Below are 141,696 nucleotides of genomic sequence, written 5' to 3'. Positions count from 1 at the left end.
TAACTCCCTTACCTGACGACACAGCTCGTCAACAGCAGCACACCTCCTGCAGGAGAGCTGGCTGCCAGCCCAGGCCTCCCGGAGAGGCCCCAAGCACTCCCTGCAGCCTGAGACCTGTAGAGCTGCATCTACTGTCAGAGGGTCGGTCTGGGTCCMAGCCTCTGACACAGCAACTCCAACAGCCACTGGGGAACGCGCTGTGCGGCGTGTCACAACCATGCTTGAGGAGGTGTACACCACAGGGAACAGAAATGAAGGTACCTTTGTGTGCCCTGCTGCGCAAACTGCTGCGCAAACTGCTGCATCTGTTCACTGCCTCTGTTAGCTGTGCTTCAGATTCTTAAAGATGACTTGCAAATTTTGAAAAGAGAATATTCCTCCTTTTTAATATTAAAAGCAGAAATAAGTGATTTTGCTTAGGGCTTTAAGGTTGTTTTTTTTTCTTTGACTCTTTAGATGTTAGAAAATCAGGTATTGGCTAACCTAAAATTATCTGGGTAGTTGGAGAGTTAGTATAGCTAGTGCCTCATAGATAATAGAAAAGCTGATTAATTATGAGAATTACAATCTCATACATTATAAAACAGAAGAGTAAAAGAAGTCTATTTTTGTTATGAGTTTCCAAGTGGGTTTTAGGTATGTATGTACATGTGACTGCATTTTGCAGTGGGATGCTTCTCTGCTTCATGTGGAGAATAATCTGAAATGTTATGCATTAAAAATTGTTCCTAACTCATCTGGTTGAGAAGAAAACTTAGTAATACTATAGCTATAAGCAGTTATAAGAAGAATGGTACATCTTTGTCCAGCATTCTGCCTCAGAGATTTTCTGACCTCAAAAGCTTCTGAGAAGGGTGGTCTAAAAATTATAATTGTAATAGACAACTTTGGTATTCTGCCCAAAAGAGACAATCTTTTAACCAGTAGTTAATTTACTGCTGCAAAGTTTAAGAATTTTCTTTATCTTCTGTTTTTGTTGAATCCTGTCAAAAGTAGCAGATGTTTTCATTATTCATATAAACTTTTCCTCCTTTATATGTATCTTGCTAAGCTCTTTGATTTAATAATGGTCCTGTAGAAGTTGAAATCCCCTCATTTTGGATCCACTGCATTGCAATGTTGCTGTATTTCTAAGGTGGTAAATATGAGCATCTGACCTTCCTCCTTCATTCCATTCAGCGTTTTAAATACATCTGGCCTTTACCTTGCTTATTTACTGGTTGCAGTTGCTACAGTTTCTCCTGGTACGACAGTATTTCCATGCCTCTGATGGCCCATCTCTGAGTCCATCTGTTTTTTGCTCAAGATACTTTAGATGTGTAGTGAGAATTGAACATCTTAAGCGTTTAAGAGAAAATGTTCAACAGGGTTGATGGGACATTAAATAGATTTTTTTTTTTTTAAACAGGAAATAGTCTGTAAATACCAATAGTAAAGAGACTAAATCTGTAAGGACTTAGTTCATTAAATTTATGTGGCTGTTTTAAATATTGACTATTTATTGTGGGCTACTTAAGTAGAAACATCTGGATAATGAAGTTTTTCCTTTTTGTTGTGGTAGTGGGAGATGTTGAGATAGGTATCACAGGGTAACTAATTTATAAAGGTCTTGCTGGGAGAGGGACTGAGCAGTCATCATCATTTTTCTCAAAAATAAAGCGATCTTGGGACCTTCAAAAGAGGAGGTGAGAGTTATGTCCCCTGTCTTGTACATTAGTTGAGAACAGAGGTTTCAGTTTTTCTTTGGGTACCAGAGCTGTTTCTACCACCTGCCTGAATGTAAAAAGCCCCAAATAAATGTTCTTATCTGTCAGAAAGCTTCCCCCAGTTTCTGTGAAATACTTTTGCCTTTGATATGTGTTCAAGCATGCCGGTTCGCTCACATACATGCTTACCAGCAGAGGAGGTTGGGGCTGTGCAAAGTTGAACTCAATACCAATATAAAGAATACTTTACAGGAGTGAATGGAAGTGAGAAAGTGTTGGTGGCAGGGAAACGCTACATTATTTCAGGGCCTCCTGCCACATATCATGAGCCTAATATGCCACATAGGGTATGTGCTCTCTTTAGCGTTTTGCCTTTATGTACCTGGAAGAGTTGGAGGGGATAAACCTCTTCCCTACAATGAGGTGCTGAACATGTTTTCAGTATATACCTGTGTTATCCAGAAGACCTTCTAGCAAGAGAAGGAAGACATATTGCATATTTACAAAAGGATAGTGGAAAAGAAAAGGGAGAAATAAGGGAAATTCCAGAAGGGCCCTCTGAATTTGCTCAGGCACACCTAGACTTGCCCTGTATTGGGATTTACCTGTAGAATGTACATCATTAAGAGGCTTTATTATTTTTTTAAATTAATTTTATTTTCCTTTGCAGGTCACCTTTTAAGCTGCTATTTCCTGTATAATTAAGCAGAATGAAGGCATTAGGTTCTAGTAAAGTTGGGCCTAATCCAGAAAATCTTCTCTTATTCAGTCTTTTCTGAGTAAGAAACTCAAGTCTGGGCCCAGCATTTTATGTGTTTTGTTATTATTTCTAGATTATTTGTGGTGTGTGAATTTTTTGTTTTGTTTTTAACTTTATTGAAAACTCCTTTGCATTTGTCTAATTTTATCTGTTTATGTGTTACTATCCAGCATAGCATTAGTTGAAATGATGTAAGTATACTTAAAGTGCATAAATGCTACTGATAATGCAAGAACAATTGATTCATACTGTTTGTAATTAACAGTACATAATGTTTTGTGCATRGGTTGGATCTATCCCTTTTAACTTTTCCTTTCTGATTCTTTCCAACCACCAGTCTTGCCACATCCCAGGCTTTCTGAACATGCTGGTTTCACTAGAGTCTAGTCCATTCTTCCTTTTGTTTTTCAGACCAGTAAAAATGGGAAGTACTGGATTCTGGTTTCCTCCAAGAAGAGTCAGCGGAACTGGTTAAGACCAAAATCTGAGGACTTTAGTGGGCAAACATCAGGTGTGCATTAAACAGAAGCTGCTTTAATCCTGCTTTAAGTATATGCTTCTTTAAATTGGTATTATATATGAGCTTTTGTATAATGTGCTTGCTATATTTTATACTGCATATAGTCATTCATCCTGCAGTTGTGAAAGCACCAATAAGAATGAGGATTGTAAGTGATAATATGTTGAGACACAAACACGCAATATTACTCATAAAATTCTTTCAGCTGGTCTTTGGAAAGTGTAATATTTGAGGATCAGTGTTTTTTTAAGTTTTATCTCCATTGCTCAGTCTATACATCCACAAGATAAAAAGAGAGTGGTTATTTGCTATTCAGAGATCAATACTGAAGTTCTTAATTACCTTATCTGTTGAGAAATGATACAGAGATAATAGTGCATACACGTTTTTAATAAAACACTATCATTGTCAAAGATTGAATCCACACTATATTTGTTTTAATGATGCATTTTTAAGGACACTTAAATGCAATTCAAAATCAGCTTAATTAATTTTGATCATAAAGAAACAAAACTTGAATTCCTTATCCTTGTGAATGTTCTGACTTACATTTGATACAGCAACTAGGTTACTTGAAGTTTTGGAGAAGATCAAAGTAACATTATATTGGCCTGAATATAAGATGGCCTCAAAACTGAGGTGTGATCCTCATATTTAGCACAGACACAAGAAGTTGTCCAAACTTTAACAATTAAACCTGCTATGCTGTTCCACAGCAAACACTGCTTTTGGCCTCACACCAGACCCTGCACATCGCCCTTCTGCATGGCCTAATATTATCCTGCGTCTGCCCAGCTTGATGCATGCTCAATTTCTCCCCAGCTGCCCCACAAGCTCCTACAGCTTACTGCATCCTCCCGTCCTTACGTGTTCCCAGCCCCCATGCAGTGCTCCCACACCTCTTTGGCTGCACAGCTGCATCCTCATTTCCTGCGTTGTCACCCCCCCCATCCACATGGCAACTCACCCCCCAGCTGTGCCTCCTACCCTTGCCATCTGCTTAGCACGGAGACCACTTGCTGCTGAGCACCGGACCCAGCACGATCATGTTAATCCCACTAGCCTAAAGCAAACTGCAGACCTTTCCTCTTTGCTGCTCCTCCTGCCTGCCCCTTCTCAGGCTAGGTGTGGATTTGGCAGGGAGGCTAACGGGGTCGTAGCTCTGTCTTCCCCCATTGACACAGTAGGTGGTTTCCGACTGACAGACTCCTGGAGCTCCTGCCCTGGCTGTGCAGGGAGGTCCACTGCCTGCGGCAGGTCTCCTAGGTGCCTATGTGGTATAGATACACCATATGTTATCATCGAGTGACTTGGATTCCCCCTCCCAAAGTTCATTTGTCAGGAGAGGATAGGCTAAGACAACAGTTCATTCTATATTCAGGCCAATATGCATAGAAGACCAGTGTGTTAATTTGTGGGGAAGTACAATTAATTCTATTACCAGATTCTGGTTAAAGTGTACATTGAAAAATCTTCCAATCTACAAATTTGTCACAACTTTTTTGTGGATCATAACCTCCTTTTGACTACATTGGCAGCTCCATTGAAGTCTTTGGAGTTGGTCTTCATTTATTTTTGTTGCAGAAAAAGACTTTGGTCTCAAGTTCCAAATAACTGTTTCATTTCTTCACTCGTGAACTGGAAAGTTCCTCAAAAGAGAGGAACTAAAATTAAGCTGATTCTTTGAAGGCCTGTGTATGTTCCCACTCATGGGATTGTTGTCCTCAAGCTTTGTCCCATGAGTTGGAATGAGTCAGAGACAAATCTAAAATAATAAAGGTCCTTAAAGAAACACCTTTTCTGTCACTGGGTATCTTTAAAAAGATTAGTGGTTTCATACAAAACTTGGGGGGAGTGGGGGGGAGGTGGTCTTACAAAATGTTTGTGATTTAAGAATGTATTATAATCTGCTATTCAAAGATTATAGGTTTTGAAAAGTAGCAGATTTCCATCTTGATCTGCCAGTATTTCTTTCCTCTTTCTAAGACAAGGGAAAAGTTATGGGGAGGAGGGAGGAAGAGGCATAGACAAAGACATACTCTGTATATGCATTTCAAATGGAAATCTCAATCCGAAGCATTCCTAAAATGCACATGCAGATATTAAAGAGGCACCTCCCCTTCCCCCTCTCGCCCTCCCTGCCCCCAGCACACTGCGAAACACGCAGCCTTGCCTTCCTGCTTCCTCCCCATGCCATGCTGGGGCTATTGCAACGATTATTTATTTTCACACCGGTTGCACCTGCACATTGCTCTCAGCTCCTTTTTCCGAGCAGTTTGCTCCCTGCGTATCCAGGACGCGGAGCCCAGCCTCCGTGGAGCAGAGCGGGCAGCTGCAACAAGGGCCACGAAACTGTCCAGCCTCCTCTGGCTGCCAGTGGGGAAGGATTCGTTTTGTTTTTCGGGGCGGTGGTGTGAGGCTGAAGCAGCTGCGGCCTGGTGCTCCTCGCCCGGCTCCGGCTGGCCCCGCTCCACCTGTCCAGACAGCTGCCGGCTTCCCTGGTGCTGCGCGGGGGCAGCCGGGCCGGCGTGGGGGCTGCAGCCCTGCGCAGCCACCCGGCCCGGCCCGGCTCTTCCCGGGCCGCCCCGGTCTCAGGTGCCTGCAAGCCAAGGCGCGCAGCTGCGCCCGCAGGCACCGAGGCCGGCGGCAGCTGCGGGAGCCACCCACGAAACTGGGGGCTGCCACTTTGCTAGGGAAAGGCCAAATTCGGCACTTGCCGGTCCTGCCCCTGGTTACGCTGAAGGCTGCCATTGCATCTTCCTCCACGCTCCCCGGCACGGCTGCAGACCTAACGGTTGGCCTTTTCCGCAATGGATGGCTCCGGTTGTGGTATCTAGAGTAGCAATGGTGCTCGGATGCTTAAAAAAAGCTGTCAGCCGCTTCTGACAATGACAGATTGTTCAATACCCTGTAATCACAGATGCCCAGTTGCTACTGTACATTACCAGATTTTGAATTTAGAGCTGTTCTTGCCAACACATCTTATATGAGCATCATATGCCTCCTTTAGCTGAGAGTTCGATGCACAGTTCGTCATGCCCTGCAACGGGCCGTGATCCTCCCGGAGCGACTGGCTGCGAGCCTCCCTCCTGAGCTGAGCCAGACCTCCCCATTCACAACACTTGCATCCTGCAACGTAGTGTGAGGAGCACGGGTGTTTCCAGGGTTGGGCTGGTAACCTAAGCTGTGAGATTTCTGTTATTCCTATGACAAGTATTTTTTAGCAGAGGATAAATTTACAGGAGAATTTTACTTGTCATTAAAAATGATCGGAAATGTGTACATTTTATTAGAATGCATACATACATACATATATATACAATAATCAAAATGAGCTGGTATACCAGAGAATATGAGCTGTGCACCCCTCAGACAGTCAAAATATGTAACTACTGCTTTCCATGTAGATTTTCAAACATACAGTTGTATTTCAGGACTTAAAAATTTTCATTTTGATAACTGTGTATGTGCATGTGTGTGTGCATGTGCGTGTGTATGTACAAACACCACAAGCACAGCATTAATTCCTTTGAAATCAGAAGCTGCCAAAAGCCATCTTCATATGTTCTGAAGTAAGTTCTTTGTTTGATGCCTCCTGTAATCTGACAGAAACTTTGCTGTTCTCCATCAATGCCTGAGGGGAAAGATGTGAGGTGTAATTTCAGGGCGTATGTGGATCTGTTCATCCTGAGCAATGCATTTTAAGAGTTGCAGCAAATAGTGTAAAGAAACCTACAGGTATTACATTAGACCAGCTGAACCTAATTTTATTTTTAAGTTTTATTCAGAAGCATCACATAGCAAGTAAACTTCAAAATTTAAGTTTAGTTACAAACTAGTTGTTTCTTATTTTTTTTTTCCAGTCCCCTTTTGCTTTCTTTTACGACCACATGAAACTTGAGAAGCCATCTAAAGCTAAATCATTTAGTGGAGTTGGGCAATTCCCAAGTGTCCAACAAGAAGGCCTGGTTTAGGCTGCGATGGCCACTGTCATTCCTGGTGATTTGTCAGAAGTAAGAGATACCCAGAAAGTCCCTTCAGGGAAACGTAAGCGTGGTGAAACCAAACCAAGAAAAAACTTTCCTTGCCAACTGTGTGACAAGGCCTTTAACAGTGTTGAGAAATTAAAGGTTCACTCATACTCTCACACAGGAGAGAGGCCCTACAAGTGCACACAACAAGACTGCACCAAGGCCTTTGTTTCTAAGTACAAATTACTAAGGTATTAAACTCTATTTATCTTTCAGATTATATTATCTATTTTATGTTGGCCGTGTTAAGCCTTGTAAAAGTATATATTTGTGTACGCCTTCAGCTGATTGCAGAGAGGATATGTTAATTAAAGTAGACGTGAGATTGTTTCTAGAATTCTAAATTACAGTACATAAGTTTACAAGCTAATGTCTTTGATTTTGTTTCTTAATTTGTTTTCTGTTTTTGTTTTCTGTTTGTTTGTTTTTTTAATGAGAATAGAATTTTCATTTGTATAAGGAATTGTCACAAGAAAAGAGTATGGACTGAAAAATCTTTTGGCTATGGACTTTTACACAAGTACTTTCCTACTTGCCTGTATACCCCTGTTACAGTAGCTAAAAACCACCAAAAACTAAAGTGTCAATTTAAGAGAAATGGCTCGTGTTTTGCTATATTTTAATTTGTCAAACTGTCTTTGTAGTGTCATGCTTTCAGTTAAAAGGTTCTGTTGCAAAGCAACCTTAGTGTAGTATTTAGCTGCCATTAAAAAATGAACACATGTATCTTTTTGATCAAAATAATTACTTACAGAATATATCTGTGTTTAAAGGCATATGGCTACTCATTCTCCTGAGAAAACCCACAAGTGTAATTATTGTGAGAAAATGTTTCACCGAAAAGATCACCTAAAGAATCACCTACATACACACAATCCCAACAAAGAGGCCTTTAAGTGTGAAGAATGTGGAAAGAACTACAATACCAAGCTTGGGTTCAAACGTCACCTGGCTTTGCATGCCGCAACAAGCGGTGACCTCACCTGTAAGGTATGTTTGCAGACTTTTGAAAGCACAGGAGTGCTGCTGGAGCACCTAAAAACTCATGCAGGCAAGTCATCGGGTGGAGTGAAGGAGAAAAAACACCAGTGTGAACACTGTGATCGTCGGTTCTACACCCGAAAGGATGTCCGTAGACACATGGTAGTGCACACTGGAAGAAAGGACTTCCTCTGTCAATATTGTGCACAGAGATTTGGGCGGAAGGATCACCTAACACGCCACATGAAGAAAAGTCACAACCAAGAACTTTTGAAGGTCAAAACAGAGCCAATGGACCTTCTAGATCCCTTTACCTGCAACGTTTCTGTGCCTATTAAGGATGAGCTGCTTCCGGTGATGTCTTTACCTTCCAGTGAACTGACATCAAAGCCATTTACAAACACTTTGCAATTAAATCTCTACAACACTCAGATTCAGTCCATGCAGAGTTCTGCATCTGCACACCAAATGGTTGCCACGTCATTACCATTGGGAATGCCTTGTCCAATAGATATGGAATCTGTCCACCCTTCTCACCAGCTATCTTTGAAATATCCGCTCAGTTCTACCTCATATGCAATTTCTATGCCTGAAAAAGAACAGCCATTAAAAGGGGAAATTGAAAGTTACTTAATGGAGTTGCAAAGTGGTATGCCTTCTTCATCCCAGGATTCTCAAGCATCTTCATCAAAACTAGGGCTGGATCAACAAGTAGGGCCACTAGATGACGGGTCTGGGGAGGTTTCCCTTTCCAAGAGCTCAGTTTCTATTAGCGAACCTCTAAACACCCCATCATTGGACTTTTCTCAGCTGTTCAACTTCATACCTGTAAATGGCCCTCCCTATAATCCTTCCGTTTCAGTGGGAAACCTTGGAATGAGTTATACACAAGAGGAGGCACATTCTTCTATGACTCAACTTCCACCACAAACACAGGATCCACAAGATCCTAGCAATAGTATAGGTCTTGGGTCTCTGCACTCATTGTCAGCAGCTTTCACAAGCAGTCTAAGCACAACCACCACCCTACCACGATTTCATCAAGCTTTCCAATAGGATGTACAAAGCTGGCTTATTACTGTCTATTTGTAGAAATGCCTTAGGTGACCATTTTTAACTTAGTGCCTATGATAAGACATTATAAATTCTCTGCTTTTGTACAGTACCGATCTCATGAAGCCAGTAAGAAATTTAAATTAACTTTTTAAAAATGTTTTGAAAGTGTTTATTCTCAACTGTTTACTTTGTTTTTTAAAAAAGTCTCATTGTATTGTTTTCATTTTCACTGCCAATTGACACACACTTAAAATATTCGATAGAAAGTCATCCCTACCAAACTTTTTATGCTCATACTTTTAAAAAACTTTTTCAACTGTATCAGTCATTCTGTTTTGTTGATTTCAGTGGTAGAATTGCCATTTTTACCTTTTATGTATTTTAATATTTGCAAATAATCCAGTTAAAATATATATCGCACAGATTCCTGAAGATTTGGGGAAAAAAATCCCCCAATCCCTTCCAAAAAAACCCCCTTCCCAAATGGCAACATCTGATCTGTTCTATTATGACAAATCTAAATTTTTTAAATAGATATATAAATCAGATTTTTCTGAAAACTTGTGTGTGTATATATAGAAGTCCATATATACACATGTACATATATATAACATTTTGACTTGTATTGAAGTCATTATAAAAAGTATTAAGAATTTGGCCATTTTCTGGCTTAAATTGCTGTGGCCTGTTAGAAATATTGAAAGAAATTTAGTTTAATTTTCTAGAACCATGATTTAACAGAATTTGAGAAAATCTCTGCTTGCTAAATGACAAATGTTTCCAGTTGAAATTGGAACTGTGTTGTGCTTTCATGACTCTGGTAGAGGGAAACAGGCAAAAACAATGGCTGATCTTGAAATATAAAAGTGTTGTAATTTAGTAATGCAGAATATTTTGTCGCAGTTTTTGTTTTAATTCTTAACTTGCTGTTTTTTCTCTTTAGTAGCACAGAAAGAGTACTGCATAGGAACCTTCCAATAGTGTATTCACATTTGTAGGCATCAGTCTTCTCCCAGCTGCCACCGCCAAAGGGTGGATCAAGTCCAGCCAGAAAGTGTTTATCTATTGTCAGTTCAATACTAGTGTGCAGTCAGAGAGTGAATGTAAATTTTGAAATACTTTTTTTTTTTATTGGAATGATCTTTTCAGTTGTGTTACATGGTGTGTTATGTCCTCCTAAGCAACAAGTTAGATGTTAATCACACTTTCTACACCTGGGTACTTGGTTAGGGATGTTTTGCCCGTCGCCAAGATTTAAAGACAGGACTCTTAGGAGTGAAGTAAAAGCATATTGCTTACACCACTTTTACCTAATACAGTATATTCTATTCCCCAACCCCTAATAACCAAAAGAGGAAAAAAAAAAAAACTGTGATGCATGAAAGCAAACTAGATTTGCTGTAATTCAATACTAACATTCTTTTCCTTGTCATTTTTGTACAAGGAATTAAAAAATAGAAATCAAGTACATTAATATTGCTCAAACAATAATGAGGGTTCTTATAAGGTTTTAAGTGGTTAAACTAAACATATACTTCACAGAAACAAAAGTTGCTCCCATTTAAGGAGCTTATGCTCCAGATGTTTTATCAGTAGCTCCTACTTTTTTTTTTAATTCTAGGAGCAATATGCAGGTGTAGTTTTACTATTTTATACATATGTGTATTTAAATTTTATTACTGAAAGATAACATTTTTATAAATGTGTTTGTGTTCCAAAGGCATTAAAATAAGGATGTATTAATAAGGAAAATACCTTTTCAAATTCTGCAAACTACTCCTAGATTTTGGGCTTAGGAGCGTATTATCTCAAAGTGGGCTTTTAGCTCTGCTTCAGGACTGCTTCCTCTGGTTTCTATGAAACAGATTGCTTGCTTACTTACATTTTTAGTTGAATGATTTGTTCAATATTGCTTTTTTCTCGTCACCTCTTTAAAGGAAAGAAAAACACTTACAGACAAACAGAGCAGAAGGCAAGTGGAACAGAATGTAATTCTAGTTTAAATCAGCAACCACAAAAGCACATAGGAGGAACTTGGTTTTATTCTCGATCTCTTACATCAATTTGAGATGAAGGTAAATGGACTTGGCTCCTCCAGTGGGCTATGTCCTGTGTGGAACTGAGCACCTGCGACTGCCCTTGGAGCCCAGGGGCATAGCGAGGGCTCAGCGTCTCCCGGTCTGCCCATCGTGTCCGAGACTGTCAGGCAGCGGAGGCGCTTGCAGTCTTGATGGACAGGGCTATTTGCTTGGGGCACCCTACGGCTGCACATACGCACGTCATGAATTTCAAATCTGTCAGGAGTTTCTGTTCTGGCGCAGAGGAAGCTACTTCTTCAAGTGTTGCAAATTAGTTTAATCTTTACTGCCACTGCCAGTGCAGGATATTCTGACAGACTAATCGCTGCATTGCTGAAGGGATTTCATGTGCTGTATCTAACATTTAGCAAAAGACAGTGCCATCTGTTTATCAGTCTCAGTTGCTGATTAGACTTGATAAAAAAAACAACAGACACTTTGCCAACACCCATTTCTTAGTACATAGCCAGAATCTCTACTCCTTTCATAGTGCCTTAGCTTCCTGACAAGGGATTGACATTTCACTTCAGAGTTAGACATTTCACTTGAGAAATAGGGACCTCAGACAAGATATTGAACCTCATTCAGTCAGGGTTTCAGTCGGTGGCTACGTTGCGTGTGTTTGCCACTGAACTAGGATGCATGGTTATGTGGAAGCGGATTGACACTGTAAGCAATATTAACATGTTAGTGCTTTCGAATCTTATTTAGGCAGAGGCGTTATTGGTCACTACTAAAATGTCATTTTTTAAACCCTGTTTTCTAGATTTCACATTGATTCTTTGAGAGAGGGGGGAGGGCTGGCTGATCATGCACCACTCTTTGTGCAACTTCTAAACTTCTAGTAAGGTGTTTTTTTTATATATATATATATATTTGTGTACTTGTTGCTTGTGCTTTATTTAGTAGTAAATTGTGGAATAGAGTGATTTATTGTTAATTTGGCAGTAGCGGTTTTTAAAAACCATATACTGACTGAAACATGAGCCAGAGCTGATTGCTTTATTAAGCTAATAATGAATGTTAAGAGTACATATTTTCAGGATCATTTGCCTAGTGAGCTAAACATGTATTATAGGCCAATATTTTTTAAAATAAAGCTTGGTCAACCTCTATGTTACACATATTACAAGATATAGCACTTTCAAAAAGAAAACCTAAACCTTTAAAGAAAATTTCTTACAGGTTATGCTTTTTATTATAAAACCTTTTATTATAATTTGTTTCAAGTGCCATTAGATTACGTATATGTAGGCCTTTGGTATAATGCTTTGTGTACAAAATGGTAGACATTGTAATTTTAAACAGGTACATTTTTACAGTGTTTTCTTATCAGTTTGCTATATTGCACAGAACCAGTGTGTCTTTCTTAAGGGTTTTACAATAGTTTTTATTAGGTTTACATGTTTCAAACTACACTGTCTTCTACTGCCATTTTGAATACCAGTCAAAAAAAATTAGGAGTTCATCCTCACTGATTGTAAACTGTGTCCTCTGGAGTTTCAGATGATAAACTATTGCAAAAATATTTAACATGCAGTATTCAACATAGATTTTTTTATCATATCCTATCATCACTATGCTGCTGTCTGAAGTTAACTTAGGGCCTGATCCTGCATCCCTAAACGTCAAGGGGAGCAGGATTGCATCCTTGGTTATGTCTGTCTCATACACTGGTTTAGCAGCTCCTCCTATATTCTTCTCAGTCTATAGATAAGCCTCTGAAATACATGTACTTTTCTGCTATGGTGTAACTTGTATAGACTTAGCTGCCCATCCTGCATCTTCCCAGTGTACAAGTAAAACCACAGCCAACTTAGCATTACACCCAACAAAGAAATAATGCCACAGTAATTCAAAGTGTGTTTGGATAGTCCCAAAGTTTTTATGTAATAAGGGTGTCTTATTTTGTTGGAAGGCAGTGTCTTTTGATAACAGTTATCTAGCCCTGGAAGTGACACAGAACTGTTGCTAATCATATGTAAACACTTTTCAGTATAAGCTTCAGTGGTACAGTTGAACCAGAGTGAATGTTTATCTCCTCAGAAACACTCCTGCAATATTGTTATATTGGATCATGCTGCTAATGTAACTTGGGATACAACTCCTCTCATGGTGCTACAAACCTCCCTGTCTCATTCAGATGTATTTTTACCCATAGAAAAAAGGACTATACTAGACCTATAGTTGTATGATATATTTTTATACTGTGACTTAATTTGTCATTAATGAACTTTGTACAACACCACAATGTATTCATATGCACTTGCAAAAGTAAAATTTCGGACATGCAAATTTAAACGCTGACAGCCCAGCTCTTGTTCACAAAAGTAGATGACAGTTAAAATAAAATGTGGGCTTTTTATATGGTGTGGAGTGAAGAACATACTATATGTTACTAAAAGCCTTTGACTTTAGATAAAAACTGGGAAAGTATATTGGGGAATGATGACACACCCAAACCTGACTTGGATTGCTGAAATTATATTTTTAGCTAGTGAAAAAATTGTTTGGACTTGTATGCTAAAATGTTTTAATGATAAAAGTTTTGAGTCAAAAATAGAGAAAAATTAACACAGAAAACCCTGCATTCCAGACTGAATTTGTATATGTTTCTTGCATTTAAAATTTGCTATCCTGTGATATGGGAAATTGAGTTGCTTATCATGTATATGTACTTTAAAATGTATTCACAAACTACTGTTGTATTTGTATAAAATATAGACAAAAAGATTGCATATATATTTTTGTGTATAAGCTCTGTAAAATAGCAATCACATTATGAAGCTGCAGCAGAACTTCATTTTAAACATTCACATCCAAAGAAACAGACTATTTATTGTCCACATACCCTGATTATAAAATATACCTTGCTGCTATTAAACAATAGTGCTGCAGCTTCTTGTGGCCTACAGTGTTATGTTTGCTGTACAAAAACATGTGAACTCCACAAAATATATCAATAAAATTACAGAATGGTTTTAGTTAATGAATAACTTATGCCTGGCATTTTAATAGATAATCGTGATCTGCATGTTTGGAATTACAATAAGTAATTGTAGAGTACAGGAATTACAATAAGTAATAATAGAATACATCCAGTTTGCTGGGTGTAATTACTTTGATTTTGCAAAGGTATAACTATTTCTAATTTATGACTGGTAAAATGTCAGTTTTTCAGAAAATCTTACAGCATAAATATCTGCGTTTCATGATTTCATCAAGGAACAAATTGGATGATGCTAATTTATCTGTGACAAGACAGATCTGAATTGAAAGACGCGATTGAGCTTGCCATCAAATTGCACTTTGGAACTTGCTGTAAGAAACTGGAAGGTGAGTTTGGGGTTTTCACAGTGGGACTGGTCATTTTGGGAGAAGAAGGTGAGTGATTCTCCATCACTTTACATTAATGGAAATAATTTATATTATTGTTATAGTTTTATGGTAAAATATACAGGTGTGGCATGTTTTGGACACAATGTATATGTCTCTGAAATGTTACTGGGAGAAACTTCTTTATATTGCCTTGTCCCACAGACCTCCCGTCTGCCTGGAACATTGCAGCTGAAGCCTCACTAAGAAGTCTGGCTCCAGTGCGTTGAGACAAGAGCAGCCTACACAGAACTGCAGACAATTGCCTCTGTGCTGGTTCCACGTAGTTGTTTCACTAGCATAGGCCGTTTGCCAGGAAAGTAAGAGACTAGCATTTGCCATGTGGCTGTTTCAAATTCATGTTTCATTTGCTTTCATGACTGTATTTTGTTAATATCCTCAGCACTGTCTGTGTTTTCCTGCTGTTGTGTTCCTCTCTTCAAATTCTTTATTTTTTAGATTTCTTCCTGTATCCCAGTCTGAGATAAATTATTGTTATGGAGAACTGTTGGCTTTTGCCTTCTCCCTACAAGGAATTTTTCCTTCCTTGTTATCCCTACACCTTTCCTCTGAACAGACTTACCACTTCTGTGTCACAGGCTTCTAACTTGTTTGGAAGGGTTGGCCATATTATATTAAGTATCAGTCAAAAGCTCTACAGAAGCAGGAGGATGAGGTTCCTGTCATCATCTGTTTATTGTCCAAATTTGCTTGATCGGTATAGAAGGAAGATGAAGAAAAATCCATAGTAGGCCATTTAGGTATTAAAGGCTCTGCAAAACCATTTATTTCCCCCACAGACAGAAAACCACCCCGTTGTTTTGCTATCATTGCTAGTCTTGTCCACCATTGCTGAACTGGTACATCCTCCTTCCACACTGACATCCCCTGGAAACTTTGTCAGTCTCTGTGATAAGTGGAATATGGCTGCATGGATGGATATCTATGTTATATCCAGAGATAAATCTTGGCGGAGTCCCTCTAGAGCTTTTCCTGTTATCTTCAAGGGCTTCTTCCAAGACTTGGAGGAGGAGTTGGATATGGACAGTTGTACTGTCCAAAGAATACAATTCTAGCCATGACTAGAACCTTGAGTCTTCTTATGCATCATGTGAACTGGCAGGGCCCAACAGGGAAGGGTATTTTGTGTGTTTTCCTTTCAACATATTCTTACTGCTTAAAAGAACAACTAAATTCTTCCTTCTCTAATAACCAAGTAGGTACAAAGTCCAGGTGCCCCATCTCTATTCCTGGAAGAGTAGAGCCAAATAAAATGGTAAGTTAAGGATTTTTCTTATGTGGTGAGGGACTCTCAAGCTCTATGAGTTCATTTTTTCATCTTGCTTCTTCCTTAGGGAAGGAAAGGGATTATGCATTGTTGAAAAAGACTTCTGGAAAGATCACCGGAGCTGTACTGAACCACAAGCATTTTCCCCCCTCTCTCTCTCTGTTCTGGCCACCCTTTCCAAAACTCACATTGGGAAGTACAGTAGAAAGGCAACATCTTGAGTAAAGCTGTGAGGAATGAGACCCCAGTGTCCTCCGTATATCTGGTCTCACTGTCCTCCAGGAATGGAAGAGAAAGACTATTCTAGTTTCCCCCTTCACTTCCCTTTTTTTCGTTCTCACGTATAAGCATGCCCTGGAATGAAGAATGTTTATCAGAGAAGTCTAAAACAGTGATCCAGAGCTGCTGCTGGAGTAGCAGGAGCTGAGCAGCTACATGGTGTTGGCTTCCCTGCTTTGCAAATCAAAACATTGTATTAAATCGGATAGAAATTAAGTTTGCCAAAGTGGCAGTTGCTGTAGTTGGCACAGCAAGACTTTGTGATCATAAACAGGCAGCAAGTAGGTCAGCAAGATAAGCTCTATAATAAAACTTAGTCTGTGCTTAAAAGTGTTTTAGAGGATTAACTGCTGCATATCATTATTAGCTACGGCCTTTAGCAAAGAAACAGCAACTCTTTATTTCCATTTTTAACAACAGTGGATATAGTGATGTTAAAAATGACAGACCATGGAAGTGGTATGAAGTAATATGTTCCAGCTCGTGTGTTATGTCCCAGGTAATTCAATACAAACTTTCTCTACCACTAATCAGTACAGTGTGTAACACCTTGCCCAGTATTTTATTTTACAAATTTATACTTATTTGTTGTAAAGGCTGTATGTCTTCAAGGAAAGAATGTTTTCAGAGGGACATGTATTTTAAAAATGTAATTAACAGCTGTGTACTCTTCAATGTCATGCTCACTTAACTACCTTGTCTCCTTCAGGGATATCTGTGCCATAGGATCACCAGCTACAAAGCTAGTTTGCCTAAGAGTGGACTGAAAAAGATACCAGCTAACAGCTGAGCACTCTGAAAACAGGACTATAACAATGCATACTGTGGTTGGTTTAGAAATCATTTGCATGGATCCTTCATAATTTGTGCATGCCACTAATTTTAACTGTTGCACTAAACTGCAATGTATAGAGAAGAATGATTTGTTGTGTCATTTTCATATAATCCGTCTGAACTCTGCTTGACGCATGTAAAATAATGAAGATTACTAGAATAGTGACAGTTTCAGAAAATCAGTATATTGCTTAAGTTTTTATATATTTATGTGTGTGTATTTATATATGGGGGAGAGTTAAGCAATCAAACCTGCAGAAGTTGAGAAATTTGTTTTGTTTTGTTTTACATCAAATAGTTTAAGTCAAAAGTTTTTGTGTTTCACAAGTCCAAAAATGGGTCACGTGGTTTATAAAGGTATCTCCTAGTTAACACATTTGGTTTCCCAAGCAAGTTGGAAGAGTTTCTCCCAAATACTTGATTAATCTATGAGAGACAGCAATTTATCTGCGGGGTGCACAAACTTCTGCAAGGAAGATGTTTGTCATCTATCCTTATGTAGTATTAGATACAATTTCAGTAGAAAAGTTCTGTAGACTGTGCAGTTGAAATTAAGCTCATCTCAGGCTTATTGCTTTTGTATTAAATTGTGACACACAGAGTCATGGGTGAATCCTTAAGCTTCCTCACAAGTACTTAAATTGAAGGTGAAAATAAAATATAGAATCTGTATGGGTAGGGGGGCATGCCATAATCAAGCAACATGCAAGCTATAACATAAGAATATCAAATATCAAACAAACACTAATGACAAGTAAACATAGACTGAAACCCCAAACTCACTGATGTCTGTCGTCACCTAAAAACTGTGTTTCCTCTTTTACTTTGTCAGTGCATGGCTTGTTATGCCAGTAAAGTACTACAGGATTTCTCAATAGTTTTCTGTGCTTCATTCAGCTTAGGCATGTTTTTCTTCAGCAGTATTTTTACAGCAAGCTTCTGCCTGTTCACTGATGCAAACCACATAACCATGTAGTCAAACTGTATGAAACATTTTAATCAGGCAGGTTTAATACCCTTTAACTCATGGCAGCCTCTGATAATTTGCTGTGGCCCACCAGAGTGCCCAGATTATTATTTCAAAGCCACTGAATTTAGCTGGTCCTCCTACCTCCTCCCCTGTTTGCAACACCCTATAGATGTGGTGTTTGCAGGGAGCTCCCATGCTTGCTGCGGTTGTGTGTTTTAAAGAGTAGTGGAACTGGAGCTGGGTATTATCTGTGTTCATGGGACTGTGTAAGCTGCTGGGATAGACTGGCCGCCTTATACATCATATGATCAGCATCCTCCCCTTCAACATAGGAATTCAGCCCTAGACATCAGCATTAAATCTGTTCTACCTGGGAAAGCAGCTATCACCAAGTGGTAGAATAGCACTAACATTATCCCCTAGGCCCTTTGCTACAGTGGTCCGTTTTTCTTATTAAGCATTAAAGCTGTTTTCTAGTCCCTAAGCTACAAGTCTCAAATTCCACCATTACTCTTTATCTCCCTGTGACCCAGCAAGGCTATTAATCAGCTTTGCTACAGGGGCAAGACTGCAAAAACAATCTTGGACAATTTCACTGAAAATACTGCATAAGGGGCCAGCCATATGACAGCAGTAAACCTGCCTGGATAGCAACTTGCCTTGCCTGGCCAGAAAGTATTGCTATGCATCAGAGCCTGTATTTCACATTATATCATCTTTATACTTAAGTTTAGATTCTCTTACCTTGTTTCACAGTGCTCTTTTGCAAGTGTGATATTAATGCACAGCAGCAGGTCCCAGATTGTGATCCCTGGTCCATGAGGCCACAATAAGTTGGCTGTGAAACCTCATCTGCCTTGCTAGTGCCTTCAGTTAAAACCTCAGTGCATTGTGGTAATGAGAACCTTTGCTTCCTACTCTTGAACACACAGAGTAACCTTACTGGGGAGGAAAAAAGTAACAGGCAACTGTTTGGCAATGTGTGTTTGAAACTTGATCTTGTTATTTATAAACTAGGGTTTAATCTTTGTAAGTGTTTATTATTATGGCTCTGTTCTAAAGATCAGCTGTAAAATAGTGTCACAATTCTTGCAGAAGTAGTTGTTCTTTGCATTCTGACTTCTTTAATGAAAATTTGTTTGTATTTGCTACTCCAAGGTGTCATTTGTTCCACCAAAACAACCAAACTCTACATATGAACTGGATTCTTTTCTGGCCTGTGCTTTTAGTCAGAAAATGATTAAGCAGTGGCCTAACCTCAGAGCAAGCTGTGTGTATGGACTGGCTTCAAATAATGGTATCACTTTCACCTGTGCAATTGATTATATCAGAACTGCTTTCATGCAACTCAGAATATCATCTGAGGTCAATGAGGTGTGACTGGAAGCAGCATTTGGACTGTAAAATGCTATACGAGTAAGAAAGAATGTAGCTTGATCATCAAATCCTAAACTGAGATCACAGGGACTGACAGTAAATGGAAAAAAAAGAAAACTTTGATTTAAAACTGGGGGAAAAAAATCTCAGGAAACACTAAGATACAGGCTGAGGAACTATGGGTTTTTTTCAAAGTAGGACTGTAATTTAAGTACTCAGGAGATAAATTTGAGTCCTTTAGCAAGATTATAAAGTAATTTAGTAGAGACACAATGCTACCTTTATACTGTAAAGCAGTTCCTAGAAGCCAGTGAATACCCGGGCCTTGAAGGGTTTGGTGTATTGTACACCAAACAAATGCCCAAAGAAATAAAGTAATGATTGTGGAGAAGAATACAATTATACACTCTTAAACTCTCTAAAATCAGTTCCAGATTCCAGTTCTGTCCATTTCACATTTCAAGCAAAAATTTTCCACTTAAGAACCACAACAGTAGTGTACCTTGATCAAAATCAAATTCTACTTGAAGAGTAAGGGACAGAGGTGTTTGGTATGTATCCTTTGTTGTGCCCTGTTATATCCATATCAGTTCCTTAGACTGTAAGTCCCTCAGTATCAGGGCCATCTTCTTCTGTCATGCACAGCAATGAACAATAAACGTAACTAGCAGTAATAGCTAACAAAGAGTTCTTGATATATGATTGAAATATAAACAGGTGTATTCAGCAGGACTGATTCTGTGTTCCTTCTCAGCTTGAAGCACAGATTAGGTCGAGCAGCTGTTGCAGCATCAGATACACAGATATGTTTTACTTGTAGAAATACGACACGCAACCCTGGAACATACCCATTGCAGCCACAGGTTGTTGTGGCTGTGATATACTGCAGCTTTTGGGACACAGTATATTCCCCTGTTGTCATTTTAAAAGCCTCTGATACACATTTGTTCTCAATGACACTTTAAGCAGCCAGGGAACTCAGACATGCCTAAGTTTGCTGCTAATGTATTCTGGTTCATACAGCTTCCTTTTTCCTTGCATTGCTGTTGCAGTAGTAGTGACATGGGAGCTGCCTGGCTGGAGGCCTCCTTAGATGCCTGGTGCTGTGCTGTGGGTGGCCCTGAGGGAAGGGGGCTGCTCCCCCTGGCAGCATGGGCTTGCAGCCCTGCTCTGCTCCGCAAAGGGGCCACCGCCCCCCCCCCCCCCCCCCCCCAGGCCCACAGTAACAGTGGAGCTGAGTGCGGCTGTGAAGTACAACAAGGACGTCCTCCAGTGATCACGTCTCATGGGACATACTGTGCCGTGTCATTGACTGCCTTACAGGAAAGTCACGTTTATTAAGAATATAAGTCTGGTTGGTTTTAAATGTGCTTTAATTGCATTCACATTGAAAGAAATTCCATGTCCCCCTCCTCCAGCCCTCAGCAATTGGCTTGAGAAAAGAGAATAAGTTGAATTAAGTCTCTTTAGATCCCAAAATATGCCCCTCTTCATGTTCAAAATTGAATTCAGTAGATTCCCAAAGAACAATGCAACACCCATGCCATGAATTCCTTGCTCTCTCCATGACTTGGGTTTAGGAGTCAGCATCACTATAGGCTGAAACCCAAGATGAGAACAGAAAGGTTTTTAGCAGAAAAGGGTAACAAGAAAATTACTAAAAAAGGGACAACCAGAAGGAATGGGGAAGATGTGGATTTTGAAAAAATGATATGAAAGGTCTACCCTATCCTCCCAAATAAGACTTCAGACAAAGAAATCTGGGCACAGTCCTAAAAGTGACCCTCTGTTTTATGAGCTCATATTTTGTTACTGTGTTCTGCAGCATTCAAAATCCCTGTGTATGCTCCTATAATTGTCTGTCTGCTTAACAGCCCCACTCTCAGACCCTTTTTCTATACATCCTTCTTCCCACTCCCTCAACCAGCTTTCCCTTCCAAGCCTCTCTGCTACCTTAATCTAATGAAAAGAGGCTGTAACAAGTACACTTCTTCCATGAGAAGGCTGAAGTTCTTGGAGAGTTTGTAGCAGGGATTGTCTCTGCTGTTTTTATGTAGTATATGTAGGCACAGAAGCCTATGCCAGAATTAGTGCCCCTAATCACCCTCAGAAAATAACAATAACAAAGAGAACCTTCCTCTCTCCAATATAGACTCATCTGTTTATTGCAGTCTGTCCATCACAACTCACCTGCCTGAAATACATTTTCTGTGAAATTTTAAGTGAAGACTTTTGCATAAAAGTGTAAAATGACAGTGCTACTCAGAAAAAGACTATAAAACACCCACTGTCCCCATGGCTGCTTACTTTACTGCATACTTAAAATTACACTAAGGCTCCTTTGGTCTTTTTTCCCCTCAAAGTGTCCCTAAGTAGCTGGTGTTAATGCAGTGCCTCGGGCAGCAGCAGGATATTACCTGGTTGTGCCGTATACTTGTGATGGCTGATCCTAGAATAGAAAGATCCCAGGGTGCGGTAGCACCAAAGGTATCTGTGGACCTCATTTACTATTAGATGCCCTTCTGATAGGGGCAAGGAAAGAGGCACCTTCTGTTGTCAGGAAGTCCCACTGGCAGCAAGGGCTGTTGACAGCCCCCTTGCAACCCTAGGTCTTTGCACTCTGCTATATAACAACTCCTATAATGTATTATTAACACCTATTTTATCTAAATCCTCCCCAACTAATTTGTCCCACATTAACAGGTGATAACCCAGATTCCCCATTCTCACTCATCTCTGGTCCAAGTTCATAAGTTTGCTTCCCTGTGAATTGCAATAACAAACTTCTCTCTTGACAGTCTCAAGTCTCAGTACCAGATAAGATCGCCATCTCTGAGTAGCTATGGAATGATGCCTTTGAAACCCTCTGGCTGAGCTGATCTAGAGTTCAAATAGGGTCAGAAGATGTCTTTGGGACATTAGGTTTTCCTGTTTGGGTAAACAACTGAACCCTTCCCAATCTCCAACTCTGCTTGTGCATGTTCTGAGCGCTGCTGAGACCTCCCTCAAAGCATCCACGCTGCATCCTACTCATCCAGTGAAGGAGAACAAGAGGAATAGAAAACAACGGGAAAACATTGCAGGAACTGTCTGCAGAGCTACTGCTGCCCAAAGGTAAACTCTGGAGGAACAGGCACCACCAGTCTTTGAAGTCCCATGCAAGATCAGTGTCAGATGTCAGCAAAACTGACATCCGAGTGAAGGTTGTGAGGAGGCGGGAGGTAGGGTCAGGTTTTCCAAGACATTTAATTGTCTAAAGTACAGAAAAATACTTCCTGAAATGTTCAGACTATTTAGCTGCATAAGTGCCAAAAGAGTGCTCCAGTGCATGGGCAGTACAGCAGGTACCTTACACTGAGGCAGTTAGCATAAGCATTATGAATATATGACAGGGTCAAGAGAGCAAAAGCCACTCTGAAAAAATATTGAAACCAGGAAGGCAAAGCTATGTTTGTTTGATTTCTACCAGAACAGCTCCATAACTTTAGCAGTAATTTTACTAAACAGATTCTAGAAATAAAACACCCATCTGTACTAACTGCATGGGATGCGATGGGAAGACGAGACAAAAATCTCTACGCATAATGCTAGTTACTATATCCAGCAGGTGAAACAGAACAATCATTTGTCTTTATCCTGCTATTAACCTGGCTGCTGTATATGGACAGCCTTGAGCAGCTAAACCAGTCCCCTTGTTCCAGTCATGTTTAAGTGGCAGTTCTCTATGAACTCACTTTAATACAGTTATTCCTGCCACAGGCTAATCAAATGCTAGCACTCAGTATTTCAGCTGCTTCCCAACAGTAACTTGGAGTTGTTCAATGCATCTGACAATGATCATTCTTGCCTGGTGCCGTGTGAAATGCATTCACCAATCTCTGTGGTTCATTTACTGCTGGGGCACTTTGCTGGAGGCATTCAATGGACAGAGTATCTTTCTTTTCTCCAGAGCTGACAAATTATGTGAAATACATGTGAGTTACTATATTTCAGTTTAGAAACCATTTGCCTTGATGTTCTAGAGATTTACTTAAGGGTTGGAGAAAAATGTTTTCAGCTGAACCTGATTGGGATTAAACTAGTTGTGACAGATGCAATTCATCTGGGAGATGTGAAAAGGGAATAAAACAGGCTTTGGAAGGTGCTATAGAGTTCTTTCTGTCAGGGGGGCTTTCTAGTCTTTTGTCTTAGTGATTGCCTCTTCTTTTCTACATTTCACTATGCCATCACCTATCCCTCTCAATCGCTTTCTTCCTTTGGTGCTTTCCCCATCTGTGGATTTGCGACCCTGCAGCAGCCCCTTAGTGATCCCTGGTAAAGATGGAAAAAACTTCTTGGGGGGAACCCCTTCACGCAGGACTCACCGCCTGCCCCCACGCCTGGCCTGGTGCTCCATAGATTGGGACCAGCTCTGCTTCCTGCAGCCCCTAGGCTCTGGGGGCTTCGGCTCTGTCTACAAAGCTACCTACCATGGTGCAACTGTGGCTGTGAAACAGGTGAAGAAGAGCAGCAAAAACAGGCTGGCATCACGACAGAGCTTTTGGGCCGAGCTGAATGTAGCCCGTCTGCAGCATGCTAATGTGGTACGTGTGGTGGCTGCCAGCACATGTGCCCCTGCCAGCCAGAACAGCCTGGGCACCATCATCATGGAATATGTGGGCAACATCACCCTGCACCATGTAATCTATGGCACTAGTGATGCATGGAGGCAGGGTGAGAATGATGAAGGAGGATGTGGAAAAAAGGCCCTGAGCATGGAAGAGACTGTGTGTTATTCTTGTGACATTATGACTGGCTTAGCCTTTCTTCACTCACAGGGCATTGTGCACTTGGACCTGAAGCCTGCAAATGTCTTCATCACTGAACAGGGAGTGTGCAAGATTGGAGACTTTGGGTGCTCCCAAAAACTGGAGGATGGCTTGTCCCAGAGTCCCCAGGTTTGCCAGCAAGGGGGCACATACACGCATCGTGCCCCTGAGCTCCTCAAGGGGGAGAGGGTCACTGCCAAAGCAGACATCTACTCATTTGCTATCACTCTCTGGCAAATTGTCATGCGAGAGCAGCCCTACCTTGGTGAACGGCAGTATGTCCTCTATGCTGTGGTGGCCTATAACTTACGCCCTTCTCTGGCTGCTGCAGTCTTCTGCGAGTCACCTGTGGGCCAAAGACTTCAGAGCATTATTAGCTGCTGCTGGAAAGCTAATGTTGAGGAGCGCCTAAGCGCAGCCCAGCTGCTTCCTAGCCTCAGGTCCCTTAAGGGCAGCCTCTAGGAAAAACTCAAGATTCTTAGTATCTCTTTTATTGATTTTTCTTATCCCCTGGCCCTACTGCCTACCTGAACATAATGAATTTAGCCGCTGTGTGATCTAAAAGCTTTGTTGCACCCCCTGCTTTTTATATAAAAAAAGAAACTGCTTTGTTATGAGAAGATTATAAATAAAGAGATCTAACAAAACTATTTTATTATTGTGGGAGGGGATAGATGCAAGGATGAAGACGGCAAATATGGTTCTTTTTCTGGTTGTTCTGTTGTCTGCTGCCTCGCTCAGGAAAAAATGAGGAATGTGACATGCAGAAAAATAGCTGTTTTCAAATAAGTGGTGAAGTACAAAAAAATGCTGCTTCCAAAAGGTTCTTGGTACATAAGAACTTTGGTATTTCCAAAATATGAGATATAAGCAGTACTTTAGACTTGCTGCATTTGTGCATTTGAGCCTTTCCTCTTCATTTTCCAGGGAATAAGTGCACATTACAAAACAGTGGATGCACCAAAACAAATACAGAGTCAGTGTTTCTCTCCTGTTTATATATATACTTAATTTCAGTAAGTATGTTGGAAAATGTAAACTATCCAATCTCCCTTTTGAAATAAGGAACCTTTTCATCTAAGGCTATTAAAGGTAAGAAGATGGACAAATTAACAACTTGTGCTTATAAAAAAACTTCTATGCTGTTAGGTGTCTCTGTCACAACTTGCTAGTTGGTATATTATAAACTGGTATATTGTCTGAAGTATCATAAGAGAATCTTGTGTGAAATAAGTTTCTAGGTTTTGGAGATACAGAGGGAATTTTAAAAAAAAAATCTGTAAAACCCATGAACTTGAAGTGAGATATGTAAATACAAAACCCTCCACTCTTGGGGGCTGGGAAGGGCGAAGAGATTTCTTGCCCTTCTTAATGCAGGGTCAGTACGACATAAGATACTCAAAGTAGTCAAAAGGAAGATTGCTTAAAGAAGTAATAATGATATTCTGCCAGTGCTTAAAGCATACACTATCTCTATAACTATATATAACTATTCTCTGCCCATGTCATTGCACCTACTAATGTTTTAGCTACTCTGTCTTTTCTCTTCTGGTTGTAAAGTGTTTGAGACAGCAAATGCTCTAGGCAATGCTGAAGACAAAGCTCTGATCCTTGATCTGTCAGAAATGATAATTACAGATCTGTCTAGATTTCAACCCTTATCTAGAACTACAAAGACCTGGCTGCTGTAGTTCATATTGCCACTCTTCTCAGACTCTGCTCCCTTTTAAGATGGGAGAGAGTGATGTTTTAGTTAAATTGTTTTTCATCTCTGCTCCCCACCCCATACACTCATTCTGGGGAAAAAAATCCCGAAAGAATTGAGCCAGTTTTTTGATTTCTGGCATGCATCTGTTCTAGTCCTGTGAAATCCTGGAAATGAGTGTGTGAATTTGAGATGATTCTGTAGGTCTTTATGGTATTTTGGCTGTTCGGAGTTATTGCTTTATAAAGCTTAACTATTTCTTGCCTGCTGGAATCAAAAAAACATGACGTAAATGTTGGAATAGATTTGTGCTTTCCCCTCCAAAATAATTATGCTAGAGAACAAGAGAGTAAGTTTTTTCACATTGTATAAATCTTTCAATAAACCAGGACTATCTTATAAAGTTGTTATGATAAGCCAGTTGCCTTTTAAAATGATTAAACAAAGGGCATTTAAAATAAAATGTCAGATAAAGCCACTGGTGTGCCTTACCTTAAACAGCAAGTCTTAGGTAGTGATGTTTCTCCATTCTTATGAGTTGTATTGTATTTTGTCATTCTAGACAGCTTATTGCTTAAGCTGCTAGAAACTTGGTATTTTGGGGGCTTACCTGGGCATGCGTTTCTACTGTTCCTTGTAAATCAATAGAAACTATTCTATCATGTATCAAAATGGATTCCTTGTATCCTACAAAGTTATGTGAAAGACATGTTTATACCTATTGCTTCATAAACTTGCGTTGCTTGAATTTTAGTTAAAAGATTAATTGGATCTTCTCTCTGGAAATCCTCTTCTCTTACTGTAGTCTATCCATTCAATGGACAGAATTTTATATCAGAAATAGTAGTGACAAACTTTCCCAATCTTTTTCCCCTGTCCCCCTAAAATGTCACCCACCTACTTCTAACAGCATAACTGCAATTCAGTCTACTAGACTTGACTTTGAAATATGTTGCCAGTCAAGTATATAACTCATAAAGCTCGAATATATAACAAATATATAACTGAAAACTCAGATTCCTAACACTATCATAAAATTGTGAGAGAAATTGCATACTTTAATTTTTCCCTTGTAACATAACAAATGCATTAGGGATATGTTAAACTAAGATAGGTCTGGAGTTAGACTAACTGCTGCTTATATAATATGCTTGGGATACAGTTGTCTAATCAAGCAAACCAAATTATACTTACTGTGCTACCAAAGCACAGACTGACAAAAGTTCTTCCTGAGCAGTACAAAGCTAATGCTCAGGTTAGAAACTTCAGCCATGAAATACCACTTTTAACACAGTAATTGGTAACACTGTCTCAATATGAAGAAGTAAAATGTTTGAATAGTATACAGCCAGACAGAAGGGCTATGGTAGATAAAGTTTATGGAGAAAATAAGACACAAATGCGGAAGAGTTTAGCTCCTTTGTGTCTTCCCCCACCCCAGAGAGGAAAACAGTCACACTGAAATCTCAATAAGCTCCACATTTCTCCCAACAGTGGAGGTCAAGTGATAGGTTTTGAGCTGAAACTTACTCCCCATGGAAGTTATCTTTCAAGAAGCTCTAGCAGATATTCTCAGATCTACTTAGTTGTTCTTTACTTCAGAATGAAGTGTTACCTTTTCTCATAGCAGCTAACTGGCTGAGTTTAGGAAGCCTAGGTGAATTTAATGGCTATCTACCTCTGATCTGACTTTGTATAGCATAGCTGTTCAACTTCAAATATTCAGGGAATGCTTTAGCATCAGTAAGTACTACTTGAGTCTCTGAAAAATCAAGCTTCCTTCAAATTTTATGTTACACTTGACCAGAAGAATATTGGGTGACCAAGACCCACCCTTGCGGTGTAATCAACTCTGCAGGTGTCTCTGTCAATTTTGCTGGATGCACAGTAGAATTGATATGTAGGCACATCATGATCTACTGTCACAACAGTGTTCTCTCTTTTTTTTTAAATAATTTCTAACATTTGATTTGATCTTTTTGAATGCTACTGAGCACTGGTTTCATACCAATAAACAAAGATCTCAGGCCTGATAGGTCAGAATCCACCCTTTTATATGCAATAAGGATTGTTTTGCCTGTTTGCATCACTTTATATCAATCTGTCTTGAATTTGTTTTGCCAATTTGTAGTTAGCCCTTGCCTTTACTGTCCTGAATAACTTTATCATCAGCAAACTTGCTCCTCTTATGGCTTACCCTCTTGCACTTCATTTTTCAATGTGTTGAACAGCACAGAACCTTGTGAAACACCAGTAGTGGAGTTCGCCTAGGTGAAAGAACTGACATTTTACCTCTGTTCCTGTCTGCTAGGTTATCCAGTCCAGGATTTTCCCTCTTAGACATGGCTGCTCCATTCCTTTAAAAGTTCTCAGCAAAAGATTTTTTTCAAAAGCCCTTTGAAATCTAAGGGGAATATATCAACCAGCTCCTTATCTGCGTGCTGTTGACTCTCCTAAAGAACTCCAATACAATTCAACACAATTGTGAAGCACAACTCCTTTCAACAAAAGTAATGCTGACTCCTAAGCAAATCACATCTGTGTATGTGACTGTTAATTCTTTTAACATAGTTTCTACTAATGTACCTGGTACAGATGTCAATTTAATGAGTTGATAGTTTTTGATTCTCCCTAGACTCTAATTAACAGGGTCTTAAAAAATATATATATATATATTTGCTCAGCCCTTTGGTAACAAAGATGTTTTAAGTGAGGTTTCATAATAGGATTACTAAGACAGTGTCTATTTTACTCTTTTTGTTTATAAAAACAAGGTGAATACTGCCTAGTACTGGCAATGTGTTACTATTCACTTTTTTTTACTTAGTCCCCAGTCAACTGGAAGAAGTTTCACATTTCCAGATCCTAGTCCTAATGGTCCTAACTTTAACCACACTAAAAGCTGCTGGAAGGGTAGCACAGCAGGGCACAAGCAATCTAGATGGTTTCTGGAATACATTGATGAGAACTTCCTGACACAAGTGATTGAGAAGCTGACAAGGGGAGATGTTCTGTTGAACCTCATACTTGCAAGCAAGGAAGGACTGGTTGGGGATGTGAAGGTCAGGAGCAGCCTTGGCTGCGGTGACAATGAGATTGTGGTACCCAGGATCCTGAGAGGAGGGAAGAAGGTAAATAGCAGAATTGTATCCCTGTACTTCAGGAGAGCAGACTTCAGCCTGTTCAGGAACCTACTTTGAAGATGCCCATCTTGAAGAGACTGCATCCTGGCAATGGATGTGAAGGACAGCAGGAGGGGCTTCTGCAGCTGTATTGGCAGCAAAAGGGAACACTAGGAAAAATGTGGGCCCACTGCTGAATGGGTCAGGGGACCTGGTGACAAAGGACATGGAGAAGGCTGAGGAACTCGATGCCTTCTTTGCCTCAATCTTTACTGGCAAGACTGGCCTTCAGGAATCCCCCGAGACCAGTGGGAAAGTTTGGAGCAAGGAAGATACCTACTTGATAGAGGAGGATGAGGCAAGGGAACATTTACTCAAACTGGACATACATAAGTCCATGGGACCTGATGAGATGCACCCATAAGCACTGAGGAAGCTGGCTCACGCCTTTGCAAGGCCACTCTTGATTATCTTTGGAATATAGCGGGGGAAGTTCCTGAAGACTGGACAAAAGCAAATGTCACCCTTATCTTCAAGAAGGGCAAGGAGAAGGATTTGGGAAACTATAGGCTGGTCAGCCTTACCTCAATCCCTGAGACGGTGATGGAGCCAATAATCTGGGAGCTGTTTCCAAACTTATTAAGAAGGTGATTGGGAGTAGTCAGCATGGATTTATGAAGAGGAAATCATGCTTGAGCAACCTGATAGCCTTCTACAATGAGATGACTGGCTTTCTGGATTAGGGGAGAGCAGTGGTTGCTATCTCAGCCTTAGTAAGGCTTTCAATGCTGTCTCCCATACCATCCTCCTAGATGAAGTGATGAACTACAAGCTAGATAAATGGACAGTAAGATGGACTGAAAACTGGCTGAACTGCTGGGTAAAAGGGCTGTGATCAGTGGCATGAAGTCCAGCTGGAGGCCAGTCACTAGTGGTGTAGTCCCGGGGGATTGATACTGGAGCTAATACTTTTTAACATCTTCATGGATGACCTCGCTGATGGAACTGAATGCACCCTTAGCAATTTTTCAGATGATACAAAACTGGGAGAAGTGGTTGATACACCAGATGTTTGTCCAGAGGGGCCTCAACAGGCTGGAGAAGTCAGCTGACAGGAATATCCAGAAGTTCAACAAAGGGAAATGGAGGAATAACCCTATGCACCAGTACAGGCTAGGAGCTGTCTGGCTGGAAAGCAGCTTTGCAGAAAAGGCTCTGGGGGTTCTGGTGAACACAAAGTTAAACATGAACCAGGAATGTGCCCTTGCAGCAAAGAAGGCCAACAGCCTCCTGGGCTGCATCAGGAAGAGTGTTGCCAGCTCATCCAGAGCATTGCCAGAAGTGATTATTCCCCTCTACTCAGCACTGGTGAGACCACATCTGGAGTATTGTGTTCAGTTTTGGACTCTACCAGAACAAGTAAGACATGGACATGCTGGAACAAGTGCAGCAAAGGGCCATTAAGATGATCAAAAGATTGGAGCATCCATCATATGAGGAGAGGCTAAGAGAGCTGGGATTGTTCAGCCTTGAGAAGAGAAGGCTTGGGGGGAGGGGGAGTCTTACCAATGTGTATAAATAGGTATTAATGGGAATGAGAGGGGGTAAAGAAGACAAAGCCAGACTCTTAGTATTTTTCAGTGAATAGACAAGAGCCAGTAACCACAAATGGGAATACAGGAAATTATATTTAAAAATGAGAAAAAAAAATACTGTGAGGATGGTTGAACACTGGAACAAGTTGCCCAGAAAGGTTGGGAAGTCTTCATCCCTGGAGATATTCAAAACCTAGTTGGACATGGTATTGAGCAACCTACTCTAGCTGACCCTGCTTTGAGTGGGAGGGCGGGGTGAACTAGATGATCTCCAGAGGTGTCTTTCAACCTCAATGATTCTGTGATTCTGAAGTAAATCAATAGTTTTTTGAATTTCAGACAGTTCCTGAGTCCTCCTACAAAAATGTTTCTAGCATGGGACTATTCTCCAGGAAGAGCATAAATGCAAAGAACACACTTTGATTCTTTGCAATGGCTTTGTTGTCTTTGGCCTGGGGGGGGGGGGGGCGCTTCTTGCTCTAGTTCAGAATTCTGTGTTCATCCAGATTTTTCCCTAAGTCTGTTTAGAAGTTATTTTTGTTCATTATCTCCTCTTCCCCATATATATTTAACACAGTTCCAGATGGTTAGTAAGACAAGGTTGTAATTCAGGAAAAACTTTAAGGGTTACACATCCCTAATTTATTCTCTTCATTCCTGGAACTGATCACCAGCAGGTGATTGGCCTAAACAGAAGATCTATTGAAGACCTGGAGAAAGTGCTACAACCAGGTAGTTATAGTTTATTAACATCTTCCAGTGCTTTCTGAGCCTGAAATACTTGTGAAGCCAGTGCTGCCCCAATCATCCAGCCAACCATTTCCAGTTCTGGGGGGAGGGAAGTAGGAAGGGAGGGGCGTTGTTTTTTATCCATCTGTGACTTCTGAATGAACTAAAAATGCATGGTGATGGAATGAAGGCACAGAGCATAGGTGCCAATACCTGTGTGACCTTGCCATGATGCAAAATATAGAATGGGACCTCACTTTTTCTATGGACTAAGTTCTTGGCTTGACAGGGTTTCCACATCAAATGGAGGCAGTTGTCCAGGCCTCATGAAAATGGTTTGGGGGGAAAGAGTGGAGAGGCTAAATGATCTTTTAGAAAAGATGCATAATGAGTTTGGCTGGACTAGCATTCTTGTCCTGATCAGCTCTGTAGGGTCTAGCAAATTCTGAAGTATGGGACTCAATCTTGCATAGATTCAGATGATGTAGTATTACTGTAAATCTAGCAGAGTGATATTTTAATGTGTCTGTAAACAGTGCCCTCTAGCCTTCTGCCAGTCAGATACGCTCTACTCGGTGTGCAAGCCCTCTGATACCAAGGCAGGGAAGAACTGGCTGGACTTCCTCAAATGAGAGTGACTGTGTACCTTGAGCGTGCTCTTAGGAAGGAACAAAGTCTCATTTGTTCTGACTGAATGTCAGATCTCTTCATGTCTTACCAATAAACTTGCTTTTGTAATCAACTAAGTGCCACAGTTTGCCACAGTCCACCAACATGTGTCCCCTTCTTCCCCTCAGATGGGCATGTGGGAAACTTTACAGGATGTTGTTAAGAAAGAGATTTTATCTAACACTAAATGAACTGAAGGCCCAACTAAGAGCCTTCCTAGTTAGTGCTGAAATGGTTTTATATCAAAATTAAATTACTTATTTTCTTCATTCTAACAAACACCTTCCATGTGTGCTCTAGCATTCTGTAAAGCTGTGGAATTCAAAAATTACCTTAGCAGTCAAGTGGTTAGAAGGAAGATAAAAGATGGCTATAAGCAGGGGAACTGTACAATTGTAGTAACAAAACATAAGTTTCTAGGAAGAATGAGAAAGAAGGAAAAGAAAAAGCAAGGATTTGGAAGTGTAATTTTATCACTCTGTATTACTTCTGATTTACTGCCCTATAGCTATTACTGAAGGTTTAGTGTCTTTGGTTCCCAAAAACAAATGTTAGTGGATTAAGAATTGAAAACTGAACTTTCAGTTCCCAATAATATTCATAATCAGTTAAAAAAAAAAGAAAAAGAAGTAAGCATAAGCTACAATTTTGATGCTACTCAGAATTCTTTTTTTGAGGAGGGGAGAATCATAATTAAACACATTTGCTAATTAAGGGGGGGAGGGTTATCTGTTTCACTTTTACATAGCTTCTGGCTTCTCATCAACAAGAAGTCTCTATAACCCTGTCCTTAGCTTGTTCTGTTGTTTGCCTCTCTTTCCTTGGAGGCTTCTTCTGTATCCACTTACTTCATATTCGCTGTTTTGCTCTTTTCTAGTGTGATGCCTTATCTCAACCCAGAAAGACAGAGGTAACAACACTATCTTCTGATGATAAAAAATACTCTATAATTTGGAGTTGGAGACATCCTTAATGCAAGGGTAAGATGGGAAGACATGAAGATGATATATGGGTTCCTTCTGTATTCTATGGGAAGATACAAATTACTAATGAATTACTGGACCTTTATGAAGTAGACTATTTCATATAATTTACCATAGAACTCAAATGTAAATAATTTCAGCAATCATGTAATCCAAGGTTACTTTTAAACTGTGTACTACCTTCATATCTTTTATGATTATAATCTAAACACAGGCATCTAAATTCATTCTATGCAGTAGAAAAAATAAAATAAAAAATGATCAGAATTCCACAAATATTTGTAAATTCAGTGGGACTACTCTGATGATTAATATTTGACTTATGTATCAATTTTTGTAGTATTAGCATTTGGGTTTATAAATTCATCACTGCAATTGAGGTGAAAATGGGGGTAAAGTAGTGATGGTTATTTTTAAAATTAACTTGTCTTTGAACTTTTTATTTATACTTTAGTTTAGCTATTTATCCACTACAAATAGCCCATGCAGTGTTAAAATAGCCTCTTTCTATGCTTCAGTAGACCCAGTTGCCAAATATTTGTCTGCCTGTCAAACAAAGACTTAAAACCAGCCCAAGAAAGAAAATGGAACAAAAAAGTCTGCTGGTGCCTATCCCAGTATTCCATCAGCTAAGGATGTCATGGGACAATGTGATAGTAGAGGCACCATCAGACCCTGGACTTCCCGGAGCACATGGCTGAGATATTATGCTACCTACTCAACCTGAAGTTCAATAGCCTGAGCGTTCAGCAAGGCAGGAAGGTGATTGCATTTGCCTTTACAGGGCACTTGCGATAATAGGGTAATTCATAACTTAATAAATATTCTGCTGCACGTATGCCAGGCTACAAAGAGCGAAGTAGGCTGAAAATTGGAAATGTAAATATCCAGCTCTTTTTAAGCTACTTCCCCCCAAGAAGGATGAGAAGAACAACATTTTTGCTTTCAAGCCATGTATTTTTCTTAACCATTTACTTCAAAAATGGTGAAAAGGTTTTGACTCAAATATGCAACTGGCCTCAGAGACAAGTATGGAAAGTTGTACCTGAACAGAGATATTTAAAAAGCTGAATATAAATATGGGAATAGATACACTGTGGATGCTGAATTTTTAAAATAGTAGTTAATAGTACATATTATGTAATACAATATGTTTAGAGAGATATCATACACTTTTTTTGGCCACATTCTTGTCTCTCTGTTATCCAGCAGTTCCATTTAAATGATTTGCAGGTAACACACGTCTATACAGAAAGCTTTTGAAGGAATGTATCATTGTATTGCTATTCCAGTGGATCAATGTCAGCTGAATCTCTCTTTGCATATAAAGTAACAGAACTTTTCCAAACTTCCCTTAAAGTCGTTAATACTTGTATAGTTTTCAGAAATGAAATGATTGCTATTAGATGTTTTCTAATTTAAAGTGGAGAAAAGGATATCATTCCTGTCAAAGGCTGACTTTGACATGGAATCAATTTCTTTAAATTTTTTGAAAGTATTTTTCAGCTTTGAATACTTTCATGTTTGCATAGTTCTTTGAAGAAGTTGTGTGTTGAATTGCAAGCAGCATCTGAAAAAGTGTCCTAGCCATAAAAATTAGCACTAACTGACAAAACCATAATAAGGGTAGTATGAAAGAGCAATGTGTGTGGGGAGATGAGGGGGTTGCTGGAGGAGGCAATGAGATGAGCCAGAAACAGGGAAAGGAGAGTCACTCCAAAAATGAAGCCATTTACTCCAAGCCGTTCAATCAGGAAAGCTGTCTTTGAAAAATAAGTTCATGATGGCTCTTGAATTTTTGTGTTTTGTATTAGAGCTACCTGCCTCACAGACTAAGTCAGGTCCTTGTATGACTCAAAACTAAGGCTCTTGAACTAGCACTTAAAATTGGACAAGGACATCAGTTCAGATCGGTCTCCTACTACCACCAGGTAGAGATGGTCCGCTGTCTAGTTAAAAAAAGCATAGCCTTTTCCCCTGCTCTCCCCCCTCCCAAACCCCAAATGTCTTGGCTAATCAAAATGGCCAATTGGCAAATTTTAAATACTCTGTATATCATTATCAACCCCCAAAATATTTGTGAGGTTTTTTTTCTTTCTTTCCTTGATGATTACACTATGTGCCAATTATGATGATAATTAGATGTTTGGACACAGCTCTTTATTGCTATACTTTACTGAAACACCACAAGTGATTTAACAGTGTATACTAATACACAAATAATATTGGATCTTTCACTGAAAAATAAATTTTCTGTTATATACGCAGAAGATTTTATGAGTTAGGAGCTCATTTTTCCATATCGAAGCTGTGCTTTTGTTTCCAAGAAATAGGAGAATCAAGTCTTGCATTCCTAGGTATTTGCACATGCATTTGTGCCTGCAAGAACAAAGCAACTGGCTTTACCTCACACCAGGAATAGTTCACAAGAGTATATTAGAAACGGTTCTTCCTCTGAACGCAAAAGGGACTCTCAAACAAGAAATATACCTTCTGCAAGTTTTCAGAAAGCAGGCCATCGACAGAATGAAGTACATGCTGGGTGGTCTCAGAACTGTCTTTCAGTAATTAGACTGTTTCAAGATATTTTGTAATATAAGTATTTTGTACTTAAAAGAAAAATCTGAGATCATAATTATGAAAGAAATCACAAGGTTTTTTTCAGGGGGCATGGCTACCATGTTTAAACCCACCTTCTATGCATGCCACAAGAATTAGCTTTATTTGCCTTAAAAATGGAATACTTAACCACAATCTTCCTAAGCCCTAGCACTATCTTTTCCTCAGTTTAAACAAGTAGACAATACTGCTCCTCTTGATCTGTGCATGGGACACCTGTTGCTAGTGTTTTCACTGTGCATAAAGATAGGGATGTTTGGAAAAGAAGGGCAATTGTGCGTGCCTAAGTATAGTTGTTCACACAACAATGCATGGGGAAAGACTTCTTTATATTATAGTACATTTCCTGGGAGACTGACCAATCCATATTCTCACACCTCATCATAATTGATCAACTGCAGACTGCTGTGAAAGGAAATCCACAAACTATTTTTTTATTACACGTGAAATAGGAAATTCCACTGTGTATTTAGGTCACAGTTTAGGAGACTTGCTGTAGTCTCTCATAGGTACTTCTCTTAAACAGAACTGCTGAATCTTCTGTGAAACCACATTACAAACTCTACAGTTGTTGTTCCTGCCCCCCAACCACAACCTCTTAATTTCTAAGTAGCAGGCTGCAGCTGCCGCTTTGCCGCATTAACTTTTTAGAGACGTTAGCAAGTCCTTTGAAATCAAAACTTCTTAATATTTGATGCCTCTTGGGTCACTTTCATGTTACATTGTAGATCTGACCAGCTGTTCTGAACAATCACACTGTAATGATTTCTTCAGTAGTTGTTAATTCCTGTTTCCAAAGCACATCTTTAACCCCAAAGCATCTCCTTTAGTTCCAGGTCCTAAGTTTATATTGTTATGCCTGTTTCTGTCAGTTTTTGAGTAATTTAACTTTGCTAGTTCACACGGGCAGGTCACAACAGAAGCACTACTGAATTGGCTTCAGTCTCTCTCCCCAAACAGATTCCAGGGTTGGGAAAGGCATCTCTTCTCAAGTCCCACAGAATTCAATCTGACACCTATATGTAATCTAAAGAAAATTGTGGAATGCAACCAATATCCTGCTCTAATGGTCCCATACTACCAAGATGGTGACAACATCTTGCTTTAAATCTCCTTCTTGTCACCTATGGCCAGCATTTGCCAACTTGTTCCAGTGCTCAGAAGTATTCAGCATCTAAAAACCAGCTGGTTCAAGACTATCATGAGGAGCAAACTAATCTTGGGGGGATGAAGAAAAACTTAAACAAACAAACACATGATGCAGTGATGCATTCTGTATCAAGAGGATAGTCTTTTAGTCATAAGGCAGTGTGAGGTCAGAATCATTCCTTAAATTATCCCTGCTCCATGATAGAGGGAGCACAAGCACCATGAAACAGTTCCCTCCTACTCTGTCTCACCAAAGAATTAGATTAGATTAAAATGGTCTTTGAGAGAAGAGAATGTGATCAGTGACTTCATAACAGGGCTCTAAAATGGTAGACAGAGGGTCATGGGCAAAAATATATGTGGACTATATATACTAGCAAGCATAAATTACTGTAAAATTATAAACTACTTCTTCTTCAAGGACAGACCTACAAAACCATGCAAACACCCTGCTGTTAGTAGCTTTCCACAAAGTCTTTACATGAGGCAGACATAAGGAGGAAAGACAACTCCTGAAGTTTTTATTAGCATGTAATGTATTATAAGAGTTCGTATGCACTATTATATGCTGCTAGTTCCTAAATGCTCCGTGTACAAAGAATCTGTAGAGAAGCCAGTGAAGTATTTGCAACATGCCTGAGCAAACCAACAAGTATCCTGGAAGCCGTTTCCAATCCACCTGTTAAAAAGGTTTGGTATATTCAAATAGTCAGTTGAATTTTATTTGAATAGATGCAGCTTTTTAACGTGTGCTTCAAACTATCACAGACTCTTCTTGAATTGTATTTTTCCAAAATAAAAGACAGTGCTATGTGGTATTGCCTGAAGTGGCAAAATCTGGGTTAGAGAAATCTATGTAGTTTGGAATAAACTTTTTATATGATTAATCCTTCCACACAGGAAGTCTTCCAAAGTGATTCCCGAAATGAAAACTGGATGCCACAATACCAGTTTTGCTTGAACGTCCACTATTTCTGCTCTTACTTGACTGATGCTAGGGATTTTTTGTACAAGAATTGCATGGCCTCCTCTTGGTAATGTGGCCTGGATAACAACAGATGATATGGTAGGAATGTGAGTGTAAATAGCATGTGTGAACAGAATAACCACATCTGCCTGTTGTGAGAGGATGTTTGCCCAAAAAACAGTAATGCTAAGAAGAAATTAACAATGACAAAGTTTAAAACAATGATCAGCCAGATTAAACGGTAACCAGGGGATTACCGAGAGCCTTTTGAGAAAATGAGTTAGCTTGAAAAGTATTATAAAAGTAACATGAGAATTTGTGATTGTGAGGAGAGACTTTGGAGTGGGAAAGCAGTAACAGAGCAGTGGTTAAACCAGGCATTACCACTTCTATCTAGGCCTCACAGAGCATCTTCCCCATCAGACACTGCGAGTAGCCTGTACTGGGAGTGGGGTGCCAGCACTGGGGTGCAGCAGGAGGGAACCACCTCTCAGGTGCACACACGGGAACTCACGGGGTGCCCTTTCAACAGCATGTGGATCAGCCGATTGCAGGGAACTGCACAGATACGTGTAAAGCTGCAGCACCCACATCTCCAACAGGGGATATTTAGAAATAGGGGAACTTGCACTCCCCAAAGAGGGGTGTGCTCTTGTAACCCACGCTTCCTGCAAGACAGGAGATTTGCACACAGAACCACACGGAAGCATTTGTGGGAGCAGAATTTTTAGGGATTAGTTATAAAAGGCTGTTTAAGAAATTTGTACGTGATTTTTAACACTCTAAGTTTCTAGTATTGTAGTTTATCTGCTGTATTGTTGATACTGATCTACAATATGTAGTTCACTGATTGCTGACAAATTACAGGTTGCTATTCAGTAAATCACTTTGATCCTGTTGTGATTTAAAGCATGTGAGTTGAGCAATTTTTCCCCTGCAAAAATTTTTGTTCAGTTTTGTTATCAGCAAGGTGAAAAGTGTCACATTGGTAAAGCAAGGAATAGAAAGGCAGACACCTTTTCAAACAAGCTTGGAAGACATAATTCAGCAATTTTAAATGATCTAAAGACCAAACTATGGTTGTTGCGAAAGAAATTCAAATGATATCCTCCTGAAAGCAGTCCAGATGTACAATTTTATGTTCAAAGACGTGTTACAGTGATATACCACAGGTTCAGCATCACTGGAAATGCTGCAGCATATCAGCAGTTAAATATTTTGTCACTGTAATTTTTGTTCTGTCACTATAATCTTTATCAAGAGAAGAAGGCAGCAAAGACTAAGGAGAAGTTCCTGGGAAGTCAGAGTCTAAGCACATCAACAACAAGAAGCCACGTGTATCATCTGTTAGGAGAAAGTATGTTTTTGTAAAGAAAAAGAGCTTGTGAGGATAATTATAAAGCTGATTCTGCCCACTTGAAAGACACTCAATTAGCAATATTCGTGGTAATTTTTGTCAAGTGTAAAGGACTTCTTCAAACCCCAGTTGCTCTTTTTTTCTGAATCACAGGTCTAGTTCATGGCTTTCTCAGTTACCTAAGAAACTAAAGAAAACCTAACATGTTGAGGGGTTTCCCTATTTTTATATGATGAACTTTACGCAAGTATTATGAAAATTTAGGAATGGACAGGCTAGACGCTACATTAGAACTCCAGCTGTGGGCTTGTGCTTATGCACAACACATGCTACACATCTAGCTGCAAAGAATGTTAGTTACCAGAGAGCTACCCAGCTACCCAAGTCCACATTTAAAATGGGATACTTTCAGTTCAGCTGTGAATTCTAAAAAAGTTCCAATAGCTGAGGCAGCTGTGGACATAAACATAGATACCCAAAATATAAAGACTACAAAGGGATGTTAGTAGGTACTACCCTTCCTGAACCAAGAACTTGTAGGAGACTTCTGAGACATGATATAACTGAATAACTTCAAACTGACACAGGAAGACCTGAAGATACCTAGGATTAAGACCAAGCAGATCCTGAAGCCTTACTTAAAATGCTTGAAAAGAACTTTCATTGGATTTATCTATGTAATTGGACATATCTTGTCAGCCTGCTTACTGGTTTAGCTACTCCACCATCTATCAATGATTTCAAGAGAAATCTTGATTTGCAAAGCCTGTGGAATGTGCCTGTCATTAACACTACCCAAAGGTGCGATCAGAATTCAGCATTTACCAGAAGGTAACAATTAAAAATGCTGACATGCAATGGGAAATCCACCAGAAGCAATCATTTCAAGAACAATTAATACAATATTTTAGCAAATGCTGAGAGACAACAAGCACATTCTCATTCAGTTAGTCCTTCAGTCACACAGGCAGACTTACATCTCGATTCATTCCTGAATTATGACTGCTCTAGCACTACAAAAACATCTAGAAGATCTCCTCAAAGACCTTTTATCACATGACCAAAAGAAAACAAAAAGCTAATTAATGGCTAGGCTAAATGGATTTAGATTTGTGGAATACTGGGCCATCTTTATGGAGGTATAATTTGCTTCATTCACAGGAGAGAAAAAAATTCTTCCATGGGAAAAATTAGCAAGATTAAATAAAATGGTATTCAATAGCTAAAGAATCAGATGACCATTCCTTTAGCACAAAACAAAGATGTTCAGGCTAAAACTAGGCAAAGGACAAAAAAAATCATGATGAGAAGAACCTAAGTGCCTATACGTATATTTAATTTGGAAGTATAACCTCAATTTAATTGGTTTTACTGTAACCTAGTTGAAAATACATGGATTACAAAATATCATCAATACTTACAGACTATTTCTGAAGGACCAACTGGTCAAAGGAAGGAAGAAAATAGTAGGAATATATGAAAAGGAAAATAAAGTCAGAAAGGGTCATGAATGCACTTGGATCAATGTTCTGAGTGAGAAATCATGAAGTTAGATATTAAATAGTTTCTGCTATAGACTATTAAATCATATTAGAAACAGGATGCCTTGCTTCTTAATCCTTATGTGACATAAGAAAAAAAAATAATCCTGAAAGCTTCATCTAAAAAGCATATGCCAACAGTACATTACATGTCCAAAGTCACAATCTCATAACTGAAATAACACTAGTTGGGGAGAAAAACCTACACTGAAAACAATACATAACCAAAGGAAAACAGGCACAGTACAAAACATGAATGAGAAGCTAGGAACTGCAGAAAATTTACAAGGTAACCAAAAACCTATATCAGTCACAGATGTTTATCCATGTGAGGAAAAGTGGAGTCATCTTGTATGTATTTCACAGAAAGCATAAAGTTTAGATAAATATTTCTGTTCTACATTTGAGGAGAAATACACTCATATCAGAAAACTCTAACAATAACTAAGGAAAGCCTCAAACATAAGAACTAAAGTAAGGCTTTTTTTTTTTTAATATATAAATCAGCAGCTCCTGATTACTTGCATCCAAAAACTTTAATGGCTGGCAAAGGAGACCTCTGTACTGTTAATGTGGATTTTTGATAAGCTTTGAGAAATCAGGGGAAGCTCAGAAAAAAAGCTTCAAAGAAAGCTAAGATGGTGCCAATACTCTTAAAAATAAATAAATAGGCAAAAATTTCAGGAACTTACTGTCAACCTTGTATTAATCCCAGAAAAAAGTGTGACTGATGCCTTGATACATGACCAAGAAATAAATGAGGAAACTATTGCTTAAATTACTCAAATGTTAAAAAAAAGCCTTTTTGGACTGACTTTATTTCTCATGCAATTAGAGCATAAGTTTGGTAGATGATAGGAACAATGTTGATGTAGCAAACATTTGTGAGCTGACTTGTTCTGTATGACACTGAGAAACTGACACAGTAGTGCGCACAGTTTATGTTAAAGGAGTTAACATTAAGGTGACAGGTCTGTATCATTAATAAATCAGTCAGATGTATTTTTAATTGAATCCTACTGGGATCAGTTCTTGGCACCAAAGTATTTAATATTCTATCACTTTATCAGGAAATAAAGCTTACTGAAAAAGTTCATAAAAGCTCTAAGTAAATAATGCAGAAAAATTGCTGATTCAGAGCCATCTGGATCACTGGAAACTAAGTGTTTCAGTGTGATCATATCACATATCTAAGAGTGATGAATATAAAACACTTATAGGACGGAAAACTTCCTCAGGAAGTAGTTGAAATAGGTGATAACAGAGTAAACACTGGCTCCTTATGCATAACTGAGTTCAAATTTGTTAATGTAGTTGTTAATCACCTCAGAAAATAACCCCCCAGAAACAAATGCTGCTTTCAGTGTAGGAAGAGGCCAGGGAAATAGGACTGTCATCAAAACAGATTCTTCAGCTACTGCTTGCCGTTGGCAAAAGCCATTGCAGGTTCCAGTCAGTAGCAGTGGGATGACTACTTCTGAATTCGTGGTTTTTGTGACTACTTTATCAGAATATAGCATCTCATTCCAAAAAAATTATTAGTAAGTTGGAGATTTCAAAGAGCAAGTACAAATGTTAGAAGAACTGCAAGACAAGTCTAAAACCAAGTGTTAGTGTAATGCTTAGCATATAAAAAAATTATCTCATTTGCATGAAGTGTAAAGATCATACAAAGACCTATAAAGTATTTGATGGTGGGAACAAAAATCTATATTGGGGCAAAGGCTTAAAAGACCCACTGTTACAGCTGAATTACAGTGCAGATTAAAATACCACATAGACTGTTTTTTGAAAGACTATAGCAATTACTAAGCTGCCAAAGATGGCAGCAATTTTGCTAACACTATATATGTCTGTGACTGCTGAACTGCAAGAAAACCCCAGAAGCTACTAAGTTAAAACATTATTTCAAAAGCCATAGCACAGCTGAGCTAAAAGATGATCACGATGATCCTTCATACAACGTACATATAACATCCATTTTTTTCAGCTAGATAAATCTGCGAGGTAATGATGTAACTAGAAGTGGACATACTCGCAGTAAGATACTTTTGTGAGTGACAGCTATCAAAGTTCAGGCCAAACCACTGGCTATTCTCATTAGAACACCCTCTCTAACACAGGATCAGAATAAAGTGAAGGGGCTTCAATAAGTAAACTGTATCTAAGTTCCTGAATCCGGGCGTGAATGAGGCTAGGGTTTTTACTTGATACTGTTTAAAGCTTCCGTTCTTCCGCCTCCACTTCTAACAGCGAGTCTAAGATATAACGTTACTTACATAGGGACGAGCCTGCTACCACTGAGAGCAATGAAAGGGCGCTTGCAGCTCAGAACCTGCCGCTACCTATCGCAGTAAGCCGAGCTCTAGCGGTACAGGGAAACGCGGGTGCAAGGCGAGCGCACCGTCCTTGTCGCAGGGCCGCGCCGCAGAGCTGCCTCGCGGCCTCCCCCGGCCCGCGCCCTCGCGGACCGGCTCCGCCGCCTCCCCCGAAGCGGCCGGGCCGCGCAGCAGCCCCTAAGCGCGGCGCCCCGGCCGGCCGTGGTTGGCCGCGCCTCACCGCCGCCAATGGCCGGGCGCGAGCGGCGAGGGAAACGCTCTGCGACCCCTTCTCGCCCCCAACACGGCGGCGAGCGCCTATGGGGCCCCCCGCCTCGCGGCCCGAGCGAGGGGAGGGGGGACGGGCCGGGCCCGCCTCGCCTCGCCTCGCCTCGCCTCGCCTCGCCTCGCCTCGCCGCCGCCGCCGCGCAAAGCCCGGGCCCGCCCCCGCCGCCGCGCTTCCGCGTCCGGCGCCGCAGCGAGAGGTCCCCAAGCACCCGGATGGAGGCGGTGCCGCTCGCTATATAAGCGCGTCGCGGCCGGTGCGCCTTCCTCTGCGAGTGCATCCCGCCGCCGCAGCAGCTGCTGCCTCCTGACTCACCGCTGTTCGCTGGGCCGCCCGCCGCCCCCCGCCCGGGAATAAGTCGGTCAGGAAGGCTCCGCGCCCGCCATGGTGAGGCGGCGGCCGTTGGCGGGAGGGGAAGGGGGCGCGCGCCGCCTCTCGCGGCCGTCAGCGCCGCGTGGCCGCCGGGCCTGGGCGGCCGCGTGCTCCGCCGCCGGTGCGGGGCCGTGGCCGCCGCGCGGGCCCGGCCGGGGGCCTCTGAGTGCGTGTGGGGGGCGGCTGCCCCGCTGTGGGACGCCTCGCAGAGCGGCAGGCCCAACGGCTGCTTTTTGGCACGGTGCTCCCTCCCCCCCCCCGCTCGGGCGGCTGTGCCCCCCCGAAAGTGGGTTCTCATGCAGAGATCTGCACCAGGCCGGTCTAGCCTTAACGCTTCCTCCTCCAAGAGCCGCTTCTGGTATTTTATATGTACGCTGCTCCTGCGGCAGCGAGGTTACAGCCGGCTGCGGCCCGCAGCAAAACACGGGCATCAAAAAAAAAATCTCTGCCGGCGTGAGTTGTGGTGAAAAGGAAGTGTGCATTCGTCCTTAAAAACGGCTTTCATGAGAGGAATATACCACAGTTAATACAACAAACGTTATTTGATCAGCCAGCGAAATGTAATATTGCAGCCACTCTTTTTTTTTTCCTTCCGATGCCTCTTTGCTCGTTTCTTTCCTTTCATCGGTGCACCCGGTCCAAGTTAACACCCAGTTGTTTGCGAGCGTTTAATTGCATAAGCTCTTCAAATCAGCCTCCTAAAGTGGCCTAGTTAGTTTTTCTGGCCAGATGCCCCTTTTTGTTCTTGTTGTTTAAGTGATTCATACAGCTATGTTGTTGATGTTTTGTTGATATCTTTGGTACTTGATTTACAGTGAGGTTAAGTTGTAAGATATGTAAAATCTTAAATGTGTTTATCTTTGAGTATGAGGAGGATTAGTGACTAGACAGTCTGCTGTATAAGGCAAACTCTGGAGGGATGTTCTTGCAGCTTCCAAGGTGAAAAGCAGTTAGACTCTCCATTCAACAAGTAGGATGAGAGTCCCATAGCTAGATTGTTCTTTTATGCTCTAGACCTATGTTTTAAGAGGCGGCATATAGTGTTAGTTGGTGTTGACTGTGACGTTTGATATTCATAACTTCAATATTTTAGGCATTTAAAGATACCGGCAAAGCACCTGTGGAACAAGAGGTAGCAATTCATCGAATTAGAATTACTTTGACAAGTCGCAATGTAAAATCACTTGAGAAGGGTGAGTGATGCTTTTTTTTAATGGTGGTAGCTTTTTAAGTAATGAATGATGCAAAATATAATGTATTGAGATCAGTACCAATTAGCGTTTGCCTGTTTGCATTGGAGTTGGCTAGCAAAGCCAAACCAAAGGGTTTCATACACTGACCAGTAGGTTCCGATTTTATTTTGAATAGAAACTAGTGTTTAAGATTTTTCATTGTAGTGGAAACTTCATGTCATGATTGCTAACTTTAGAGAGTGCAACTTCTGCCCTTTGGTTCTTGTGGGGGTTTTAAATGTTACTGTTTTAATGTACAAAAACAGAAAGACACGATTTCTTAATTTAAATTGTCACTCTTGTTATGAAGAGTTTAGTTTATTAGTTTAGCATTCTTTAAGCTATTATTTAACCTTGCTTTGGAACTAGCTATGCCAGTGTTTTAACCATATATTGTAAATGTTACAGAATCGTTGCTTGATGCAGGATCTTCTGGCTGATACGGTTCAAATATAACTTAAACTTGTAGTCAAATGTAACTTAAACTTGTAGTAATGGCTTTTGCCTACTGTTGTAACATGATTTTGTAAACCATGGGGTAACTCTTCTGCTGATATGTAGTTGGCTATGAAGATAACTCTTGAACATGAATTACTGTGATCATTTTATACGCTATTCTGAGCCAACACCTCATCTGAAATCTTCTTTGCTTAAAAAACAAAACAAAACCACTCATGACTCAGAATCTCTGTTTTACAATTTTTAGTCTGTGCCGACTTGATCAGAGGTGCTAAGGAAAAAAACCTAAAGGTGAAAGGACCTGTTCGCATGCCCACCAAGGTACTTAAGCTCTCAAGAAGATGGGAAAAGCATGTTGTTTTTCTGTATATGAACACTTGGAATATCTGAAAAAATGTTGAGATGGAAAGCAGTATTACTAAACTGAGGGTGATGTAGTTTAACCAGCTCATGAATTAACAAATTTATTTGACATGTGGGAAAAAGTAGTGCAACAAATGTTGAAAGCAGAAGTTTTTGTCCTTAAACTTCTTTTAATGTTGTTGGGTTTTTTTTTATTAAATTGGGTGTAGGGAATAGGCATTAAGAATGAACATCAGTGGAATATCTCTTTAACAAGTAACTCTCCAATGACATTACAGATAACATAGAGTATTTTTAGTTGGACTGATTCTAGAAAGTCTTCTGTATACATCAGCTTAATAGTCTTTGTTTATGATTTTGTTTCAGACACTGCGAATCACTACCAGGAAGACACCTTGTGGTGAAGGTTCTAAGACCTGGGATCGTTTCCAAATGCGTATCCATAAGCGACTCATTGACTTACACAGCCCTTCTGAGATTGTCAAGCAGATCACTTCCATCAGCATTGAACCAGGTGTAGAAGTCGAAGTTACTATTGCTGATGCCTAAATGATGGTCATCTACTTTTAATAAAGTTGATTTACAGATTTTTTTCACTGTCTGTTTTTATGTTTGTGCAAGAGTCTTGGTTAGTCCTGTGATGATTTTCATGAAGTACAACTGAGATCATAATGAAAATGCTGTGTGGGAGAACTATATTTTAGGGAAGAATACTTCAATTATAAACATGAGGAAGATGAAACTTGGGCATCACAGTTTCATTAGAGGCTGGTGATTGCACAGGTATGAGTACATAAACATAGGCAGCACTTAAATTATTAAAAATAATTTTTCCATCTATTTAACTTTGGTTGAAACTTTATTCCATACCCAGACAAGCAATAGCATTAAAATTGATGTTTAGATAAACTACAAGGTTTTGAATTCTTAGTTTTTGCTGTGCAAGGCTGAACTAACATTTAGCTTTCTTTGAGGGTGTTTTTTTGAGCTTTTCACAGTCAACAGATCCTGAGGATGTTAGTTATAAAACTACATTTGCAGTGAACATGTTGAGTTTAGCAAGTTCATTCTTTAGACTTGCATGCAGAATCACAATCAATACTAGGTGTGGAACTCTAGTTCTCTTTTAGGTTAAATTTCCATAGATTGAACCATTAAAGAAATGTAAAAAGTGAGTTAACTTAATATGTCAAATAAGCTATTTTCTTTGGTGCTACTTAGGGCTCTCAAAAGGGTTTTTGTTTGTTTTGTGTGTGGTGTTTTTGTTGTTGTTACTTGAAGGAACTATGATTAATTCTTAAACTTACAAGAGGTAAAGCACTGAAATAAGTGAAAGATCACTGTTTCATTTCATGCATTAAAATCAGGTTGCCATCCTAGCTTCTGCTCCAAGCACAGAAAAGAATTTGAATTCTAATTAAGCAAGTAACAGAAACAAGGAAACCTGCGTTTGTGCGAAGATTGAGATTCTATTCACATTCTCCAAGACCTAAAAAGTTTGCCAAAACTTGAGCCTCCTTCCTCAAGGGTATTCAGGAATCTCATCTGCCCACCCATCTTAATTTTATTTAATTTAAGTGTTAGAAGGATTCTATCCCTCTGGCTAGCAGGTTCAGAAACTTTGCTGGGAGAGGGGAGACAGTCACATTTACACACTGAGATCACAATGATCCTGTTTCCTTGGGAAACAGCTTAAAAATAATTGTTCCCTCAAAGAATTGTGAGAATGGAGAAAGTATCTGTTTTTCTAAAGGTCGGTTTCTGGTAATACATTATAGATATGAACTATCTGATAAATATTTCCAGTCTTCATTTTAAAATTATTTTATAGGGTGCTCTGAAAAGCATGTCAAAAATTTGACTTTGTTGTGAACACAAGTCAGACTGATTAAAAGGGGATAAACTGGGGCAGCCAAGTAACAGGCTAAAAGTGCTACCAGCTGAGGCTGGCTGACCTTTGTATATGATAAGCTATTGACTTTCACTCAGGTCTTTTTCCTTCTGCCTGTTTAACCCAGTAACTTTCTGACCTACAGCACTGGGAGGAGGGAGGGTTAGCTGGCTTTGAAATGAATGTGAGACTTCACTTCTGCCTTGGATTATCTTTCCTGTTGGTCAGTAACTTACTATTAAATAGCTTTCTATCAGCTCACAGGCTGACTGTATCTTGGAGTTAAATTGTGTCCCTGAACATACGCAAATCACTTAGTCCCATCTATGTTCTTTGGGTAGCTGGGGCTCTTTAAAAAGTTCTCTGTAGTGTTTGGGGTTTTCTCTTTTCCTCTGCCTCCAACTTGCTTGTGAAAACCTGAATGCCCAACTTGACTTTGCACTCTTATTTGTGCTTTTCAAAAATAAAGCCACCTTCCTACTCCCCTGACATATATGGTCATCCCACATGTTTTTTCTTCTTTGCCAGGTAAGCTGTCAGGGAGTTTGTGTCCATTTGCTTGTTTAATGATTTAAGTTGATGGCCAGTATGCTCTGTTTCAAAGTTACTTCACTGGGGAAATAGGTCCCTTCTTTCTGTGGATGTGTTTTATTCCACCTAGTAGGTGCATAGTTCACTTAAATTGTCCTGATCGTATTGGCATTATTACCATAATATTATAAATATTATTAAATTATAACGATTATAATGTGAACATTTTGTGATTTTTTTCTACAAAAATACTATGTAGTGTCAAAATAGTTACCTAGCTGTCATAATAACTTTACATAACTTCTGATGGAAATATTTAGATATCTGCTTCTCCTCCCCCTCCTCCCACGCCCCAGCACGCTCTCAGCTAGTTGAAGACACTTCTTCCTTTGGCTGTAACTGTTGGCATTATTTCACGCTGCCCCTTTGCCGTTCGTAATTCAAATGCCCCCGCCCTTTGCCTAGTAAAAATAACTGAAGCGTGCGTCACGGCAGCACGCTGAACGAGGGCCCTCGGTGGCCCCGGCGCTCGCCGAGGCGCCGGCTGCGTTGCGCTGTGCGGTGGCGCCCCCTGCCGGGCGAAGGGAGGCGCCGCGCGGCGGCGGCAAACGGCTCCGCTCCCCCCCCCCCCCTTTCGGCCAATTAGCGCCCGGCTCCCCCCGCTCAAATCCTCCCTCCGCCGCCCACGTGGGGGCGTTTCCCGGGTTCCTGCGCGCTGCAAGGTAGCGGCCGTTAGAGCCGCGCGCACGGCGAGGTGGCGGCCGTTGGATGCTGCGAGCCGGCAGCCGGGGCGGCGCTCGCCCGCCGCCATGCCCGGCCTCGCTCCCGCCGTGGGGCAGCTTGAAACCCTTTACTGCGCCCTCCTCCGCGGGGCGCTGCCTCCCCTACGCGGCTGGGCCGCGCCCGGCGGTGCCTGCTCGGCCCCTGGAGCCGCCTTGCCAGGCTGGCGGTGCTTCGGTTCACTGAGGCTGAGCCGGCACGTTGGCCTCGGTGCCAAAGGGCTGGCCACGGGCCGGGGCTGTGCCTGGAGGGGGTGCTGGGCATAGGCCTGAGGGGCCGAGCTCCTGACAACTGGGGGCGTTCAGCCTTTTGGGGAGTGGGGGTTACAGGCAGTGTCCCCAGCTTTTCCAGGTGCATGGGGACAGTGCCTAGCTGAGGCAGTTAGCATGCTTTGGCTTGTGTTTCTTACTATACACCAACTGTTTGGTCTTTAAGGTTCCTTCATACTCCCAAACTTCTGATGAGGACCTTATTTTCTTAAGAAGTGTTTGTTTGCATATGGATTAACCTGATCCCTGTTTCAGTGTCTGTATATTTTTGCCTGTTTTCTGAGAAAACAATGTACCTTTTTTCTTACAAATTCCTCAGCACAGAACAATGGATGATGAGCGGAAAAACTATGTCTCTGCAGAAATATCTGATATGTTGGAATCAGTTTCTTTTCTGGACTTAGGGGGTAAACCCCCACCAAAGGAGTCAACAGTATTGCCTAATACAGAGGAGCAGGAGGTGTGGATGGGTTTTGGAATATGTCTTCTAATTATGCCTTTTTTTTTTTAAGCTTTGATTCTGGAAAATACTTCAGTAGAACATATCTTTTCCCTTGCCTTGAAGAAATGTTTGATTTTTCTGCTTACTTCTCATTATTTACAAATAGATCATGTCCAGTAGCAAATGGTTAATACTATTGTCCTAGGCTTTTGAGAAGGAAGTAAAGAATTTCAGTACTTGCACTTTGGATGTATTGGAACCCTGTTGTTCTGGTTAGCAAGCTAAAAAGGTTATAGGTCCTGTTGAAAGCCTCTTAGATGCTTGGAAATAAAAATCTGTAATACTGCATACGTGTTTCTGAAGACAAAATAACCATTTCTGATTAAAATCTAATCACTTTTTTAGAATAGTAGGTTTCCTGACTGAGTTCACTCAAGTGACTTATTTTGTATGTTTAGTGGAGTGCTGGGTCACGGCAGGGCTCTGGAAAAGTCTGGTAAATCTGTCTGCTAAGTGAACAAGTTGCCAAAGTAGAGACATCTAAGCTCTGAGAAAGGAAGGAACGTTGGGATAGCTGTAAAAATCTCCCACTGTTATCAGTGCACCTAGATGGGGAGACCTTCACGCGATAGGAACAGGATGGGAAAGCCTATCTTATTAACCAGGAACCTTTTTGTGATTGTTCCTGTGAGGAATATGAGGGGTTAGTGACTGGATGGTAAAAATGAAGTAACCTGAAGGTAAAAAGGTGTTGATCTATTAACTGAACACGGTCCATACAAAATGGAAGTACAGAACTGCAGAGCAGTGATTAGAGAATACAGCTTGAATTCAGTGCACACGGTGACCAGAAGGTGGAAGCAGTGCAGTTTAATCCTCCAATAACATGCTCTTTTTAAATTATAGTGTGGCCTGGTCATGCAAAAGAACACTAACGGGTGGGAGGCGAAGGGGAGCTTGAATGAAAAACAGATTACTTTAGGACACCAGGCGGTCAAGAGACAAATGACAGCTTAGGGTATGAAGTTTACAAGGAAGGAGAAATGGAGGCAGTAAGATGGGAAATACTGTATCACAGAGATGTATGCTTGATAAATGATTTTGGGGGTGTTCAATTTTTAAAAGTGACAATTATAATACTTTTTTCTTTATGAATAGGCGTATCAACCTTTGAAAGTCTTCCTGAGAGTGAGGCCCTTTTCTGTAGCAGAGCTTGAAAACCATGAATCTCAGGTTAGTTGTAGAGTCAAGACAAGTTATTCTTCTCCCCTGAAGAACTACTTGTATTGTAAGGTGGGATTTCCTTTTATAAAAGCCATGTTTACTACTTCCAAATAGAATTAGTGGAGGCCTGGTTAAATGTGACTTTTTTTTTTTTTAATCAAAGCTTTTAGTAATTTGCTTGGTACACACATACTCGCTCACACTCCCCCTACCTGTAATTCTGCAAAACTTCATTGGTACTTTATTTAAAAATTGGTGCCACTCTTGGCTCTGTGCAGTGCTCAAGTAACAAAGGGGTATCATGCAAGAGATCATTCACTTCGAGGAGTAATTCAGGTTTTTGACCCTTGAGTTCCTTTGGAATGTCTGAATGGGTAAATGCCTCATTCTGTCAATTTGTTCTATAACCTCTGTGGTTTCTTCTGTCACTTTTAGATAGATGCTTCAATGTTTTGTGCATACATGCATGCATGTGCACACACGAATACTCCAGGTTTTTTTTCCCATTGTGAACACTGATGAGAAGAACTCGTTTGGCTTTCCTTGGAGTACAAGTCCACTGCAGCGTATCCTCTGTCTGTCAGCCCTGATCATTGATAGACTTCTTGTTGCTGATCCATTTGAAGAAGGATTTAATATTGGTTCTGATCCTTTAGCTGATTTGCTTCTTCAGGTTTGCTTGTTGTGTGGGGGGGATTTTTTGTTTTTTGTTTTTGTCCCCCCCCCCCCCATGTGTAGTCATCATCTTGCATTTAATCTGCCAAAGTTGGAACCTTCTTGAAGTTTTTTATTTTCTTCACTTGGATGCTTTTTCCAGAATCTTTCTTGCTTAAGAAAACCTGTGATTTAAAACCTGTGATTTCTACAGGTTGCCTCTTTCTCATTCCTTTCTGGAATGGGAAACTTCTGAATACCTTACTATTAATGAAACTACTTGTATGTTCTTAAAAGCAGGGGGTGTAAATATTGCAATTTGTACTAAGTTTCTTAAAACTCTTGCCTTCATGTAGTTCTTCATAAAATAGTTGATCTTTCAACACATTAGCTATGTACATTGATTTTTGCACTGTATGAAGGCTTTCCTTCTCAGCCTCCAAAAACTCTGAAACAGTCTACAAGATAATTCTTCAACATCTTGTATGTTTTCCATTACTGATGATCTTAACTGTCACCTGAGTGCATGAGGAAGGTGCTTGGTAACAAACAAAAACCTTCTCATCTCTGTAATGGAGAGTTCAACTTAATTCTTCTGTTCTTTCTTCTCCCTGCCATACCTAATTTTCAGAAACCATCTTTCCTCCAAATATGTAACACATTAAAAATATATATATTAATTTTAGTTGTAGGTTGATGCTTTAAATGGAGACACTTAACAAGTTAACTCATCTGTTGCTGCTTACAGAGGCAGTGACTTAAGCAAGCAAGGCATAAGTGCCCAAGATGAAATTCTGTAGGCTTTATACAACTGCCAGTTGTATCCAGAGAGTATAGGGGTTAGAGCATGGTACAGGCGGAGCAAGTGTTTGGCCTGAGTTTAGTACCCACTCTTATAGCTTCTAAACCAGTTAAGCTGACTTGTTAAATGAGTCTGCTGGGAAAAGTGGTATTTGATATGTACATGCTACACACAGATTATTAGTATTACCAGCTCTGGCTAGTCTCTAAAACATCAGATTTAGTAGCAATTGATAATCCTTGTGCTGATGCTTCAAAAAGCTTTAAAGCTGTTTCGATAGTTCAGATTTTATTTCTGGTAGCCTCCTGTGGTATACGTTCTGCATTTGTCTAGTTAAGTGAATACTAGTAATTGTATCTAACATTTACGTAGTTAAGAAATAGCAATCAAGTTAGACTTGAAACTAATTCAGGTCTCTTCATTACTGATGACACCATCTATCTGTCAAAGATAATGCTTCAAGTCTGTTTTATTTTGTTTATGCTGTTCATAGCTTGTTTTTCACTGAAAATGATTCAAATGGAAAACTAATAGATTTCTATATAGCTTTGTTTACAGTTATATATAGGGTACTGTAAGCCAGAATCATAATATACTAGTGTTCAGAAAGTGTGAAAAAAGTGGCCGTAAGGAATCCTAGAAAAATGTTAAACTTTTTACAAAACTTCAGACAATTGCCTTAACTTTGTTTGCCTTCTTTTATGTGAAACGGGTATCTCTGTAGTTGTTGGGTGCCTCGAGAGAGATAATATATGAATTTTGCAACTGTTCATAGCTTCAGTAAATGGATGAAAACACTAATTATTTTTTTCTAAGATAACTTTCTTCCTAAATAATGTAGTGTGATGTTTTGTTTTACTTTGTCTTGTTTTTTTAAGGGTTGTGTAACTATTGAAGATTCCCAGACAGTAACTCTTCATGCACCCAAAGAGTCTTCTGCAGTGAAAAACAGTGAAAGAGGGATTGGCCATTCTCTACATAGATTCACATTTTCTCAGGCAAACCTTTTTCATATTTTTACTTATGACTTTTTTTTCCACTGTAACACTAAAAATGGAAGTCTTTTACTATATCATACAAATATGATCTTTCATCTTTGAATTATGCCTGATACTTCTTGCCTTAAAAAAAAAAAAAAAAAAAAAAAAGGCAGACTGCTTATTATTTACTTTTAGGTTGTTAAGGAAGCTGCATTACAATGGAGATGCCAGTTAGATGAGACAGGGAAGCTTCTTTGAGAGTTCTGTTTTCTTTGGTTAGATGCCACAGAAGTTTCTTGTAGGCGCAGACTCACTGTGGTTCTGCTGTTTCTGCATGACCTCATCTGGGAAGTGTTACAGGAACTCAGGTGTTTAAAGGGATTTCTGTAAGCATGTGTTTAGTGATGTAGTCCTTTATTGAAGGAACAGCAGCCTAAATGCTTGCACCTTCTACATTGGAAGTAAGTTTTTCTTGGTTAAAGAAAAAATCTATTACCTATTGCAAGAACTTCTGTTCTTCCAGTATCAAAAGATAAACTGTTCCATGCTTAGTGAGTCATTGAGACCATTGTAACTGCTGATCTTCTCTTCAACTGTGGATGATTCTTATAGAGTTAAGAGCATAGCTCTTGAAAATATCCACTAAAAGGAATGTGTTCAATAACATTCTGAGCAGTTTATCTTAGGAACAGGAAGATATTCAAGAATAAGTGCAAGCCTGAGTGCATCTTAGAATTAAGCAGGCATGCTATGATAACCCAAAAGAAAACTCTCAATTAGAAGGGGTTCAGGTGAGACAGAAAACTAAGCTGGTATCTCCTGCTCAGCTTGCTCTGAAAAACTGGTCAGTATTATTCAGTGTTTAATATTATGATATATTAAACTTCACAGACACACACATATATATCCATTTTTTTCTTCTCTCTACTCTTTCCCTTTCTCCCTCAAGGTTTTTGGACCAGAAACTACTCAAAGCGAATTTTTTGAAGGCTCAATGAGAGAAATAGTAAGAGCATATGTTAATGGAGTAAATGGACTAGTGTTTACTTATGGAGTTACAAATGCAGGCAAGACATTCACTATCCAAGGTATAAAATGTTTGCCAAAAAGCATATATAACAACCAAGTCAAAATCCATTGAGAAGTTTGTGTCAATGTCTAAATTTTATGTTTTTATTATTTTTAAGGGTCTTCAAAAGATTTTGGTATTTTGCCTCGCTCCCTTGATGTCATTTTTAACCACATAAGGGGAAGACAGTACCTGAAGATGAATTTTAAACCATATTTGAGCAATGATGTTAAGAAACTAGAAGATGCACAAGTTAAACAAGAAGAAGCCATAAAAACTGCTATTCTTGCCTCACTAAAAGAGGTCAGTTACCAAATACTACTACTTACTGAATGAAGCTTCTTAAAAACTTCAACTCTAGCAGTTAGGCTAGTTTTAATAAAATCTCTGTTTAACTGTTAAAGTCCTTAAGTTTATCTTAATCTACAGTATGGATACTTTGTGAACCTTGAAAAATAAGGCAACTTGCCACTTTTAGAGCTTGGGGTAGACTGGAAGAACTTTCTGCAGCCATCAGAACATAATTCAAAATAAAAAATACTGCAAAAGCCAAAGCCTGAATTTCCATAGGGGAGCAGTTCTGACACTGGGTTGACACTAGCCCTTGAAGAGACTGAGAGTGCTGACCTATCTAAAAGGCTGATTCTTGTTGTTGCCAAGTGAATCTTCTTTTGGATCAGTTCCTTAGACTGGATCTCTAGGTAGTTGCTCAAATTCTAGTACTGGTTCAGTGGAGATGAGATGAGATAGTGACAGCTTTTTAGCAGAGGTAACAAAGAAGGCAGAAGAGTCCCTTCTGGTGGAAGACAGTCTTAAGTCAGATTAAAAAGTTTGTGAACCTGTAACTTATGTAGCTTCATACAGAATTTTTTTTCTGATGCAGCAAGCAAATTGAGATGTCACCTAATTAATTTCCTGAAAGGACTGCAGCCTGCTTTAGGGGATTGTATATATCTTAATTTGTAACTCTAGTCTCTGGAGACTGTAGGTAGAATAAAAGAATCTTTCCTATGGCAGCCTTCTGTTCTCGATATATCTAGCCAGTTTTGTCAGTCGCAGTGTAAGAAACAAGCTCTATTGAATGGGTGACTCTTCTATACTTCTAAGTCCAATTGCAAATTGTCACAAGGTGTCTACCTTTTTCCTTGTAGTCTGAATGTCTTTAGTCTGGTAAGTCAGAAGTGTGGGCTCATGGATTTAATCTAAAAATTCAGTAGGTTCAGCTCATTATCTTTTCAAAGCAAGCCTGAATGATTTTGGGAAGTATAGAATTAGTGATTGATTGACTTTTCTTTTTTGTGGTCTTTAATAACAGTATTGTTCTTAAAGCATTCTAGTTAGCTCTCAAAGAATGTTCTTCTAGAATCAAAATCATATGTGAGGTTCCACTCTAAATTCTATTGCTTAATTTAAACTCTGTGAACTGAACTTCATTTATTCTGAATCTAGTTAACATTTTTGAGGAAAGACCTCAGATGAAAAATGTAAAACATGCTAAAGATCACATACTTCTTTTGTGAGTGTCTTAAGCTCACATGCACTCTGCATGTGTATAAGGATGGGGATCCTAAAGGAAAAATGAGTTAAGAGAAGTAGTGGGTAAATATTTTTAGGATCTTTAGGAAACCTACAAGCTTGTAGGAAAGAGCAAGTAGCAACTCAAGGTATAGAACAGGAGGTCAAACATCTTATTTTGAATGGAATTCCATTTCACAAACACTTCTCTCCATTAAATCACTGGCTTGATTAATAGTTCAGTTACTGAATGTTATAGTAAGTGGTCTGGATGCTGATGCAGTGCGATGAAAAGCAACCAAGTCTCCACCATAAGGAAGGAAAACTAAAATGCATATAGGAAATAATGCGTGACAAACTTGCCTGTTTTGCCTATGCTGATGCTAACAGGTCTGTGCTGTGATGCTTCGTGTTAATAGCTCAGCCATCCCCAGTACTGAAGCCATGCTTCTTGATAGCTTGTGAATAGCATCACTGTTCTGATGCTCACTTAAGCTTGTAATTTGAGAGCGGATAAGGCTTGGTGGGGTTGTTTTTGGTTTACATGGATTTCTGTAGGCCTTTTTCCCAGGCTCAATTTACATGTTGTGCAGAATGAATCCACTGTTCCTTTTATTCTCTCAGCATAAATTGTTCTGAATTACTGCAATACCCTTGTATTAATATTCTACTGTTCATGTTCACTCTAAGGTACTGCTGCAAAAACTCATCATGCCTGCTTCACATTCTCTTCCCTTTCACTAATTCTTCTTACTGGATTAAATATTTTTTTACACTGGATTAAAAGCTGCTTTACTTGCACTGCAATTCCCACCTGTCCTTTCTTATTCCCTGTCAGTTGTCAGCTTCTGCTTCTGGCAAATGATGTCAGTTTTTGTTCCCACTTGTTTTTAGACAGTTGTCTTAGTGGTCTTTTCTATATTAAGTCTCATGATTTGAAGAATAGTAGTACAGTGACATAGCTAATTCACTCAGTTTTGTTGAAGTCTCTTTACAAAAACTTAATCTTTATCATGCACACAAGTATTGTGGTATTGTTTTTATACTCCATCTTTGACATACATGTGCCATACATGTGAGTCCCATATCCTGCTTTATAATCCTGCTGTGTGCTTTACAAACAGAATGAATAGGGTCCCTGCTAGTGGTGTCACTTGTAAGTACTCTAGCAACATAAATAATTGAATATATTGCCAGTGTCTGTCTTGGCAAAATGGACATTTCTAAAACAAATGGCAATGAAATCTCATGAGATTTACATCTAAAATGCAACAGCAGACCTCTTTTCTGTTTATAAAAACTCCATTTTGGAGATAACAAGTGAGTAACATAGGCTTGCTATGAATTGTCTAGTGCTGCCTATCACTGCATTCTAACAGGTAGAGCATTATGTCTGAGACTTACTACTTTCTGAACATCTGCTCCCCTGTTCTACTGTGGGGTGACCCTCTCTCAGGATTGCTTTTTGGAAATCAAGGTGAATGTCCCAAGGAAAGTATATACTGGTGTATAAAATAAGGGGGAGGGGGAGAGGGGAAGGTAGTAGTTGAAGATGCAGGAATCTCTAGCTGGAGGTTTTTAAATAATTTTGTTGATGTAATGAAGTTCAGTGAAGGTGTGTACTCAGACTGTGCTGTTATCCATACAGGACTTCTTATGGCCTTTTAATTGAGTCATAGGTTATTGGTTTATCAGATCTTTTTAAGTACTTTATAAAGCTATCATTTCCTTTTGAGGTCTTAAAATAAGTTTGACTCACCCTGACAAGCCTGGAACAAGCCTGTGATTTTATCAAAAAGTGATTTGTCCCAGGCAAGCAAATAAGAAATCTCTGCTGCTTTAGTCTCTCCTTCAGTGTTGTGCCCCCCCCCCGCCGCGCTCACACTGCCATCTCCCTCTGGAAGATTCTTATTTCTCCAGCTTGTCTGGTTTGTTGAAATACTGCTCAGATTTATGTAGCAGTTCATAAAGGCACTCTTGGCTGTTATGGTCAGATGGAGGATCTATTGCCGTGTTTCTTCCTGAGCTGTAAAGTAGGTCTCATGTTAGCAGCAATTAGCCTCCAAGACAGGCTGCTAGGAGTAGCAGGGGGCAAAAATTCTTGTGAGGAAAGAGCATTTGTGGATCTTGGGTTCAGTGTTAGAAACATTTCACTTGGAGCAGAAGTGAGGGTGGCTTAATATTTAATGTTGCTTAAATATTCACCTCTTAAATACTGGAATTACTGTTGTGTTTTATTTTTCTTCTGCTGTTTTCATAGTCTGTTCATCTGGATGCAACAGTCTCTTATTTTCTCAAGGATACAGAAAGCATCATGAATACTATTACAAATGTGTACGATTTGGAATCGGCTTCGTCTACCAACTCTGCTTTGAAAAGTCTGCCTTCTGATTCACTAGGTAAAATAAAGTGGAAAATTCCAATGCAAATATGAATAGAAATTCTGGAATTTAGGAATACAAGTGGGTAACTCCAGTAGTGGATTTAAAAATTGCTATACTATACACAAAGTACAAAATATATATTTTTAACCAAACTTAAAATGGTTAAACTCAGGAGAGAGTAAGAATGTAACAAATATTTTGATAGCCTTGCACCTTTTTGAGGGAAGAGGGAGACTTAGCTCTGCAAGGCTAATGGACAAACTGTGAAAGCTTGTGGTAAGAGGAGGGAATGGCTAAGAACTTCATCTTGTGCATATTCTGGTTATGGATGGCTGTTGAGAAATATAAACATTCTTGGGTAAACTTGGAAGTTATGCAGTACAGTGCATCTCGTTGTACAACACAGATACATACAAGCCTCCTCTTCTAAAAGGTTCTATGTACTACTTTAGTGCCAGAGTTTACTGAATAAACTAAGGTTTATCAATAAGGTGTTTGATCATTGAGCTCTTCTTCTCTTTTGGTTATCAGAAAAAAAATTTGTTCCACTTGACATAAATAGGACTAATATACACCAAAGAACACAAGCATCTGTGTGGATTTCCTTTTATGAAATTTATAATGAATATGTGTATGACCTATTAAATGTATTGTCTACATCAAAAAGTCAGAAACGCAGAGTCTTAAGAATTTGTGAGGATCAAGGAGGAAACTCTTATATTAAAGGTAATACTATTTTATGACTTGGGTGGTTTCATAGAATTTTCACTGGTGATCAGAAGTGTCTGTAAAAGGTCTCTTTTCACAGACTTAAAGTGGATTAACATTCAGAGCACTGAAGAAGCCTGCAAAATACTAAAAATAGGAAACAAGAACCGAAGCTTTGCGTGTACTAGAATGAATGAGCAATCAAGTAGGAGGTTTGTTCCTTTAATTATAAGCATACTCTGTCTCTTTTCTTGGGCGGGGGGGAAGGGAGAGAGGAAGAGAGGAGAAGATTTTAGAGCATCTCTGCAATGAGCAACTCTTCAATAATAGTTTAAGAATTTCCTTGATTATTCCAGTTTTGTTAAGGAACTTCCTTTCTGGAAGAAAACTAAGATGGGTGTGGAGACACCAGACAACTTTAATAGTAGCTGGACTTCGGTTGCCATTCATAGTTTTGTACAACTGAGAATGATCAAAACACATATCCATTTTGGAGTGCCGACGTGGCTACAGGTCTTGGCAAACACTAATGAAGCTGAGTGGGCATGGCTGTGCAAGGATGTAGAAAGAAAACCTGAATAATTCTTAATCACTTCTTTGGCAGTATAACTCTTAGAAATCTAAAGCCTGTCAGTAGGGATGTAGGAAGGTGCGAGTCTTGCAATACCTTTCAGTGCTGCTAAGTTATCTAGATCCTGATTGCTGTACTGTAGCTGACCTTCATTAGTATCTTAAGAGTGAAGGACTTGCCTTTAAGCACCTAACTCTTATTCAGCTCTGGGAGAATCTGATTTGATGCTATGGGAGGAAATAAACAGAGAAGGTAGTATACTTTCTGTTGAAAATGCCCTTTCATTACTCGTTTTTGTATCCTCTCATTAATTTGTCCTTTAATATGTGTGGAAAGGTCATGTTGTATATTTAGCTAATACAATCACACTGTTATTAAGGCTGCTTTTTCTCTAAAAAGCAGGAGTTACACCCTTCTGTATTAGCTATAGGCGGCTGCCATTAAATTTCATGTTATGTTTCCCCCTGAATTTCACTCAAGCTTAAAGTTTTGCCGAAAAGAATTCTGTGCTCTTCTGGTGGAGTTTCATGTCTAGAATATTCTACTTTTGCTCTGGAGAATACACTGACTTCCACTTAACTTGCTTCTAAATTGTGCTGTTTTTTATAAACTTCACTCAATTCAGTTTGGCTTAGTGCTGACAGGTAAAGCCCTGCTTTATACTGGAGTAGTTTGTCTTCTCCAGTATGTGCTTTATGATTTACTGGATAAACTGGGGACAGAGCACTTCTAGTTTTGGAATTTTCTCTTTGTTTTAATATAGCATATGTCCATTCTCTTGCCTTTGTAGCTTGATGATTAAAACAGAATAACTATGGCTTTAAAGTATTACAAATGCAACCTGAAAAACTGAAAAATATCAAAACTGAACATTTAACTGGGTGCAAGAACTAGGCAGAATTACAGCTTCTAGGCCTCATGTGATATCTTTTCCCTGCTCTTGTATAAAAAGAAACAAAGTTGCAAAATGATAACTCTTATTAGCTGCTAAATGAATGCGTTGCAAAGGTAACTAATGTAAATTAGTGAATTAATTGCTGTTATATTTTTCAGCAGTGAACTTTCTGTAGCCTACAAATTCTACTTTGCTTCAGTGACTGCTTAGTTTTCATAATTCTAGTCATTAACAAGGACTTCTTTCCATTCCAGTCACAGTATATTTTCAATCAGGCTACTGAAGCTAACTGATGAGCACCAGCCACGTGTTCTTGGGGTTTCAGAGTAAGTAAATGCTTCAGCTGATTAACAAAAGCTTAAATATTTTAGAAAAGTTGATAAGGCATAAGCATACCAAACTGGTGAACTTTCTTTTAGTAGACAATTCCTCTGAGAGCTGAGAAGGAAATCAGAAGTGCACTGGTTGCATAAAACTGCCTGTAAACCTGATAGAGACAGGAGTAGAAGTGTTTCCCTACTTTTTCTGTTCTGTTAAGGTTTGGCTGAAGGAACCTGTTAAAACTCTTGTCAGTAATGCATAATTTGGGCGAAATATAGGTATATCGTCTTAAATAATCAGGGGAGGATTTGGGATAAAGTAGTGCTATGTAATACCACACTATTCAGTTAAGTAGAAGCCAAATGGCTGTCTGATAGAAGCGGATCTCTAAAGTCAGAGTGCAGCAGCTAGTGCTGAAGATCCAGTGTGGATGCTCTGCCAGTGCTGAGAGTATCTTTGTACTTTGGGACCAGACTATAGTTAGCTTATGAGTTGAATGTTTGTGGCTGGAGCATGTTTAGTGTGCTCCTGGAACACAACTTTGTGTCTCTTAATCCAAAAAGAATACAGCTGATATGATCTGAGACTGCTTGGTGGTGCAATCTACAGCACGCTAAAAAGGGATCATCAAGAGATTTGCTTCAAAACTGCTCTTCTGACCTGAAATGCTAATGTAGGTGTACCCAATGAGAGCAGTGTTAAGTCCTTACTGCTCTCTGTTCCCTTCTGATTTAGAGGAAGTTACTTAATGTTTTGACCTGAAGCTGTTAGTCCTCGTTTTTTGTGTGGTTTTTTTTTTTTTCCTTCTGACTAATCCTCCATTTTAGCTTGAAATGGAGTAATGAGTGCAGTCTTGAATCAGTGTTTTAGTTCAGTTGTAGTTCCTTTTGATTTGTCTCGTCTCTGCTAAGCAGAAATGGTAATAAATAAGCACCTCATTATGAGATAATGCCATTTAATGTCAGATGTTATGGTGATAAATACTCTAAGGAAAGATAACCTGAGGAAGTGACTGCTTCTATATTCTCTGCCATTCCCTGTCTAGTGTATTCCACTGGCAGAGCTTGCAGCAGCTGCTAATTGTAGGACAGAAAAATTGGATGTTGCTCAAGGAAGGAAAAGCCCTTCATCTTGTACTTAAAAGGATTGAGATCATAAGACCACATCCTTTCATACAGTTGAAAATGTGTTATTAATACATATTAATGCGTACTTATTTCAACTGTATGAAAGGATATGATCTTATGTACATGTTATTTATATAAATCAAATCTATGTATAAGTGAGTAATAGGTTACATAAGTTAACTAGCTTCCAAAACTTCCTGTTTTTCAAGAGCTTTGTTTATATTAAAGTGAAGAAGTCCCATGATTATTTGAGATAGTTTTCTCTGATCATACCTATAAAGCCATGAGTGGCAATTCAGTGGCCTGGATTTAATAGCACAAAATTGTTGCAGCCAAATAAAGAGCTATAAGGTGGTCATCTTAAAGGACTTCTCACCTTTTATTTGCAGTGTATTGAAGCATATCATCGACAATATCTTCTTGCATTCATTTCAGTGCTGAAACTAATGAAGGTGAAAGTCAAAGTGCTTTTGTAGTGTAGCACCACTGTACAAAACTGTTTTGGAAATTCCTTTTGTCTTGGAACTGGTAGCACTTGGGATTGCATTAGAAATTAGGGTCCTGAAGTGAATATTTGTCTAAGAATGCCTACAGAGTTTTAAATGAAGTCTATGAGCAGACTTCTTCAAATGCACTAAAACTGTCGTAGGGGCACCTGTTCAAGAATCTTTGTGTGGGAAAATAGTTTACTGCTGATATTTTAAATACTTTGCATAGTGCCTTCAGAACAAAACTTCAATGTTGAAGTTTAACTTCTTATGTGATCTAGGTAGGCCAAAATGAGTCACTCATTTATGCTTTAGACTTAAAGAAATATAAAGACATGTAGTTCTATTTTCATATTGTTTAGAAACAAGTTTGTATCTCTATTCTGGTTAATTCTTTCATGCAGACTGTCTTTCTGTGACTTGGCTGGATCAGAGAGGTGTAATAAAACACAAGCTTTTGGAGATAGACTAAAAGAAGCAGGGAATATTAACAATTCTCTTCATATCCTCGGAAAATGTATTGCAGCATTGAAGCAGAATCAAAATCCAAAGTAAGTGAAAAATCTTAAACAGCATGTTTAGCCTTTCAACCTAAAACTTGGCATCCAATTATGTTTCTGGATGAGATTCACAAGGTAAGAGGGCTGAAAATGCAAATCTGCAAAATCTTGTCAGCCTTTTTTGTTCCAGATGTCACTAGAATACCTGAAGTGAACATTCTTACTGTTGTTTGTGGAGAATGTGGAAAGGGAAATTGAAAACAAAACTAAAATCTTGTGTGCATATGAGCAATGTTCCCATTTTGTCATCTTCCCTTCCATCTCCAAATTACACAGGTGGACTCGTCAGACAATTGACAGAAGTGTCTTGTATTTGGCATTTGGGTTGTTCCAGTATCTGCTTTCTAACACTAAGGACTGTGGTGCAAAAATGTTTTACTCCTCTTGTTTTTAAATACTTTTTTGGAGAGCTTCAGAGATCCAGCAATGACCTTAGTCTTTGTAATAGTTTAGGCTCAGAAATGAGCATCCTACTGATAGACTAGATCTCCTTCCTCAAAGGCAAAGAGAACTAAGCCAAGTTATGGTATCACATAGGCCTTTCATAATTTCTTTTGTTGGAATTTTATTATTCTTTTCTCTGAGGATGAAGCCAAGCTATATTCCATTCAGAGAGAGCAAACTGACTCGTCTGTTTCAGCCATTCTTCTGTGGAAAAGGCAAAGCTTGTATGATTGTAAACATTAATCAGAGTGCTTCCACCTATGATGAAACACTGCATGTCATGAAATTTTCAGCTATAGCCAAACAGGTAAGAGGGAATCTACTTTCCCTGCTATTCTGCATTTTGTTACTATAGAACTGTGAAATGATCAGGTTATATGGACTTCAGGGTTATTAGGGCTTTTGATGTGTCATGCTAGTTTTTTCTGCATGTAGCTGCTTCTCTCTAAAAGGCTTTCAGTAGTCTTTCCCATCCTCAAACTTATTTGTGGTAACAAGATAAGATAGTAGCAGCTGTCTGTGGCTTGTTAAATTCTACACCACAAATGCTCCATGTAAAAAGTAGACTGGCACTTTCAGATATGACTGGTTATACCATACATTTCAGCAAATGCAAGATCTCAGTTCAAGCTTTTGATGACTTAAGTGGTGTACACTTAAATATCTGTTGTATGAGCTGAGTTGTTCAAAACTTCTTGGACAATAGTGCTACAAAGAGGTGGCCTTTTTTCTTATGTTTCAGTCTGTACAAGATCTCTTGTGCCCACATTGTTCTTATTTGGCTGAGTGCAAGTTATTCATACCAAACAAAAAAAGTTTTGTGTAAGTTAAGGCTTGAAGGTAGTGTGTTCCTCTGCTTCAGAAGTCTCTTAAGCAAAAAAAGACTCTACTAAATCTAAATTATTCTGTGCTTCCTGCTAGCTCTGCTTACCAGTCTCTCTTTAAATTCAAGACTTGGGAGTGATGTCTGATCTTAACCTTTTTCAGTTTCCCTGGAAGCTGCTGCTTGTAAGAGCTAACTTCGTGAGTGGGATGGGGGGCGGGGAGGGGGATTGGTGTGTTCCACAGCGCAAAAAAGTCCATTTCTAGTCTGGAATTGTAGATTAGCTCTTATGCTTTCTAAATCTGTAATGGTGTGTCTAATATGTCAGAGATTTTTTTCTTTTCTAACTGTCTTTAGCTGCAACTTCCATCATAAGAGCACACATTGAGGGCACAAGCTTCTCTGATTTGTCCTATGACAAACTTACAATCTTTACTTACTAGAGTGACTTGCTGGATCCTTGTCACAGTATTTTAGGAAGGAGCAAATGTCTTAAGGATTTACTTTCAGTTTTTCACTGACCTTTCAGGAAACTACACCAAAACCTGACATTATATTTAGGGAAGAGACCAACTTTCTAGGCAACCATATTGTCAGTGTACAGTCTTTCTAGTTACCATGCTGTTAGAGTACTGAAGCTTTATATCGATACTGATAGACTTTTCTGCTAAATGCATATTAAGTTTTGTTAATGTTCTTGTAATCATTAAATGAAGTGTAAATACAACAGTACACTCGCACCACTTCTTCCTAGTATTCCTGTGTCTGTAGTATTGACAGCATTGATAAATCCATGTGGTCAGCTCTGGTTTGTTGTGTTTTTTATTTATTTTTTTTCAGGTAATCCAGGCGATCCTACCCAAAAGTTTTGGTTACTTTACCCCCAAGATAATTGGAAGTGATGGCAAACCTATCATACACTTCGATGTTAACACATCTGTACACGATTTCCCTGATGGTACTGAAACCTCCATGGAAGAAGAAGTGGACATCACCATTCTGAGTCATGAGGTAGGTAGATATCTACCCAAAATTGTGCACAAGAAAGCCATTGGTATTAGCTCTAATATTAGAAACTTCTACTACAGTATAAGAGATGTGCTAGAAGCTCTCCCAAATGAGATCTGTAAACTTCTACTCATTGTTAGATAGACCCAGACTTAGAGGTCTAGCTCTGAAAGAGCAAATATAATTGTGGAGGGCCTTTCTCAGCTTGTAGTCACATCAAGTGCTAAAACCTGAATTTAACTGATTACTCAACAAGAAATGTAAGGAAGTAGTAAGTCTGTTTAAGTAGTAAGTCTTACCTAGTTGCCCACACTCTAGGAACCTCATGGACAAGTATTAAAGTAAGCTGTGGCATTTTAAAAACAAAGTTATACAATCTAATGGCAATCAACTGTAAAAATCAAGTAGACTTCATGCTAAATGGTTGTACAAATTAATATTTAAATGCCAAAATGTATCAAATTGGTAATACTTTTGATAGCAGAAACCATCAAGATGGAAAAAGACTGTCTTTGCGGTGGAAGAAACTAAAGCTTGACAATTCTTAACCTTTCACCCCCCATCTTGAAAATATGGGTTTGTAGAAATGGCCTCTGAATGCCTGTATTAATAGATCAGTCTTTCATTTGACATTCATATTGAGATGTCTTTCTGGCTTATTTTCTGAAGTGAAATACTTTAAATTCAGGATCTTTTGAAAACTACTGAGAACCTAAGGGAAAAACTAGTTGTGGAAAGGCAAAGTAAACTTCTTCTGGAGGTGAAGATACGTAGAGAGATGGCAGAAGCAATGTTCCGACAGCTGTTGGAAACAGAGGAAGCCTGGAGGTAAGTCAGATGGCAATCCTATACAAGACTGGAAAGATTCTACATATATACACACTTATATATGTATATGTATGACATGTGCACTCATGCTATTTAGGGAAGTTAGGGTTGGCCAGTTCTGAAGCTTCTGATGAGAACGAAAGGAACACTATTTTACAGATCAGCCTCTTCCTATGTACAATGAGAACAGTAATGCTACTTTGTATTGAACTTTATTCTCTCGTTAATTTGAAATTACTGGAGGTTCTCTTGACTCTTTCTTGTTATTAGTATCTAGCAGATGCAAAAGGCTATGGGTACCCCCTGAGGCTTGTAATTATTCTAAAACATGCACTTGGTCATGTGAATATATGTGCGTGTGTTTCAGGTAGGTTGAATTGCATATCTTCAAAGTATCCTGCTGGCTTCTTACTCCTAGATGACTTACAAATCTTTGTTATTTTATTGTAGAAATTGCTGTGGCTGCGTGCATTGATGTTACTAACTTAGGGATTTTTATCAAGTGTGTCCAGATTGCTCCAGCTGAATTTTTCTCTTCTTAAAATCAGTTTCCTGTTTGAATTGCTGAACAGAGATTGACCCAAAGTTAACTTGCCAACTGAACACACCATCATTTAACATTTGCCCTGAGTCTAAAATTGTTTGTGTGCCTTTGGCCAAGGGCACCTGAAATTACCACTGATGCTTCTTCTCTGTTGGGGTGATGTTCTGTGTTTATGCTGGGGAGACTTTATTAATCATAGCAGAATTAATGCATATGTTCTATAACTTGAAATAATGAGGCAAGGTGAATTTTGCATTTATTAAAACAAAACAAAAAAAACACAAAACAAAATAGGAGATATGCTTCAAATATTAGGTCAAATTAGGTGTAGTCATATCTACCATTACATGTGGGTAGTTTTTTTTTTAAATAAAACTTCATCTGACAGATCTCCCAAGACATGATCCAAATCCTGTAGCTTAAAATAATATCATTCAGAGACTTTAACAGTCCTGATAACAGCAGAATCATCCAGGAGTGATATAGATGCAAGCCATTACATGCCATTGGTATGCCAACAAAATTTAAAGTATTTCAGGAGGCTTTGAGCGCCTCAACTGAAATTGAAGCAAGGACTGCACTTACACTCAGATTTCAGGGTGAGTTTTTTTAACTTAGTTCAAAAGTGAAAAATGACTTGAAGCTTAGTTGTAGCAGGAACTACTGGTTATAGTTCCTGGGGAGAGTTTCTGTGCTTGTGTGTGACAAAGGGCTTGTGGCTCTTCTGTAGGCAAATTAGTCAACAGAGGTACATAATGTGGTAACAGAGCATCTTAAGGCCTCTTAGGTGCCAGATTCCCACTTGCTTGGGTGCTTACATCACACTGAAATAAACTTGATATTGAGTATTTTTGCAGCTGTAATATAGAAATATTAGAATTCAGTGTCACTGAGAATTCATACACTTGATTTGTGAAGTGCTTGGATTATGTAGCATGTCAGGCCATGTAAGTACCAAAGACATTTTTACTTTAATCAAAGTTTGTCAGTACTATTACTTCAGCCTTGTTTAGAAGCTGAGTTTGTACTGAGATCTGTAGCTGCATTTGGTGGGTAAATTTGTATTGTCACACCAAAGAGAAGGGATCAGCATAACAAAAAGGAGACTGAGTTCAAGGATTAAATATGTATTCTTCTATATAAGTTGTCTTGATATATGCAAATAGAAGTTATGTCTCAGTGTGGTTCTGTAGGATCATTGAGAACAGAAAAGAGAAAGGGGAGAAAAGTAGCGCTTGGTATCTTAACTGCCAGTGATTAGATCTGGTAACTTTGATATTGCCAGGAGAATGCATGTTGTCAAACTTATCAGCTGGAATGCTAATATATTAAATAAAACTAACATGTCCTCCTCAGCAACCGCTTGGAAGATATGAAAGACAGTTTTGAAGAAAAACTGGAGAGCAAATTTGAAATGTATAAAGAGGCCATCAAGAAACATGCATATGTGTGTGCAATGGAACAAATTGAAGACCATTATGTTCCCATAGAAGAGTTTCTAGCTGAGCAAGGAAAAGTTGAGGTATGACTTGACTGCTGCTAAAAACTGTCCTAAGTATGTTAGCCTCTTAACTGTAAACAGTGCTTTTCCTTAACAGCATCATTCAGGAATCCTAAACATAACACTAAATGGTAAAACTAACTGTAGCAGCTCAGCCTAGCTATTTGGGTGTCTGTTGCTAAGCACAAGGCTAGAGACATGTTTTGTCTAAGATTGTGTAGCCTATACCTAAACTTCCTGATCTTTGAGGGCACAGTTCAATTAAATTGAAGTCATCTTCATTTCTATGATGCAATGATTGGAACACCTAGAGGGATAGTATATCCAGCAATCTAGCTGCATGGAGATTCTTGGAGGTGTAGGTATGAAGTAAAAAATTTAAGGGCTGGTGGGGAATTGAGTAGAGAAATAGCTATTGTAATTATAATGGGCCTCTGCTCTGAAGATCTAGAGGGAAGATTGAGGGGTAAGAAACTGATGCAAAATCAAATTTTATGCAGTTTAGACTCCTGAATGTATTCACACCTAGAACTACTCAGTAGTTGTGGTCAGTAAGTTGCTACTCCTTTTGCAGAGAATAAAGTGGTGTATGTACATCTCAAAACTGCATAAATATGCTACTTTAATGATAAGTACCCAAGTATGAAAAATACCCAACAGCACATCTGGAAACTACACACCTTTTTTTCTTTTAGAGGTTGTGTGGATAAAGTTAATGGGCACTTGGACAAAAACTAATACTAGATTATTACTGTCATTTACATGTGATGGAAAAGGTTTAAGCCAGAGTACTAAATGATACTTTGGTTTTACTAGTCACAAGCCAAAGCAGCATTCTCATTTTAAAACGTGTACCCTCACTTTTGCAGAATGAGAAAAATAAGTGTTGTAAATGCTTACTTAAGCTTTAACTTTGGGCTGTCAAACTTGTTTCTAGACTTAAAAACAACAGAAAAAAATTAGAACTCTTTAGAACTCTTTTCTGATGGTCTTTTTCTACACTACTGTAGTGGTATTCAGTTGTACAAGACTCTTATGAAATCCTTTGTGCTCTCTAGTTCACAGAATGTATCTTGCTGTATCAGAGCTCTCTTCTGAATAGTAGTTCTTGTGGTCAAGCCTCTTACCCTCAGCTGCTGCAGTTGCAAAAGGGCAGAGTAGCTTCAAAGGCCACTTAAGTCTTCCTGTTGCATATAGGTGGGAAGCAATGTCTACTGTAACTATTCCAGGATTGAGATGTGCTACAAAGAACTGAGGCAAGACTCGAATTATTTTCACAATGATCCATTAGCCTTTTGCATCTGCTTTAGGCCTTTGTGTAAGAGCTGCTGTAAGCAACTACTCTAAATAGCAATGTTCTGGGTTTCCATAGGATCTACTTCTGTGGGGTCTCTGTGACTTCTGAGAGACTCCCACCGTACACAAAGCTAACTTCTAACTTTCTACAGATTGCAGCTTAATGTACCTTGTCACATCAGTGGTGAGGAAACAGCCACCACTGAGTTTTGTACCTTTTTGCTCTGTAAAGATCTACATGAAGTTAAGTCCACAAGGAAAACACCGCTCCCAGACCATGTTAACTGGGACAATGTTATATTTCAAATTGGTGAGAATATGCTTCCTTCAGCAATAGCTTCAGGTGAGAATAGCTTCAGATGCACTTCAGGAAGTTGTTGATAACCTGCTTGGAAATCCTGAGCCTCTTTAGCCATGTGTAACTTTATCACAGACTTTGTCTAGCCTCTGGATGGGTGGATGACTGATCCAGGCAACAGATGAGACTTGTGGGTCTTAATCTATTCAGAGCTCTGTAAAGGGAGAATAGAATAATGTGTATAGTAGAGTTGCTTTCTCAGTGCTTTCTCCTGCCCAGGCACTGATCATGGGCATCTAGCCCCACTGTTAGGCAGTGTCCTTTCAAGATGTGAGGGAAGTGGTTTTCTCTTGTAGATTATGATATGTACATACTTCTGCTTTTACAGCTCTCCGTTGAGGTGCTGACAAGCAATGCTGCATTGTGTAATGACCTTTGTTCTTCCTGTTCCTCCACACTTGTCTTTTATGGCAAGTGTTATGTATTTTTGCACATACATTGCTGTACTATTCAGATGGTTGCATACCTAATTTTCCATCAAAACATTCACCAGATTAACCCCTAAGGAGGTCTCTTTAACAATTTTAATGATTCTTTAAATCATTCCTCTGTGACTTCTGTTGGGTGACTCTTCAGCAGTGGACCCTCTTCTCTTTACATAACAAGCAGAACAATAGCATTCTGGCCAACAAGTCTGGCCAAGATCTTGGCCTTTATGATTGGTCTTTAATAAATTACTCTTGAAAAGTAAGAGATCACTTGTAAGTCTTATCCTAATTTCTTTCTAAAACAATTCTGGATCTCATGCTTAGACAATTTTTTCCTAAGCCTTATTACATTGTAGGTAAATCAAGATTTCCCTTTCAATACAGGGATGGTGTTATTTCTTCATTTGGAGCATAATCTTTTGGATCTTAGCCCAGTCTAGCTATGACTTCTGCAAATTGGCTTAGAGGGCAATCAAAATGATTCAGACATCCATCCGAGAGCTAGCTGTGAGCCTTTGCATTACTTTCTGCTGAGGGTTTTTTCTTTTTTAGAAATAAACTGAGATAAGTTGGGTTGCTACCAGGAGGCAGACTTAGCACATCCTTATTATTTGTTAGGTCAGGCTGGCAGATATTCTGCTTGGCCATCTCTTTTAAATGAGGCTCTTCCTTCATCCAGTTCAGAATGGAATTGGGCGGGGAGAAAGAGGGGGAAGAAAAATATTTGATTTCTAGTACAGGTAATTGATCTTGCCCACTTAGACTCAACTTTTATGGTCACTTGAATGCCAATTATACATCATTTGGTGTTTTGTTTAAAAAAAAAAAAAGTTTTGATAGTACTTTCTCTAGTTACATAGCTGCCTCTTACTTAGCCTTGCAGCCAATTTAACAGAAGATTCAAATAGGAAGGTATTGGTAGCAAATCAGACAAGGAACTGATGAAGTGCTTAAGATGTAAAATTCTAAACTGAGGAAGGAGAGCACTTCATGAAATCTAAGTGGGCAGCTTCAGAGAACCAGGATTGGGTGTGTAACTCTTCTTGGTGGTGAGACTTGTTTGATCTCTCTCTCTGATATATCGCACTAGCAATCTGGTGGGTAATGAAGAGATTAACATTCAGCTCAATGAGATGTATTCTTTCTTTACCAAGCTAACTGGTAATGGTGTTTAATACAGATGCACTAAAGTTTCATTTCTGCGTTATGGCTGCTTTTAAAACAATTTGGAAATCTTCAGGCTGGAGGAATTAATTCCTGTGTTAAGATACTTCCTCTGAGAAGAAGACTTCATGATCTGAATGGCATTCTTTACTGTGATTTCTCAACCATAACCATCATAACTTCCACTTGAAATTTTTTAAAAACTGCGTATACATGTGGTATAGTTGAAGGATGTGCAGTCAAGTTAAGGAGACACACTTGAGACAAGTTCTACCATGTCCCCTTCTCTTTTCAGGAGAGAGAGAATAAAATAATGCAATTGGAAAAGCAACTTGATGAACAGTCAGGGAGACTGTTGGCTCTGGAAAGTCCAAGTTCAGATACACAGACTACAGAAAATGACATGGAACTGGGTAGGAATCTAATCTGGATATTCATACTTCATTAACTTTCAGTACTGTGTATAAACAAGATAACTTTTCTGTTGTCTATAGATCTTATAAACAAGAAGATGAAGAGAGCCAATGAAGGACTGCAGAAGCAATGCAAAGAGAAGGAAGAGGTAGCTTTTGCTTGGCACTTAATAAATCTGGGAATAGTGGTCCTAACCTCTTGAATGGCCAACACTTGAAGATCTGCACTGTAGACAAAAGCATGAAAATTCCTGCAATGGCATCAAGCTTACAAAAGAGCACTTGCTCAGCTGTAACCTCTTTTCCAAGAGATTGTCTGTGTTCTGCCTTTGCTCTAGTTTGTAAAGGCAGATGCTACTATAGCTAGTCACATGGTGAATATAGTGGGAGTTGGAAGAAGGGGAGAATCTGGCCTTTTTTTTGGAATGTGTTGTTGCTGTTATGGCCTCGGTGCTTTCCTTCCTGGAATGCTGCCTGCTTAGACAAAGGGGAACAGGATGGCAGTTAAAGAATCTGGTAACAATTTAGATCTGGATCCAAAATAGTGCCTTAAACCTGTCCTTGCTGTTAGTGCTGAACTCCATCCCCCTCCCTCCTTAAACTCCAGTAATAGATAATTTCTCCTTTTTAAAAAAAAGTCTGTGTTCTGCATGGCATGTAGAGGTAGAAATCATGGGCTTCAGAATGCTATGGAAAACAAAATATTAATCGCTTTTAGGTATGCATTTTTTTCCCCACACATTGAACAAACTTAATGTTAGGCTGAAGTTAGTTTCCTGTGTTTAAAGAGGATGGGGAGGAGGCAAGAGACATGAGCCTTGCTCCTTTCACTTCCCAGAGTCATTCCTAATGAAAAATAGGAGTAGGGGTTGGAGAAGGAGTTCCAGCTGGTTCTAATAAAGCATGTAAATGGAAAGTGAGCTTAAATCCTCTTCTACTGAAAAAGTGTCCTCCAGAAATAACTTTTTTCCTTACCAAGTTTAATGTCTTGTTTTATGGCCCTGGCATTTGTTTGCCACTCCTGTTCTCCAGAGCTCTATGACAATTTCCAGTTCTCATGTCAATATCAAATTTTGATGCTAGAAAGCAAGTTTGGCTTTTATGCTTGATATGAGAGTTCAGTATTGATTGTTCTGTGTGGCTAGAAAATGTGAGAATGATGGGATTGATGTCTGGCAGTAACTGAATTTAGAGCAATTTAAAGCAGTTACTTCTGTCAGTGCCATCCTGCTGCTTTGCCTCACAATATCCGAGCATGTGTGATGAGTGATTTGCTACTTTTTTGTCCTTCCCTCCCACTCCCACCCATTAAATGCAGGCAGAGGTTTTCTTTAACTCTCTAGGTATTTCCCTCCAACTGTAAAGAAGTAAGTTAATGATCTAGCTGGTTCTGGATTTCTCTTCCCTCTTGAGTGAATCCAACAGTATTAAAAGCCATCTTGCCATCCAAAAAGTGAGGTCTTCTGTCATAATTATGCTTCAGTTCAGAGCATGAATAGTGTTAATGAGATGAGAACACCCTCTTAACTACCCTTACTGAAAAGGAGCAGACTGTTCCAGGAGTAGCTTAGCCTGTGTTGGCGTTCTTTGTGGTTGACGTACATCTGTGCAAACCCACTAGCTTCAGCACAGTGGCCCTTGAATGCTCCATGACGTTATTTTTGACCAGAAATGATGGGTTGGGGCACAGAGGTTTGAGAGAAGCAGATTTCATCTTGGATGCTTTGGTCTTCATTGGTTCTGTTCAATACTTAGAATCACTTAGAAATGCTTATAGTGTCTGTATGAGTTTTAATTACAAACAAAATTCATTATAAAGCATGCTGTCTTGAACTTCAATGTGTAGGGGTTTTATTTTCAGCTTATAAAATCTCTGAAGTTTAAAATACAGAAACTAAATGAAACCCTGCTGGAAGCTAATGAAGGCTACAGAAAAATGGCAGAAGAGAACAGTAGACTGAAGCACACAGTTATGCTTAAGGTTTGTCAGCTATTTAAAAGAAACTTTAATATGGCTTGTATCTATAGTTGTATCATGTTTCTGCACCCTTTTATATGTAAAAACACTGTTCAGTCTTATTCATTGCTTTTAACATGAGCATAATGTTTTTACTTGAGTTGTTTTTGTGCTTTTTTGTTTCATCCCTAACTTCTTAAACTGTGAGTCGGATTTAACAACCCTTGTGTTTCACTCCTTGACTTTATCTTGTAAGACAAGACAAGGCTCCTTTTTGATTTAAGGAATAGACTTGATGAATTAAGTAACTTTGTGCTGTAAACTCTTGCTGATCTAAAGATGCCACAATTTAGTCAAGCACAGAAATACTATTCAGAACTCTTCTAGAAATTTCCTCAAACCATGAAGTGCTCTGCTGAGGCCTAGCAAGCTGTTAATACACAAAAGTTAGCACAATAATACCTAAGATTCTTTGGCTTTAAAGCTCTGCTGGCATTCCTGCAGCAGTGGCCAAGCTGAATACAGGTAAATCACTTAATGCTGAAACAGAACTCTCCCCTTCAAAAGCAGGGGCTTCATAAAGGTGAGTGCATCTGACCTTGGGCATCAACTAAACTCGCAAATAGAAACTGAAATTTTTGAACTCCTGACATCTTGTAAGTATGCCTCATTTATAATCTGCAAATGAAACGAGGCAGGTATAAGACTGCAGAGTATTCTGAGTGTTAAATTACTTTCTGCATGCTTTAGTTCAAGTCTGAGACTGAAAATCATTCACCTTGAACTTCCTAAGTCTTAGAACCAATTAAAGAAAATGAAGGTTTTATTTTTTGCTAATCACAAGGTTTAGAGAGTCTCTTTAAGATTCTGCCCATTTGAAACATTTGTTCAGTCCTCGTTAGTAGAATTACAGCTATGATATGAGTTTTGATTTGACCAGTTTTGCTTTCAGTAATTAGTTTGCAGTTTAAGACAGGAAGGCTGCTTTTATTTAGTTCCTAGAATAACTGAAGTTCTTTGCATGGGATGGCTAAGCATTATAGTGTCAGCTGTTCCGGACAGACTTTGTCTCTAACTAGATCTGATGTCCCATTAGTTTGCTGTACTCTAAGTATTTCAGGGCACTGAAGAGCCATTTGGAATAGTAATGGCTGAGGTATTTACTGGAATAGTAAAATCTTCAGAAAACTGGCTTTATGAAATAACTTTCTGGTGTTCACATATGTAAAGCAGTCTTATCTTCATAGGATCAAGAAATGAGTAATCTTCAGATCTGGGCTAAACGTGTTCTTGAACTTGAAGAAACAGTGTCTTACCTGCAAAAAGAACTTGATGAACGCAAAAAGCATTTGTGTGTAGAAGATCCAAAACAACAAAAACCTAAGAAAGGTTTGTTAGCTAACCTGAAATCCACAGTAGCAGGCACTTCTGGTACACCTCTTGGTAAAGGCTGGGGGAAGTATGAAGACTCTTCAACCTCTTCAAGAAAGCAAATACCATTGGCTCATAAAGTAAAAGAATAATATTTGATTAAAGTGTGCAACTGCTGGGCCTCTTCATTCTTGAACTGTTGGTAGCTTTTTCTTATTCTGATAGAAAAATATTTAATACATAACTTTAAATCAAATCAGGGTAGAACTTACAGAACTCTACAAGTGTAGACCTAAACTTTGGTTTTTAACAATTGATATGGGGATATGATTTGTTTTTTAGTCTTGAGTAACTGCTATAATGGACTTCTGCATTGATAAATGTGCAATTGAGGTGAAGAGGGATGTTTCTCCCCTGCTGCTCTTGTTATCTTTCTGTATTAAATACTTCATTTCTGGGGATTCCTAGAATCAAATGGCTTGTAAGCTTTACCTCAGGCACTTCAAATAGGTTGTTTCTTTAGTAATAGTCTGACTTTGACTTGAAAACTGCCATCTTGGGATCAAACTGAGCAAATTCTTAAAAGTAAGAAAGATGTCAAAAGGAGGCAACATAAAGTTAGGTCTTGTGGCTCCTTGCTAATTTTTCAGCTAACTTTGTACAGGAACTTGTTTTAATATTGTTTGAAGTTTCACTAAGAATGTGCATGAAACTTTAAAAATCTATTTATAATAAAATTTTCAATTACTAGATTATGCTCTGTTTATTTGATAAAGGTGAGGAAAAATCAGTAAAAACTAAGATAAGGAAAGATCATTAACTTAAAGGCTAAATTGTCCTACAGTGAGTGATGTATGATCATTTTTAGTTCATAGAATCATAGCCCTGATTATTACTTAAATTTATGTGGTAATGTAATAGCAAGACATGATGATGATAAAGCATAAGGAAGAGGTTTCTTAAAACCATTTCAGTCAGGAGTAGTGAGGTGTGAGTGTGTGGGGGGATTGTCTGCTTGTGCTGCAAACACCAGGACTGTAAGAGTTGGAGAGGTGTGTCAGAGTGAGGCTGAGGCTGGCAGCAGGCTGGAGCAATGTGTTGCTGTAATGCCATTTCAGGTGGCGCAAGAGGCTGTGATGCTGAGCAAGAGCCTCACCCTTGCTCTGAAGACACTAGGTGGTGCAGCCTAGCTGGGTGGTGCTCAGACCAGCCCTCCTGGGAGGTGATTGCTCTTGACAGTTTGAACCAAGTTTCTTTTAATTTTGGATTGGTCTGTTCAGTGCAGTAATGTGTAATTGCTCTGCTGCATCTTTAACCAGTCTGAAGATGTAGGACCTGAGCCAGTGCTATTTGCATGTTTAAGCTATTTCTGTTAAATATAGGTTATCTGGCTCCAGTAGTTTAAAAGGCCTATAATCCTCCAGCATAGAATTCATGAAATATTAGTCTACTCCCACACAGACTATTCTAGCTATTACAAAATATTTTGATGTAGTGATACAATGCACTGAGCATTGATCCCTTGACTAAAAAAGTTATCATCAGATGCAAATTGCTGGAGGAATGGCAGTATTCAAACAGAACTAAGAAACATTTAATCAAAATGGGCTAGGAGTGGGCACTTACTGCAATAAGCCAAAACATGCTCTAGTGCTATGCATTGACAGTCTGCATCAAGTTTATGTAACACTAATCTCTTACTCCCTGAGCAACTGCTGTTGCTATATACCATCCTGCTTCCCAGTGCTCTTTGATTAGCTATAGGAAATGGAAAGACAAGGTTAGTATCTATGTTAAGTGTCTTTCCCTAAAATAAAATGAAGCCTGGGTTAAGCGCTGACCTTTTTTTTTTTTTTTTAACTGTACTGTTTTCCTAAGTAAGTGTGGCAATGGACAGTGTTACATTACAGAATTGTGAGAAGCTGTTTTAAAGGGCAGCTGAGGACTGAGTCCTCCTCCCTTCCTGCCCTCTAAACCAAAGAAAAAAACCCCAAACCAGGATGCAGAAATAGCTGGCTCAGTCCTTTTCCACTTCTCAAAACTGGCTGAATGTAAGGAAAGCAGAAGCCATTAACATTTATAACTGCAAAATAACTTTGTTTGTTAGTGGCAATGCACAGATGCTCCCATGTTCCATACCAGCCTATCACTCCAGCTAGAACATCAGCCATTTGTAACTCAAAAACTATTATGGTACAACACACTTATTCTATAAGTGTTTATTAAAATTAAAAATCACAATCAACAGAAACAATATTTACATAACTGATAGTCTGCTTAAACTGCACAGATATTGAATGAAGGAAGCCAATGGAAAAGAAAAGCAATGAATGTTTATGCTGCTGAACTGTAACTGCAGGCACACTGAAGCTTTATCAAAAGGGTTTTTAAGCTTCTGCTAAGTACCATTTGTCTAAGTAACTGGGGGGGGGGCTGGGTTTTAACTGTAAGAAATGCACTTCAAAAAAGAAAAATCTACACTGTAGTTAGTTACATTGCAATTGCACTAGTTCAGCTTTTTGAGAAGTCATTTTGACAGAACAGTTTAACATATGTAGAGCTTAGCAAAATGCATTAACTAACTTTGTTATGAGTTACATTTATATAGTAAGCAACAAGCCTCTAGTGTCACTGCAATGTAACTTTATTTTATTGCAAATTGTCACAACTCTTTTTTGATCATGCTAGAGCTAGTTTTGGCTTTAAAAGAGATTTTTAGGTTAGTTGATTAAAGCAGCAAAAATAAAATGAATATTCTTGAATAATCATGACCACTTAAAAGAATTTAAGATGAAAGTATTTTTACTGGTAATAGTTTTAGTGACTGCAATGAATATATTAACTTCCTTCAAAAGCCTGTGCTTTCCCAGTGACCTCAGCTGATGACTCTGGACTCATGGGAAACTGAAGGTCAAACACAGCTGCGTCTGCCACCATGCACGCTCATATTGCACTTCTGCATCTGTGATGGCTGCGCGATGCTTTGAAAATGTTTTGAAATTTAACATGAGTAATACAGTAGTAGAACAGAATCACCTTCAGTGTAAAAAATTATATCCCTAACCCTTTCTTAAAGGAAATTTACATTTTTAGAAGGTCTTGGAAGAGGTGACAGTACTCCAGATACTAAGGTGAAATAACAAGGATATAAAAATAATTTCTACAATGTTTTCTTTTGAAAACAGCTGTTCACGCATTTCCTCATCCTTTTAGAAAGGTCTCCTTGTAATGCATTCCATCACTTAGATTCTGAAAATGCTTTGTCAATCTATACCCTCCTTCTCCCTCCCCACTCCCTGGTTTGGGATGTTTCCACATATGCAAAACACAGGGCATTTAAAAAGACAGTCAACCTTTAGAGGCACTGTTTTAACCAAAGAAAAACGATTATTTCTCTGTGGAATTACTCTTTCCTTTAGCATTTCAGCTTCCACACTTGGTTAAGACATCCAAACTCACGAAGTAATTGGTTTGACCAGTCTGTCCAAATAATAGTCTGCACCAGTGGTCCATGCCAATAGAAAAAAAAAAAAAGTGTCCTTTGTTCTATGGCTGTTGCTGATACTGCCCTTCTGTTGCTGTATAGAAGTCATCAAGCACACTCTGTAGATAATCAAATGTTGGCCTCTCTTCTGCTTTGTCTTTCCAGCATGTTTTCATGATATCATACAGCTCAGCTGGACAGGTTTCCATACGTGGCATTCGGTACCCACGCTGAAGGGCAACCATCACATCTGAATTGCTCATACCTTAAACAACAAAGAAAGTTTTGATCAAATGCTCTCTGACTCCTAAAGAAACTATTCTACTGGGTTTTTTTATTATTATTTTCATTTACCTCATTCTAAAAAACTTAATGTATCTAACCAAATGATACAGGACTATTACTACTTAGTAAGGGAGCTACTACTACGGGCTCAATAAACAAGACAGAGTCACAGAGGAGCTGCTCTGAAAATCTGGGGGTAAGATTTCCATTTCCCCAGTTAAGCATAGTGATGCCTTTAGTGCCAAGTTTGACAAGACCAGGGGAGAGAGCACACCTGCTGCCACCAAAATTAACTGTGTTCTGTTCTTTGAATTCTGCTCTGCTTTCAGAAGTGGTAGGAGTCACAGGCAAAAGCCCAGCTCCGGCCAACCGCGCCAACAGCACAAGATCCTTCTCACCTTTCTCTCCTGAGCTGCCTAGCTCCCAACCTGCCTGCTCCGAGGCTCCCACACCGAGCGAGAAGAGCGTACCTATTTGACCACAATGTCAGTCACTTGGCCTTTTGCGTTAACACACTTTCTCAGATAGTTTCTTCTACGTCAGCTTTTGCATAACTGCTGCCGATTGCAAGATATTGAGCGTCATCAGGGATATTCTGTCCTGTAACAGGCAATTTCCTCTCCCCTCTTCCTCCTCCTATTCTTACTGTGCAAAAAAAACCTTGCTGGCTGTGATGAGTTTTGCCCATTTTTCCCATTATGGTTTTCTTCCTGAGGATAAGAACCCTAACACCAAGAACTCTATCCTGAGCCTCAGATGCAAACCAATAGAACAGTCACGGTCACCTTCAAAAGGCCTGCATTTTTTTTTTTTTTTTTTTAATCCTCGAGAGATTGGTTCACAGAGCAAGTTCAACACCTACTTTTACAAGGCCGTGAAACGTATGAGGTCAGCTATGGCAGGACAGACACAAAGGCATACCACTTCCTACCACGAAGCCTCTGTCTTTTAGCTTGCGCCTTCCCCTGCAAATCTCAGGCAACTCAAGGGAGTAATATGCCAGGATTACCTTCTCCAAGACACAAACTCACAGCTCTTCATATTCCAGCAAATGCTGTTTCTTTCAGTGACAGGACATGCAGAAGCACTCATACTTCAGCCTAGATACTAGCCACTGTCCATGAACTAGACTTTACCTCCCTGGGGAAGGGTATTCCAGACCCCGCAGCTGCTGTGTGCTCCTCAAACTGCTCTGTGTGGTGCAGTTCTGCCTAAGGCTGTGGTTTCCAATGCTTTTCTCAGGCAACATGATACCCTCTGGTCAGGTATGTGACTTTTACTGCTGCTTATGCCAATCCCACAGAGGTGCAGCAGGGAGAGTTGCTACCTGCACTCTGCTGAGAGGGGACAGGGCTTCACCTTCCCTGAGCAAAGGCAGCAGAGGAGATGCAGTGGCTTCCCTGAGTCCTTGGTGACCATGCAGATCTGTAGCTGGACCTTTGTACCTTTTTCTGAGTAGTGACTAAGGATATGATTTAAGCCACTTGGCACATAAGGACCTATCTGAATTACAAACGAATGACAACTTTATTTTGTAGAACTACTTTGATTATTTAAGATGACTATATTGGGATTTTTTAAGAAAAAATACACATGGAAGTTCTGCCAACTACAATACACAAACTGCATGACCAAGACAATTGTCTTTGAAAGACAGGCACCAACATAACAGAACAGTGGATCTCCTTTCAATTCATTTTGAAGGGAGAGGTTATTTCTAAAATCTGTGTAGGGGAGGGTTAATATTAAATAAATAATTTGCAGAAAATTAACAATAGGACTGACCCAAAAACTTGGTTCCAAATTCTTCCAAAGGTCAGAGTTACTTCAGTTCAAGCCTTTTGGCTTTAACTTGTTCCAGAATGTCAGCCATGAAATCTGGTTCACACATTTACCAAGTTCCACTTCAGAAGGAGGAGTGAAGTTTTGCCGGGTATACAAAAATACCATTTTGAGGGCAATAGTGGAATGGTATTGTCACAGAATAAAGTATTTTTACTATATAAAAACAAAGCAAAAGCCAAAATAAATGTAGGAAAAAATTTGATAAAGCATTTTTATAGAGAATATGCTAATAATCTATAATAGTGATTTGATTGGTTGAGCTTAAAGAAGCATAGTGTATAATGTATACCAACATAGTAAAATAGTTTTTCATATTCTACAAAGTCTTAGTTAACCATGTGTAAAGCATGAGGACTGTTGCTGCTGGGCTCTTGCCCTGAAGGGGACTGATTCTGTGGGTTTAAGTACTTTGAAAGGTTGTGCTTAGATCCAGTGTCTTCAGGACTGATTCTGTTACATTCTGTATGCCAAGGACAAATACTGTTTCAGCTAACTTGCACAAAGCCTATTTGTGAAAGAACCCTTTAAGTTCGCAAGACAAAAATGGAAAGTCTTTTATCAGTATTGCATAGTAAATACAACATCATGAACATACTTGCATACATGTTGGGTCTTTTTTGTTTGTTCGTTAAATACAACAACTTACTTGTCTGTCTCAGGTTCCATCTAGTACTTTCAAAATAGCTACCTGTTTAACTTTTCCAAAGCTATTTTTTTTATGGCTAGAGAATTAACTGTTTCATCAAACTACACCCTGGTCAGTAAAATAAAACCATCCTGTATGCATATTTCTTATACTTACACCCACTCATGGTCTTGCAAAGAACATCATTAACTCCAAAGGTATGGTACATCACTGTAATTAACACTAGGTTACCTGTTAAGCTTCACAGACAAAGAAGTATTTCCTTATGTGAGAGCTTGGGAAAAGATGTGAGCACAGTGGTATGGAGGAAGAATCCCACTCTATAGAAAGAGGTATATCTAGTAAAGGGCACCTGACACAACCAGAATGCAAGCTTAGATGTTTCCAATATTTCATATACTGTAAGATCACCTGGAAATTAGTTTTAACAACCAATTCAGCTTGCCTACAAAATCAGATACTTGTTTCATATTTCAGAGGTAGTTCCTGAAAGTATAGCCCCACTAATTGCTCTAAGTTTCTCAGGAAGAAAAACAGCTGTTGGAATTTAAGAACAAAGATCACAAAAGCTTCAGGTTTCTTGGCTGGAAATGCTTCCTGTCAAGTTGCCTGCTTAGATTTTCTTTACAGTGGTATTAACTGCTTGTCAGTTTTAATTCAAACTATTTCATATCTAGCTCTAAGCTGAATCCTTTCTAGTTGCTGGAGCTAGTTAATAACTGAAAATAATGTTTTGAAGCATTCCCATTAGAACTGAAAAATCAATTTATTATTTCTACTACAGTGCCTGCTAGTTACAAACTATGAGTAGGTCACTCTTGCCACACTGTGGTAATTTGCCAAAACCTATCACATCTCTTTATGTGAAATAAATTGGTTGCCCATTTATTTTGCTATCCTGCTGGTTCTTCAGTATCAACTTTCAGTCCAATAGGCTATTTAAATTCCTACTCTTATTTAAAACGGACATCTCTTCCAATTTCACACAAGCAATGCCTGCAAACTATTAAAATCTTCCAGTATGCAGTCAAATGGCTTCCCCCTCTAATTGCTGCTTGACAAATGAATCCTCAGTGTATGGCCTATTTATGGTGCTCATAAAAATTCTTCCACATTTAAAAAAATATTGCTCAGACTTCCCCTAGAAGAATATTTTCCCACACTAGTTAGAGCAGTCTGCTGTACTGATTGATTTTGTTCTTGAAATAAAAATATGGCACCTGTTTTACAGAGATAAAGAGAAAGCAGACTTAGCTGCATTTTGTATTTTTGTAGAGCTGGTCTCTAGGTGGGCTCATAGGTTTGTTCAGGGAAGGACAATCTTCAAGGCATCCAGAAATAACCTTGCAAAATCATCTCAACATAGGTGTTTGGATACATAGGCATGTACTAATAGGAGATAAAGCATCTCAGTAGTGGGAAGCACCATGCATTACTCCACTGCATACAACTTCCATTTGATCTTTCTTGCAGGGGTGAACAGTGTTTAGAACAGATTGGGGGAGAGGTCTGCTACCCAGGCACATATTTTATAGCTCTTACCTAAAAAAAGCCCATGAGCATATGTTTAAACATTTAGCTGTGCAAGCAGCCCTATCACCTCTTGAAGTTTAAGGAGGCTACTCTTGAGCTTAAGTACTTTCCTGGACTGGAGCCTTGCAGAGCACAGAGAATGTCTGTTTTGGCTCTACCTCGTATAAGGAAAGTTGATTTGTTCTTCTCTAACGTAGTGTAAAGTTTGCTGCTGCCACCACCTTCCCCCACTGCCTGAGTCTCGCCAGAGGTCTGGTCTCCTTGTGCCCAGAAGTGTTAAGCCTCCTGCTGTCATTCCAGGGTCTGGGGCTCAGATCACCCAGCTCTGCCCCTTTGAAGTCTCTGGCATTTCAGGATGCAGAATTCCAGCTGCTCATGAAGTGATGGTGAAAATGTTTTCACTGTTTAAACAGCAAGAGCTGCTGCACTCAGGGTTCTGGAAAACCTTTGCTTGAATGAATAATGTGATCTTCCTTTACTGTCTGTAAGCTGCAGGATCCTAAAGCTTCTCAGAAGTTATGACATTTATGAAAGTAAGATGAGCTGTACAGGTGAATATGGCTATACTTTCCTCATTTGCCCACAAGATAAGAGAATTTCAGTTAACTTTCCATAATCTCAGTAAGCTTAAATGAAGGCAGTTTGCTTCCCAGAGATAATCAGTTATGCCTGCGATGTGAGACATCTTTGTGCATGCATAAATATCCTTTATACAAGCTGTTCCTGTATGCTGAATACTTTAATATGTATTTTGTTTAAAGATAAAAAAAAAAAAGAAACATGAAGCACATAATCATTTCATAGCTACCTAATGAAGCCATTATTCATATACTCCACTGTAGTTTCATATCTGAGCCATACTGATCAACAAACAGTAAATATTTCCAGTGGTTTGTCCACACTTGTTTAGGCTGTTTTCATATTTGTTTAGATTAGCTAACACTGACAAAATGTAACAGCCTGTTTGCTGTGAAAGCATACTTTCTTAGTACTTCATTTCACATATTCTAATATTCAACAGCAACGACAACCACCACCACCAGAACTCATATAGTTCCACTAGAACTTCTAGTATGGGGTCCCCAGTATCACTGTGCTGCTTAATATCAGCTACTGCAAAAATCAGGATCTGTGACAGTTACTGGAATGCAGCATTTGCTGCAATTGTAACATCTTTTGAATACATAAAAATGATTATTTGTTTACGGTGCCATTAGTCTGTTTGCTGAAAATTGCCACAAAGAAGCACATGGTTTATGCACACAGTGACTCTAAGTTTCCAAAACAATAACGTACCCTGCAAGAAATACTTTTCGAATCATTGCTGCTGCTCTTTCCCTGGGTATTTTTTTTTTGTCTTTTAAAAGGAACATTAAAGTATAAATACAGTGTAATGATAAACACACGCCCATACCTGGATAAGGAATCTTTCCATATGTAACGATTTCATACAGGAGAATCCCAAATGACCACACATCAGATTTAATAGTGAAGGATCCATAGTTAATTGCCTCCGGTGCTGTCCATTTAATGGGAAACTTTGCACCTAAGAAACCATACATTCTCCATCAGTCAAAGGCAAATTTAAACACTATATCAAGCCATTAAAAGGTCTTAAGTGACTTGTCTATGATATCCCCAGATTAGCAAAGGTATCAGCAATTCCTTCTGTACAAGAGTTATCAAGAGGTGTGCTGCAGGATGCATGTTACCACACTGTATGCTGGTGTTAAAGGTGCAAATAAAACACTGAAAGTTGCATAGTATCTTTTGACTCTCAGGTATTGAGAATTTTTGCCAAAATTATACTAACCAACTATTTTCCCTTCTACCCAGTGGTCAGGGAACAATGCTGCATGTCCCATCAGCTGGAACTTTGCAAGACTTTCTTCACAATGAGAAAAGTTGGTTAAAAAAAAAAAAAAAAATCAATCTAGCTTCAACGTACACTTTAATTCTTGTATCACATTCCATTATTTCTGAACGGCCATAGATGCAAAAGGAGTTGTAAGCTACATCTCAAAATACCATCTTTCTACATAACTGATTCCAGAAAATCCCCTATAAATACAAACTCCCTCTAGTTAAGTAAGAAAAGTTCAAACAGCCTTCCTTGGGGAATATTACTTTAGCTCTTCAGGCAATGAAGAGTAATACAAACAGGTTCTCTCTGTGCCCTTCTTAGCCTCCTATGGCAGTCTGGCACAAAATACCAGCTAAGCTAGGAAACTTTACTGAATACCTAAACTCAAAGAAAGGCACTTTGCATCTAACTCAGCATAAAGAATTTATAACATGAAAGGTTTGTTTAATCAATATACAATGTTCAGAGCTAGATAAAAAACACAGGTATGGGTTCTTTACCTTTGAAAACTGCTTAATCAGGGCCTTCCCTCTACACTCCTATTGAATTACTGTTACCTAGTGACTTCTGAATAGCTCATCTTCCTTTAATCTCAACTGCAGTGCAATGTTTTCTTTCCTCCTCCTACCTTTGTTTTTCTACTATCATCCGACATTACCACAGTTTCCATCCAGGCCGTGTGAGAATATTAGATAGTCTTTAAAATGAAAAGAGGAAAGCCAGCCAAGAAACATGCTCAGAAAAGCTTTAGGCAGTTGCCCTAATACAGCCTGTGCACAGAAGCAAAAATAAAAAGTTTGCTTATTTGTTTGCTTATTCTTTTAAAAAGATGTCGGCATTAAAATGCTGCCTTTAGGAAGTTATTATGGCATCTTCTGCCCTTGATGTCCAAATAATTTATAGATACAGCCTCACTGCCTCCCAGAGACTGACGCTTTAGAGACAAAAAATAAAAATACATACCTTCTCTTGCTGTGTATTCATTATCTTCAATGACTCTGGCTAGTCCAAAATCAGCTATTTTGCACATCAGCAAATCTGAAACCAGAACATTAGCTGCTCTCAAATCTCGGTGGATATAATTTTTTCTTTCTATGTATGCCATCCCTTCTGCAATCTGTAACAAAAGAAACACTGGTTTTGGTATTTTGGTATCACATAGAGACATCAACAGTTGTGAACACTCTGTTTTTCCAACGTATCTGCAAAGCCTCATTCTACTAAGATTTTTCCTACCTCAAATTACTAACAGGTTTATTGTCCAAATAATAAGGGAATGGAAGGAACCAATATATATAGCAAGGTACCAATGTTCCTCTAAGGACTGATTAAGCAACAGTGCAGATAGAGAAGAGATAAAAAAGAAAACCAAACCCCCCCAAACAACAAAGCTTTCTAATTACCTAGTATAAGCCTGGACAATCAGGAAACAATTACTAAGATAGGCCAAAAAACTTCATATTTATTTTCATCTACAACAACATGTATCTCTTCATATGTGAGGAGCATTTGGCAAAAGCCAGCATTCAGGTACTATCATAAGTAAATTTGATTTGTATTTAATCAGCCAAAGTTAATTTCCAAACCAAATTAAAGGTGAATAAATCCTCAAAATATGCACTAATGATGACTTTTTTTTCAGTATTTGTCCAGACTACACCTCCTTTTTTTTTTTTTTGAAAATTTTTTTTAYTTTTTTCTGAAGAAGAAAATGAAACAATAGGATCTAAACTCAGAGCGATAAAACTCATGAGTAGTTAGTATTCTGCCCAAAAGTTTGATAGGAGCTAGGAAAAAATAAGCATAGTGGTTATATACAGTCTTTTTTTCTCTTCCTTGTGAGATTCTGCAGATAGGTCATTCCTGAGCAAGTCTAATCTGTGCTACAGATGTTATTTCAGAATTTCTGTAATGATAGATTTCTGTATGTCATCCACATTGTATGGGGAATGTACTAATCTCTCAGATTTGTTAATGCTAAACTAGCAAAATAGAAGGGTCCTTTTCCAGTACCAGTCCCTAGCATGCTCATAAATCAGCTGTTTTCTCTCCATCTCAGGAGAAGACAAATACACAGATACCTTTTCAGTGACAGAGTTCCACATTTCAGCTGCGCTGTAAAGCAGGCAGGAGCACCTGATCAAACTTTAAGAAAACATTAACACTACTTCTGCTTATCCATTTTTAAAAAGTCCCCGAGGGGTACGACAAATACACACACTAGCACTTGCAACACCAAAACCACACTATCTTTGTTCCTCTTTTTCGGTTTAGGCAATGGAAAAATATAACCACTTTCCCCCCAACTCCTTCCACTGCAACCCTTTTCTTACAGACCAATGCATTGCCACTTCTTCAGCCTAGAGCTTTAAATTTCAATATATAACACACAGAGGTTCTCATACTACACCAAAAGGAACCTCTGTGATGACGAGGAGAATGAAGAAAATCTGCATTGCATATTTTCTAGAAATAAGTAAAATACATTTGTGTAATGAAGGAAGCAGCTACTACTGAATAGTTGCCCCAGAGCCTGGCTAGAGACTTACAGCCTACTCACAAGCTGAAAAAGCAGTGCTTGATTCTCAGCCTTCCTTGCCTCCCTCCCTCCCCACATGTGATTACTTGGGTTTGGGAAAGAAAGAGAAGTGAAAGTGAAGATTTTGCTCGAAGACCAAAGCTGTAACTGGGCTGTCTAGCTTGGCAGATACAGTTGAAATACAAACAAGTTCACTAACGCCGCTTAAAATACATCAACAGTTATGAAGGAACTAGCTTTCCTCCTACTTCCCTGTACACATTTAACATGTGGGGTAACTGCTGGCTGGTGAACGAGGAACCACTTGACGAAAGAGAAGTTTGTGATGGTGATTTTTAGTTTCCAAGCCTTAAGAACTGAAGCCATTGGAAAGACCAAGTTTTATTTCCTTCCATTTGTGCCAGACCCACTGAAGTCACTATCTGATTAGTCACAAATTAAGAATGTGATATCAAACAACCCATTATGTTTTCAGCAAATACAAATTACACTTCCATGAAATTCTGGAACAATGGTTTTGAAAGTATTAAATTGTACAGAAAATCAAAGAAGCCATGTATGTACAAACATGCAAACAATTCCCAAGCAGGAAAAGAATAATGGTCAAGCAATTTTGAATGGGAGAAGGAGGGGAAAACACAGCAACTGAACAACTCAGTCCAAACACTCATGTTAAATCTTTGCTTGTGACAATAAATAAATAAAAGGGTTTTTGTTTTTTTTTTTAATCAAAGGAACAGTGCTAGAACCCATGTGTTAACTCCTTATGGTAATTATTGGGATTTCATTGACAAATGGTATGTTCAGTGCATAAAAAATTCAGGTGAACGAAAGTAAAATATGAAAGCACCCTTTCCCCCTCCTTTAATGATCATTGCAGCTATCAAGACTTTTCAGCTCTATGAAACTACTAGTCAGGAGAAGGATAGGAAAGTTGATTTGGGTTTGTGAATTTTTTTTTTATGGCCCTTAACAGAGGAATCTGTCTACACTGCGCAACTGTTACTACCAAAATGACATCAGTTTCCCCTTCCCGCTTAATGAACTACTGACATGCTTCTAAAACTACCTAAGTTAATTTGTTTAAAACAAACAAACAACAAATCTCTAGATATTAGAACTATGTACACAGTATAAAAATGATGAGCAACTCTCTTGGAAGAAATAAGACACAAGACATGTCTCCATAAGACAGCCTCCATACTGCAAAGCTTCATCTAAAAATCACACAGTAAATCAATCAAAGCTGAAGTTCTGCATTCAGTTCTATTGACGATTTGTTGTGTGATTTTCAGCTAGCAGTGCTCTTTCCTCTCCGTTTCAGTTCTTTCTATCTGTAAAACAGGGTGAGCAAATGGTTAACTTTCCAGAACACTTGTGTCATCTCAAAATGAGTAAAAAGCTCTTTTAAAAACCCTAAAAGAAAAGGGTAGCAAAAGCATGGAATAAACAATGATGCTAGAACAAGTATTTCCTACTTTCTGACCAGTTCTTTGTACTTTCTGAGGTTGTTTGTAGAAAGTGTCAAAAGCAGCAGAGGACTTTTAAGTAGGGAGGGGAGAATCTAATAAACCAGCGTATCAGGAGAGGACACAACTTTCACAGAAAAGCTATACCTCCTGAAAATGAGAAACACTTTGTCACACCTCCTCGGTGAAATGTCATAGCTGGAGTTAGACAGCATGTAGGGATGGGCAGTCATGGTCTTTTTTTTTTCCCTCCCCTTTCTTTCAAAAGGTGAAACAGCTTCCCCCCCCCTTTTTTTTTCCTACAGAATTGGAGAACTCCTGGATTCCTCAATTGCTCAGTTTTTCAATCCACAAAGACATCTTTTATTTCAGCTTCCTTGCCAAGGTTTGTGACTCTCTTTTGCAAGAGTTATTTCAAACAAGACATGTTTTCAACATAATTTGCAAAGCTGTTTATTAAAACAGAGAGAGTGAGTTACGGTAACATCTATAACATAATCCACTTGTATATTTCTAGGCTATATGTAAAAATGTGATATACTGAAGAGACCAGACTGGTTTGTTTAGGCTCAACATGATATATTGTTTTTATATCATGTTGAGAAAGAAAACTGAGCAAGAGGGATCATGAAACAAAGTGGAATGGAAATGAAATGGAATGAAAGAATGGCAAGATAAGATGACAGAATTTCAGGGAAGCAAGTTTCAAACAACCTGGAGGACTGACATGTACAACCTCATGGGAAACAAGTCTCAGGAACAACTACACCCTCAAATAAACAATAATTACAAGTGCAGGTGCAAACCATAGTAATTGTAAATAAGGTGTCCGAAAAGAATGGTTTGGCTAAATCTTATATGGTCAGAAACACCAGCAAATGGTGAGGTCAAATTACAAAGCACAAAATAATATCCCGACTATGACAAAAATCAGAATGGCCCAGCCACAAAAAGTGCTACAGCTAGTAAGTATAGTCAGGGAAACATCCCAGAGAAGCATTAGTAACAAGACCAAGAGCAAGGAAAACATTCACATTAAACAGAGGGAGAAAGCTACGTACAAACGGTGCAGAGACCTTTTTAATGCCTGCCTTTGCTTCAGCCTTCCCTGAAAAGGCCAAGGGCGCACGCATGGCTAACACGAACAACAAATACAAAGAACACAGGACGGAAAAGGGATGGAACTGGGTTCCAACAACTCTGTTGAATTTGGGTGATTTATGAGACACCTGAAAACTGTATGTAAAACCAAACTCGCACATGCTCACTTGCAGGTAGGCAAGTAAAATGGGGAAAATGTAGTAGATGAATCAGTATTCAAAGCTTAGCCTAGCTTTTATGTGGTTGTAAATTAAGTCCACTCTGGGAAAAAACAAAGGGTGTGACCTATGATGTGTGAAATACTGGGAAACACTGGGGTAAGAATGCCCCCAATCCTTTCCAGTCATATTTCAGCTATGATTTTAAACCAAAATCACATAGAAATGATTACTTTGTTTAGGTATACTTTTAAATAGTTCTCTTTGTGTTAATAAATGCGGCTTTTTACTCTTTTCAAGATCCATACTTCAAAGCTACAGGTAAAACTGCACAAGGTAGAAGCCAGGGATTTGTGCATAAAGCAGCTTCAAAATTCCCTCTACATTGCAGCTGCTTTCAATACAACATGCGCTGCTGGAACCACAACTGCTAGCTCACCCCAGCTGCTCTAAAGGTCTGAAGCAGCTTCTGCAGGATCAGCACTGAACAGGACATCCTGGCCACATCCCTTTTCCTCTGCTGACCTGGCGGGGGAGGGCGGCCTGAGAGCTGCGCTCAGCTGAGAATGGGCTCAGGTTCATGGCTCTGTGAGATACTCCTGCTAAAACATGTAAAACAGCCCAAAAGCCAGATTACATGGGAAATCAGTGAAAAGCAGTTACAGCGGGAGGGAGTTTCTTACTGATGAAGTTTAAGCAGAGGAAATAAGGTAGCATATCCTGAGCTTCACGCTGCTTTAAATTTGGTAATTTTCAGTTCTTCGGAGAGAGTGTCTCTACGAGCAGTCTGCAGTTCGGAAAGGCTTGAAGCAAACACGTTATGTTATTGATCTGGATAGGACTGTCTTTTAGTCTAGAATTAACCTAAACCAGATTCCTTTCAGTAATCTTGAGACACCTAATAAAATAAAATATACTTCTAGATCACAGAGTTTAAGAAAAGGAAAAGATTGCATTTTCGCATGACTAAGAAATTTGCCTATCAAGAGGGTAAAGACACCTTGAACCTGGCAATTGAAAAGCATTGATGAACGAATATATTTTCAGGTCATCTTCAGGTGATATATTAATGTAATACTAATTTTCAGTTTGCAGGAGTTACTGGAATATCAGAGTGTGTTATTAAAAATAAAAGAATCCTGAAAAAGGAATATGATGAAACAGCAGTGCAAATCTCTCAGTGCCAAATAAGAGTTACAGTGAATTCTGGTTTAAGATTCCCTCCCCTTAGAAAAGAGGGGAGAGTGAGGGATTAAAACACTGCATCAAAAAAAATCTGCATGAATATTAAATTTATTATTATTCTAATGGCATTATAGTCTTAAAAGGAAATAAGAGGGGGATAAGAATTACAAAGTTGCAGATTGTAGAAGAATTAAAGTATCAGCATTGCATGGAAAAGAAAAAAAAGACTGTTTTTGTGATAAGGCTTTGACCAGTTTGAAAAGTAGAACTTGAGCATGTTCAGTAACTACTCATATAATTTTCTGAATTCCTAAACAGACACTCTATGCACAGTGGATAACAGATTTGCATAAGATGAGTCCCTGAAGCAGGCAGAGTTTATAAATGCAAAAGGTTCACTGAATTGGCACCATACATTTTTAGCTGACTTCATAAAACAGAAGCAAGTAAGAACTTAAAGAACTGTGAAGCTTTTCAGATAAATTAAATTAGCCCTTGGGCAGGGCAAAAAATACACACTAACAACCAGAGTTTGTTAGTCACTCTAGTGATGAAATAGCAAGGCTATTATCTGCAAGACTGCTCCATTAGGAAGATGCCAGATTTTGTGGACAAAGTGATTATATTTGCCCAACATTTCAACTCATAACTGGGAATCAATAGCTAATAAAACCTTTGGGTTTCCTCAGCCCACTTGATGAGCTGACAAAGTACTCGGAAGTGGAACTGCTTGTAAATTGTGACAGCTAATGCCTGTCGGACTGCGGAAGTTACAAGATAGGTCGATGAAGTTGCTGTGCTGCTGACCTGCCCACCAAACGCTGGTCACGCAGGCAGTTAGTACAGGGAAATGGGCTCAGATTTTGGTCTATCCACATTCCCAATTCTGTTTTTGGCATATTGTATATTTGCATTGCCCAATTCTGCTGAATTGTGCAGGATTTGGCATGGCTGTTTTCTATCGTAGCAAGCAGTATTTGCTGAAAATAAGTTTGCAAAACCCTGCTTCCTTTAAAACACTCTCATTTCAGAGACTTCTAGCAGTTATCTCTAGAGGCCAAAATTATCTTTTCCAGGGCACAGCTAACACTAGGTTTTCCCAACCCCCACTCATACACACTAATTAAATATAGAAGAGAAACTTCAAGTCTTTCAGAGGGCGGGTTATTTTAGAAAATGAGCTGGACCACCTTCTTAGGAAGCAATTTCTTGCCATGTTTTCCACAAACCTAACTTCATAAATTGTGAATGTTAGCACAAAGAAAAAAATCCTGGAGTCCACAGCTGTATGTTAAAGTAGGCTCTGGATTTTCAAGTTTAACTAAGTAAGCACTCAGCTATTACCATTAAATTGGCAATCAATGAGTTTAGAGGCTGAGCTAACAAAACAGCAAAACCAATATAGTACAGTAGAAGTATATTTGATTACTTGCTTGAAAAATGTTAGCTTTTAATAAGATGTTTGTTTCATCTGAGGAAGAAGTCCTTGTTTTTTTGCAAAATCAGGACATTTTCTCCCTTGTAAACAGGGAAGATTCTTTTCAAGATTGTTCAAGGTAAAGGCTTTATGAATTCAGTGATTGTAGCACTAACTAACTTGTCCTAACTTACAGCATTCTTTTAACACAATTTGAGAAACTGGCTTCAGCAGAGGGTTCAAGTTTAAGGGCCACTACATTCTTCAGCTATCTGTTAGTCACACAAACCACACCCTCCCCTCCCCTCCTCCCATTCCCAATCCTTCCTTATCTGACAAGGCCACTGTAAGGTGACAAAGGCCATTCCTCCGGATAAAAAGGTAACCTAATAAGTGGAACCACTTCCCGGTCGTTTTCTTCCTGCCTATCGCAAGCCCTTTGCTAATGTATTGTTCTGCAACAGGTAGTGTCCTTTCAGAAACTTTCACTTCAACAGACTTCTTGTGTGCACACATGTGGATGCAGGCAAGCCAGAGACGCAGTGTGCCTGTGAGCAGATCAGTCTAATGCAATATCACAGGAGATGTATGAGGGCTAAAAAAGATAATCCTCAGCTACTGTTTGTCGCATTTGCAGTTTTCCCGAGAAGCTGGGTTAGGCTAGTAAACTGCATTATCAGAATAGTGTGAATTAGACAGTCATGCAGAATTCAAATGTGCATCAACCAAAGTAAAAAATATGCCTGATCTCATTTAACTAGTTCACCATGGAGTTTCCCTCCATGCCTCTTTTTCCGTCTTCTGAGACACAGCTTGTCAAACTTATTTCCCCTTAGGCTAAACAGGGAGGTTAGCACTAATGCTGTAAGGATAAACTCCATCCATTTATAAAAAAACAGATATGTACCAAAAATACTAAACACATTTTATGTCCTCCTTCATTTAGTATAGCCAACGTTCTTGAAGAGTGTGATCCACAGGTGTGCAGTGAAATTATCATTACCTTAGCAGCAGAGCAACAAAGTTTGAAAATACGTGTTTGTCTTTGATCCTAAAGAACAGTGAATTAAACTTTCACAGACTGTCAGGGTTAGAAAAGAATAATGCAATGTCTTTGTTGTTGCATCTTTCACTCTGATTACTGTTGTCTTTAGTGCACAGGAGAGAGCAAAATCTCTGGTCTCAGAACCATATGCAGCCTGCAAGTCTATTCTATACAGTCCTGCTATTACCGAATGATACTGAGGGCTCTTTACAAACGTACTTCAAAAACCTATGAAGTCTTTCCCATGAAGGAAAATTTCTGTATCTCTATTCCAAAGTTTTGTTTGGTCTGTAGTTAGAAATCCTCAAAGAGGGTTTCTTGAACATCCCCTGAAGATGACTCTGCAGCTGAATGCATGGCTTGCTCTCAGGAACTTCTCTTGATAGCCAGTCTACATCTTATGTAAGAGAGAGACTTCTCATACTACCTACCCTCCATAAAGTCCTGGCCTCTGAGGCTGAGTGCAGGAACAGGCTCTCAGAGAGGTTACTGTCAGATCAGGGCAACCAGTCATGTCCATTTCAAGTGACTCAAACCTTCAAAGATTTGTAAATTAGGATCTCTGACCTCTGTCACGTTGGAAATGATTTACCCAAGCTGTAAACAGTTGTCTAGTTTGACCCTGCTTCTCTAGTTCTTTAACCTTTCCAAGCCTTGAATTTCTGAAAACAGTACTCAGGTTTAAACAATACAACATCCCCAAACTTCAGTAAAAAAGATCTACTGTAAAATCACGTGCGCTTTCCTTTTCGCATCCTGGATCTCCTATTGTATCACTATTCAGATGTTCTTCTTTCTCATTAATTTTATGCACTATTTTCAAAGCTACATAACAAAAATTTTTTTTTTTTGGTTGTCTTTTCTGTCTAGTGTTGTTTATATCTCCAAACCAAGACTTAGGACCAAAGGTTTTCCACACCTACAAAACTTTTATCCCCACTAAATTCTCAAGGACAAGTTACTCAGTTCAGGAAACTTAGTAAACCTGCAGCTACACTGAAACAACAATTACAGCAAAACCTGAGTATTGAATTTATGTCTCTATTTTCTAAACATAGGTCTTCAAGTTAATGATTTCATCAAGAGCAATAACTTCAACTTCCACACACTCGATAACCTAAACAATACCTATATAAAGCACATGAGTTATATTAAAACTGTAATAGCTATTGCAATAGCTATACTGAACATCTATATAACAATATATAATACATAACAACATACAACACTATATATATAACAATAGTTACATTGAGCAGTTATGTGATAATGTTATACTGAATGTTTTTGCATAAATCATCTATGTTTTCTTACGTCATTTAATATCTTTCTTGTCTTTCCTCATGAAGCATAGCAAATTAATACAACAGGTTATAACAGTCTGTAAAAGTCTAATGCTTATTAGAAGAACAAAAAGATTGGTGAACCAATATCCTATCAAAAATGCCATATTAGCAGTATGAATCACAACTTGCAAGCTCTATTTCCTATACGCCTCCCTAGACGACTTCTGCTGGTCACTGTCAGACAGAGGCAGAATACTGGGTTAGTCTCCTTTGATGACTTACAATGTCACTCTTGATGTGACAACTCTTACATAAAGTGACCTATGAGCCTAGGATCCAACCTTTTCCAGCAAGCCTTTGATATGCATATCACTCTGGTGCCTCTACAGGTTTTGCATATGACATAGGATAACTGGCATACTTTGCCATGATCGTCATGGTTCATAAATCAGATACTAGTAACCTGAAACATCATTTGGGTAGATTTCATTTATTTTAGAGTAACTTTGAAATTGACAATACTCTGTTGAGGTTAACAGAAAGGTTTGATGAATTGTCCTAACTTAACAAGTAAAAATGACACATTTATCAACACTGTTTCAACAGTTCTCAGAAACCTACTCTGTAGAGCTTGTACTTATACTTTCACCTCAAAGCTGCTAAAAGCGAAAACAGCCTTTCCACATAGAAAAGTGACTGCACCACTGTCACCCAAGCAGATCACCGGCAATATCTAAGAGGTAAGTCCAACTTTGCATCCTCCCTTTGAAGCATCTTTTCTCTATTCTCTCCTTTTAATAACCTTATTTACTCAGACCAAAACACCTTTAAAAATGAAATTATTTGTTAATGCCACAAATTTCAGGATAAAGTTGCCCATCATGAATTTCAGCCTGAGAGATAAAAAAAACCCCTTAATTTTGAACATAATTCTTAAAATTTACCTGAGCTGAGAAGTCAATTAGCTTTGGAAGCATCAATTTACTTCCTTCATCACTCTTCAGAAAATCCAGCAAACTCCCTGTTACAAGAGAGAAAGTCAGCATAGCTTATTACCAAAATAAAGTTCACACCAGTCTTACAATTTTCTGGATCACAAAGTTTTAAAAGTGAAAGGTTTTGATGTATTTTCAAGTTGGCTACAATAAGCTGCAGGTTCTTTACATACTCTAATAATAGCAATATCCAGGTCAGCACGTCAGGTGTCTAAGTTCTGCAGCTCTGCAGGACGTAAAAACCCTCACCAGGCCATGCCTTAGCTCACTGGTGTTGAACTTGATAATTACCTTGTTCTATGGACTATCAGGAAAGCTGTCTAGGACAATCACACATATTAGTCCTTTCCAAGTCATAAAGAACAAGTTGCTGTTGTTTATAAAGTCATCAGCAGAACTGTTTGACAATAGAACAAAATAAAAATACCATTACCTAAGACAATCTGAAGAGGAAGCCTCACTTATTTTGTTTAGTGCTGCTCTATAAAGGTTGTGCTTTTCTAGCAGTGCAGCAATCCTTGCAGGAGCACTCATTCCTTGCCTCATTACACAGGTGAGTATCAACTGAAGGGCTACATAAGGAGATTTCTAAGATTTGCTTTAATTAGTAAGTGTCTTGTTATGGCACCAGACACAAAAGTTGGGTATGGAACCTGAAGTAACTGGAGCTATTTTGGGGGTTATAGTCACATCTGAAACATTTCAAAAATGATACATTTAAAGAAGCCTGTAAAAATAGTTTATATAACAAATGCAATGATGAATCATAAAATTAAATCCTCAATCACCTCTAAGACAGGTGCTTCTTCTTGTGACATGAGAATATACAAAAGAATAATGCTAAAACCTGAAATACTCTCTTTTTTATTCCTTCCTTTTTTAAATAAAGAGGATTGATTCATGAGAAGCAGAAGAGTTGTTTAAAGCACTGCTTACAGTTCCTATGTTGTTCTCACCTTTTGCCATGAATTCTGTTATAATATAAATAGGTTCTTCTTTGGTCACTACAGCATAAAGCCTAACTAGCTTGTCATGCTGAAGGGTTTTCATGAGGTTGGCTTCCTCCAGAAAGGCTTGCACAGACATAGTTCCAGGCTTCAGAGTCTTCACGGCCACTTTTGTACTATTATGATAGTAACCTAAAACAAGAAAGTATGTCCAGTGTACTTGAAGTCATTCTGCACAGCACAGCACCCTGACTAGTAAGAATCCATAAAGCAGGTGAGGTTAGATTTCACCAACAGTTAAGAGCCTGAAAGCAAGCACCCAGATGTAGCACAAACAACTAAATTCCCTTATATTTTGCAACTGATACATCAAGGCAGTGAACAATAATCCATTTTCTATTTTTATAAATCATTTACCTGATAAACATAAATTAGGAAAGCAAATTGCCACACTTAATACCAAGTTTGACTTTATAAAAGCCCATAAGAAAATAGTCAAACAGTCAAGAGATGTTTTAATGAATCATCGCATAAATTGTCTCAGAATCTAACAGATTCCACGGATTGCTTGCAAGATTCTGGAAAATCTTTAAATACCATGACTATAATTACTTTGTGCATACCAGTCATATGCTAACAATCCTTTCTGTAGGGCTCTCTACTCAAAATGGAACCTTATGGTAAAGTGGGACCAAATAAACATTCTCAATAACAAAGATGTGCTGGCAGGCCAAAAAGTCTGCAGTGTTCAGGGGAAGACTTAAAACATGGTAATTTCTTATCACATAGGTCATGCCAAGAGTGGAAGAGACTGCGATCATTTCATTTTCTGTTTATTACACATTTAATTATAAAATATAACTACCAGTAAATAGAAAAGCAATGAACTGTCTTCTGATCAAAATATCAAACATCTTAAAAAATAGCAAGCATTGATCCTAAAGTTTATCTTGCGAAGGGGGAAGGGAAGGGGGAAGGGAAGGGGGAAGGGAAGGGGNGAAGGGAAGGGGGAAGGGAAGGGGGAAGGGAAGGGGGAAGGGAAGGGGGAAGGGAAGGGGAGAAACATGCATACAAATGCATCTCCTTCCAAACATTTCAGATTTACAGAATGTTTTGGTAGTATAAATGACAGCCTTTTGTGCCCCAGCATATGCATTTCAACATTGCAGAAACATTTCTCGGAAGAGGTAAAGTTTCCATGACTCAACGCAATTGCTGCATTTCCTTACTCAGCAACAATCTGGACAGTGTTACCACAATGTATGTACCTCTAAATTAAAGTCCACAATTTCCTAATACTGCTTTTCATCTTAACATAGGAAATCTGTGTCAAAGCAAGGAACTAATCTCCAATTCCTAAATGATTTCTCTAACCTTTGCATGTTCTATCACCTTTTTTAAAGAAGGGTCATCAGCTGAATAAAACCAATACATCTGTAACAAAATACGCATCTTCATGACTACTTGACTTTTTTTTTTCCCAGGCACAGTAAGGTCAACTAAGTATAACAAAAATATGTTTCCAGATGACCGAATAATAAGAAATGACAACTTCAGGTCAAATTCTGCCATTGAAGGCACAGACATACAGTTTCTACCTATCAAAAATAAGTGTTAAATACATCTCTTTGTGCTTAAAAAATGAGAAAGCTCATTTTTACAGTTTTTATTATTCCATCCTGTACCCTGAAACAGAGCACTAATTCCACTCCCAATTTGTTCAATGCTCTACTGAGCATATTAATTAATAATGTTATTTCTGTGAAGCAATTGTCACCAACACACTCAACATTAGTGATTATAAAATACTGTTATGCAGTTCAAGAGATCCACCAGACTGGGATTCTACTCACAAAAAGTTTACATTACTAACAATACTCACTGATACTGACTTCTGCAGGAAAACAGTCTATTCCTGACACTCTGGTGGTAACACACAGAGCAAATTAGCTGATGAGAAGACTAGAGATGTTTGATCCTGATCTCTCTCGCATTCACTTATTTCATCAATTACTGGGGGAAAAAAACTAAAGAAAGGTGGTCATGAACTGTATCTGTTCACTAGCACCCACAGTGGTGTCTGTAAAAAATTGACCCTTGGCCAGTTTGACAAAACTGGAATTCTTTCCCTCTTTCCCTCACCCAGGATAAGTAAAACAGCTGGTAACTTGATTTGGGCTGAGAACCACATCAGAACTGAACACTCACAGAGCATGAGTCCCTACCTCTTCAGCTTTGCAGACATTACCTAGCTGTTAGTGGTAGAAAGCTCCCATGATTGGCGTGTCAGAGGTGGCAGAGTAAGAATGAGAGTATACATGAAGGGCAGGATTATATTAGAATGCCACGCTAGACAGACCTGGAGCAGGAAGCATCTTTTTAGTATGGGTTTGTACCATACCAGCATATCAATGTCCTAGTCCCCATGTTAGGTCATTTATTACCATGAGAACCTCTATGCTGGTTTCCATATAGATTAGCCGCTTTAGAGGCACACTGTGACTGTGCAGGCACTTGGAGACTGCAGCCTTTGTGCAGGCAAAGGGAAAACTGGTGACCTCAGGGCACCTCAGCAGGTGACGGCAAATTTAATATTCAATCCATATCATAGAAGAATTCCTCTGGTGCACAAGCTGCTATGGGAATGTGTGCCTACAGCACTGAACTGCACCATGTCATCCCCATTTTGGGCAGTAACTGCAGCTCTGGACCCTTCTCCAATGCCTGCCTTGGCTGAAGTGAACCTGGCTCTAGGTCTAAACACTTGTGTCACATTATTCCTTGACATAAGATACAAATGAACATATGTTCAGTTTGCCACCCAAATATGAATTCAAAAGGATAGATAAACAAAGAAATTCTTTTTTACACCTAAAACATCTGAAAAAAATTCATGTTCTTTGCAACTAACATCCAGCCCATGCATGCACTGTAAAACACTTCTGTGATACTGAGGAGATATACCAACAGGCGTTCCTCGTTCATTTTAGGTGCCTTTTATTTTAATAACTGTTTTTGTAGAATGATTTACTCTGCTTTTTCTAACAGCTGCATAAGAAAAGATAAGCCAAGAATGTCTATTACTTACAGATATTCTAATTTGGGCTATACTAAATGAGAGAATCTTTTACACCTGAGATATAAGCAAAATGTGGCTCATTAATAAAATACAGCATAATGGCTCCATTTGGGTTGTTAACTTTTCTCTTAGCCCTGCTTGAGAATTCTGTTCACGGATTATGAATGCCACAGAGCATTACAGGTCAAATCATATCAGTGCACGCTATGAACAAAGATGCGTAAAACATAGACCCTGCTCTTGCAGTGCTGCTTTGGTCCATCACATCAGTAAAGAAGCTGCCCAAATGTACTAAACTCAGTAGTCCGAAAACCTTCTATACTATGGCAGGAAGCAGGAAGTCTCTCTGCAGTTTGGGCTTTTGTTAAAAACCAAATATAATGCAAGCAATGATATGAAAGTCTGGGGAATCAGATCAACTCTTAAGCAGAGAGCCATGTTCTCCACGTGTTAAAACACAATCCTCCAAAAGCTGTTAATGTTTCACCTAGTTATTTTCAAGTTAATTATGATGATTTTGGCAGTGTAACATCCTGGACAGCCAGGTTGCCACCAGGTTCTTGCATGGGCTTAATCAGGCCAAGCTGCTATATGAATTTGTAACAGACAATAATGATGATATTGAGCCCACCTGGGCTTTCTGGCCTTTCTGACCAGATCTCCAGGACTGAATATGAATGGTTTTGTGAACAAGCCTACAAAATACAGTTTCTTCCTCCCTTTCCCTGCAAAGTTATACTGGGAACATCTTGTTTGAGCTACATAAATACAACACTTAGAAGCCAGATAATGCCTCCTGTTGCATGTCAACACACCACTCTTCCTTTACCAACTACAGCCATCACTCAGCTGAACAGCAGAGGAATGCAACTGTAATCCCATCTCCACATCCAACACATTAAATGTGAAGGCAGAAAGCACAGAGCGCAGGTTTCTAACTGTTTCCATGGGTGAGCAGTGCATAAAATGTGGACACCATTCTGTCATGCTCTTTTGTTCTACCATGCCAGCACAGCTGCTGCCCGAACACACAAGGACAAACACTATTGCAATAGCCTAAAAACAGAAAGTCTTTATAAATCATATAAAATTACACATAGCTGTACTTAAAAAAAGAAATTAAAAATGTGGTGCTTGCAGTGGTATGCAGAACCGGGAAACTGATGAGCCTTTACAGCAAGTTTTCTCTGTAAAAGAAACTTTTCAGAGTTGAAAGTGATTCACCTGCCTGCTTCACAAGTAACCAGGATTCTCTGCACAGGCTCACAAGTAGGAAACCCTCCACCTCGCAGGGACATTCAGAAGGAGCACAGTAGAATGCCTGGCAGGGTGGGAGGGGAAGGCTGCTCTTTATTCCTAAGGTTTTTTTAGTCCTCCCAAAACATAAGCTAACTTTCTCCAAAACCCAAAAGTAAACACCTAAGAGGAACATGCCAGCTTGGAAGCCCGAAGAGAACTAAAAAGAAAAGATTATAAAGGAGTGCTGGCAAATCTTCACATTGCAGTAATAGTATTACCTGTGTCTCCCCACCCACATCCCCTCTGAAACCACAATTCTAGGTACCCTTTATCAAGCTGAAAATTCTTCGGTAATTAAGCCATAGAATGAAGTTCATATCCAGTTCACACTACTGTCTAAATGAATAATTTTATTTTAGATGAAGTAAATTATCATGAGACTGTAACAAGTAGCTTATAGGAATAAGCAGTACCACTATGTAACTCCTGATACCTCTGGTTGGTCATTATCACAATAATCAGTGTTTGTTGACACCCTGAACTGCAGAGGTGACCTAATAGGTATTTTACAGCTTCAGCTTCTTTGGTTCAAAGATTCACAGTGCTTCTGATTAGAAAGGATCTGTGCCATGCAAATCAGCTTCTCTTGCTTCAGAAAGAAAGCAAAGAGAAGAGGAAACACGGTGATCAGCTTCACAGTACAGTAATTTCTCTCACAGTGTAGTAATTCAGATACAAGGGTTAAGCCCAATTTAGATGAAGAAGAGGAGAGAAGAGGGGAGAGGAGAGGGGAGAGGGGAGGGGAGAGGGGAGGGGAAAAGAGAAAAAATGAGATACAAACAAGAGGAAACATCTTGAACCATTAACACTGTTTTTTATGCCTTTGTGCCTGTGTGCTTGCTGAAGTAGTCACTTCCCAAAATGGTCTACATTTTCAAACAAGTGATAACATTCTGCCACAAAGTCTTTCACTGCATTTCAGTGTCAGTTGAATTTTTCTTGCCCTAGTTTATTAGGCAGAAAAACTGCACAATCGCTGATTACTTGTCTTAACTAGTATGTAAAATGTCACTCATGTATATCATAGTTAGAGGCTTTCTTAAGTCTTTTCTTTCTTATCTTGGCAGATAAAAGGCCAAATTTGGCTATATTATAGAGATATGTTGCTTGCATTTTAATGTGATTTATATCAAAAGATTATACTTATGGTTGCATTACAGCTTTCTGATTGACACTGTAATCATGTGTCAGACTTGTCACTCAAATAGCATCACTCCATGCTTTACTTTTCTAAACGAAAGCATCTCTTCAAAACAATGAAATTCCAAGCAGCGTGTTCCCATTAGACTTCTGCACTCTCGTGGGTCATCAGAGCACACTTTCCAGCTTTGTATCTTCTACTGAGCTTAGGGATACACTAAGTCACTCAGAAATGTCCTGCCTATAGAATTTTGATAGATAATAAACTACTTGTAACAATTTTATTACTATTTAAATAAAACCTCCAGAAAGAAGATTCAGGGAAGTGTTAAGAGAATGATTTGGACTGAAAAAAATTCATAATGAAGGCACTTTGTTATGAGAGAAGTTATAGTTTATCTCAAATAAGTCAAACCAGATGGTAAATGGTAATGAGTACGCAAGTAATGAGTAATACAGAGAACGTGTAATATGGAACCCAAAAGAATACTCGGGTCCCTGAACAGGCAGCATTTCAAAAGCAAGAGAAGTAAATGTTTTTTGCAGAACACATGATTAGACAGTGGCCATAGCCCCTTGCCACAGGAAGTCTGCAGGGCTAAGAAAATAGGACTTCTTTTAAATGGACGGCAAGGCTATTTATGATTGTAATAATTAATGCTAGCATTTTTGCAGGGTATGTATTAAAATTTACTGCTTGTAAGTCTTTTGATACTTTTGTAATTAGGGAGACCTACATTATAATTCAAAGCGGATTAATCTGCTATCTTCTTACTACATAAGTCACCTACTTTTCAGGCAGCAAGCTGGCAGACTATGATCTTGGATTAAATGTCTCCTTTTTTCACCCAATATTGCTGTCCCATGCACTATATTCCAAGTCGTTTCTTTACCAAGAGACGTAAAAGCTCTACCCATCACTCACTAAAAGACATCGTTTCTTTTTATTTCAAGTTCTTTACCACTTTCTGGTTTGAAACAAAGTTCCAAGATGCCCATTGATTTTGAGAACCAGAAGTCAGTTCTTACTACAAGCCGCTCCTTCCTCCCCAAAAGACAACCAAACAAAATCTGTTGTATCTGACCCTATAAATTGCAGTGCTTACTCATAAGGAACTACCACCAGATTTTTGCTTTAAAAAATACCAAAGGATTTGTTCCACACCTTTGTCAGATGTCTTCCCCCTTACAAATTCTCTTTCTTACTATTCTTCCTCATGAGAGAGGATGTTCTGGGTCTGACTGTCCTGCTTTTATAAGTATATTGGACCAGGTTGATCCCCAATATTATTCTGAATGATTCTGAAATGGCATTGCTTTCAGCAGATTTAAATATTATTTTCAAAGGGCTAAACTTACCCATCCAGACTTCTCCAAACTGACCGGCTCCAAGTTTCTTCACTAGTTTAATTGATTCCCGTGGAATTTCCCATGCATCTTTATCCCATGGTTTTTGAGGCTTAGGACTAATACAAGCTTTTTCCAACTTTCTGCATAAGCCATCTGCTTGCTCTGTTTTTCAAAGGAAAAACAAAATACAAAATCCGTTGTGCTTCTCTGCCTCAGATGTCTTGAAACAAAGAACACTTAATTGCAGATATGCACCAACCAGCTCAAAATCAATTTTTTATTCAGGTGCTCTGATGGACATGAAAAATTTCTATTGTTTTCAAATAACTTTAAATCCTTCTGTCATGAAATTTGGTATTCAGGGTTCAAAGACTAATTTAAAAGAGAAGTGTGACACACATCTGGTGTAAAAAAGGTTCATGCTACCATCAGATTATTAATTTTTTTAGTACCATTAGTACCAAATAAATAAAACACAAGATCTCATTACTGACAGTATGTTGATGAAGATGCAACTTGGGGTCAGACTTGGAACCAGCATTCTGAATTTGTTATTAACTGTTCTTTGAGCATGGTTTCAGACATGTGTGCACACACAATCATGCAAGCATAAGTAGGTCACAATTAGTTTTTCAGTCACTGAACAGCTATAACTTAAATACAAATGTAAAATAATTCTCAGGTTTTCAAGCTGTGCCAAAGATTTACCATAGATATTACAATTCAGAGAAATGCCATGCCTAAGTCCTTATTGTGGCTTAAAAAAAAAAAAAAAACAAAACCCTGTCTTACTAAAAAATGTCTTACAGTCTCCATATTTTCAATGACAAGCTAAAAAAAAATTATATATTTTGGTTCTATTCACCAGGAAGTTATATATAATGAAAAGTCATTTTTGTAGCTAAGAAGTAGCTGGAAATTTCTTTCCCCCCCCCCCCTTTTGTAATATTGTTACTGTTCTATGCAAGTACAATATTGCTTTCTTTGAAGTCAATGGAATTTTACTTTCTCCAAAACTCCATTCACAAAAAAATATAACTAAATATAAATATAATTTTACAGGAAAATAAAAATGCTTCCACACTGATCACCAGATACAATACAAGAAGACATTTACAAGTCTACACAAATAATAAACATTACCTATTATCATGAATACAAATTTACTATCAAATATAGAATTTATTTACTTACAATGCAGTCAATTTTCTTCCCTCTCTAGTTTCACATCAACATAGCTTTGATGAGATCTTTTATAAAGCTATTCTTTATTTTACAATAGTATGCAACAGATCAAAATCAGCCTTAATGCTGCTTGCTAACAAGGTTACTTGGGTTCTAACCAATTTCACTTTATCTTTGATAACACCCATGCCTGGGTTATTTAGACAAAAAGATGAAAAGGTCTCAAACAAAACAAGAAAGCATTTATTTTCCTTCACAGGAAATAATGGCTGTATTCTATTAAGTAATCTACTAACCAATTTAACTTACTTTGATAATGTTTGATCATATCATTGATGTTGGGAAAAGTTACTCTTGGAGAGATATAAAATCCTCCATTGTCTAAACCCCTAATTTTGTAGTGCTTAATAACATCACCATTTTGCGGATCGTAGTCTCTTATGGACAGAGAATAGCTGCCTGTGAACAAAGAAGGAATGATCATTAACAGATTATAAATCTGCAGTGTCCAAACACATACAGTTTCAGGTAACAAAATTATCTTTTTTTATTCTTTTTTTTTACTCTGCTATTTCCTCAGAAAGCATTTTGCAATCAACACAAGGAAGTTAGCCAACAGCTGGTTCTGAACTGAGCCCCAAAATGCTTATAGTCAGACTTTCTTTTTCAGTCTTATTCAATACACTTATGAGTTCCATAAGCCAGACAGTTCCATGACTAATGTCCACTTCTGCAAAAAGTCCCACTGACTTGAGTGAGACCATATGGGAAAACAACTTCAGGGTTTATCACACCAGTCAGATACAAGCTAAAATTCAAAGATAAGCACATCAGAAGAGCAACACACTGAATGTCCTCATCACCTTGACAAAAGGATAGTTTGGAGATGACTTGGAGCATACAGGAGGGAAAGAAGATCTGTTAGTACCAGGGACCCTAACCTCAGCAGGGATTTAAGATGGGGCAGCAGCATCTATCTTAAACTAAAGAGTTCTTCATTTCTCCCACTCATACGATTCTTGTCCAATTTCTAAGGATAAGAAACCACCTCAGCCCCTTCTTTCTCCCTCACCGATCCACTGACAGAAGGGGATAGAAAGAAATATTTTGGCAGTGGTTTGCCCTACTCCCAAGCAGGCTATGTTGAATTTTGATCTCTGCCTTCATTTCAGGGAACAGTGATATGGGCCCATTACAGAGAGCTGCCTAATCAAGAGTCTGTAGTATTAGGGCCAGGAAAAACTACACCTATGGAGAAGATAGCCATATGATGGTAGAATCGAGATATTGGAGGAGAACCCTCTTACATTCTATTGAAAGCTTCAGTTGAAGAAGTCTGGTGCTTTTATTAAACATTTCAGTACAAAGAGCTGTCTCCATAGTAGAAATCCTTATCAGAAAGTTAAAAAAAAAAATTCAAACTACAGTGCAGAAGTGTAAATTCTCATCATGTAGTAAACAAATTTTAAAACTTGTTATGACAGATACAGGTTCCATAATGGAAGACTTCATAAAAACCAGCATACTATTTACAACTAGAAAGGTCCTTTAGTATAGGAATCACAAGTGTTCAGAAGGAAAAAGACTTCTTCATTCATTGCTGCTTGTCAGTGTAATGGGCCATACGTTTTTTATTTCTATCTCCACTTTAAGCGTTAAGCTGTAACTTTCTTCTCTCTTTCCCTGGTGATTTTCTCACCCTTCTCACTTCTACATAACTGCAGTAAATTCAAACAACAGGACACACTGGGACAATTCCACATCCAGTGTCACTTGATGCAATTTTGTGAAGACAGATTGTATGTTTTCAACTCTACTATCAGTCCCAAAGTAAACAATTGCCTACCTTTTAATGTTTCACTTTCTCTGATGAGGAATGCTCCAGGACTATTTCCAGGAGCCAGGAGTTGTCTTTCAGCATCTTTTCGGGTTATGTCTTTGAAGAACCATCTGAAAAGTATATCAAAGATTAGAACTTTTCCCCTCATCCCCAAAGGATACAACACTATAAAAAAGACAATTGCCAACATTTAGAGTGTAGAAGGACCTACTCTTCGGTTTCCAAGGTGTTTACTTTTGCTACATAGTTGCTGGGAATGAAGCCTTCTTTCCTTGTTGTGAGAGATTTCGCTCTCCACCATTCTCCTAGCCTGAAAAACAAAAACAGTAATATTCACAGTGTGTGAAGGAAAATAATGAAGTGCTATTCAGCTGCTGCTCTGCCGAGGGCTTTGTCTGGGCTGGGGAGCTAAAAAAAAGCATTTTTCTCTGAACTGAAGCCCCCGTAGAAGCTGTTGGCTACTTCAGATCAAAGTTTGGTCACTGCTACCAAAGACAGCTGCCAAGCCCTACCAGCAACTAGGCATACATTTGTATTTTCACATACAAGGGAGCTCTTTCATAATGTTCATATACTCACATTATGAGTATGAAACTAAGAAATTATAAAGGGATTTAGATATGTCCAAAGAAAAACTACAATACAAACAATACTGTCATACTTACTCCTCAATAACTTTCAATTTTTCTCCTTTTTTGAAGGACAAGTCATCTTCATGAATGCCATCATAAGGATACAAAGCTACCACAATGACTCCATGCTCCTCTATTTCTACAAAGGCAGAAATCAAAAGGAATGTCCTCTTATTTCACAAGTTGGTATGGGCCTAACGTACATCAGTAAAATTCTTATGAAAACTTACCTTCAGGGATGAATCTCTGTCCTGGTAAGAGTTGTGCTTCTGTAGTTGCCTACAACAAAATGTGTCTTTAATTAAGCAGTTTTAGATCTTTGACATTTTCTTTTTAGGTGTATGCACATTACAATAAGATATTCCTCAGTTGCTTTGAAATCATCTTATATATCTTAAATGTTACAGTCTTTTCTGACCATTGCTTAAAGTGAATTACAATGCAAACATACAGTAAGTCCCAACTAGACTTCGAATTGAGCAGCTCAGACCTCAGGAAGGTATGAAAAAGGTGTGGGGAAGTTCACAGCTTTGTGGCTTTTGCTGAACAGACTTTACTCAAGATAATTCAACAGGACAGTTATTGTCCTGATGCTAGTATGAGGAGCTAAAGAACTACATTATTATTTTCCTAACATTCTGCAGGACAAAAAGTAATTTAAAATAATTTAAATAGCACTTGGGATTTGTGTACATTGATTCAGAGTGCACTGAGTCTACAGCCCCAGCTGGTGACACACAACAGAAGGGTGTCACTCGCACCAGCAGAGAATATGGCCCCTGATGAAGGATAGTCAGGAAATGCTGCTTCCTCAGCAGAGTAGAGAGAATGGGGAAAGGGGGTACCAGTAAATCTGCAAAATATCAAACCAGCTTAATACTCGATGGGATTCCCCTCCCAGCATCCTTTCTTTCCAATGCTAGACATCACACAGGGTACTTCCACTGGCTTATTCCTCTTATACCACACTGCTGTTTACTTCAGAACTGCACCTGTTCTGCTCCCATTCAGTTCTGGTGAAAGATCAAATTTTGGCCTCAATGAATAAAAGGAAAGTTGATTGGAACTGGTAGAGTTTGATATAAAAACCTTAGCCTGTTATAAATAGAATAATTCACACCTGGATCCTTGAGTTATTAAGTAACTGCACTGTAAAAGCAACAGTATATTCCATACATTGCACATTGGAAATAAAGAAGTGGTATTTCTGTGAAGAAACCTGATGCTCCTCAGCCCTTACAAGCTTAGGAGGCAGACTTTTCAAATATTGATGCTTTTAAAAATGTTTCTAAACTGCTTCAGATTTTTTGAAGTTACCTAGCATTCTTCTACAGACGTAGCTGTATCTAGAACAAAAATGTCCAAGGATTATTGTTTTCATGCAGAAAACTATGACAAATATAACAAAATAATAAAGCAATAAAGTGACAGATGCTTAAAAAAAGTATTTATTCTTTGAGGGTGAACTGCACAACACTAAAAGCCAAATTGTGGACTAATGATGAATTCGAATCTTTTCATGCATATGTTTCTGATTGAAATTTAAGTTATGCCAGTCATGCTTTGATCTTGCTACTGGAATTCTCCCCTGAGACTATCTACTTACTGGCCTTTGCTGTTTATTGGACGTTGGATCCCTCACATAAATAGTTCGTTCAGTTTTACGTACTGGTTGATTCTTCAAATCTAGCCCATCTCCATGCAGATTCTCTTTCCTTTTTGATTTTATACATCCCATATTTCCTGTTGGAATAAAAAAGGTATTAAACAAAAACATTAAACCATAAACCAAGCAGTTTCCCATGCAATCATTTGGTCATGTAACAAAAACTTACTTCCTTTTCATCCACAATAGTTCACAAGGATAACAAGCTACAAGCGTTTTTCCCCACTGTAAAGGAAAGAGGTGACTTCTTGTCTCAATCCACAGATGAATGAAATACTACAAAATAATTATATACCAGCCCAATGCTTCTAGATTTATCACCTTTTCTCCTCCAAAAAAAACCCCCAAACCCTTACATCTTACCGATGTTTCTGTGAGTTTCAGAACAAATATAAATAAGCCAGTTGACAAATAACTACTCTGATAACAACTTGTTTCAGTATGTCTTAGACAGAAGGCTGTTTTGCAAGATAACACATAGGAAATGTTCCAGAGGCTCTAGTGTAGTGGCTCTTTAGGAAACCTCCAGTCAAAATTTCCAGTTCAAATAGTGGTAATTTTAGTTGGAAGTGCCAATGCCTGCATAGCCACACTTTGTTTTGTATATGCCAATCTAACAGGAAGCTCAGCTTGATATAGATCCCTGTCTCACACGAGGCTGATGACTTGTGCAGTCCCAGCTCCATGAGACATGCTGTTTCTGTGGCCTTCAGCTGTGTATCTCCCTTCTTCAGACAGGCCTGTTATAACAGTCTAAAACAGTCAATACAGGTATCAGTGATGGCAAATCACCACACAAGTATTTCTCCTCCAATACATTCTAGAAAGATAATCCTACTCTCCGGATGTGCATCCATGCCTAATCAGATGAGATACAGCTGCTAGCATCTACATGACTGGAACCTGACTGCTAATCCCATCATGTAATTATATAGTACTTGCGCAAGCATATACACAACATTATCTCTATATTCCTCCCTTAGAGGATAATAATTATATGTACTCTTCAAAGAATCTGCTGTGAAGGCTTTTCAAACCCCTTCTTCCTTCCTCTCTCTCTCCTTTCAGGCCAGTGCTCTCATGCTAGGTTCAGTCATATTTTCTCTTGCAGACACATGCTCTCACTCCCCCTGCCCTAGTTAAAGCCAGTTCTTTGAAGAACAATTTAGAACCTAGAATAAGTGCTCAGTGCATATACAGGCACAAGGAAAACAGCAGTGACCAAAACACAGCCAGAGAAATCAAAGCAGATTGTGATGCCCTATACTACATCTCTCATTTACCGTCATCTCTATGATAATAAAAAGATCATCACAGTAAATAATAAAGTAGTATAGCTGTCCTTTTGCGGACACAAATGTTTCAGTGGAAAGGTGCCTTACACATTACATTCCTGCAGACAGGAGAATAAGTCATGCTGGTCTGGGTCCATATTAAGAGTTGTACTTTTACAACAATATTGATAATGATTATAATATTAATGAACATTACTGTAACAATAAAACAAGGCCTAGATTCAGTACTCCCATGTGACAAGTCTCGGCTTCCCACACCACCATCATTTAACATCCCATCCTGCTGTTGAGGAAGCACCACTTAATGAGAGATGCGTTGTCCTGTACAGGAGCTGAACGTTTTCTTCTAAACATGCGAGGAGGGGGTCTGCTATCTCCTCCTATTTCTGCAAATTATCTGTCACCCATTGCCAATAAATCTTGGGTGTCCATGAAACGGGTTCATCAGTGCGGCAATGAATCACAATACTGGTTTAAAAGCATCATGAGAACTCATTACTTCCTTTTTTTTTCCTCCTGAATTTAAAAAAGAAAGAAATTGCACAGAAAAATCAAGAGGCACTGACCAGGCATCACTATTCAACAGAGAAAGAGAATACAGTTTCCTGTTCTTGTCTATCAATATTTCAACATTTTCACCTACTTATTTGAAGGCATGGAGGGGGACCTTAAACCAGGATCTTCTCTTAGAAACAAAAATCTCTACTCCTTAATTTGCACAAGACAACTGGGAGCTCAGCATCTAACTACCTGCTGTATCTGCAGAATCAGGTATTCAGCCATCTAAGTGCTAACCTTTTTGCTCTTGAATAATCCTGCTTCTACAGAACAAAAGCTAAAGTTAAGGACATAATGTAATTTGATCCAAATTGTCAGCCAAAAATCCCTTTGCCTATTGCTGTAAGAAATCCTGAAGATATCTTTACAGACTGCAACTTGCCCAATGTTAATGTAAACATTAAGAAAACCATTCTTACTCAGATTTTTTTGCAGCTTAAAGCATATCAACAGCTTTAATTTAAGCCTGAGTGAGGTTCTGCTGGTATATTCAAGGTTAGCATTTGTCTGTGACAATAGTAACAGCATATCAGTAATACCAATGTGCATGTGCTACATAATCCCACAAAAGTATACTTGATGTTATGTGATATTACACAGATAAAGTATGTGAAATGCATCACATGTGATGGCACCAAAAAAAGAGGAGATCCTGAGTCTCATCATGAAGTACTCTTTGTTCCCATGCAGATGAAAACCCTTAGTCCTCACAGAACTGAAGCTATGTCTACATTAGCAAATAGTAATTAGCAAATAGCCCAAGAGCAGCAGATTTGTAAAGTGAAAGAGTTGATGCTGCTTCAGGGGGGCTTATTGCATGTTCATTCTAGTATGGCCCCAAGGACTGAATATCCAGCAACACCAAGAGTGCAGTAAGTGCACTCCTGCACTGTGTCTTCCAGAAGGAATCCAGTTCTTGCCCTCCAAGCCCACTCCATAATGTGAACCAAAGCCTAGCAAGTGGGGGCAACTGCTTCACTAGTGGAATCCTGGTCTGAACTAAAATGCTAATGTAGATATATCCTGAGACTTTTAGTTTCTTCATTAAAAAGAAAGAAAAAAAAACTCTTTAATCTTTCAAAAGAAACATGAAAAATATGCAGTAAGATGAACAAAAGTATTTAACACTTAATAGATAAGCATAAAAACAGTTGAAAAAATATGTTAAATGCTAGAAAGTGGATCAATAAGCACATACTCTTTTGACACTGTGAAATGAAAGACTTCTTCTGAACTCTTAAAAAGCCACTAGCATTTATAAAAATATAAGATTCTGTATTTTATGAAACTGTGTGTACTGGGTTCCAGACTTTACATCTAAATTTCTATAAGTACAGCCCTATGCCCAAGGCAAACTTACCTGTCTTGGTTTCAAAAGCTTCTGCTCAGTGGCTGAGCTGCAGCAGTAACGCACCAGAGAGCACACACCTAATTCATTCCAACTGCAGTGCCAGATGCATTAGAGTCCACTGCTACATTATACATTTTATAGTGAAATCTGATGCAGTTCTTGCCACAGGGTTTTAAGAGTGATATTCAAGTAAAGATTGATAGGGCTAGTATAAACAGCAGGCACTGACAGGGGCATTTCAATCACCACACATTAAATAATGGATTTCACAATAATGGATTTTAAAATACAAAATGCTACATTATCACCAAAGTTAACTTCATAAACATTTAACTCTAGCAAACATATGATTACACCCCCCCCMCACACACAAAAGCTTTGAAATATAAAAAGTGCATGCATCTTTCTTAGTTTTTAGAGTACTTGTAAAGGAAAATCTTAAAGGAGGAAGTTCATTCATGCATAAAGAAAATATCAATGTAAAATGTTTATTTGCATAGCTCTCTGTTGCCTTATCACAATGAACATCAAGGAAGTGCTTTGTGCAGATATAAAAAGGAAGAATATGGTAAGCTAAAAGCTATCCAGAGAATGCAGTATTGTTACATATGGAATTATGTTATTGTTCTTCAGAGATAAAAATAATTTAGACATCAAAGGAAGTGCTGTCAGTCCCTACTCAGACATTACCCATTCCAACAGTTTTACAATAGAGAATATACTACTTTTTAACTATACTTTTCATTTATTCTTCTTATCCATAGGTCTAGACATGAAAGACAAACATTTAATTAAAAGAAACTCTATATAACGTAGCAGCTAACTTTTATAATGTATCTAAAAAAAGCAGCACATCATCTCTGAATAAAAAGCATCATACTATATTACATGGCTAAAATGTAAAATGTAAGGAACATGTACTTTTATTAACATTACAGTGCGCTAATAAAAGCCTAATTTTAGGCATTTTTCTAAAAACCATAAAACCATCCATAAGAATTATCACAATAAGCCTCTTTAAACAGGTTGTTCCATAGACAATTTTGATGTCTACAGAGAACTTAAATTTTCTACTTGAATCTCTTATTATCTGCCCATATTTCCCCTTGCTACAGCAGCACTTGGCCTTGATTTCAAAATAGAGTAAGGTATCGGAAACCAGTGCAACCTACTTTTTTCAAAGTTAAAAGCTGCTGATAATCCAAGACGCACTGTTGCTTTATATGTCTGTTGCTATAGTACTAGTAATTTATCTAAAACTTCATGCTTGCTGTTTCAAATAGTCAAAGATCTTATGATCATTGATAGTCCATCCACCATTAGTAGCATTTGAGGTCTCATTTCCTCCAAGTGCTTATCTTTGGTTTTGTCTAAAACTGATAGCATTTTTCATTCTGTTCATGGTCACAGCTATTGGCATTCTTATGATTCTATTACAGGTAATATTATGGTGCACATTAGAAACTGTTTTCTAAAATAGCTTGAAGTATCAGGGCTTTTCTTGAATGAAGTCATGTGTTAATGGAAATGACTCTCAAATTCTCACAGATTTTTCAACGGTTTAGAGCAGCTTTACTTTAATCTTTATAGAAAATGTTATTTTTTGCAATTAACTATAATTGATTATTCACTGGCTAATTTTTAAAAACAGCTAAAATAGATTATACACTGGTATTTCCAATAACAGTAACTTCTTCAAAAAATTAGAACTATCATATTGTGTATATATGCAATGTTATCTTATTCAATAAATATATATTTTTCAAAAGGACAGTAATCACATATATATAATAAACACCAATTCTGTGAGTGAATTAGGCTTTTAAACAGATATATACATATCTATTTTAGTATATACATAAAAACAATTAATTTGTATTCAATTACAAGGTTTATGAGCAGTAAACTCATTTAGCCCATAGCATTTTCATTTTACTGTTTGCCTGCTGCACGACACCTGTGAAATATCATTAAGCAAATAAAGAAAAATTGTTTCTTAGCAGCACAAATATCACAGAGTAAAGATGCATTTAAAAATAAAAAGAAAAATCAAGACCCCTAACTATTCTGGGTATTGAACTTAAGTTCCTGAGTCAAAGAACAAGAGCAGTTATTTTCACCTAAACAAAAGCACTGTTTCTAAGACATACTGTTTTTAAAACTGGAACTTTAAAACAGCTTGGAGAGCAGAGGAGTAAATCATTTTATTTGTAACACCTCTTTCAAAAGTTGAAGAGAACATCTTCTCCCTCCTCTGTTTTAAACTTTTCTTGTTTTCATTCTATTTTAATCTTAGGGCAGTCTTTAATGCCAGCTGGTTTGCTGCTTCTTCACAGTTTATAAACCCAGAAGGTAACATCGTGATGCTTTCATCTGACATCCTGAATAATCACACTGTAAGTCTTCTCTGCATTACCCTGAAGCTCAAGGCAGAAGTATCTTGAAAAAACCCAAACTCAGAGCAATCAACCTGGATCTGAAAATGCTGGGGAGGAAAAATCGTAAGTCCACCTTGTCCAAGAACACAAACACCTGTCTCCTTGGCATCCTTACCCAACTTTCGGTATCAATGCCTTTGCCCACTGAAGTTTCCCGTTCTAGGGAAAAAACAGATGGACAAATCTTAAGTTTTAGGAACTCATTTATCTTAACATCTATTATTTATTTCCTCTCTATTCTCACCTGCTACCATGACATCATGGTATTTGAGTGTTGCAATGATATTCTATACTTCTGTTATTGGGCCTGTCAGGGGAACAGATCATCTCTGAGGGGCCTGGCAATACTATGTTCATTTCTGATCCATTGTCACGTGGTGCAGAACAGCACAGCAACCTCCAGGGAACTCAGAGGAGTTTAATTTGAGGTGCTAGAGCCCATCAAAGGCTTATCTGTACTGTTTTGTGATGATGTGTTACTAGACCAGAGTAAGAGTAACAGTGACAAAAGTAAGTTAGCTGTGGTTGGAGTAATGTGGAAGAATTAAACTGGATGGCAGCTGAATAGAAGTGGATTGCTATTCCTTGCCTGAAACAATGTGCTGTTTCAAAAATGTTCAGTTTTGGTTTCATTCAGCCCTGTTCTTATTTTGCAATTCATTGTTAAAATAATTTTTTTGTCTAACTGTGAGTCCCAACTCCACGGTAATTTTCATTAAATTAGGCTCTCGCAAACACAGAAATCCCGGGTCAGCTTTCATTTTGGACTCGGCATTAGAGACCGAATGGGCGAACATAAGCAGCTTGTTCTTCCTTTGCCTTTCTGCTGAAATGGTTATGTATGCATCAGTCACTCCTAACCAAATATATTTTAATCTCCTCTATTTATTTAGCTTATCTTTACGGGTCCAGATTACAGCACCTGTATTTTTCCCAAATTTTAATCAATCCCTTATATGATAGAGGGACACAAACCCAACATTCTCTGAAATGCATTTCAAAAGCAGCATGAATAGCCTGAATCTACTCAGCATTTAACTATGACAAAGGCTTAACCTCCTGTGTAACCATTAAAACCCAAGTATGACTATAGCAGAAAAGTAGGTAAGAAGCATGTTACCGTGAGATTTCCTCAAACTTGCTCTCATTTAAGTCAAACCCTCAAATTCTCTTAGTGCACACTTTTTATAAGAGCAAGATAACATAGTTATTAAATTTATCATCCATGATTAGAAGACAGGACTGCAAAAGATTTTCTGGGAAAGACAGATTCATTCTGAACAGCACAAGCACATCATGAACTCTAAGCAAGTTTATCAAGCTCCAATTATAGAGTAGTTAGGGGGTGGTGGTGGGGAAGAACAAAATATTATTGCTGAAAGGTTTCAGACCTTCACTCCACTTGGGTTAGAAAGTGTCTCCTAATTCCCAGTCTTATACATGTTTTTGCGCAAATAATGACAATTAGCCTAAATAGCTCTTCCTCCTCTCTGGTGATTAGAAAGCACAGTCACACCTCTTTCTGCTTCTTTTCTAAGTTTTAAAGACCAAGCCCTTTCAGTCTTTTTTGTTTGTTTGTTTGTTTTTTAACTTCCACCAGTCATCTCAGGAACCCTTTTCCATCTGTTTCAGTTTGAGTTCATCCTTCTTATGGACAAAAGACTGGAGTTGGTCATGTGTTTCACAATGACATTCAGCAGTGCCTTGCTACAAGTAGTATTTCTACTTCCCTGAGTCTACAGAAATACGTTGACCGATGGATTTCAGCAATGAATGTCATTTTCATACTTTCATCACACTGGCCTTTTATAATCATCTTGTGATCAGCTAAGATATCCAAGTTTTCCTACAGTTTGGCCTTTGGCTTTGAGAGCTTTAGCAACGAGACTCTTCAATGATTTTTCTTTCATTTTTTAAACCAAATCAATGAATGCATTTTTAGCTCCAAAACTACTTCCTAGGTATCCTATCTATTCTAAAGTATTCTTATTAATTATACCAGTCCTAAAATAATGCTGATTCAGTGACTATTAAATGGAAAAATCCATCATCTATCATATCCAGGAATAACTGGGCCATACCATTATTAGCTGTATTTGTTCCAAACAATAACAGAAAATCAAAGTATCTATACTAACAGCTTCCTGTCTTAAAGAGGTGTTTGAAGGAGGAAAAAGTCCTTTTCTAGGCTGCTGGGAGAAAGAATCAATCAAAGTGCTTCCTTGTAAATATAATATTAGGCAACTGAGAGTGGTATTGCCAAAAGTTTGGGGAAGCGCAGCAGACAGACACCACTACCCCATTCAGCTTCTTTCACAATTCCTTCCTAAGCAATTGCGACCTAGACAAATTCTATTTTTTCCATGCTATCTCATCTTATTTCTTTATGATTTTCCTGTATCAGTTACAGAAAACATCACCCTATCAACCTTCATATTCTCCAACACTTGCATTCCTATTGTAGTTCTAAACCGCCGTGTTTCCACTTACACTGCAACATCCAGTTCCAAGTCCTGCACCAATATTTCTGCTCCTCCTCTTTGGGGCTCTGAATCCTGACATTAGCACACAAATATCTGTCTGTGTGAATTAATTAATACCCTCTTTCTTCTTGCCACCCACTCTTCTGCCTTCTGGTGTTCTGTTTTCCTTTCCCATATCAGCCTGCATATTGAAACAAGGGGTAGGACTACACAACATTCATAAATTAAGTGCCACTTCATAGTTTAAAAATTTTTTTTTTCAATTAAAATTCAAATTAGAAGGGGGGGGAAAAGGTGTGCTTCCATCTGACTAAAGTGGGAGTGCACTATGTATTACACTGTACAATAAAAGTTCCCCAAAAGCTGGCATAAGTACAGGAAACCTCTGGTGAAAGACATACCTGAAGTTGCTGGAGAATACTTTTCTCCTCGCTTCCCCTTCCCCTCTTTATTTTAAACTTACCAGAACAGGCATTTTAGCTACATAATAGCTTATATAAACCAACACAAATAGAAAATAAATACTACCGTAAATAGAAAATAAATGATTTAAGTTATTGCACCTCAAACTTCCAAGTATGAAGTGATGAAATACAGCTACACAGAAATTAGGTGTGGTCAGGCAAGCTTTGAGGATTATGTATCTCCCTTCACAGCCTTTGAAACAGTCTTCATGGACTGCTTTGGTAAAACTAACTGTATCAGTTCAGGCAAACAGTTCCCTGTGTTCAGATGATATTACTCCACAGTCCAACCTTTGTCTGCCTAGTCTTTAAGTCTCTGGGAAGAGGAAAAGTTTATTCAATGCTCAGCTAAATGATACCTGATCTTTGTTAAAACCCATAAATGATACCATAACAGATAGGTAATAAATATCAGCATAACTGACCACATGAAAGGTAGTTCTAATAGGCATTGGGGGAAGAAGAAAGGAAAAAAAAATTACTCAAAGAATTGCCTTATATTTTATATAAATCCACCATGGTTTTTGCCTAGATTTGTTAGAAGCTTGGTTTCATACAGGCATTTTGCCTGTGGTAAAAAAAAAAAAAAAAAAAGCAGGAACACTGAAAAGAGTTAATGGCATCATAGTAGCACAATAATGTTATTAAGCTTGTAAAAGGATGAAAGAATGAAAATAAAATTCTGAAACAAAACATTGCTTTGAAATGAAGCACAATATAATTTCTATGAAATTCTGATTCTTTTTCTTGTTTGTTCAGTTGAATAAAAATACCAAAAACCAAAAAGTTAATCCACACAAGACTAATTTTGTTAACATTGCATAATAGACTGTATGTATTATGAAAATGTTCCAGATTCATGTAGTCAATAATTTTGGCACTGATTTTAAACTGAGTCTTACATTAAGCTAACATCTGCTTTCTGACCTTGTAACACTCACTTCATTTTATTACAATCGTTTGCCTGAACTTCATCCTTGCAAATTTTGAATCAATATCAACAATGAATTAATTCATTTTGCCAGCCCTACGGCAACCGCATCTTCCATTTCCTCAATTTTTTTCCACTGTACTTTATCTTTTGAAGACAGGGGAAAAGGTCAAATAACATCTTAATTTGTCATAACAAATGCTTTTACCAAATTCTTCAAACCAAAGAAATATGAAATGGAACAGAGAAAAACTGTACCAACATGTTTACCAACTTATACGGAAGGTTCCCAAAACACTTTACAGCTTAAGCATCATGCAAACTATATGTAAAAACGTCACTTTCTTTAATAGTAAAAAACTCAGTAATGACAAACAGCAACTCCATATAACCAAGTCTCCATTTCCAGCTGAAAATCTGGCCAAACCACTACATTAAAGAGAATCAAAAACATCCCCTAAATGTTAGCAAGTGTTCCACTCCAGCTGACAAACACAAAGGAATATGTCTGCACTCCAATCTGAGTGTATCTATAATTTACATACGCTGTTTTTCCAGCTTTAAACTTACCTCTTTGGGTAAGAATAGCAGTGTAGCTAAGTTTCAATTGCCTAGTATTTGCCCTGACTTTTGTATGTACTAGGGTCTCCCAATAGGAGTAAGATCCTTCCCCCCTCCCTTCTTAATGACTGGTGTAATCAGTGTGGCATGAGAAAATGAGAAACTACCCATAAAAATGACAACATCTTGGAGCAAGGTCCAGAAGTAGCCCAAATGACAGTATGGAAATCCATAGATCCTCATAACAAGCCACACAACAAAAGGATGGAAAAACAAACTACGCAGTTTCTTTCAAGAACAGGTTTTGAGCAGCTGTAGCATATCATACAGCTATGCAGGCCCCCTTTCACTGTTTGTTCTGGGCCTTGCCCAACTTATAAATCTATAACCTATCCTTCCCCAAACCCAATACTACTTACCTGTCTCCTTGCTCTCTCCTTCTCCCTTGCACACATACACTTTGCCTCCCAATATAAGGTGCAGTTAGAGGTGCACAGCAAGGGTTTCTAGGTCAGTCCAAAATGCCTAGTTTACATACACAATGGTTTTACTCAAATATTGTGGATTCCAACACACCTGTCAATGTGTTTGGAAACAAGGGCATAACCAGCAAATAAATTATAGAATGACAAGTTGCACTGCATCAGCTACTTCGCCACAGCAGACACCTGCATTTACACTGTGATACATGAGAGAGAAATTATAGGTAGCTGCTCTCTGTTCCACTGAGCCTCAGAAGGACAGATGGGAGGAAGGTGGCAGCTTTCTAAGGCTAGTGAACTTGGGGCCAATTAAACTGTCTTTCTAATATCACTATCTGGCTATATCCCAACTAAATATCTCCAAGTGAAATCTGTCTGCCCTCTCCTGAAGGTGCATAGGTAGGTATACTTGCAGGTAGCAGCCAATACCTGAAAACTATCATCTTATTATAATAATGCAGTCCAGTGCTCAACCTCCATATGCCTGGAGGAAAGCATGAACAGGACATTTATTAGGGAGACTCCTTAATAGCCAATATCACTAAGGGAAAGAGATGGTTATTTATGAATATGGCCTCAGACTAGTAAGGGATGTTGTTGGCAATACAGTGTCTTTTCCAGATATGATCTTCTGCTTTGAGATGTACGTATAATTCAAACTCACAGGTATAGTGATAACAAAGGACTCAAAGATCATGAAATCATCACAACACATCAATAAAAACATGAGAAAGGACAGCCAGTTCACAGCCAACAAGCCCATGATAAAAGCTTAGATAGCAGCTTCATGGAAAGTTCACCAGTTCTCCTTTGGGTTTATCTTCTGTTTTCAGGTGTGTTTAGTGAAATAAACAAGCATAAATAACAAAACAACAACATAATAAACATAAAAATGGAAAAGTATATATTATTATAAATAACTATAAAAATAGACATTACATAGTTTAGTGAAATAAATACATCACCACTATGTAGGAATTCACTAAAAAAAAATTAAAAAATAAAGAGCAGGATCATCTGTGCATATTAGCTTTTTTTCTCTCAGATTCAGGTAACTGTATCTCCACAGAATAAATCATACTGTTACACATCTTACTTATTTTTATGCATTTTACAATCCACTTTCAACACGGATGCAATGGTTGTGATCAAATCAGTGCAGAATGACTTCTACATGAATAGGTCTTAACTCTATACTAGCCTGATCATTTTCTAACCCATATTACTTTTACACCATGTTGCATTTACCTTCCTGCTCCATTATTTAGGGGTCTTCATATCTGCTGTCATCTCCATGTTTAAATGCATGATCAAACTTGTGAAACACACCATTCTTGTTATAACAGTATTATACTATGCCCTGAGCACTTGTCTAAAGCTGCCTAGAGCACTAAATTTCACAACTCACAAGAGAAAATCAGATTTTTTTTTTATCCTCTTCAAAAGGCAACATATAGTTCAGCTGCAAAGAAAGTTACTTCTCCAGTAGGCTATTTTGTGTTTCATTAGCTGTACTGCCCTGAGCATTATATATACACAGAACTCTTCTGAAGTACAAGTACTGAAACACAAGCCACTGTACTGGGATATGTAATGTGAATTTAAGAATGAACTTTAAATTTACATGAAAATTTGGGGTTAAATCATTCATGCTGATGTGGGGTAACACTCTTACTCTGGTTCCAGTTCTTCCTGGAACTTTGTGAACTCTGGACAACTTTTGTTAAATTGCAAGAGGAAGTTGCAAGAGTTCTTTAAAATCAGACAGTGTGTAGAAACCGGAGTCAGTAGATTACCCTAGCAGAAATGACGTCTTGTGCTATTAAATCTTTTCAGTGATACCAGACAAACATTTAGCACTAACTGTATAAGTATGCATGTTAGGAACCACCTGATCTTATTCTCACTGATGTAAGTAGCAGAATCTCCCTTAACTTTGGGGGTGTAAGATTGTACACCATGTTCTGGCACTTCAGAGTCCCATTTATGACTCGTTCATTTTACATTATTTTTAAGCTCTGTGTTAATTATATGGGCATGAATCTAAAACATTCATGTTCCAAATGATTTCTTGCCCAGCTGTAGCTAAGCAATTGTTGCAACTGGGCAATTATGACCATACTGGCTATTCATTAAAATTTAAAACCTTTATAACTTCAGATATCAAATATATGCCTCATAAGCAGGTTCCATGATTATATTGTACCAAACAAAACCATCTTAGACTGTGCGCAAGCTCCATGGTGATTTTTGCACTTGTAGCCAACCCACTAACTTTCCAAGCAAGAAGTACATCAGCGTTCATGATGGTTACCGAGTTGTTTCAGGAGACAGTAATAACTCCACAATGACCCATCATGTGAATCCCATGGAATTAAGTGTTGTATAATGAAGACATTTGAAAAACTAGTAGTACTGCTACTATTGTTTTCTGTTCTCAAAGAAGCAATGACTTTCCTATGCCATAATATTCCAAATGTCCTGCTGGTTTTGCTTTTATCACAGGAGTAAAGGAAAGGACTTCTCCTTCTTTTAAACATAGCAGGAAAGGACTTGTGCTGTACATAAATATATAACAGAAAAGAGTATCTGATTCAAAGAAGCTATTCAAATGATGAATCTCGCATTTATATCCAATGCTCTCAGACTTTCTAAACGCACCATCTAGAGCAGAAACATCTCACCTGAAGCATCTTTCTCCCACTACTCCACAGCACCAGCCAAGTCTCTTTTCTGCCGGTGCCTGCTCTGCTGGCAGTTCGTTCTACAAAGCTTCTACTGTCTTCTCAGTGCTAACTTTCTTAAGTTTCCCTTTCTTAAGTTTCTCTTCAGGGGACAGAGCATATGGGGCATGTTGACATGAGGGAGCACAGCACAGAAATCCTGGAACTAGAGCTGTTGCCATAGCACCAAACACCCACACTACCAAGCCTTGCTTTCTTCTTCACAGGCCAGCACACATGCTTGTGTGTCCACACCGTACTCCACTGAACCAGATAGATTTACAACAATGGTTAGTGCTGGCTTGAAAACTTTCCACACACGCCACTGCACACCACAGAAACACCTGCTGCATACCAGAGAAACAAAACCTGACCAGAACAACAGGTAGACGCAACATCACCGAATGGAAAACAAAGGGATAGCAGACAATCCACTCTTACCATTTTCAAGATAGACACTAACCTATTTTATGAAAAGTTGAAGGACACCAGTTTAAAATCAAATGTGGTAAACAGTAATACAGTTGACTCTAAAGATAGGTTAGGCGTAATACATCCTCTAGCTAGAAATGTCTTACTGGCTGTCTGTAGTAGTACAAAGTTGCCCTTTAAGGAGGTACAGTCTCCTTAAAACACTGTGAAGACCATGTTAGCATTGTCAGGTTGGTAGGCTAGAGGACTTCACACCTCTACAAGAGGCTGGGGGCACATATTGCTGGGTGCGTATTCTCTGAAAAAGCCGTATAAGGAGATTACAAAAGACAAGTAGATTATTAAAGATGCTGAAGCTTATTCTGTGGAAGGGGAAAAAGGAAAAAGAAAAGCTGCTGTGCAGAGATCCAAATCAAGAAATCAAGAAATGAGGTAAACAGCTTATATCACAGACAGTCCTTAGGACAAAGCTGGAGATAAGGAAACAACAGAATGTTGTTGCTAAAATAAAAGAATGATGGGAGAAGAAAAAAGGAAAGAGTAGTAGGAAGGGAGCACTGCCACAGCAGGATAAAGGTTGAAATATGGCTTTTTCCAGGAAATAGAAAAAAAGAAAATACAGCACATTAATATTAATGAAAACATTCAAAGCAGTGCAGCTCTAAGGCTTTTCAGCCACACCGGTGAGTGTCATGGTAGAGGGATTGGAAGTGCTACCAAGCAAATTAAGCGAGAGATTTTCAAAAAAAAAAGCAAGTTCTCCTAGTCAGGCCTAGTGGGAGTACTGCTGTCCTCTGCCTGCCTAGCAGAAACACAGTCGGAGAGGCCATCCACATGCCAAGAAAAATGGGCTTAGCCTTCAGCTTAATATGTCCCAATGCTTCTTCACTGGTGCCAGGATAGCTGTTTCAATATCTCTCTCAGCTAGTGCAAGTATAGCTGGAAATCAGTGAGAGCACAAAGACCTTGCAGGACAGAAAAAGGAAGACAAAGTGCCATACTTGCAATAAAGCTAGAGAGTTGCTTAAAAGACAAATTTCCCTACCCTCCTCATGGGCTGTAACACTTCTCTCTAGCCTTTGTATAGTTTAGCAGATCTTTTGCATCTGTAGTTATAATCTACTTTGAATCTCATTTGCATGCTCTGCTACCCTGTAACTGCACATTCAAATGACTCTTGCAATATATTTTGAACACCTTGAACCCAGAACATCCAACATAGGATTTCCTCTTCCCCTGCCCATCCCCTTCCTATTTACCAAAAACTTTCACTTCCTCAGTGGCACAGACACCAGTTCTGGCAATCGCTTAACTATGTTCTCCAGCTCCTATCTTCCCATATCTGAATCACAGCTACTCTAGGACACTCAGCACCTTACTGGACAGTTTTAGAAATCACATCAAGCTACATGGTAGGCCTGGGGCTTGCCCTAGAGAAAAAACAGTTTCTGTCCACTGAGCCTAATGAACATAAGCCTCATGATGCTGGTAAGGAATACCGGAGAAGGCAATTTCAAGAAATGTGATAGATACATTACTTTTCAGATCTTTTCCCACTTGGTTGATACTACTGGGAAATATCACCTTTATCAAGACAGAGTTAAAAAAAAAAAAGAAAAAGCCATAAGACCTACGCATTTATAAGTAATGTCACCATATGTAGGAATTCACTAAACATACTCATACCTTCTAATACTCATTTTGTTGGAAGCCCCTAGTGTAGTCATATATGGAAAGAACAAACCTGTTCAACAGTCAAATATACTTCTGCATTAACTCCTGTAATATCATATCATTTCAGTTATGCCCAAGAAAAAGCCTGAATATAAGATACCATCAAAAAATTCATCAAAACATTCTGTACACAAATATCTGTCCAAACTAATGAAGGAGACAAGAAAAATAAGGCAATATATTTTATATATATTATATTATATATTAAATGCATTTCCCACATCAGAAAACCCCCTTAATAGACTATCTTTTTGTTGACAAACTTTCTGAAATTGCTTTCTGTTAAACCAACAAAGCAGTAGTTAAGAACACATTTCTGAATGTCCCTTCCATCTAAACTTTTATCATCTCTGGCTTTAAGTAGTCTTGTAAAATAGAGGAGACTGCAGAAAACATAATCCTAGAAAAGTAGCTGTGTCCCATACTTTAATCCCTAGGGTGAGCTACCAAATTCTTCAGTTTGAGATCGTGCAATTTGCTGTGATAGGTACTTTCAAGAAGTGGCTTAGTTACAAGAACCTGCAAAGTAAAAGCAGGCCTTCACAAAGTAAGTATCAAATTTTTCAACCACAATTTAGACAGGAAGAACTAGCCTCATGCTACATACAGCAGAGACCATAAAGGAAGAAGGACACATTGTTTAGACCGTTTATCATTTTAATACTTTGAACTGAAGTGAGATAGTATGCCACACAAGCACAGGAACAAATTGTAGATACTTAAGATGCCAGCAGTTGAAAAAGATAGACAATGCTGTCCTAAGGTGTAGCAAGTATTTGCTGTTTCCGCTCTTTCCCTAAGAACCAGCACCTATTCATTTTCCCCTTCATCTTTCCCTAGTCTCCTCCTCTTTCTCTCCCCAGCAAAGTGTTTCTGCCAAAATATTATCTCAGTTCAGACGTTCAGCTGACAAAAGTAACTAATCTATTTAGCTCTTACGAGCAATTCTTTAGGATGCACAACAAATACAGGTGTTTCATGAATATTTGGAGCAAATATTTCCAACACGAGATGAATTCTGCCTTTACATTTTGTTCCATGAAGCCACATTTTCAGGAAAGATGCTGAAGACTACCATGACTAATCCTGTCCTGGAAATTACCACATTTAATGATAAAGTCAACAGGAAATGTATTTGAATCAAGCAAAAATAAATAAAAAAGCACAGTCTGTTTCATCCTTCCCTGAAGGACAATTACCATTTAAATCTAAACTAAGAACAGACTAAGGACAGTTACATTGTACTTGCTATTTTATTAGTAGAAACTAAATTTCCCTGAGAAGTGATTAAAGTTACAGTTATCCATAGTATAGCAGTCTCCTATCCTTGTTTGCTTTACTGAAGATTGTTTTCATACAAATGTAATTTTATAATGTTAATATGCATAGTTTGCTGAGTCATGGCTTGGTAAATCTCAAGTCCTATCTATATTTAGCAGTTTAGCAGTTATACACTCATATGCAAGAGAGGACACACATAGATGGGAGAAATAAAGTAGCAGGTCATTGACAGGAGTAGGAATATGGTCAGCAAGAAAAAAGTCCTAATTCTCAGAAGAACAACTGGTGCTTCTACAGAATGAACCTGTTCTTTTTAGAGATAAAAATCCTTTAAAGGTAAAATAACAATTAATACTACTTAATAGAGTCACACAGTTTTGTTTAATTACATTTACACACCTAGCTTAATGGCTTGAGAAGAAAGTATCGCCTACTACACACAAAGCTCATGCAACCCTGAGAATCCCAGCCAAGGGATTCTCTCATTGCTTGCATTATCACATAATGTCTTCTATACCTTAGGATACTGTAGAAATACTGTAGAAATACAACACTGTTTACAGCAATGCTACCACAGGCAGAATGCTAGGAATCCTAATCTACGGCTAACTTTTTGTTTGTTTGTTTATACCTTCACACTATTCCTCGACTGTTTTCTTTTCTGTGTTCATCCACTTTTGCAAAGGCAGCACCCACCCCAAGGGCAAAACTGACTCCATATTTCCCTGAACACAAGGAATAAAGTCATGTCTGCCCTTCATGCAGAAAATGCACATATGGAAAGGAGGAAAGACCCTGTCTCCTTCTCAGATCGCCTAACCCTTTGACAAAAATAAAAATTGGCTCATGGTCAATACCTTCCCACCAAAAAACTCAAAAGACACCCATTAAAACTCCAAATAACATGTGAAGTACAGAGAGGCAGACAGCTCCTTTTCATCATGGAGATGGAATCATATCTGAGATTAAATACCGCAATACTTAAATTTTCCTGAATAACTACAGATGGGCCAAATGCTACTCTCTAACAAGAAAGACACCAAAAGTAGTGTTTCTGGTCTTGCAGGCCACCCTGCTAAAGCTCAGCTACCAAGCCGAGCTGGGAGGGTCTTAGACCTCTTTCACTGCCTGTGCCAGGAATTCCTTCCCACAAGACCTGCTACTGTGCGATGCTATTTATCTTACAAGAACCAACAAGGTCATAGTAATATCTTACTTCAATTATACAGATAAAATGGAGGGAAACAGTGTAATGAAAGAGTTATTTATATATTCACAAACACATATAAGAAAGAATATCACATTTAAGGAAAAACTATCTAATACTCTTGAACAGATAACATTTAAAAAACAGGAATATTAAACATCTTAAAGGCAATAGCGTCTAATCTCATGGGTGAAAGTTTCATAATTGATTGCACTGTCAGAAAAAGCATTGCATAAGTCCACTGGTCAAGGTAATTATAAGCAAAGACCCAAGACTTATCCTATTTCCTGTGCATTTACAGAGAAAAAAAGCTTATTTATTCAAAAAACTACAGGGGAGAAGCACAGTAACTTCAAGTCAGCAAGTTACCTACTGGTAAAAATGCTCATTCTAAATCACTAAAAATCTAACTTAATCATAGTTTTAAAAAAAAAAAATCTCAACAGCATACAGGTAAAGTAGATCTTTATCTTATTAAATCAACTAGTCTGTAGCTCATCAGGATGAAGTGGAGAAAGAAAAAAAAGCTATAAATCTCAGAAGAGATCAACAGAATGAAAAATCTGTCGACCTCGAGTTCATCAATTTTTAATTCTTGACAGAGATTTCATAATGTCCTATTAACAGTATCCAACTGATTTTAGCTTGTTTCTAGTTTTTCAGAGAAAACTCTTTTTATTCTTCTCATCCACATTTGCAGTGTTGGTAATACTTATTATAAAGATATAAAGTCTAGATATGCGACTTATGTACGTTTTGTATCTACACTGCATTCAATACAAGGTTGGAAGCTATTCACACAATTTCATTATCCCCTCTGTGAAACCAAACTACATTTTCCCAAGATAATTTAGTAATTTCCCAACAAAAATCTTTAAGATAGTCCCTTTTTTATAACTCTTTAGCAATACTATGATGAGTATAGACTTATCTACCTGTCGCTCATCCTTTACAAATACTTGCAACTAACATTAAGATACCTAAATTAAAAAAGTCTTCAAGGTACCCTGTGGGATCAAGCTAAAGAATTTCATTTCTGATTTGTATTTCAGTGTGCTAAAGTACATTAAGATTGGTTGGACTGGCATTTTTTCAGAGGTAGGAATGAAAGGCAAGAGATGAGTTCTTGATTTGGGGGTTTGGATGAAAGAATAGAATAAGATTTCAACCTTTGTGCTCTCTATGTATATTCACAGTAATATGGTCTGGCTAAACAACTTTTAAGTGTTAATCAGTGCCAACGGAGAGATCAGTGAAACAGCATGATGAGTTCTTGCAAACTCGTTAAGTGCAAACACATAAAAGATGCATTTTCAACAGAAACCCTAAATGCAGAATCTTTACTGAAGGTGAGGCATCAACTATAAAGATCTAGCTTGACTTTCAGATGCTAAATTAAATTTAGAAAGGAGAAAACCCTTCAAGGCTACTCCTTAGGCATACAGTATCATTACTACAGTAGTCAGCAAGAAACACCATGCATGAAACATCACAACATTGTTTTCTTTTCTCTCTTTTAAATAGAAGTACATTTGAATATACAGTTAAGAGGAAGCAGCTTTAACCTGGGAGATGCTCCAGGACCTAGTCTACTAGAAAACGTGGTTAACAAGGAATACCCGGGGGCCACATTATCTCTCTTAAATAAATTAGATCTATTGCCTTGGCTTAGGTCACAGACTGCAGACCTGGATCAGTGAATTTTACATGCTTTCCAGCGCAAAAACCTCAGAAGACACCCTAGCCACGAAGATCAAAACACAAGCTGGGCAAAGCCGCAAGAGGTAAATCGTTCTTTTGAGAATTACGCGTTTATTTGCCGTATTTCCTTTAAAACCCCACCTGCTCCCACCGGGGAGGTCGTGGGCAGCGACACCTCCTCCCCGAGGCTGCGGGGAGGGCGACCACCCCCAAAAGTAACTCTCGCCTCTTGTAGCCGGCGTGTCCGGGAGCGCGGCCACGGCCTGGCCGGGCACCGCCGCGCCGCCCCGGCCGGCACAACCGCTCCCGGCGCCGACACGGCCGCGCCTCGCGCTGCCCCATCGCGACCCACCCGGAGACCCGGCGGGGCTTCGCGGCCCGACCTGCCCCTCGCCCATCAGCCGGCGGCGGCAGAAGACCTCGCCCTCGCCCTCGCCGCCCCCCTCCGCGGCCAGCCCGTCGCCCTCCTCCGCCCAGCCGCGCTCGGGCTCTGCCTCCGGCCCCTCCGCGAGGGGGCGGCGGCGCGGAGGGGGCGGCGCGGGCCAACGGTCGCGGCCGCAACGGCTGCGCCCCGCCGCCAACTGCCCGCGGGGGGAGGGGGCGGGCAGGAGGCGCCCCCTTCGCTCGCCGCGCCGCGCCGCTAACCCACCCGGCCCGGCGAGCCGCCAGAGCCCCGGCAGCCCGCCCCGCCGCCGAGCGCGAAGGCACTTACTTTGCCGGGTGCGAAAGTTGGGCAGCGGCGAGTAAACTCCACGGTTACCGCCGGGAGGGCGGGCTGCGCGGCAGCACCGGCGAGGGGCTTTGCCCGCGGAGGGGGGCAAGCAGCGCGCCGCGGCTCCTCCGTGCGCGGCGGGAAGCGCCGGCCGCCCGCTGCTGCCCCGCGGCCGGTGCAGCCCGCGGAGGAACTTCGCACTGGCTCGGGCGGCCGCCCCGGCGCTTTTCAGCCTACTTCCTGGTGCTGGGCTACATTTGCATACGCAGCACAGGGGAGCGCGGGGCGAAAGAGGAAAAAAAAGCTCTCGGGGGCCGCGCACCGGCCGCGCGGCTCGGCCGGGGCTGCTCGCGGCGGGCGGGGGAGGGGCGGCTGCCCCGGCGGGGCGGGAAGGCGGTGGCCGCGGCCGAATAACGACACGCTGCGAGAGAGGGGGCGAGGGGGGGCCGCGGCCGGTCCCGGCCCCCGTGCTGCCCCGCGACCGGCTCCGGGACGGGCTCCGTTAAAGCCCCAACCCCGCGGGGCACGGCTCGGCCAGGGGCAGCGCTGGGGGCGGAGGCGGCTGCGTGGTTCTGCCAGCAGGCACGAAGACCATCAGGAACGTCTCCAAAATTCAGCTATGGCAGCTTCTAAGACCCTCTGGAGCCTGGGTGGGAAGAAAACAAAGAACGAGTAAATGAAATAAGTTTATTGATTCTTTTTTTAATAAAGAACAGTTTGCTGCCCTGTTGAGAGGTGAAAATGAGATCTCAAAGATCAACAAAAGTCCAAAGAGGCGATATGGACGTGTGGATGTAAAGCCTAGACCAGGCAGTTGAAAAGCTCTACAAGAACTGGAGTCAAGGCGTGAAGTGCGTGCTGCCAGACTGCCAGAGGAAGTTTGACTTGTGGAGATTTTGAAGACAGAGTTTCAAAAGAAAAGCATTGAAGCTTCCCGCACAAAGTGCTGAGGACAGTGGGGCGAGTCTGGGGGATGGTCAAAGCGGTACTGGAAGCAAAATGCTCAAAGGGAAGGAGGTTGTGTCTGTACCCTTTTCGAAGTCCTCCTGTAAGGTCTAACTGTAAGGTGGAGCTGATGGGGAGCTGGCTAGGACTCCCAGCAGAGCGTCCAAATAGCTGAAAATGGCTCAGTGCAGCTCACATCCTATGAGTTTAAGAGAAGAACCTGAAAAATGTCCAGGAAAGCAAACGGTGGCAATAGGATTTACATGTCTTTGGCATGCATGCAAAGACCTGCCACACACAGCGATGTGCAACAATGGCTTCACTGTAGCTTGGGCTGCAGTCCTGTCTCTAGCCTGGGACTGGCCACTGCCTTAATCCCACCAGAGACTTGGTCCCTAGAAGCAGTCAGAACATAATTTGTCACATTTCTAAGCCAGTCTCAGATTCCCTGGACATCTGCAGAGCTGTGAAAAGTGGAAGGGAAAAGTTGCTTGTCTTCTTTGAACTGTATCGTCAATGATCAAGACAATGTGATTCAGATACTCAGAGAGTATAAGACCAGACTCTAAAGATATTGTAGGATGAGGTTGTTGGAAATTCTTTCTTTTTTTTTTAATGAAAAGTTGGTAAAGATTTTCTCCCTGCCCCAACTTATGTGAAGTTGTTTAAAAAGAAAAAAAAAAAGACTTTTTTTTCCTGGTGATAAATCTGTATAAAAAGGAAATACCTGATTTAATTTACATTGTCTTTGGATTTTTTTTTTTTAAGTTGGAAATTTGGATTCCAAAAGTCTGTCCAAAGGTGAGCTACTTTGGAAATGCTATCACAGTGGCTTGTGAGAATGAGGCACTGCGAGTGCCTCACGCTTCCATTGTCTTCCACAGGACAAGTTCCTTGAACTTGTATCTTCCTCCTCGGAAAGAGTAAGTGGTGCAGAGAGCTCACATCTGTATTATCCTCCCTTCTTTCCTCCCCATTTCCTCTTTCTCTTCCTATTAGCAAGTATTCTGCTTGGTTTAAAATTCACTTTCCCATATCAAAGCATTAATATCAATAAAACAAAAATAAGTTTTATAAATGCATAACAGTGTCTAGCAGTCTAGAAAAATACTTTGTTATCTGTAATGTGATTAATTCAGAAAAAATCAAAAAACTATTGAATTATGCTTAGTAAGCTGCTGTGCAATATTAGATTCAGGAAGCACAGCAGAAACTCATCAGTTCTGCCCCTGAAGAACTAATATGAAAAGAGGTTGGAGTAGAATGAGTATGCTGTGCTGTGTATGAAGAAGAAACAAAGACCAGTGGTTGATATTATATGAAATATTAGTCACCATTTTACGCATCTTAGTTCTCTCTGATAAGAAGAATCCATACAAAATCTACCTTGGGAATTGTAAGCTGGAAAGGAACTATCTCTGTCATTATCTATTCACCAAAAAGAAAACCAGAACTGGCTCCAGCCTCCCTACATCTCTACTGTTAATCACATTTTTAAAAACATGTCTTTGTGTTTAGATCAACAAAGATGGGAGATAAAACAGGGTGTGAAAGAAACACTAAGTCTATCACTGAAGTTCTTGTAAAAAAGGTTGTGAGTCATGTTAGCTAGTCAGTGTTCATACTCTGCTGTTGATTTTCTGCTTTGGGAGCCTAATGCAAGTAATTCAAAAGACTCCCAAACTATTTCTATAGTAGTGAATTAAACATGCCTGCAAGACAGTTCTGAGACCAACAGGCATTGAAACAACCTGTGTCCATACTGTTAAATTCTCTTGGCATTCAGAAGAAGGTGGCTACATGCAAACAGTTATTTGAATAGTCTCTGACACATGTTAACTAACTGCTAGATCAGCTCGGAAATTTTTTGAGAGTGATAGTTGGCCTGGGCCAGGGATTAGTCTAACAATTTGTCAGTAGACTCAGAGCTCCAAGATCCAGGAATGTTCCCTTGGACACTGTATTACAAATTCCCTGCATGCACATAGCCCTATAGACCCTGCAACAATCCAGTTCGTACCCATGTAGGTCCTACCCATGTACCTACGTGTTGCACCTACCAAGTAGGTAGCTACTGATCCGCACTACAGTCATTGTTTGCATTGTATCTGTGAGTTGGCAGTGGCAAAAAACTGTAGGGGAAAGCAGCTCTGGACAGTAAATCAAACCTTGTCAAAGACAGTGGATTTCAAATGATAATTTTGTCTATGCTTTTACGTATTCCTTAATCTCATAGTTTCTGAGTACCTGCTGCAGTATCTTTGAGCACAAAAGCAGAATGGTAATAGAAAAATGCTAATGATGAAAATGTAAGGGGAACAGCCACAGCAGTAATTTGGGAGAGATCCCAAGGCGCACTCATGTTCATTCAATGGAAGAAGTAGGGAAAAGACCACTTGGTTCAAAAACACGTCTACAAGGATTTAAATTCTTTGTAGAAGAACACGGAAAGAGAGAGCATGTAGGAAAGCAAAGGTACATGTAAAACTAAAACATTAAAACATCTGGCTTTGTAGATGGAGCCAGTTTTGGAAACTGAGTCTCAACCTGTTGACACAATAAAATGTCTTTTCTCTAGAAATTCCTGCATTTACATGGCCACTGTCTGCATTGTTGCATTTTATTTTATTTCTTCCTTGAAGGATTAGTGTTAAGCAGTTAAGGTCCAAATTGTTTAGCTGCTTTATAATAATATAGTGATTTTTAACAAGTTGGGAAGAATGGATTTTAAAAAATGAGATCCAGGTGATACAGACTTCTTCACTATTTTTTTTTTGGGGGGGAACAATTAAAAAATCAGAAAGTAAAAGAGCAATATATATTTGCATTCATTTGCCATTCCCTCCTTTCTTATAGGACCTTAAGACTTTAGAGGAAGCTATACTGAACTATGTAAGAAGAACATTTACAAATTTTATTCTCAGAAATGTGCTTCTCATGTGATATAGATTGTTTGTTTTCATTTATTTGTTCAAAGAAAAAGAATATAGGAAAGCTTGAAACAACAGGGTAATGCACTTACATGTATGGATATTCATCCATTCCTCTTCCCAGTTCCAGTTTGGAGCCTGGGAAAATAAGCTTTGCTACAGTAAAGAAAAATGAAAACAAAAAAGTCCTAATTTGTAATTGTAGCCGCATTGTGATTATTTGAAATGTATCATACATTAATTTATAATCTTGAACAGTATGCTAAAAATTTTTAAATGACTAAAAACACTTTTGAGAAAAAAGCACAGATACCTATATTGAGTCAACCTGCATTTGACCCATCATTCAGACTAATACTACGCTTATTCAGTAGGTTAAATTTAGGAAAGTCGGCATCTTTCCTGTATTCAATAGTCTGCCTAATGCAAAATCTGTTACATTTTATTACATTGACATTTTCTGGCCATAAATCCTTTATTCATCCTTATTTAGTTCATCTTGTTAATTCCATAATAAGACAACAGACAGGAAAAATGCTTGCTTTGAGATTCTGTTCTTCTGAAAGTTTACAAGAAGCTGCTTCTTTATTCACCTGCCATTAACTTTTTTATACACAGGAATCCTTYCCCCCCCACTTTTTTTTTTTTGCTTGCTTCATGAATGTGGGCAGAAAAATTGCTAGTTATTGAACTAAAATATGCCCAGCCCTGGAAGCCAATTGTAGAACCTCTTACAATGAGCTAGGTTGTGTTTGCGGCATGGTATTAGTGAATATCCTTACAGAGAGAGAAAAAGGCCTGCATGCATTCTATAGAATATCTTGGAATGACAGACCAAATAAAAGATTTGCAGTAAAATAAGAGAAACAATCAAAAATGTAATTTAAGATTGATCTGAAACTGAGGAACAGGCCCACACATTTCTTGATTCTAATGAATATCATCTTATTCATACAGCCAGGAAAAAGAGCTGAACCAAGGGGTTCTTCACAGCTCATTTCTATAGGCAATAATAAGGATGAGCAGGCAAACAAGTGGTTCCAGGAGTCCTTTGCTTTCAAAGATTTGAAAGTAGCCATTTGTAGATATTCTTATAGGTCTGAAGAGACTGCTCATGCTATTGAACAATATGTTTAATTTATGCTTAATTTAGGACACAATTTTATGATCACTAATATTAAATTACCTGAAGGAACAGATTTGAACTAATTTAGGAGCAGGTGTATGACCATTTCAAATTAGCAAGATCACACAGTCATGAAAACTTTTTTTGTTTTTGCTGTCTTGTACTATGGGCATTATGCCTGGTATCACCAGCCAGGATGGGCATCCAGCCTGCATCTTGCCCACCCTGTTTCACATGAACTGTTAGTGCAGAAGCAATGTGGTGTTTCTGGAGGCAGCTCCCGGAGTGAGGTGCTATGGAAGCACATCCTTCCCTGTCCAAGATCAGCTGGTTGCTACAGAAAATTACCTCACAGAGAGACACTGGACCATCATTAGCATCTCATCTCTATGAGAGTTTAGGCTGCTCCTGGACAGCTGCAGTAGCGGTAGGAACACAATACTGTTCCTGGTCATAGTCTTACAGCAGCATGAAGCGTCCCCGTGCCCCTGCAGCTTTCCTTTTCCTCTGGGATAGCACAGAGCATCAGGCAACATATGTGGACACTGAGTTACTGAAGTCAGAGGTGGTAGCATTGATGGAGGCATTAGGTACTGATTACAGTTATCAGCCCCCTCTTTCAGCACAGGCTTTGTGAGAAGAGGGAGCTCTTACCTGGGACAGAAGATAGCCATTGAGAAAGAAGTTGCTTTCATTCTTTGAAACCTGGAACCATCTGACTTTTCCTGGTCTCTTGCCAGTCAGCCTGGGCTTAGGTGGGTGACATCTACTTGTGTGAGTTAATAGGTGACATCTGCCACCCATAAGATTCTCAGCCTGCACCCTCTGTGGACATACAGGACACATTGGAAGGCTCCACTACCTGTAACAGCAGCATGATAGGGCAATTTCTTTATTCCCTGCCTCCTCACCTGGCACAGTTTCTCATGAGCAAGAAAGTCAAGAGGAGCAATAGGGAACCATCATGGATCATTACAGATACTTTACAGCTGTCAGCTCAGGCTGGCTGGTCTGGCAAGGCATATGGCATTCACCTCTTTCATAAGTCATGCCTGTATGATGCTCTGCAGCCATGCCAAGTACAAACCTGCTGCTGAGCCCATTTGGAGCAAAGGAGTTACCAAATCACCCTGGTACTGGATAGTCTGCCTACCTCTTGTTACTTGCATTTAGCAGCAATATGGCCATTGCCAGAACCTCTTGCACTGCCACGTCAGTGCTTCAGAATGGCTGTGCAATGTGTCTAAAAGGAAGCTGGGGGCTACTGAGCTGCCCTTCCAAACTGGATTCCTGTTTGCATGTTGTTTCCTTCATAAAAGTTCAGAGAGCCAGAAGAGCAGATGGTGGCAGGATAGAAGTGTAACAAGTGGAACTAGAACAGTCCCTCCACCAGCTGCAGCTTGTTCATTTCCTGTGAAAACTGTGAGGGTCACACTGTCAGGGACAACCTGTCTAATTGTTTTCTGCTGAGTGGCTGACACCTGTTTGCTGTAACTTGAAATCATGTATATGTCAGACATGAGCAGCAAATCAACTTTTCTCTGACTTTCCTGTTCCCAGTTGCTGCTTCCCCCTGAAGCCCTTTGTATCCCATTCTTGGATCCAGGCCTTACTGACTTTGAAATCCCAGCTGTGCCGTCCCATCTGTCCCAACTCTGCAACTCTCAGCCCCAGGCCTTGAAATCTTTTAGATTTCAATGCATAACATCTCTGATGCCATCCAGCACTGACATGAAAGCCCACAAATAAGACCCTGAGCTGGAAACAAACAAGAAGTACAGGAGGTCATTGAAAAACAAATGCAAAAAGAAAATCAGATCATGCACAAAATTGGACATGGTAACTATTTCCAGACATAACTGAGCTGAGAGTGTGCAAGACACTGCCAGAGTTCTTGTCTAGGGTCAGGTTGTAGTGAGAATCTCACTGATGACCATACAGCGTCTCCTATAGGCAAAGCTTGCTCTACGAGGAATGGTTCCTTAGCAGCTGCTGAGCCTTGGGTGAGTTATCTGGTGTGGAGGTGTTTAGGATGGGATATGAAGGAGTCAGGATGGCCAAGTTTGAGGTAGCAGGAGCTTCTGAGGGAGCAGGAATTTCTGATGTTCACTATGGCTACTACCAACCTGCTTTGAGTCTATACCAGTGCTTGCAAGCTCAATGGCAGCTGCATTTGTCTCCTGGCTCAACTCTGCGGATGTCCTAGGACGCTTTATCTAGTCCAGGACAGAGTCTGTTGTTCTTTCTGCCATAGAATTGCTTTAGCAAGAGAACCAAAGTAATCATTGTTCTTTCCTCAGCTAAACAGGTTGTTAATCTTTTCAAAGGTTATTTGAAGGTTAACACCAACAGCTTCTCCTCTGCCTGGATCTGCTCGATTTTTGGTAGCTACCATGCGCTTACTCTTTGAATAGGTTACTCCCAGGCCATGAAGGGCTATGGGTTGGATTCACTAAGGGACAGAAAACCTATGTTGGTGCTAGGTTTGGAGGGAGGGGGAGGTCCCAGGATGAGTGGAATCACGTACACTCCTGAAGGGTGTGTGGCCCAACACACTGCCTTTGAGACAGAAAATACAGTGGGCCTGCAGCAGGGTGGAGGACAGTGAAGGTAGATGGCTCTTCTGGTGAAACCTCTTCTTCTGAGGATAAGAAAGCAATGCTGGAACATGCTGGGATTCCAGACCTGGAAGACTTTCAGGACCATGATATGCAATGTGACCATGGTGGGCAGGGGGACACCCTGGGTAGTAATAATGGGGAGGTACCTTATGGTGCAAGTCTGAGGCAACCCAAGGCAGAAGCCTCTGGCACAGGTTTAGAGGAATGCAAGAGATAGGGAGCAGCACTCTAGATCACATACTAGGTAGCCTGTTAGCAAAGCACTTGAGAGCAGAATGAATGCCTAAAAAATAGTAAGATATCCCAGGAAAAGAAGAAGAGCACTCTTGGAGCATTTGGGAATAGATGGAGCTTTGGGCTACCAAGAGTGTGTCCATTCTCCTTGGTTTCCTTTTCCATGATGGGCAAGTCCTTGTGCTCAAACTCCTCCTCTACCTTAAAGGGAGTGTACTGACCTATGATGAAGGGAAGCCTTCAAATCTCTGCCATGGAGAGATGTACAGGCAACACTTGGCCTTTCCTTTCTATTGGTGTCCTTTGCCACCTTGCAGAACTGTTCAGAGACTTATCCTTCACCCTTAACTTCTGCAAGTGCCTTTGATGTCCCCACTAAACCATCTGTGCAAAATGGTGAACTGTTTATTTAAATGTATTGCCCACAAAGGTCCACAGTGTAATGCAGTGTAAGTGGTGGAACTGGGATGGACGGTTTCTGAGGAACACCAGCTGTGTTTATGGCTTGCGGTAGGCCTTATTTTAGTTAGCTTGGAGCCTGGCTCTGGGTCAGTGACAGTGCTTATTGCCAGACTAGCTGCATGAATGTTGAAGCAAAGGCAAGGCTTGAGGAAAAGATCTGATGAAGAGATCTGATGCAAGACAGCAGCCTAGGATAAGATCTGTGACAAAGAACCCTGACTGCAGTGTGCACAGACACATTAGAGATGGCCAGTGCGACTAAGATTGTAAGCTTGCTGGTGACATCCGGGGATCATTATCTTTAAATAGAATGAGCAGAGTGGAGACAAGAGGGCAATGGGATGTGGCAAGATGTGGGAGATTCACTGAAGTTGCGCTACAGCAAAACTAGCTTAAAAATCTGTTGATACAAAGTTAAGACACCAAAACTTTTTACCATATGTACCAGGGCAGTTCTCTGCATCAGACGGCCACTGCAATTTTGATCTCATAGTATTTAAAAAATGATTTACTGTTTTATTGAACCACAGCCTTAGAGGCAAGGATAGACAGTATAAATACACCTCAAATGCCAAAACAATTTAAGACCGAGCTGTGGGGGTGGGAGGAGAGAGAGAATTAGGCTAACATTGTAGATAGCATGCATATTAAGAAATGCCTGATTAACTGAGTTAATTTTCATCTGTATGAAGTCAAATGGCAAGTATTTGGACATTTTTTTTTCTCTGGTCCATACTGTAATGTAAAATCGTATTAAACAACTTTCCGTGGACAAGTCAAACAGTTTACACTACTAACACAAGATTATTAGTGCAACCTATAATTAGCTTCCACATGTGCACGCATGGCTGTCACTAAGCCAGCCCTCTCACTCAAAAAGAGTGAAACTTAAGTGAACTAGTCCTCAGAAGTAAACCAAATTTGCTCACTAAAAGAAAAACAGAAGTGCACTCTGTAGTCCCCACAACACTAGAAATGCTTACACTAGGCATGCAAATTGCACGGCTAATTTGCTATTTGTGCAAATGCATTGCCATTTGTTCAGGTGCAGCTGTGAGGGTCCTTGGGAAATGTGCAAGCTCAGAGATAAACTGAAAGAACCCATCTTTAACATTCTTAACCAAAACATGTACTACACCTTAGATTCTAATCTAATTCTTATCTACTATCTAAGCTACTGTACAGACAGTTTTTCCAATTTTACAGCTTCTGCTAAATAAAGCTGGTGAAAGTAGGCAGAATAAATATTGTTTGGGGCCTGAAATTTTATTGCATGCTAAGTCTTAACATTCTTTGGCTTAAGTACAAGTTAGAGAAATCTTAAGGATGATACATCTTTTCCAAGTCTTTCATCTCCCAGTAAGGCTATCAAATAGGGACCTAAAGGGAGAGTGAGGTATCAGAACCAGCTAGAAGTACCGTGCCTGTTAAGGGATTCCCAGCTTCTTGGATATCCTCACCAAAAAAGCTAAACTGGATTCCATCTCTTTGGGGTTCAAATGGAACAGAACTGGCCAGATGGCCTGACTCTGTGTGTTCTCCTACTTCTCTGTTTGACTTCTGATCTCCTCTTCAATTTGGGATTTAGACTTGATGTGCTATGGAATGGTATACTAGCTACAAATATTTTAGCTGCTTCTGTAAGTTTTCTAATGCTTTTTATTTATAACATTATTATTTCAGTATAAATCACAGTTCTGGAAAAGAGCTGACATTTATTCAGCTGATTAAGTAGACTGATTAGTTATAAAAAAATAAGATGACAAAAGTGAAAAATGAAACACCCACAGCAGAGGTAGCTACATGCTTCAAAATTTGCAGATACAGCTGAAGATATAAAATACGTACTTGGCCGAGTAATATAGTAAATGAGAAAAAACTATCAGACAATTCCTATAACTATATAATGGCTTAGATTTGTGGGTAATTATGCAAACATTTTCTCTAAAAAGGCAAATTATTTTTTCAGAATGATGCACACACATTTTAAAACATGCTAGCTGTTGTCCCATTGCTCAGTGACATTACTCAAAATGTCGCTCTACTTTGCCATCACCTTTGCATGAATCTAAAGCATTGTCAAGGACTGACATTACCACACCCCCAAAGTAGCTGAATGCCTTGATGTGTCAAGTTGACATCTGCCAAGTATGTTGATAGTGTCATTGAGCAACAGCCAGTTGATCTGTCAAACTCATGATCAGAGCAACAGTTCACAGCACTCCCAAAGCAATAGAAGAAATTTCTTTCTACTAGTAACAGCTACAGCTCTGACAAACATTTCTAGCAAAAACTGCCAAGCGGCACTTATGCTGGTAATCTGGAGAGTGGCTTCTGGAAGATCAGAACAAAACAAATGAGGAAGTGGTTGCACAGCAAGCTCAAGGCCAAGCCTCCTGCAATAAAGAAAATCAAGAAAGCAGAGCCTAGGCATCACTTTCTGCCATCCCCACATTCTTGTATCAGAGTTGTTTAACTTAAGACATCTCATTTGTGAGAGAATAAATGGAATGCAAAAAACAGTATCACTTGTTTTTATGGTGACCATCTTATGTGAATAATCTCCCGTTTCATCCTCTCCATAATTTACTCAAATTACTACTAAATTAGCTAGTTTTTCAATTAGCTATTTTAAAAAAAAATCCAGGTCAACCCAAACCCTTAAAATGTATCAATGGGACCACAGCTCTCTCAAATAAAAACTTTTGGGGCCAAATTCTTGAGATGCTCAAGTAATAGAGCTACTACAGGACATAGCTGGAACTATGTGGCCACTCTCCTCCTGCTATTTTTTTCCCTTCCCTCTTTCCATTTTCTTTTGCATATACTATCCTGATTATTCTAGAGCCTAGCTTTTTCTTCCACATTTAATTTCCTCTCCTGACTTTTCTCCTATCTTGTTATCTTTTACCTCTCTCTGACCATGGATCAATTTGCAAAGTGGAGCTGGTTCAGCAGAGGGCTGCAAAGATGATTAGGGGACCGGATTGCATGATGTTCGAGGAGAAGCTGAGACCTATTTTCATCAGGGAGAAGAAATATCTCAGGGCAGTTCTAATTGGAATCTTTAACTACTTAAAGGTATGTAGTAGTGAAGAAGGTGCCAGATTCTTGGAGGTGCAAAGTGAAAGGACAAGAGGCAATGGCCAAGGCTGCAGCAAGAAAAATTCCAACTGGATATAAGGAAAAATATTTTCACCATGAGAGTGGCTAAATGCTTGGAACAGACACCTAGAGAGCCTGTGGGATCTCTGTCCTTGGAGATACTCGAAATTTCTAGACAGAGACCTGGACAACTGGATCTAACTTTGAGGTTAGCCCTGCTTTGAATGGGAAGTTGGACTAGATGGCTTCCAACCTATATTATTCTGCGAGTCTGTCTTCCACACTCTTTGGTCTGCTAATTCTCATCTCAGTCTTCTCAAGGTCCTCCTCTCAATAAGCTTCCTTTACCCCACTCCCACTCAAGCTTCCTGCCCTGTCTGGTCAGCTGTCAGCAGCACTGGCCCCAAAGTGAGACCACACTTTTGATTCAAGTACACCATTGCTCTTTGCAATTTTTCATCAGTACCCAATTAATTATCTTTGAACTGGAAGAAGTTATTTTAACCCTCAGCTGTTCTGCAGGTAGTGGTTGGAAGAAATCTATGGAACAGTAAAAACTGCTGAGAGTCACAACCAGCTTGTTGCATATGAGGCTGAGCCCACCCATCCAGATCACATCCAGATGCTTCATCCAGTGTTTGGATAGGACATGTCCTGTCTCACACCATGTGTGACTACTTCACTGCTTGGTATTTGAAAGCCAAATTTAAAAATATGGCTCTTAATATCCAATTTAGTATGATGACAAGAATAACAAAATCCTGTTGAAAAAACATAAAAATGTAACAAAGATGTTAAGACACATTTATTCTCATCCAAATATATCATTAAGGCAAAGTGTAAGAAAAGAGGACTCTATTAATTGCATAAGTTTAACCTTGCCTGGCAGAGCAAAATTTCTGTGCTCCTTTTAAAGGTTGAAGGACATTTGAAAAATGAAGCTGCAAGTATCTGACAGCTGCATGGTTGTCGTAGTCAGTATTACATTGTTTCTTGAAAGGCAAGTTATAAATAGCAGTTTTGGCAAGAGTCTGGTTTTGACTAGCAGCGATAGT

At 39.1% G+C, this 141,696-nt stretch overlaps 5 protein-coding genes and 1 non-coding gene across 9 annotated transcripts; 5 read left to right on the top strand and 1 right to left on the bottom strand.

Moving 5' to 3' along the window:
• Window positions 1-215: 215 nt before the first annotated feature.
• Window positions 216-14,116, top strand: PLAG1 (PLAG1 zinc finger). Of its 3 annotated transcripts, XM_026080460.1 has the most exons (4): window positions 216-257; window positions 2,878-2,977; window positions 6,850-7,208; window positions 7,791-14,116. In XM_026080460.1, the coding sequence occupies exons 3-4, from the start codon at window positions 6,967-6,969 to the stop codon at window positions 9,052-9,054; spliced, it is 1,506 nt and encodes a 501-aa protein (XP_025936245.1). In that variant the 5' UTR covers window positions 216-257; window positions 2,878-2,977; window positions 6,850-6,966; the 3' UTR covers window positions 9,055-14,116. The 3 variants fall into 3 exon arrangements, with proteins under 3 accessions (XP_025936245.1, XP_025936243.1, XP_025936246.1); XM_026080458.1 differs by lacking the exon at window positions 216-257 and having other exon boundaries at window positions 276-2,977; XM_026080461.1 differs by lacking the exons at window positions 216-257; window positions 6,850-7,208 and having other exon boundaries at window positions 276-2,977.
• An 8,164-nt stretch (window positions 14,117-22,280) lies between these two features.
• Window positions 22,281-26,984, top strand: MOS (MOS proto-oncogene, serine/threonine kinase). Its single transcript, XM_026080468.1, has one exon. It carries the CDS (start codon window positions 23,476-23,478, stop codon window positions 24,523-24,525), a length of 1,050 nt encoding a protein of 349 aa, XP_025936253.1. The 5' UTR covers window positions 22,281-23,475; the 3' UTR covers window positions 24,526-26,984.
• A 16,379-nt stretch (window positions 26,985-43,363) lies between these two features.
• Window positions 43,364-46,121, top strand: RPS20 (ribosomal protein S20). Its single transcript, XM_026080470.1, has 4 exons — window positions 43,364-43,490; window positions 44,569-44,668; window positions 45,414-45,487; window positions 45,896-46,121. Exons 1-4 carry the CDS (start codon window positions 43,488-43,490, stop codon window positions 46,076-46,078), a joined length of 360 nt encoding a protein of 119 aa, XP_025936255.1. The 5' UTR covers window positions 43,364-43,487; the 3' UTR covers window positions 46,079-46,121.
• LOC112973092 lies at window positions 45,270-45,335 on the top strand. Its single transcript, XR_003255880.1, has one exon. It is a non-coding gene; the product is annotated as a small nucleolar RNA U54 (small nucleolar RNA).
• A 3,207-nt stretch (window positions 46,122-49,328) lies between the features above and the next one.
• On the top strand, window positions 49,329-75,575 carry LOC112973085 (kinesin-like protein KIF20A). Its single transcript, XM_026080471.1, has 18 exons — window positions 49,329-49,460; window positions 50,601-50,675; window positions 53,001-53,120; window positions 54,052-54,190; window positions 54,290-54,474; window positions 57,986-58,085; window positions 58,602-58,796; window positions 58,879-58,990; window positions 60,499-60,570; window positions 62,585-62,731; window positions 63,326-63,491; window positions 64,848-65,018; window positions 65,704-65,843; window positions 67,744-67,909; window positions 71,430-71,547; window positions 71,629-71,696; window positions 73,409-73,528; window positions 74,752-75,575. The coding sequence occupies exons 1-18, from the start codon at window positions 49,329-49,331 to the stop codon at window positions 75,025-75,027; spliced, it is 2,502 nt and encodes an 833-aa protein (XP_025936256.1). The 3' UTR covers window positions 75,028-75,575.
• A 1,504-nt stretch (window positions 75,576-77,079) lies between these two features.
• LYN (LYN proto-oncogene, Src family tyrosine kinase) lies at window positions 77,080-129,394 on the bottom strand. Of its 2 annotated transcripts, none has more exons than XM_026080491.1 (13): window positions 129,219-129,394; window positions 108,869-108,942; window positions 107,430-107,478; window positions 107,233-107,338; window positions 106,779-106,877; window positions 106,574-106,677; window positions 105,037-105,186; window positions 103,552-103,704; window positions 96,684-96,866; window positions 95,677-95,753; window positions 85,496-85,649; window positions 84,083-84,214; window positions 77,080-78,624 (listed from the first exon to the last, which is right to left on the bottom strand). In XM_026080491.1, exons 2-13 carry the CDS (start codon window positions 108,935-108,937, stop codon window positions 78,422-78,424), a joined length of 1,479 nt encoding a protein of 492 aa, XP_025936276.1. In that variant the 5' UTR covers window positions 108,938-108,942; window positions 129,219-129,394; the 3' UTR covers window positions 77,080-78,421. The 2 variants fall into 2 exon arrangements, with proteins under 2 accessions (XP_025936276.1, XP_025936275.1); XM_026080490.1 differs by having other exon boundaries at window positions 108,806-108,942; window positions 129,219-129,393.
• Window positions 129,395-141,696: the final 12,302 nt, after the last annotated feature.

The sequence above is a fragment of the Apteryx rowi genome, unplaced genomic scaffold, assembly GCF_003343035.1.
Source record: "Apteryx rowi isolate R43461 unplaced genomic scaffold, aptRow1 scaffold_522, whole genome shotgun sequence".
NCBI classification, from domain to species: domain Eukaryota; kingdom Metazoa; phylum Chordata; class Aves; order Apterygiformes; family Apterygidae; genus Apteryx; species Apteryx rowi.
This window is presented reverse-complemented; position numbering and strand designations above follow the sequence as displayed.

Bases quoted from the DNA above. Each gene is read 5' to 3' on its own strand.
- LYN (XM_026080490.1), bottom strand. From the start codon at position 108,937: ATGGGATGTATAAAATCAAAAAGGAAAGAGAATCTGCATGGAGATGGG. The intron at 96,867-103,551 runs GTAAGTTTAGCC...TTCTTGTTTTAG, and splicing joins GTTTGGAGAAGTCTGGATGG to GTTACTATCATAATAGTACA. The intron at 84,215-85,495 runs GTATGTATTTTT...ATGGTTTCTTAG, and splicing joins TGAATACACAGCAAGAGAAG to GTGCAAAGTTTCCCATTAAA.
- LOC112973085 (XM_026080471.1), top strand. From the start codon at position 49,329: ATGGATGATGAGCGGAAAAACTATGTCTCTGCAGAAATATCTGATATG. The intron at 50,676-53,000 runs GTTAGTTGTAGA...TGTTTTTTTAAG, and splicing joins TTGAAAACCATGAATCTCAG to GGTTGTGTAACTATTGAAGA. The intron at 71,548-71,628 runs GTAGGAATCTAA...TGTTGTCTATAG, and splicing joins AGAAAATGACATGGAACTGG to ATCTTATAAACAAGAAGATG.
- RPS20 (XM_026080470.1), top strand. The intron at 44,669-45,413 runs GTGAGTGATGCT...TACAATTTTTAG, and splicing joins TGTAAAATCACTTGAGAAGG to TCTGTGCCGACTTGATCAGA. The intron at 45,488-45,895 runs GTACTTAAGCTC...ATTTTGTTTCAG, and splicing joins CTGTTCGCATGCCCACCAAG to ACACTGCGAATCACTACCAG.
- PLAG1 (XM_026080460.1), top strand. From the start codon at position 6,967: ATGGCCACTGTCATTCCTGGTGATTTGTCAGAAGTAAGAGATACCCAG. The intron at 7,209-7,790 runs GTATTAAACTCT...CTGTGTTTAAAG, and splicing joins TCTAAGTACAAATTACTAAG to GCATATGGCTACTCATTCTC.
- MOS (XM_026080468.1), top strand. From the start codon at position 23,476: ATGCCATCACCTATCCCTCTCAATCGCTTTCTTCCTTTGGTGCTTTCC.